A 144,179-nucleotide genomic window follows, 5' to 3' on the forward strand; every position below is an offset into this window, starting at 1 on the left:
CAAAAGGGCATGTTTCCAAAGAGAGAAATAACAATAATGAGAAAAATAAAAATGATGAAAAATATTCAAACCAGAATTTAAGACAGAAAGAGAAGAATTTGCATTACCGAAAGCAGTTATGCTGAAGACAAATTTGAGAAACCTCCTCTAGGATTAAAATGATGAGAAGTCAAGGAATACAAAGAAAATGAAGACACAATATGCAGAAAATTGGCGTACCCTATGTAGTGATCAGAACAAATGGGAAAGAATCAATAACTAAATGAAAAGTAGAAGAAAGGTTTTTGCTAGTGCAAAAATACCTGAGTTCAGAGAGTGAGTCCATTGATTCTGGCAACAGAAATGAGGAGATAAGATTAGAAAACAAAGATAAGAAAAGAAATATTTTAAAAGATAAGCAAAGAATTCTATAAACATCCAAAACAAAGAATAACAACCTAAAAAGGAACAAAACATTGAATGAAATCAGACATCCACTGCAATAGATGATAGATTACAATCAGGCCCTTGGTCATTTAGGAGGAAAAATGTTCTTTTACATTTGTGAAGACATCAAAATCATTCTCACATATCAGAATTTAGAAAGCAGTGCAGGAGGGACAGAACAGTGGATAGTATATCTGCCTTGCATTCAGGAATCTGAGTTCAACCCAGTATCCCCTGAGCCCTGCCAGAAGCGATTCCTGAGTTCAGAGTCAGGCATAAACTCTGAGCATTGCTAGGTGTGACCCCCCAAAATCAAACTTCCTCAAAACCAGAATTTAAAAATCTTACAGATCCATCCTGGGAAATTTATTCAAATTCATGTATTCAGAATAAAATAACTAGGGTGGTGGTGAGAGGGAAACTGGGGACTTAGGTGGGAAATGTACACTAGTAAAGGAATGGGTATTAGAAATTTGTATGATTGAAACCCAACCATGAACAACTTTATAACCATATCTCATGGTGATCCAATTAAATTTTTTAAAGTACAATTCCAAATATCCCCAAAAGATGCACACAAAAAAATATATCAGGGGCCAAAGAGATGGCATAGTGGGTAAGATGGCAAGGCACTTGCCTTGCGTGTGGTTGCCTGGGTTCTATCTCTGGAACCATGTAGATTCTCCAATCCCCACCAGACATGATTTCAAAACACAGGGCCAGAAGTAAGTCCTGAGTACTACAAGAAATGGCCCCCAAACCAAAAAAGGGATAACAGACTTTCGTATGCATAAGAATAAAGTCGGAGATCATACTATGTATAACATTTAACTCAAAATGCATCAATGACCTAAATATTAGCACAAAAACCATAAAACTCTTAGCAGAAAAACTAAAGAAAGCTTCATAACATTGGCAGTGAATTCTTAGAAATGACATCAAATCACAAATTGCAAAAGAAAATAAAAACGTATCAAACAAAGCTTATAACAAAACAAAAATGTAGTCCATCAATGTAGGACAACATACAGAACAGGAGGTTTTTTACAGCAAAAAAACCCAAATTGAAACAAAAACAAAAAAAAACCCAAAAATGCAGAGCAGTATAATAATGGGTAGGGCACTTGTCTGACTAGGGTTCGATCTCTGGCATCTCATATGGTCCCCCCAAACACTACCAGAGTAATACACAGGAGCTACTCTAGCCTGGTGCTAGGGAGAGAATCATTCTAGATGATGCTATAGGGACTATGTCTTAGAGCTCATAAGGGAATTGATATACTGTATATAAGACTCCAATCCAACAGCAATAAAACAGCTCCATTAGAAACTGGGCAGGTGCTTGCCTTGCATACAGTTGACCTAGGTTCAATCTCCAGCACCCCATATAGTTCCCTGAGACTCTCCAGGAGAGATCCTTGAGTGCAGAGCTAGTAAGTTATGAGTACCAACAGATATGGCCCAAAAACACAAAAAGAAAAAAAGATGGGCAAAAGATATGTGAAGATATTTCACCAAAGAAGACCATAAAGGCCCAATAACACATGAAACTATGCTCAGAATCACTCTTTGAGACATGCAAATCGAAGTCATTGACCACACTTCATTCCAGAAGGATAGCTGGTGTTCACCAAAAACATGTCAGTAAGGATGTGGAAAAATTCTCAACTCTTGTGTGTGGCTGGTGGGACTATACAATTAGGGCAGCCACTGTGGAAAATGGTTTGATAATTCTAACACTTTGAAACACACAATTGCTAATTCCACTTCTTTTTAGTTGCCACTCAAAATAAATCAAAGCAGGAACTAAAATAGATGTTGTACACCCAGCTCAGAGCAGAAATATTCACACAAAAGAACAAAAGCTGGAAGCAATCCAAGAAAGAGGTCACCAACAAATGAATGAATTAACTAAATGTGATCAGCACATACAATGGAATATTATGCAACCTTAGAAAGGAAGGAAATTTTGACTATGTCCTACAACAAGAACTTTGGAGACATTAGAGTGAATGAAATAAATCCATCACAAAGAACACTCTATTGTATGATTCCACAATATAATCTCACAACATAGAATAGCGAAGAACCTGAGTGGGCAATTCACAAAAGAAATAGAAATCATTAATAAAGATAAAAGATCATATCTCCACATAACAAAAATGTTCCAATCAAGCCCTAACAATGAGATACTGCCCTTACCCCACTCTCATGATGTGATTATTTGCCAAAAGTCAAAAGAAAGTAACAGTGCCTGGGAGTTGGGGAAATACAGCCTAGAAATGAAGGCAGTAAAGCCTGGCATTTTCCAAATCATGCCTTTTGACCAAAAAGTGTAACTGAAAATTCATCTGAAGCAAACTTGAGCCAACTCTCTTTGTGCCTCATTTATAACAGAAATATTGGAGAGCAACTAAATATCTGAATGTCAGCAAATGAATACATCAAATGAAGGAAGATTTTGCATCTTTAAAAAAGTAACTCACAGGGCTGGCTTATGCTTTGCAGGTGGAGGCCCCGGTTTGATCTTTAGTACCATATGGTCTACTGAGCACCACCAGCAGTGAGCCCCAAGGACCATCCCAGGAGCAGCCCCTGAGCACTTTTGAGTGTGGCCTCAAAGCAATAATAACAGCAATAAACCGATGCCTTTACCTGTGAGGGCCTGGGTTCCATCCCAACACTAAGGTTCTTTCCATACTCCAATACTTTCAAGTGTGACCCTCACAATACAATAACAATGAAGTAAGCGATTTCTTAACAGAAAAATGTGATATGTTGACAAATGAGAAATAATCAGATCAGAAAATACTACTCATATATGAAGAAAAGAGTAGGAATGCTTTTCTCTGGTAGTGAGATTGAACATTATTTTTTTACGTCTATGTTTTTTATGTCATCTGAATTTTCTTTTACTATGAGCATATTATTTTATAATTAGTTAAAAAAACCCAACAATGTAACTTAATATACAGAATAGAAGATATTGAGGTTGCTTAGAGTGAGTATATAAAGTAGAAAAGGAAGAGGGAACAGTCTAAAACTCACAAACAATTTGGATATATGTACATAAGCCTAGTAATATTTTCTGTCTTTAAAACAACGAGACCAGGGTAAGATCAGACTTAAGGGTCAGTAATTACCAACCTTTTTATACCCAATGGACTAGTGAAAATATGAGAAATAGTTTCTCCTATAAGTACAGGACCACCAAGGCAGAAATAAATATTATTATTCATTATGGATATTTATATAACAAAATTTAGAACCATTCTGTTACCTGATCCAGGCATACCACTAAATATCAGCTAATGAATTATAATTGTGACAGGAACTCTTTCAGAACAGCAGAAAATTCCTGCAAACTTGCATTTGATTCCTGTTCATTCACCTAGCGCTCTCTTAGTTCTCCAAGGTTTGAACAACACACCCGACAACACTCAGGGTTGACTTCTGGTTCTGCGTTCAGGAATTCCTCCTGGCATTCCTCAGGGGACCCTATAGAGGGCCACGGATCCAACCCAGATTCGTCGCGTGCGAGGCAAATGCCCTAGCCGCTGTACTATGGCTCCGGCCCTAGGTTACACGCTTTCCCTGAGTGCACCTGAAGGAGAAATGATCTTCTAGGATTACTCTCTCTCCCTTAGAGTCAGGCACGCACAGACAGTGATTCTGGGTTTTTCTGCATTCCCTTGTACATCTCAACATCAAACACATGCACAGAGCTCAATGACCCCCTACCACTTACCTTTCCAAGCTTGGTCCGAGGGAAAATAGCCAGCCACCTGTCCTTCTAGGCTAGTGCAAGTGTTTTTATAATCCTCCTCCTCCTCCTGCCAAGAGGACTTCAATCTGGGGCTTCCTCAAGGAGTGGGGAGAGGGCAGGTGGGTTCAAGCATTCCTGGAGGAAAGGACAGCTCTTTAGGTACAATAAAGAAGCTTTGCATAGAAGTGCTATGTTGTCATCAGTCACATGATCATTGTGGAATGAAGTTGATCATGTGAAAAAGGTGGGAGAAAGGTACACTTAATAGTTCGGGTTTTCCCCCCATATACCTTTTTCTTTTTTTTTTCAGAAAATGTGTGTATCAAATCCTTGTTTAAATTTTTAAAGCTTGTTTAAAAATTTAAGCGCTACAGTTGGTACAACATAGCAGTTTGAATTTTACTTAGTAATCAGTACAAGAGATAACAAAGATGTTATTAACATTTCATAATTTAAAAAAAAGGGAAAATAAGAATGACAAACCTCATTCTAAAAAATATTCACACAATATTGTGAAAGTTTCAGAAGATATTTAAAATGTCTTTGGAGATTTTATTTTTACTCCTCCAAAACTAAAAGTAATTAAGCATAAAAAAATTAACAAAGAGGGGTGGGCAGGAGACGAGAAGAGTTGGAGTCAGAGTTGGAGTACAGCAGGTACTCCATTGCATGCGCCAGACCTTGCCTTGCCTTACCTTGCATGTCTTGCCCAAACCTTTGCCTTGCATGCATCAGACCTGGGTTGAGTCCTGGTATCCTATATGGTCCCTTGAGCACTACCAGGAAAGATTCCGAGTGGAAAACCAGAAATAAACCTTGAGCACTGCCAGGTTGGTGCAAAAAACAAAAAACAAAAAAGGGAAGAAGAAAGGAGGGAGGGAAGGAAGGAAGGAAGGAAGGAAGGAAGGAAGGAAGGAAGGAAGGGAGGGAGGGAGGGAGGGAGGGAGGGAGGGAGAAAGGGAGCGAGGAAAGGAGGGAAGAAAGGAGGTTGGTTGAAGCAGGTTGTTTGCTCAGAGCTTTGAATGGGCACATCTGATTACAGGAGAAGAAAAATGTGAGAGGAAATGTTTGTATCCTTTTGTTGGTAGCGATAGCTTTTCTCCAGATCACAGATTTTTAGCTTACCTACATAATTATAATTGTAGATGTCATTAAATAGGGATATTAAATAGGGAGTTTGAATTTGCCCCCTTTTATTTACCAGGTAAGTGCTTCTTGTTTGTTTACATTTGGGGGGTGCATACTCATTATCCTCTGGTGTTCAGGGCCTACTTCTGGTGTTCAGAAAACCACAAGGACTACCAGGAATCAGGGACTGCATTCAAGCATCCTGAGTGCAAAGTTTAGCACTAGCTTGTTGAGCCATTTCTCCTCTCCTGCCAGATGAATGCTTCAGCTACGGGTAATCTTTTGGATCAACTTGCCCCACAACTTAGTGTTTTCATCCTGAAAACTTGGGAGCAATTGGAGCCAGTACTAATTGCCTTTGCAACAGGGTTTCCCTGGGATGAACTCTTTCATGTGAGGCTTGTTATTAAGTACATGCGTGTTGGTGTGCAAGAAAGCGGGAGCTAAACCTACCACAGCCACAGATTAATTGTGATCTCAGAAAGTTAATGTCTCTGAGAGCCATTGTTCTCTTGTCAACAGAGGTTTAAGCCTACCCTACAGAGCTGTTGTAAGAACTATATGGCGTGAACATGGAATGTACTTAACACTGGAACTTGGTGCCTGGTACTCAGTATCATCATAATCTCATCTTCATCATCATCAAACAGCTTATGGAAAAATAAGACCTAATCAAAATTCAAGAACCCCTCAAGAATCAGAGAAGTTTTGGATAATCACTTTACAAGTTACATGTAGGGGCAGAGTTATAGCTCAGAAGGCTAAGCACAAGCTTTTCTTTCCTTTCCTTTTCTCTTCTTTTCTTTTCTTTTTTGAGGTCACACCCAGTGTTGCTCAAGGGATCATACGGGGACCAAACTTGGGTCAAAAGCAGGCAAGGCTAGTGCTTTATCCACTGTATCTCCCTGAACACAAGCTTTTCATGAGGGAGGCTTGGGTTCAATAGCTGCCACTGCACGGCCTCTCAAACACAGCCCAGAATGACCCCTGAGCAGAGTAGGGAGTAGCTCCTGAACACTGCCTAGTGTGTCCCCTCCACTGAAAAACACCACAAAATATGGAATCCATTGTAAACTTTTCATTTTCTTCTGATATGCCAAATAAGTGTTTAAAACAATGTCTTTAAAATAGTGCAAACTCTTTACAATAGCCAGAATCTGGAAAAAACTTGAGTGCCTGAGAACAGATGACTGGTAAAAGAAACTTTGGTACATTTACACAATAGAGTACTATGTAGCTATTAGAAAAGATGAAGTCATGAAATTTACATACTAGTGGTACTACATGGAAAGCATCATGTTAAGTGAAATGAGTCGGAAAGAGAGGGATAGACATAGAAAGACTGCATTCATCTGGGGAACATAAAGTAACAAAATGGGAGACTAACACCCAAGAGACAAACTGGCAGGCTACCGAATGTAGCCTGCCCACACGGCAGAGTCTGGCAATCTCCCCGTGGCGTACCCAATATGCCAAATACCAGTAACAATGATGGGTCTCATTCTCCTAAAGAGCCTTGAATATAATCTCAGGGCTAGGATGAAGGAGACGTTACTGGGGCCTGCTCGAGGCAATCAACGAATAACAGAATGATTTGTGATTTGTGAACACCCAAGAGTGGCCAAGATTAGTACCAGGAGGTTTACTCCATGGCTTGGAGGCCAGCCACACATGCTAGGGGAAAGGGCAGCTCAGATAGAGAAGGGAGCACCAAATAAAGGGTGTTGGGAGGATCCTCCCAGGATGGGAGAAGCATGCTGAAAGTAGACTATAGATCAAACATGATTGCCACTCACTGCCTCTTATGCAAACCACAACACCGAAAAGGAGAGAACAAAAGGGAATGCCCTGCCACAGAAGCAGGGTTGGATGGGGGGGAATGGGGGGGTGGGAGGGATACTGGGACCCCTGGTGGTGGAAAATGGGCACTGTTGGAGGGATGGGTACTTGATCATTGTATAACTGAGACCCAAGCACAAAAATTTGTAAGTCTGCAACTTTACCTCATGGTGTTTCACTAATTAAAAATAAATAAATAAATAAAATAGGAAAGAAAAAAATAAAATAGTGCAAAATACATGTTCATTTTTTAAACTAAAATATATTTGATGAATAAATGTATTCCCCTTAAAATTTTATTTTAGATACTACCAATTAGTTAAGCTAAACTCTTGACCTTTTGTATACATCTTCTTAGTACAAATTTGAAGCACTGGGGTTGTTTGACATGCTTAAAAGGACACTAAAAGATATACAAGACACATATATAAGACACTCTCATTATTTTTCCTTTGGGTATCATTTGCTGACACCTTTTCCATCTAAACTTTTTGTCCCTCAACTTAACCCAAACACTTTGTTCCATCGAACCAAAATATACTAATTTTGTTCTTTAATACTTTAATAATTTTGGTGCCAGAACCAACCCAGGGGTGGTATTCATGTTGCACTAGTTGAGTTACATCACCAACTCACAGTAAAAATTTTTCCTCTCAAAATTCTCTGTAATTGCCCTAGGTCTTCTCCTTATCAGCAGAGATTTTTATCAAGACTCATCCTTTCAGGTGAACTGGATTGGGAAGAAGACAAATTCTTTGATGGTGAGAAAATCACAGTCACTGGCTGTCACCCTGATGACATGGTGATTCAGAGCAATGGAATTTTCATAAGTTCAGTGGCATCTTATGCATTTTCTTGTTTAAAGGATGTTTTAGAATCTCAATACCAGCAAACAGTTTTCTGGGATGTGGCAGAATGGAAAAAGAAATAATACTGGTCAATGTCTGGCTTAACTCTGAATGTTATTCAGAGGTAGCTGAGAAGTCAGAAATGACCAATATTTTATAACATACAAATGAGAAAATGAAAGAGTATATATATTAATACAAAACATAATTCTTAAGTTTCTTAAAGGACCGTCCCTTCAAGTCCCTGGAATCAAACTGCCAGCATTTCTGAACCATGTTATATGTTGTTTTCCATTAGATGAATCATTTTAAGAAATTTGCCCATGACAGAATTATGTCCAAAATAGGATGCTGGTAGTTTGAAAAATAGAGAACAGGGTAGTTTTCGGGCATAGGGACTGAATTAAGATAAAACTCAAATTCTGTTTTACAATTTAATAGAGTGAATTGTATTTTGGATAACATTTTAATCTAATATTTAATCTTTCAATTACCTTTATTTACTTTCTAATATTGATTTTTTTGTTTAGGGGCCACACCCAAAGGCCTTTGGGCCACACCCAAAGGCAACAGAATCTACATGAAGTAGGAACCTGTCTGATTTTCTACTATCTAAGAGACCATAGACCTGGGCCCATAGTCTTAGTATTTCCAGATCAAAGAATGCATGACTTAAGTTCTACAGGTACATTCCACTCAAAAGCAGACAGGAACTGTATCTTATTTACTTTGCAATTCCATGAGCTAGGACATTACGAGTAATTCTAAGAACCCTAGACCCTGTAGGCATTTGCTTTTAAAGAAGGAATGCCCAGACAGGTCACCCATTTGACTTAAAACTAGTCTGTCAAGTAATGGATTCCAGGGTGGTGCTCTTCACTCCCAAAAATTGAAAAGAAATTTATATAAATAACTAGAAAATACCACTTTAACCTTCTGATTACCTAATTATACCATTTGATGCAAAGTTAGAGCCAGGATTAAAATATATTCAGCAGGGCTGGAGAAATAGTATGGGGTTAAAGGCTTGTCTTGCATGCAGCTAATCCACTTTGATTCCCAGCATCACACTGAGCACCAACAGGAGTAGTCCCTTAGCACAGAACCAGAAGGAAGCCCTAAGCACCACTGGTTGATGCCTTTTAACAAGATCCAGGATATCTACTTTTAAAATGGATTAAGGGGAAAACTCAACAGGCTGTAGAATGTGCTTTGCATGAGGATGACCCAGGTGACTGAGGATGTAGTTCTGATCTTTGATATTTTCTATATTCTTATCCATATCCACTTTGTGATAATTTTTTTCTTTTTTTTCAGCTTTCGGGTCACACCAGTAATGTCGAAGGGTTACTCCTGGCTCTGCATTCAGGTATTACTCCTGGCGGTGCTCAGAGGACCATATGGGATTCTGGAGATCAAACCCAGGTTGGGCATGTGCAAGGCAAGTGTTTAACCCACTCTATTATCTCTCCAGCCCACTCTGTCCAACCCACTCTATTATCTCTCCAGTGATAAGTTTTCTATTTGACAGAGTACAAACTCTGTCAATGGACTGACAACCAATACTGTTTTCTCTTCTGGGTTTTCTGGAAGCTCTGTCCATGTATTGTCCAATCATTCATTTATTAAAGTTTCCTCTGAGTGTACATTTTCTTACCCATCTTACACAACCATTTCATTCAATTTCTTGAAGCTATACTTCGAAGCAAAACAATTCCATCGAAATCAGTTCTAAATCTATTCTAAATCAGTCATTCTGTGGGGTCTAGACTAGTTATTTTAAGCTAATTTGGCTATGTCTGCCTTTTACAGTTTCCAATAAATAAGAAATCTCTTCTAAGTTTTTTTTAAATTTTTTTTTTATTAGTGAAACACCATGAGGTACAGTTGTAGATTTACAATTTTTTGTGCTTGGGTTTGATTATACAATGATCAGATACCCATCCCTCCACCAGTGCCCATTTTCCACCACCATGGATAATATCCTCCCACCCCCATCCCCCCATCCCCATCTGCACTTGTTTGTTCATTGCAGCACTCTTTACAGTAGCCAGAAACTGGAAGAAACCTGAATGCCCAAGAACAGATGACTGGTTAAAGAAACTTTGGTACATCTACACAATGGAGTACTATGTAGCTCTTAGAAAAGATGAAGTCATGAAATTTACATACAAGTGGTACAACATGGAAAATATCATGCTAAGCGAAATGAGTCAGAAAGAGAGGGATAGACATAGAAAGATTACATTCATCTGGGGGATATAAAGTAACAAAATATGAGATTAATACCCAAGAATAGCTAAGTTTTTTATTATAGCACTCTTGGGTCACATCTGAGAAGTTGTCTAAATGTTTCCACAGAAGCTCTTTCAAAGGAAATTTAGACCTATCAGGAAGAGCAATAATTTTCATCCAGGTGGAAATATCAGTGAAACGTTTTTGCAATAGAACATTGACAATATCAATAGTTAACAATAGTCAACAAAATAGTTGACAAATACGGCAGAAAACACATTTGAATCTTTAATTAGCAAGTACTCGTTACTAGCTAAATAAATTAACCATGAAATTATTTTGATCATGTAAAACTTTCTCAACATTCTGTTCAATGTTGTTGCGATACATTCACACCAGTAAACAGGATTTTCATATTCTATTCCATCTGAGGAAAATAAAACTGCAACTACCCATTTTCCTACTGAAGGCATTTATTTTACAGTAACTACAATGGACATCTTTGCACACATCTCCTTGTACTTCTGATCCTGGCCAATATTAGTGAGCTTCACTTTTTTTCATCTGTTTGCTTTGATCAAATTGTGAAATCACCTTGGCATACCTGCATTTGTATTCTTTTCATTTCAGATTGAGGAATAGAAAATACAGAGCAATGTATACAGTGAGGGTGTTAGTTACTAAAACTATGTTGGCAACGTACATGTACATATACATATATATATATATGTACAGTGTACTCTGTGTAAGAGTGAAACATTTTTCTTCAATGAGTTATAGTCAAAATACTGGAAAACTGTTCCATAATATATACACAGAAACAGAATTTCTGTTATAGAATATGTACATAAGCTGAGAGGCTACTGACGATCTAGTTGATAAAAAAGTTATGCTCTGAGGAACATAAGCATTCTTTTTTCATCTTCAAAGTTGATATAACTCTTAGCTCTAATACATTTTAAATGCTTTTGTGACTTTTTTCAGTTAAGTACACATTTCTCTGACCCTTTTTGAAGCTGAACTTTTCATCTGTGAATTGCCTAACAATGTTTTTTTAATTTCCCCATTTAAACAGATACTATATTCCAGGTAGTAATCCTTGTCGTTTATAGAAGGTGCAAATATTTTCTGCTGTAATTGCTTTTTCTTTAACTTTGTGGTATATAATATAAATATAAAATGCTTCAAATTTATATGCATTTAAAAATATTATTTAAAAAATGATTTGTGATGTCTCTGCTTGATAGAAAAATCCATTTATTCCCCCAAAACCATAAAGTGTTCTCGTATGGTACTTTATAATGGTTTTAAATTTTTCTTTTTTCATGTAGGTATTCAATTTATTTGGAATTTATTTTTGCTCTAGTTAGAAGGACTTAATTTTAATTTTTTTGATATGAAGACCCCAAAATTCCCACACTAATAATTGAATTACTCTCTTCCCACTTATTTTTTATTTTTATTTCACTTAAAAATATGCCAGTACTGGAGAAATGCAGCAACAGGATGAGCACATACTTTGTGCAGGAGGCCCTGAGTTCAATCCCCAGGACCATGTGGGTCTCTGAACACTGCCAGGAGTGACTCCGGGGCACAGAGCCCACAGCAGTACCACCGAGTATGGCCCCAAAACAGAAATAAAAATATGACAAAATGTTATACATACTTAGTCCTGTCTGGAATTTCTAGTATGTTCTATTGATGTGCCTGTCTGTTGTTGCACCTACCCTGCAGTTTCCATGTCTGAGAAGTTGAGTTTCTTGCTCATGTCAGTGTCTCTGCTGAAACTGATTGTGTGAAACCAAATGCCTCCCCCACTGGGAGTCCTACAGAAACAACACAACACCACAACCATGGCCCCTCTTCACTCCCACCTCTCAGGTTCCAGCTGTCTCTAAGCAACAGAAACTAAACAGCACCTGGAAGAAAGCTTAGTTATAGGGAAATTGTGAGAATGAGCATTTTCACAGTTAAGCTTAGTACAAAAGGACACAATAGAACAATGAGTTTCAAAGTATGGATTATACACCATTACTGGGCCATGAAATCAATTTAGTGGGTCACAAAGGGTATTTAAGAAATACAGAAAAACAGAATATAAATCATCAGGGTACCTAACAAGAGTAAGTATTGGTCCATGAATTCCCTGTGATTCTTCTGCTGGTAGCTTTTTGAAAAAGTGTTAAATTTTGTCAAATAACCTTAATAAGGCAATCATACATTCTGAACTCTTTCAAGTACTGCATAGATTGAGTTTCCAACAATGCACTGGCTTTGGAGTTTTCTAAAAATGTTTTTTTATAGTCATTTATTGTTCCCATGATTCTATGTTCCACATACCACCATAATGTCTAACAGATACTGTACTTACCCAATTTGTCATGGATGCCTCTATTATCCTGACATTTATTTTTGTTATTGTTGTTTGTTTTGGGCCACATCTGGCTATTCTCAGGCTTACTCCTGGCTCTGTGCTCAGGGATTCCTTCTGAAGGCTCGAAGGACCATTAAAGAGTGTCGAGGATTGAACCTGGGTTGGTTGCATGCAAGGCAAGTACTATCTCTTTGTTCCCTATCATGACATTCTGAAGCAAGAGAAGATTTACAGTTTTTTTGTTTCTGCTTCTGGGCCACACCTGTTTGTACTTGGTCGCTACTCCCAGTTGTTCTGTGTTCAGGGGACCGTACAGGATTGATCTCGAGCCATCTAGATGCAAAGCATGTATTCAGCCCGTTGAGCTTTCTCTCTGGCCAAGAGATATATGTTTTATAATTATCAAATTCATGATGCCAAAATAACTGCATTTTATTAATTTTTATATAGGTCCTGAGAGATAGTACAGAAATAAGGTGTTAGCCTTGCACACTGTTGACCCCAGTTGAATCCCTGGCACTGCATATGGTCCCCGACACAATGCCAGGAGTGGTCACTGACCAGAGTCAGGAGTATGTCCTGAGCACCACCAGGTGACACCCTTATGTCCCTCACCCCCCTGCCCCACCAATGTTTTTACCCAAACACCTATATAGGCCCATATTCCAGCCAAAGTAGAGGGAAATAAATAATAATTATGGTCCCTATATATATAAAAAGCAATATATAAGTTGCTATCTTAAGTTTACATTGTGAGTTCTTAAGAGAACTAAGTCCTACTGAAAAGTCATATTTGAACAATGATTATAACCGTGACAACAGTTTCAATATGTTTTTGTTAAGGATGCAAATCTAGGTGACCCGACTGTAGTTTGACTTATATATGAAGCTCTTGAGGTTCAATCCCTGGCAATAAAATTTGCATAAATACACATATAGATATGTGTATTTATGCAACATATAAATATGTGTATCTACATTTATATCTATATTAAAAGTTTCTCCATTTAGTACTATGTAGCTGTTAGAAAAGATGACGTCATGAAATTTACATACAAGTGGTACAATATGGAAAGTATCATGCTAAGCGAAATGAGTCAGAAAGAGAGGGACAGACATAGAAAGATTGCATTCATCTGGGGGATATAAAGTAACAAAATATGAGATTAATACCCAAGAATAGCTGAGATCAGCACCAGGAGGATTACTCCATAACTTAGAGGCCAGCCGGGTATCCTAGAGGAAAGGGCAGTTCAGATAGAGAAGGGAGCACCAAATAAAGGATGTTTGGAGGATCCTCCCAGGAGGGGAGATGCATGTCGAAAGTAGACTATGGACTGAACATGTTTGCCACTCAATGCCTCTTTTGCAGACCACAACACCCAAAAGGAGAGAGAGAACACAGGGGATTGCCCTGCCACAGAGGCAGGGGGGGATGGGGGGATGGGGGATGGGGGTGGGGGGATATTATCCATGGTGGTGGAAAACGGGCACTGGTGGAGGGATGGGTATCTGATCATTGTATAATCGAAACCCAAGCACAAAAAATTGTAAATCTACAACTGTACCTCATGGTGTTTCACTAATAAAAAAAATAAATAAAAGTTTCTCCATTGATTTGACCTCTATTAGCTATCAGTTCAGATTAAATAAATTTAAGTGTTAAGAAACCCATCAGCTTGTGCATTTGCTGTAATTTATTTACTGACTTCCAATGATAAAATTACTGATTACTAAGGAATATCTACATTGCTTTAAAGCAGTCCAATGACAAATATTGTATTTTCACTATGACAGGTGTGGTTTTAACTTACAAAATCAGGAAGCTACCATTTCTTTCAGAATTTCTAAGTGATGTCAAGGTTCTGGACAGGCTGTTAATGTAGAATTTTGACACACAAAAACTTGAGGCTTTATATGTATCTGACACTTTTTGTGCTTGTATTTATAGAAAAAGAAATTGTGATTTTTGGAAACAACTAAAATAAATTAAAAAGTCACTTTTACAAAACATCTGCACAGATTATTAAGATAAATGAAGTTTTTCCAATAATTTAATCAATATAAAATATATACACCTGTACACTCTCTACAATCACCGTTTAACACTTAATATCCAAAAGGGGGAAATATGTTTTTATTGAAAAGCTGTGAAATGAAATACTATCGTTATTACATTTTACCCAAAAACATTCTAGGAAGAAACAAAATTTGATTCACACACTGAATCTGAATAGCAGGTACCCAACTTAAAAGCATCATGTGTCCTGCTCCAAGCCCACAGCTGAGAGAAGAGGACACACAGAAAAAGCACTGATGGAATCTTCATTTATTTAGATGGAGATAATGGGAATACCAAAACCCACAGGGAAATGGATTCCCTACTGGTCTTCAAACAGGACCAAGTGCTAGCACTGGTTTTCTCTGAGTGTTGAGCCATGGTGCTAGAAGATTTTATGCTTTTTTTCTGTTGGTTGGGCCATACCCAGCAGTGCTCAGGGCTCTGCACTCACGAATCACTGCTGGTGGTACTTGGAGGACCATATGGGAGGTCAAGAATTGAACCCAGGTGAGCCATATGCAAAGAAAATGTCCTACCCAGTAAACTATCACTTCAGCCTCATGTGCTAAAAGTTTTTAATCATCATGTTTCCAAGTCTTCTATAATAGGAATGTGAAGAGTACTCCAAGCAACCAAAAATCACATATATGTTATTGCTATATTTCTAAACTCTGGACAGGAAAGAATTTATTAGTTGTTCCTTTCTTCCTTTTCTGAAGATGGGAATGAATTCCAATTCCCAAACAGAGATAGCAGGACTCCACAGTCTGAGGGTTGGGGCTAGATACGCCTGGTATTACAAAAGGAAGACTTGGAACAATTCCACAATTTTCCTGAGGACCAGAAGCAGTACTATTTACTAGGTCCTTCCTGTGTTCAGGCCCACGCTCTAGGCAGAGCAGAGGGGAATCAACAGTAGCAGTGAGGCTCCTATTTGGAAAAGCCCAAGACATGAGTCAAGGGCATAGAAGATATGGAAATACTTTTGCCTCTACAAAGGTTCACACTGATACAGTACAAACCAAGAGGTGTATGTGAAAGAGCATAGGACAATATTCAAGCTTATCAGAAGTTATAACACCAACACATTCAGAAGCAGTCATCAGCAACTCCAATAATTGCATCCCTTTACCTCTAATGCAATTTATATTTTTCTAATAAATTAGCAGTGCTGAAATTATAACCATAGGTCACAATCAGCTGGAAAGGTGACCTCACACATGGATGCCCTTGTTAACTCACGGTTAATATTTCTATCGAAGGTAATAGTCAAGCTTTACAGGGAAAGATATTTTTAGCATGTGACTTTAGGAAACTAAGTATGGTTTTGATTTATTTGAAAACGTTGGCAGGTAATGAACAGGCAACATTGGCTCTGAAATGACTTCCATTCTCACTAAGTGCAGCCAGGGGCTAACAGCGCGAACAAAGGTCAGGTTCTTAAAGGTTGGCCAAGTCCTTCATTGCACAATGCTAAAAACAAAGAAATAAAAATTGTGAAAGCTGAAGATTCTTTTCTTCTATAATAAAAATGGTATCTCTGCTCCCACTGTTTTATTTTAAGAGCCTAAGCATCACTTTTGAACTGTATTCTACCTTTGAACACCTGACCCGGGACTGTACGTGGCAGTTATTGCTGATACTGGAATCTGAGCTGGAAATCTTTCTGGAGACTCAGAAGTAAGGACTGAAGGAGAAGGGAGCTCACTAAGCCAAAGTTACACCTCAGACTCTGAGAAAATTACTTTGGTTAGCTGGCTTCTCTGAGTGAGTCATCTCTGGGGCTAAAGGCACAAGGAATTCAAGCCAACTACCAGGACAGAAACCTGACTGAGGACCCAGATCTCAGTCGAAGCTGGAAGGCGGAGGCCAAGCAACTGTCTCCTCAGTATGTTTCCTTTCACGTAAAATGCCATGCCTTATACCAACAGACCTCAAGAGATTGTGCTGCTGAGGAGTCACTGATTTGGATACTGGATGTGGCATACAACTCAAATCCAAAGGTACCTACAGATAAAATCTTGAGGGCAGTGTATCTCACCCCACTCTAGTAATGAGAAGTCATTGTACCTATCCGTCTGTAGTCCCTGGCAAAAGAAAAAGCAAAGTGACCAGACGCGCAGAAACCACTCAGGTGTCACTGTGGTACATAGATCTGAACTCCAGTCGGAGGTCAAGATTCCGATCTTAGACAAATGAGAAACCATTTCCTTCATGCTCTGGTCTCTTCTCTCAGAAAGTCTCCTATTCAACTTCTTCTGTGTGGAGAACTATCAGCACAAACAGCGGCCCTCCTAGGGATATTCAAGTCTATTCCACAAGCGCTCAAACTTCCCTGGAGAACCTGCTTGAGTCAGAGACACAAAGACTGATTCTCGACTTCTGAATGGGAACAAGTGCTTCACTTGATCATTTGAGTCTCTTCGTCTGCATCATAGAACTCTTCTTCCTCACTCTCACTCCCCACAGTGCTCTCTTGGTCAGCAGGCTGTAACAGGATGGGGGATGATAAAGTCATAACATTCCTGGAATGAAAATTACTATCTGACCCATGTAATTTTTGCTTGTTTGTTTTTTGTTCTGAGGGCACACCTGGCAATACTTTGGGGTTACTCTTGACTCCGCAATCAGGAGTCACTCCTGGTGGTGCTCAGGAGAGCATATGGGATGTGAGGGATTGAACCCTGGTCTGAGCATGCAAGGCAATGCCTCACCTGCTGTACTATCACTCCAACCAATGTATTTTTATGGCTTCCATTCACCTGAGAATCAGGCCCTGAAGTATTCTCCAAAAGCAAGCTCATGACTCCTTCCTCCTCTTTATCTGAAAACCAGCCTCTCTTCTGTTTTGTAGCAGTTTTACCCAACTCTATTTAATCTAACCAGAATACTATTATTATTATTATTATTATTATTATTATTATTATTATTATTTGCGTTTTGGGTCACACCCAGCAATGCAGAGGCTACTCCTGGCTCTGCACTCAGAAATTATTCCTGGTGGTGTTCGAGGGACCATATGGGATGCTGGGAATTGAACCCCGAGTTGGCCGTGTGCAAGGCAAATGCTCTACCCGCTGTGCTATCGCTCCAGCCCCCAGAATATTCTTTGTTTTATTTTGTTTTGTTTCTTCCTCACCAACTAATAGCCTAGATCTGAGCTAGCAAAGAAAACCACAGACTTACCTGTGGAGGTTCCAAGGTCTGCAGAGATAAAGCTTCCTCACCCAGTCTTCGATAGGAATACACCCCGAGGTCAGAAAATGTCTCCAGCAATGGACTATTTAGGGTTTCTGGCAATAATAAACTCAGGAGGCCAGAGGTCAGACCAGTGACTCCGAAAACAATGAAGGGTAAAGACCACTGCACATATTTCTGTAGGGACAGGGAATACAATAAAAACAAACAAAGGCTCAGGAGGCTTCCCAGCAGATGATGTCAGCTGAAACGCAACCCAACTGCTGTGCTTACTATTCTCCAGTTCAAACCTTCCCACCAGCATCGACCATAAATATTTCTCTCCCCACAGAGAATTATCAGGAAACCAGCTCAGGCACACAGACAGGGGAGGGATTTGCCAGGTCAGACTCCGGGCGCTGCTGTCAGTCTGCTGGGGTGCTGTGGGAAGAGAAGCCGTGGCTGGGATGAGTCAGCCAGGCTCCCGCCACCACAGGGGACAGGAAGCTGTGCTCAGGCGGGCAGCTTAGAGCACCCTGCGCCTCTCATCACAGAGGAGGCACGGGGAATCACTGCAGATGTGAATTCCAAGGTGTTCGATCTGGAACGAGCCCAACAATTCCATGTCCAATTCACTAATTCACTTAAGCATGGGAAGTGAGAGGGCTACTAACACAAATACACTGAGCAATGAGGGAATGCCTGAAGAAGCCCAGAATATATGAAGGGTCCTGATCTACCACATGTGGGCCGGAGATGTACAAAATCCAGCTTCAGAGATCCAAAAGAATGGCTCAGGAAACTTCAAATAGTTCCTCTTAATACAAACAACTCAGAGATAACAACACAGCAGGTGTCCTCTACAGGGCATGGATCTGGGCCATTCTGAGCCCAGGGACATTCTTACATTCCTCTGTGGAGTCACTGCGACTTTATGGCCTTCTGCTTGGGGCAACCAAATTCTGTGTCCAGGACCACTGCTTGTTAGGATGGCCATCAGACACTGTTTTCCTGAATTTTTCCAATGTGAAGAGATGATGAAGAAAGAGGAGGACAAGGGAGAGAGGCACAGAGGGATAGAGAGGAGAGGGTGGAGGATTGTTGACCTCTATCCATATCTATATAAATGCCTCCTCAGTACTGGGACTGGAAGGTAAAATCAAGGGAACCTTCTCACCTCCTTTCCTCTTAGCAGAAATAGACTCTGGGGTATTAGAAAGGTGAACAGTACTAACAATATACTGACTGCTGAACACATTGTGCAGAATAGAATATAACTTTTTCATAAGAAGAATATTTCAACCTAAAATTAAGCATGAATCATAGAGGGAGCTACTTTAAAAACTAAACTAAACAAATAGAAAAAATGAAGCATATTGTAACTCTGAAGAAGAAAAGGTTATACTGGCATTTCAGGGGCATCTGAACCAGTCAGTGGGAGCCAGTAGTACTGGCAGTGGGTGAGTAAAATTGCCTGGAAAACTGACTTCAGACAGTTGCCAACACCCACAGCAACTCTAATCACCTTTCCAGTAGTATTTTTTGGGGGGTAGGTAGTTGGGGTAGCATCACCTGGTGACGACTGAGGATATGTGGGGTTGGGATCAAACAGGGTCTGCCACGTGCTAGACATATATCTGAGGCTGTGACCCCTACACCATCTCTCCAGTCCCAAGTCTTGGCTGGGAAAATCATAGATCAGACCAAGTGTGACATGAAATTTAGAAAATGGCAACTATAGATACTTGTTAGGTGCTCACTCACTCTGTGTGTTCAACCTTTTTTTTTTTTTTCAAGTGGCATGTCTTTGGAAGAAGTTATTGAACTTCTGCTTTCTCACTGTAGACCTGGGCAGCAGCAAGGCTATCTCACATGGTTATTGTGCAGATTACACGAGAAGAGATACGTGTTGTATTTATTAGCACCTCTCCCCTCTGGCAATTTATTAAATATTCTCTAACTTGTGAATGGGGAGATGTGGGGAGGGGAGCGAGGGGGCAGGCTTGCATTATCTAACTGGTCAATGAGTAAAAATGAGATAAGCAATTCTTTGGTTAAATCCATCCTATCTTGTTATATCCATCTTCCCTGATGGGCCCTTAATCTAAAAGGCTCAAGTCCCACTTTTCTGTCAGGCTAAGTGTCAATGGCAGGTGGTTGTTCATAACTTCTTTCTACTCAAAAGCATTTCCAAAGCATGGAATCAAAACTGAACAAAACCAAGACAAACACAACAGAACTAGGAGATACAAACCAACCAGTGAGGGGATGAAGGGAGCAATGACCCCACCAACTCGGGAGACCATGGAGCAAGTTCCAAGCCCAACATTCCTGAAAGGCAGAAGAAAAAGGTTTTAAAAATTGTAAGTTATAGGGGGACAATATAAAGATACTGGGGAGAATAGAACAAAAATAATATGTCCCAAATGAGAGGTACAGGATACTAGAGCACTACTGTCTACTAAAACATTCCATGATCCTAGAATTGTCCTATTTCTTTCGTCTTTTCTTGTATGAGCACCACTAGACACATATAGATACTAGGCACTTGAACAATGACTAGGAAGAATCAGACACTGCACTCTGAATTATTTCATTTTAATTAAATTTAAATAGGCATATGAGTTTAGTAACTGCCATAATGAACAATGAAGTTATAGAGGCTGCTACAAAATGAACATGTAAGTATCTCATAGAATGTTATTATGATCTTTCTTACTTTGAGAAAGTCATACCTGACTGTGCTCGGGACTTACTCCTGGCTCTGTGCTCAGATGTCATTCCTGGGGGTGCTACAGGATCATATATGGTACTAGGGATCGAACCAAGTCAGTTGCAGACAAGGCAAGTTCCTTACCTACTGTACTAGCTCTCTGCCCCCCTTTTGTTAGTGGTATTTGAGGATTCCCAATTCTGTGTTTGGGACTGCTCCTGGGTGCTCAGGGGATCATGCAGTGCTGGGAAATGAACCTGTGTCTCCTATATGCAAAGCATGCACTTCAGTTCATTAGACTACCTTTCTGGTTACACTATAATTATTCATATAATACTCTTAAAACCCTTTGTGTTCTAGGTCTCTAGATAAACACAGAGAATCTAGACTTTATGATCTGAAAGACCTGGTAATTTGTTATTTATTTATTGGTTTAGGATCACTCCAGCTCTGTGCTCAGAAATTACCCCTGGTGGGTTTGAGAGACCATATGAGGTGCTGATGAGCAAACCTGGGTTGGCTTTGTGCAAGGCAAGTATCCTACCTTCTGTACTCTCTCTTCTGTCCCTGCTCATGCATTTAAACTCAACTAACTCCTTAAGGGATCGAGTGTATAAACAGAAATTGAATGAGCATATATTTTCAAGAAACCAAGAAGGTTCTTGGGGAATGTGGCAGGGACAATGACAGTGGCTGTCAGAAGGATACTTGTACATCAGTTTGTTATTCCAGATGCTCACAAAAATGCAGACATTTGCTCTCCAAAGTGGCCCAGTTGGACAAAATGACCACGCTGGGCTTGTAACCAGGAGTCAGAGAAAGTAGGTTATCAGAACCATTAGGAAATTACTAGTCAATTGCTGTCAATTTTGGGGAAAAAATGGAAAGAGGAATTTTACACTTAAAAGGCAGAAAATCTCCTATGGCATGCATGAAGTAGACAGAATGTTTCACTGGAGTTATCCTCAAAATGCCCAGAATGGGTGCTGACTCTCCAAGTCTTCAAAGACTCAACTACACTCCAATCCTGCAAATTTGGGTTTGATTTTTTTTTTCAGATTTACTTTATGAGGGAGAACTTAGGATAGAATGTTTTTTGATATGTTCTACTGTTCAAAATCCAACTCCAACAACTTATAAATTATTCTAATAATTAAAGAATCACCTTAAAATTGAAGATACTTTGTGCTAACATGTAGACTCTGAGAACAGAAACCTTGTCCCTTGCCTGATAAGAGTTACAGGGCAAGTTAACTGAATAAAATGAAATCACTGACAGAAAAACCCTCACTCTCTAGGTGATGTGGTATGAGTTATGGAGGGTTCCATGGTAATTAAGAACATGTAGTAATGGAAAGTACTTTAGTAGTGTAGAGTACTTCAGTGATGAGAATACTGTAGTAGCATACTGTAGTGATGGGAAAGAAACTGTAAGTAGTAGTTTTTCAACCTTGTTTTGATTAGCTCCCTGCTGAACTTGCTGCCTTCCTACTGGTCAGTCCTCTAGTCCATGCTGTGATCCCCCATTTACACAATTTTCACCTGTGGCCCCTTGAACTATCCTGGGTATTCACAGGGACCATATGGCCCCCAGTTGAAAAACTTGGCTATAGAGTACCACTCTCATAATTTACATGAGGGAATCTGGCCCAAGATGTTGTCTCACATTTCCTCAAGCAGGCTTGCCAGCAGCAGTCTACAGCTGGTTTTAGGATTTACAATTGTTTGCTAAACCGTGACTGACCCCACTAGCTCTGCTCTAGGTGACATGAGGAGTGTACCTGCTGGCAAGAGTATGTGGGAAGGACAGGCTGGTGTCAGACATACCTGATGACAGTGGGGTAGAGCTCTGATGTGTAGATATACACGACATTGAAGGCAGCACTGATGGTCAGCTTCCCCAGCAAAGACAAGGAGCGGCTGTTCACTACCGAGAACAGCCCTGCTTCTGAGGAGGAGAGAACAGCACCCATGAGGCTGTGTTCAGCAAAGCTCCTTTCAATGGCACCTTCCATTCAGAGGGCGCAGAGGCATTAGCAGAGGGGGTGTAGCAGAATACACATTGAGAAGAATACACCTAACACACAAACCACACATCATACACACAGACTTATACACACACTCACACATGCATGCTCTCTCTGACACACACACACACACACATTCATGCTTACACATACATGACACACATAAATACTTCCAATGCCTTGGCTATCCCATGAAATCTTACACAGGGCTTGCTATTCTGTGATTAAACTTGTACTTAACTCCTGAATGTTCTTGTCCCCTGAAAGCTTCTCAGCTGTAATAAAATGAACTTCGCAGAAATCAGTCAGTTGTGTCTACGAAAGGTGTGACTTGGTTCTCCTCTGACCAACCTCTCACTTAACTCAGGTGGATAGGCAATGGTACAAAATGGGGGTTGACAAGAGAAGCCCTGGTCATGAAGTGTGTGAGACTGGTGAAAAGAAGAGGCAAAGGTGAGGTCCCAAGAACCCGATCTTCAAAGACCTCAACATCAGACTGGAATCCATAAGGTACACTGAAGACAAAGTTGGCAAAACCCTCCATGACATTGAAGCTAATGGTATCTTCAAAGATGTCATGCCACTGGCCAAGCAAGTGAAAACAGAGATAGACAAACGGGACTATCTTAAACTAAGAAGCTTCTGCATCTCAAAAGAAACAGTGACCAAAATACAAAGACAGTCTACAGAATGGGAAAGGATATTCACTGAATACATATCCGACAAGAGGTTGATATCAAGGATATACAAAGTACTGGTTGAACTCCACAAGAAGAAAACATCCAGTCCCATCAAAAAGTGGGGCAACGAAGTGAACAGAAACTTTTTCAAAGAAGAAATCCGAATGGCTAAAAGGCACATGAGAAAATGCTCTACATCATTAATCATTAGGGAGATGCAGATCAAAACCACAATTGAGATATCATTTCACACCACAGAGACTGGCCCACATCCACAAGAACAAAAGCAACCGGTGCTGGCACGGATGTGGCGAGAAAGGGACCCTCCTTCACTGCTGGTGGGAATGCTGACTGGTTCAACCCTTTTGGAAAACAGTATGGACGATTCTCAAAAAATTAGAAATTGAGCTCCCATTTGACCCAGCAATACCACTCCTGGGAATATACCCCACAGAGGCAAAAAAGTACAGTCGAAGTGATACCTGCACTTGTTTGTTCATTGCAGCACTGTTTACAATAGCTAGAATATGGAAAAAACCTGAGTGCCCGAGAACAGATGACTGGTTAAAGAAACTTTGGTACATCTACACAATGGAGTACTATGTAGCTGTAGAAAAAAATGAAGCAATAAAATTTACATACAAGTGGTACTACATGGAAAATACCATGCTAAGTGAAATGAGCCAGAAAGAGAGGGATAGACATAGAAAGATTGCATTCATCTGGGTAACATAAAGTAACAAAATAAGAGACTAACACCCAAGAACAGCTGTGATAAATACCAGGAGGTTCACTCCATGGTTTTGAGGCCAGCCGCACACTCTAGGGGTAAAGGCAGCTCAGATAGAGAAGGGAGCACCAAATAAAGGGTGTTGGGAAGATCCGCCCAGGATGGGAGATGCATGCTGAAAGTAGACTGTAGACCGAACATGATTGCCACCCAATGCTTCTTCTGCAAACCACAGTACCCAAAAGGAGAGAGAGAACAAAAGGGAGTGCCCTGCCACAGAGGCAGGGTGGAATGGGGGGTGAGGGTGGGTGGGAGGGATACTGGGATTGGTGGTGGAGAATGGGCACTGGTGGTGGGATGGGTACTCAATCATTGTATAACTGAAACCCAAGCACAAAAATTTGTAAGTCTACAACTGTACCTCATAGTGCTTCACTAACAAACAAACAAACAAACAAAAACCCAAAGAACCCGATCTTACTCTGCATTTCTTGGGCTTTCATTGAGAGGATAGAAAATAATCGCATTTAATTACTATCAGAAGATATAAAACATGCTATTTAAAAATGGGACCCTAAAAATGGAAATACTTATAAACTTTCCTCCTCAACTTCTTACTTGAATTACTAACCAAAAAATGCAGTTTCTTTTTCTTTCTTTCTTTCTTTCTTTCTTTCTTTCTTTCTTTCTTTCTTTTCTTTCTTTCTTTCTTTCTTTCTTCCTTTTTTGTTACATATTGGGGATCAAACCCAGGTCTTCTTACCATTACTGAGCTACATTCTCTCCACTGACTTATTTCACATAGCATTTTTGTATCAATCACAAAAACATGTTTTGTGCCACTTGTTTGTCTCTCATAATACTAATGATATTCTGTGACTCTTTCCTTCATGAACATTATCCTTGTGGGGTTTTACAAATTATTCCTATTTAAGCCTCTTAACCTGTCCTTTCCAATAAACCAGTAGCCTCTGCTTTCAAATTTTCAATTTTCTCCTGTTGGGGAAGACATTCTCCTTGATTTTGCTGGCCTTTCCCCTTCCATGATCAAAATTCTCTAATAAGTGGCCACTCTCCACTCCTTACAATACTTCTGCTAACTAGCTGTTCTCTAACTTTCAAAGACATCTACTCCTGAAATTCTACTCATGAAGGTCAAAGTGATGTCCTAATCACCGCTGTAATGGTCTCAGATTCCTTGACATTTCTGACAAATAGAACATGTTCATTCACTGTTCCCAGGGTAGCTTGCAAGGCATTCTTCCTTTAAGTAACTCAGATGCAGCAACCCCTCCTTCCTTTGAGCACTGCCAACCCTATTTTCTTCTTCATCCCACTGGCATGCTGCAGACACTTTCTTAGAAAGGCTTGTATTTCCACCTTGTCTTCCAAGAATATATTTTAAGTTCCTCTGGCCAAGGCTGGCCCCTTGTTTGTGTGTGTCCCTCACAGTACCTTCCAAGCAGGATGTGGAGAGGAGATCACTCAATTTTTTAAAATTTATTTATTTTTATTAGTGAGACATCATGAGGTACAGTTTTAGACTTACAAATTTTTGTGCTTGGGTTTCAATTATACAATGATCAAATACCCATCCCTCCACCAGTGCCCATTTCTCACCACCACGGATCCCAGTATCCCTCCCACACCCCATCCCCCCCATCCCACCTTGCCTCTGTGGCAGGGCATTCCCTTTTGTTCTCTCTCTCTCTTATTGGGTGTTGGATCACTCAATTTTTATGGAATGAGTGAGGGACTACAAGAAAAATTAATGGAAGTGAAAAGAACCTGCTTTCATTCTCTCAGCTTCTAAGGAGGGAAGCATATAATATACCCTATCCCAAAATACCAGTTTCATTTTCCCTGCCTATAGGATAAACCTTAATCAACACCAAAGAGGCTTCCTGAAGATAGTGGCCCTATCAAATCCACCGTCTGAGGCTTTCCCCTCTTCCACCAGACTATTTGGGAAAAGTCTTATAAATATTACAAATATGTTTTTAAGTCAGATGATGTTTCTGGATAAGAAAAATCATGCTGTTCAGCATTTGCCCCATGAGAGGTGTCAGATATTTGAGGTGGAATTCCTCTGCCCCTCTCGGAGAGCCCGGCAAGCTACCGAGAGTATCTCGCCTGCACGGCAAAGCCTGGCAAGCTACCTGTGATGTATTCAATATGCCAACACAGTAACAACAAGTCTCAAAATGGAGACATTACTGGGCCCGCTCAAGCAAATCGATGAACAACGGGAGGACAGTGACAGTGACAGTGAAAATTCTCTGTGTTGCCAGAGAATTAAGTGGCATTGAGCAGACAGGTGCACATCTGCTTGACCACCACTGAGCTCTGGGACTGTCTAATCAAACAGAATGGCCTCTTTCATGACTGTAGGGAGAGCTTCTGCAGCACCACTAACTCTAGGTTAGGGGAGTTCACCTGGAAATGAGAATTCAGATGGCATATCATAAAAGGTTTGTCACATGAACATAAGACCCAGGTCTGTAACCAGTCTCCTAGGGGCAATGCTCAGGACATGTCCAGCAGAAGGCCCTCTGAGTTACTCACACATCCTAACATCTCTCATCTTATGCTCAAACCTTCTCCTATGTCCTTGTTCCTGCAGCTGCCACATGAATTTGAGACTAATGTAGCAGCTTTGGTCTCCCAGAACATTACAGGGCTGTCTGAAATAGACGTTAGAAAAATGCAAAGTCCACAGGTCCAAGTGATAGTTGCTCAGACAACTGGAAGGAGTACAGGGGAAGTTTCAAGCATGAGATGAGGTGGTAGGGTGGGTGACAATGAAAGAAGGTATTGTTGGCTGTCAACAATGAGTGTTCCCACAACAATAAGTGTTCCCAGGGAGTGTTTTGTAGAAAGATTGACTTAAAGGGGAAAAATTAAAGGGGAAATTGAATAATCTTTGAAAATAAAAATTTCAAAACCACATATCTTTCGGGTCGGCCATGTTGGCTGCGTGCAAGGCAAACAATAGCAGAGCGGTAGGACGTTTGCCTTGCACGCAGCCAACATGGCCGACCTGAGTTCGATTCCTCCGCCCCTCTCCGAGAGCCCAGAGTATCTCGCCCGCACGGCAGAGCCTGGCAAGCTCCCCGTGACGTATTCGATATGCCAAACACAGTAACAACAAAGTCTCCAATGGAGACGTTACTGGGCCCGCTTGAGCAAATCGACGAACAACGGGAGGGCCTTTATTACCTTTACTTTACTTTACATATCTTTCAGTTCACTAAACTCAAAAGGTGGTTAAGTTTGTTCCAATCATGTAGGTAGTAAGGGCATAATTCTTGGAATTAGTTATGTGGAAGCATTCTGAGAGGCCGATTGGGATCATTCAAACAAAATGATTCCATGTATTAGAATCACAAGGTATTGAACCAATATAGCAAAATTCAACTAATTATCTATTCACAAGGTGATTATAGCACCTTTCCCCCCTTTGTACCTGTATCAAAAATCTTAAAGAGAGTCACAGGTGCTTTACATATAAGAGGCAAGTTGGGCAAAATTCTACCATTACAGGCTTATTATTTCCCATGGACAAAAGAATTCAGTTTGTTTACATTAATGTCTGGCTTAAGTCTGTACACTACTTTTAAAATTTATTCATGTTGTGTACATCAATACATCGCAGATCATTCATTTTTAATGTGGTTGCTGAGTAAGACTTTAGGTGTTACTGCCACAATTTGTTTAATGTATTCATTGGCTGATAGATGTTTTGGTTCCTTGTAGTTTGAAGCAACTGTTCTGGTGACTGCTATAAAAACTTGTATATGATTTTGCTTTTCTTGGGCATAAGTGAATCATATTTTAAGGTTTTTTTTAACTTTAAAGTAATTTGACAAACAATTTTCAGAGTAGTCCATTTTGTATCTCTCAGCTGTGCTTAAATTAAGAGTAGTTCTGGGACTGGAGAGATAGTACAGTGGGTAGGGTGTTTGCCATGCATGTGACTAATCGGGGTACCATCTCTGGCATCCTACATGATACCCAAGCACTACCAGGAGTGATTCCTGAGTACATAGCCAGGAGTAAACCCTGAATATCACAGGGTATAGCCCCAAACCAAACCAAACCAAAGAAACAAAAAAACCATTCTTGATAAGGAGATTGTGAGATGTTCCTACATTTCTGTGGTGATACTATCTCTAACTTTGCTACTTTTTCCCTCTTATATATATTTGGCTGGGTTTTATAGATCTTACACCAGCTTTTGTGTTCTTTGCCTCTTCCCCATTGTTTTTATTTGTAATTATTTGTTTTGGGGCCACACCCAGCGGAGCTCAGGACTTAGTCACTCTGCTCAGGGATCACTCCTGGTGGGACTTGAAATACCATATAGATTGTTGGGGATTGAATCCAGGATAATACCCTACCAACTGTACTATTACTTCAGCCCCTATTTTTAATTTTTATAATTTCATTTACTTTTGCTCTATATTTGTTTTCATCTTTGTGTGTGCTTTAGGTTTGATTAAAATTTCCTTTCTGTTTTATTTTTTTCTGGAGGAGAAGGCACATATTTTGGGGGACACCAGCAGTGCTCAAATTCTGCTCCTTCCCTGGGGCCTTATGCCCACTTATTGCTCCTGACAGTGTGGGAAGACCATGTAGTACCAGGGATGGAACCCAGGCTTCCTGCATGCAAAGATGCACTTGGCATTTTGAACAACCTTCATGGGGTCAACTTCTAATTTTCTTTGAGTTAATCTTAGAGCATTTGCTTGGAAATACAGTGTTTTTGGTTGTTTTTGTGGTGTTGGGGATTAAGCCAGGCTTTATACATGCTATGCAAGTGCTCTAGCCTGGAGCTAAATTCCTGGTCCTGAAAACATCCTGTTTTCCTTAAGTTTTTCATTATATAACTTTCCTAAACTCAGCTTTACTCAATCCCACAAACTTTGAAATTTGTATCTTAATTAGTGTTTAATTAAAAATACCTTCAAATTTCCTTGATGCTATCTTTTTTGATCCATGTGTTTCAAGAAGTGTATATTTTAAAATCCAAATACTCAAGGATTTCTAGTTAATTCCATTCTGGTCTATAGACTTATTTTTGTAAGATTTCAGTAAATACATTTTAGAATTCAATTTGAAAGATAGCACAGAGGTGGGGCGTTTGCCTTGCAAGCCTCCTGCCTGGTTCGATTCCTCCGCCCCTCTTGGAGAGCCCGGCAAGCTACCGAGAGTATTTTGCCTGCATGGCAAAGCCTGGGTGAGCTCCCCGTGATGTATTTGCTATGCCAAAAACAGTAACAACATGTCTCACAATGGAGACGTTACTAGGCCCACTTGAGCAAATCGATGAACAACGGGAGGAGAGTGCTACAATGCAACTGAAACTAGTTTTATTGCCCAGAGCACAATATTTTGTCAATTGTCTGGGTGTACTTCAAATAGAATACACATTTATTTGTTTAAAGGTATACTGTTCATGGAACTGGACACTAGTACAGAGGGCTCTTGCCTTGCAAATGGCAAGCCTGGGTTTGATCAGTGTCATTCCATATGGTCCCCTGAGCCCCACCAGGAGTGATCCCTGAGTGTAGAGCCAGAAGTAATTTAGAAAAAAAATAAAGGTAGACTATTCCATGAAAGTCAGTTATGTCCTATGTTTCCATACTCCTTAATTATTTTCAGTCAGCTACCAATAGAGGAATATTAAAATATCTGGTAATTGTTTTGTATTTGTCAATATCTCCTTTCAGGTCTATTTTGGGTTTATGTAGTTGGAGCTGATATTAGCTGTGTACACATTTAGGATTATCTTATATTCTTTGTTATGTTTTGAGCCTCACCTGGCAGTGCTCAGGCTTAAACCTGGCTTTATGCTTAGGGTCAGTCCCAGGGACTATCAGGGACTGTATGCCATGCTGGAGACTGAGCCCAGCTCTCCTATGTGTGAGGCGAGCGCTTTACCTGCTGGACTGTCGCTCTGGACTCTGTGACATCTTCTTAATGGGCTTGAGGCCACATCCAGCAGTGCTCAGGAAACTGTACGTGCCAGAGATAGAACATGGGGCTCTAACATTCTCTCCAGCCCACTGAGTTATCCCTAACTCCTCTTACAACATTTAATGACTAACACTCTCAGTATGTGTTTGCAATTTTCACCAAATTTGGAAATTATCTATTTTTGTTTGTTTTAGGCCACACTCAGTCTAGAGGCTACTGGCAGTGCTCACGAGAAAATTTGTGGTCCCACGGATGAACCATGGTCTGCTCGTGTAAGGCAAGTGTCCCAACCCCTGTAACTCTCTCTCTCTCTCACCCCACAACTATTTTTTCTTTAACTCCTTTTACCTAAACCTAATTTAAATGTTATTCCATTTGGCACTGCCCTAGCTCAGCCATTTTTTAAAATTTTTTAACATTTTATAAGTAGTTCACAATATTTGATTACATTTGGTATTCAAACACCAATCCCACTACCATTACACCTTCCCACCACCAAATTTGGGATGTTTCCATCTCAAGCCCCAATCCTCATCCCTAAACAAACTGAAAGAATATATTTTGTATTGTCTGTTATGAAGAACTGAAGAACATGCTTACAAAAAAGTGTTCATATAGGAAACAGTGTGAAGACTGTTATATTTTGGCAGGAGCCATTAAGACATTCTATAGGATAGCTCTAACATGTTGTTACAGTTTGGGTGATGTGAGCTTTGATATATATATATATATATTTGAAAATATGTATATATGCATATATATATATCCCTCTATGATTTGTAGGAGTGTCTTATGATGTGTCCACAAATATGTTCACTCATATGTGAGGCTCAGCCCAAGCGTGTGGGGAGCAGCCTGGAATGTGGCGGCAGCTGGGTTGTGGAGATTGTCAGCTGCTGGGGCTGGCTACCTTGGGGTAAAAGGACTCTCACCTGCCCCCCTCTGGGGTGCCCTGAGTGAAAATGCCTGGCGCGGAGTCTGGTGTCATTCATGTTTTTATACAATCATTTTTGTTTCATTCCGGGTACTTTCCTTTGCTATGTAGTTTTCACTGATTTTTTTCTTCAATATTATTCTACTGCTAATATCATTCATTGCATATTTTTCTATGGATGTATTTTTATTTATTTTTTATGATGTATTTTTAATCAGAAAGTGTTTTGTGCGTGGTTTAAATATTGTCTTTATCTATCTATTGTTTTTGGGTCACACCTGGTGGTGTTCAAGAATCACTCTTGGAAGGACCATATGGGTGTTGGGGATTGAACCTGGGTCAGCTCCATGCAAGGCAAATTCCCTATCTACTGTACTATTGCCCTAGTCTCACTTTTGTTTCATTTAATTTTTTGTGTGTATGTATATGTATATATATGCACACATATAAAATAAGTGTATAATTTATATCTCTGCATTGCTTTAAAAATTTTTATTAGTGAAACACCATGAGATACAGTTGTAGACTTACAAATTTTTGTGCTTGGATTTCAATTATACAATGATCAAGTACCCATCCCTCCACCAGTGCCCATTTTCCACAACCACGGGTCCCAGTATCCCTTCCATCCCCCAATCCCCCCATCCCACCCTGCCTCTGTGGCAGGGCATTTCCCTCTGTTCTCTCTCTCCTTTTGGGTGTTGTGGTTTGCAAAAGAGACATTGAGCGGCAATCATGTTTGGTCTATAGTCTACTTTCAGCATGCTTCTCCCATCCTGGGAGGATTCTCCCAACACCCTTTATTTGGTGCTCCCTTCTCTATCTGAGCTGCCCTTTCCCCTAGCATGTGTAGCTGGCCTCCAAGCCATGGAATAAACCTCCTGGTACTAATCTTGGCCACTCTTGGGTGTTAGTCTCCTATTTTGTTACTTTATGTTCCCCAGATGAATATCTCTGCATTACTCTTAACTTTGTTTCTCTTGTTGTTAAACCTCCTGACTTATATTTTATTTTATTTTATCCATCTTTTTGGTTTTTGGGCCACAGCTGGTGGCACTCAGGGGTTGTTCCTGGCTCTGTGCTTGGGAGTGAGCCCAGGCCGTGATGGGGGTCCATAAGCTGTGGATAGAACCAGGGTCCGCTGCATGCAAGCAAGCAGGCAAGCAAGCACCTCACCTCCTGTAAATATCTTGGGTCCTGTTTTTCTTGTTTCTTGTTTCTTTTAAGTATTTTCCTGCTTATTTTCATACCTGAAACATTTGCATGAATGCCTACAGTGTGAAGGTCACATTGTTAGCTGCTGACTTTTATTATATTTCTTTGTTCTGGAATGAAACCAAGTTACTTAGAATCACTTGATCCTTGTTTTTTTTTTTTTTTTAACTTTTAGAGGCTTGAGAGACAGTACAGGAGGTTAAGACACCTTGCAGATGGCTGTGTTTGAATTCCTGCACCACATATACCTTATATGGTCCTGTGAGTAGAGAACTGGACTAGTCCCTGAATACTGATGAGTGTAGCTTAAAAAAATGCATTCTTTTATGGGGCACAGAAAACAGCCTTCAAGGCTAGGGTGACTTTGAGGTGTCTCCCGAAGCTTTAGGCCCTGCATTCAGGAATCACTCCTGGCAGGCTAGGGATACAATATGGGATGCCAGGAATCAACCCAGATCAGCCACTTGCAAGACAAATGCCCTACCCAATGTACTATTGCTCCAGATCCTCAACCTTTCTTTTTAATCAATTCTTTTCCTCACTAGATTCTAAGTTCTGTGAGGTTAGGAACTATGGCCTGTTTAGACACAGTATACTGTGAACAGAAGACACGAGAGAAGTCAAATGAGTTAAGAATGGAGAGCAATGGAAGATCTGTGTAGCACTAGAGCAATGTCTGAGGCTGCGAGGTCCAGCCCGGGGCTGCCGTTTCCTGCTCCTCAGCTGCTCTGACAGCATCCTGGCCACATTGCCCAGTACCACCCTGACAGCCCAGACGGATCTTATGAGGTTGCTCCACCAGCAAAGAAAAGCCCCTCTGCTATTCAGGTATACGGCCCAGTGGGGCTGCAGCTGAGCCCTCAGGCCCCTCTTCCTCAAAGACTCAACTTCTCCACCTACTGTAGTAGACAGTTGGATCCTTGGATGCCAAAAAGGTCAAACAGCACCCCCTACAGGCTGACATGAGAATCAAGAAGATGTGAAATCTGAACCCCAGGTCCATACCTTACTGCTCTGTCCACCTTGGACAATTTACTTGACCTCTCTGAGAGTTCATTTCCTGTTAATAGGAGAATTAATATGCCATATCATGGCACTGGCACATAAATGGGAGTCAGTATTGTGATTTACTTAGGGTCCTTCAAGCAGGATCAGGTGAAAGGGCTGATGAGGCACCTAGGAGATGGGGGGGTTGGTGGATTAGTGTGCTCCTGGAAACCTTACCGCTAGGGTAAAGTACTTACTTAAGAGCCAGTGCTGTGCCATGGCACATCAGTGAGCACATCAAATAACTAGACATCAAACCTAATGGATGCCAAGTAATCTGTTTCCAGCTTCCCAATAAAATTGTTTAGAAGTACATTTCATGTGCCTTGGACAGAAAACCACAATCAGATACAGACAGAGAAAATAACTGGCAGGACAGGGAGAATATGAGCTGGCAGGAAGATAAGAATGAATACATGCTTGGTGGGAAAGCGAAGGGGAAAAGATCATGAAAAGCAGTGAGAAAACAAGTGGTTTTCATGAGACACAAGGAGCAAATAGAATTATTTGCACTATTAGACCTCCGACTACATACGTACTTCTCAGAACTTGAATAATTTAGCTTAAATCGTATAACTTTGGGGAAAAAAGCTCTGTTTGACCTTTGTGGCATTCAAAGATCCAATTATCTACTGTGGGTGGGGAAGCTGCAGTCTTTGAGGCAGAGGGGACTCTCATCGCTGATCAGCAGCCCAATGAGATCCATCTGGGCTGAAGGCCGGCTGGTCAGTGTGGCCAGGATGCTGTCAGAGAGCAAAGGGGCAGGAAACAGTAGCCCTGGGCTGGATCCAGCAGCCTTTTCTAAGAGAAAACCAACCAAATGTTTGAAATATTTAAAGAGAAAAAATTCAAAGAAAATTTAAACAAGTGTTTTTAGCTCAACGGATTCAGGAATAGTTAGAGGATTCCGTGCAAGTGGAGAAAAGATTAAGCAGAAGGGGAGGGGGGATATTGACCATCTGTTCTTTCTCTCTCTCTCTAGTGATGAATAAAATGAAAGTAAATGGGCTCAGAGGTAGTGGAAGAGGCTCATTTTAACATTCTAATGGTTATTAAAAATAGAAACTATTTGCAAAGGAACCTTATGGAATTTCTTACCCTGAAAATCTGCAGAACTAGACAAGACTTCGACTTTTCTAAATATGAAAGTAGTGTCATGTTCCCAACGTATATTTATGGCTTGTGAATGACAGACCATTCTGAGTTTCTTTTTTGGTGTCCACCAAGGGGCACCATTGGCAAAGGGCGCTAGCTGACTCTTCCAGCAGATTGGAAGTGGACAGAGGGTAAAGATGGCTCATGAAGGGGCCCACACATCTGCTTCAATTTGGGTTTTTGTAGAAAGGGCCTTGTGCATAGTCCTGAGGGGTTACCTCAAGGCTGTACACACACACACACACACACACACATACACACAGTGAAGAAAGACAGTAATTAGCCTAGTTTGAAAAGCTGTGGGATGCAACAAGTGTTTGTACTAACAGTGAAATATTTTTTTCCTTTGGGTGAGACACTGGGACTATTGTGGGCAGAAAACAATGAATTCTCATGGGGCAAAGTGATAGTACAGCGGGTCCAGTGCTTGCCTTGCACGCAGTTGACCCCAGTTTGATCCCTGGCACACCATATGGTCCCCTGAGTACTGGTTGGGGTAATTTCTGAGTGCAGTGCGAGGAGTAACTTATGAGCATCACTGGGTGTGACCCAAAACCCAAAACCAAAACCAAAACCCATGAATTCCCAAATCACCTATGAACAACAAACACTGCTAATCTAGAGTTACAATGATTTGAAACTATATTCTCAGTGATTTAACTATAATTACTGTTTTATCTTATTTCAGTCTATAATGACTGCTTTATTACCAGAGAAAGAGTTGGGTATTTAGTTTTACCAAAACATTAAGACTAAGAAATAGTTCAAGTTAACTGAATTTTCTAGTATTCCTGACTTCATGATAGTCACAGTAAGACCATTCAAAACACTGAATAAAGTCCTAACTAGTGAGCAAACTCCAGCCTGATCTTAAAGTAGAGGATTCTGGGCCTCAAATGGCACCCCAATGGGTGAAAAGCAGAGAAAGAGCATGAGAACAAGTGGACCTAGAGTCTTGAAGAGACAACGGTGAAATCAAATGTCCAGGAGAAACTTTATCTACATAATATCCAATACCTGATATACTCTGATGGAAATAAATTAATTCTTCAACAACATTTCTAAGGGTTACTAAAACTTAGTGAAAGCTTCTCACAATGACTCCCACCCAAAGTGCAAGCTCCACTGGGGAAACTGAGCAAAATCCCAAAGTCTACCCCTGCCCCCAAAAAAGGCCTTTGCTGTCCTGAAGGCCTAAGCTTTCCTGGTGTAAAATTCCTGTGAAAACCCACAGTCCCCAGTGTGCTTACTGGCAAGCCTGAGGTGATTAGTGCTAAAACATCAAAACCAAACCAGCATTAGCGGCAAAATTCCTAGGCAGGGGCACAGAAATGGGGTTAGGTCAGAAAGTCAGGGGAACCGTTTTAGAAACCATGTGTGCAGAGCAAAGCTACAAACACATAAAAACGCAAAATTTCCTAAAGATAAGTTTCACTGGCTCATGAAATGAGACTGACAATGCCAGTTGTGACCAACAGCTGTGACTCTTTCTGTGACTGCTGCTGCTCCTACTGGGGCACCCAAGGAGTACTGAGAGAGGTACTGAGGGTGTCCGAGCCCCTCTGGGAAGCAGCAGGCTTTCTCTGAATTCTAGGAGGAGGCCTGCATGAGTATGATCTGCAGCCTTAGGGAGAGTGTCTTTCTGTACGTAACATCGCCATCAAATAAACAACCCTGTAACATTACCAGTGCCGTATCCCAGCCACCCCAGATGGTAGCTAATCGCCTGAAAGAATTAATAGTGCACCTCCAAGCACATTATTCACCCAGAGAACAGTTCAGGCAATGGAAAGAATCTGGCCCATTATGCCCCACAAAATTGCTAAATAATATGCAATCACAGAAATGAAGCATGGCATATGGTAATCTCTCTACTATATTGAGATTCATTGTAATAAAAGTGCTGTTCAAAGCCCTGACATAGAAATTTGAAAAGCATACCTTTCTTTTCTGGAAGAAACATGACAATAAGACAAGCCAGCCCTCCTAGGCTCAGAAATGTCGCTAATGTCCGCTTCCGACCGAACCTGAACAATGGGATGAAACGATACAGGTCTCTTGAGAACGTTATCATGCATCTCTTCCCGCAACCTTTCTCATACCATGTCCTTAGTTTCATTTCCTATGTGCCTTTGATGGCACTGACCAAGCAGCAAAACAAAACAAAGGAAAATGTATGAGGGGGCAGGATTAAGTGGCAGGGTTGGGGTGCAGGGGAGGAGAGAATAGATGTTTCTTAGCTCTGTGCTGAGCCTGTTTGTGATGTTTTCGAACTGTTAACTGGATTAACAATCCATAAGGCAGACACTGTTGTATCCTCCACCTGAAGGAAATGGGGAACATAGCATAGAGAATGAAGGTGCCCAACATAGTTCATTTTTTGGTTACTGGAATCTTCAGAAAACATTAAATGCTATGAGAGAAACCTCCCTCATTTTCTTAAAAGCACAAGCAGGAAAAAAAAGTCCACAATTCTTGTTAATATGTCACAATTAAGTGAAAAATCAGATGCTATACAAGGAGAATTAATTATCTAGACTTTGAGGAGAGCTATTATCAAATCTGCATTTTGTCTATTCTGCTTTATTTTGGGATCATACCCATTGCTGCTCAGGACCTTCTCCTGGCTCTGAGCTCAGGAATCACTCCTGGTAGGGACTGGGGAAACATACAGGATACTGGGGATTGAACCCGGGTTGGCCATGTGCAAGGTGAGAGCGTTACACTGTACTAAGACTCCAGCCCACAATCTATTTTTATGAAGGGCTGCAACTGCAAGATTACGAACATTGATATCTCTTGTAATTTTCATGACAATTTTGCCAGAGGAAGTTTCTAATTCCGAGCCTAAGAATAGGTTCACAGTTTTAGTGAGGTAAATCAAAGTCATAATGCTTCTAGTGGCTGAAACTAGGTTTCAGATCAGGACTGTCCACTTCCTGCCACAGGCTCTCCCTCAGCATCAAACTGTGATCCAGACACTGGTGGAAGGAGGGGTGAGAGACGGGAGAGAAAAGCATCTCCACTCACTGAGTGGGACCTGATAGTCAGTCCGGAACAACCTTCCAGAGACGGCCCTGGTGCTGGTGTGGTGGTGGGAGTGGGGGCAAGACACAGAGACTACCCCAGGGGCAGTCCTTATGACACTCTAAGTGGCCATCAGGGGTATGCACCAGAATTTCTAAGGTGACAAAGGAACAGGTCCTGGGCACAAAGGGGAAGCCAAGGACAGACTATGCTCTATGATCCAGCAACTGTGAATATTCTCCATAGGAAAGCTATGCACTGTACAGCAACTAAAGCTGTTCTTTCAAACACCCCAGTATCCATGACAATGCATCAAGCACCACGTGGAAGGATGATTTCTGAAGGAGAGAAAAGATATAACCCACTGGTCCCTAGATCACCCAGAAAGAGACTCTGAGTTGCTTGGACAGGGGTTATATAAAGAGGCATTCAGAGAAAATTGACAAATGGGTCATCTATAAGAGAAATTTCCTGAAGTATTTCAAAACTGTGGTCAATGACAATGTGTCACAAAACCAGGATCTAGTCTCCCCTCAACAAAGTCCAGTGGGTCTGAGAGAGGGGAGAAAAATCCTTCCAGTTTGTCTTGTGTGAAAACCTTTAAGTGATAGTGGCTGGGTTGATGCATTCTCTCTACATAAAGTCAGCAATTCTATCTGCCAGGACCAGCAAATTATACACAGACAATTCAAAAACCTTTGGCAATAATGAGTTTTTAATATTAAACTGAAAATCTAAAACTTGAAACCCAAGAAATACTGCACTATAAAATGAATTATCTGTTGGGTAAATTGGGATTTGAATCACCATGGAGTAATTGACAGATGTGGCACGTGGAGAAAGAATATTCAGATACTCGTGCTTCATATAAAGACCGTATGTGTATTCCATATGGGGTCCACCATAGTCATCTGTACTCACCATTTCCGATTAATCAAGAAGATACAGAGAGGGTAAGATGGAATCTCTATGAGGCCAGATAAGGCCAAGTTGGCATAAATATTTCCACCGAGATCCCCTGCGCTCAGAGTTAAGCCATAATAGACCAAGCTGCACACAAACCTGCAATTGGGGTAAAAGACAAGAAGCATAACAAAAAAAGGATATGGTGGATTTGACAGAGAGGAACCAAGATAACGGATCTGTCACAAGCAATAAGTTTGACTCTCCCAAGTCTTTTACTCCCTAATTTTCTATTATAAGAAAGGAACAAAACACAAGGGTCCTTAAATGGGATCTCTCCAGACTAGAGAAAGCAAATGAGTGGCTAGTTCCTGAAAAACCACATTGCAGTGAGTTAGGGGAACTGTGCACCTCACATTCACACTATTGTAACCATGTTACATGAGCTACCATAATCATTTTTTAAACTGTGCTTTGAGCAAATTTCCAGTTTTTAATAGAAGAGGACAACTCTATTACATTATTTAATTCAGTATTTGAGAAGGCTGGGAGGGTTTGAGCCGCATGGACCCAGCAGTGCTCAGGAACTATTCCTAGGTCTCTGCTCAGGAATGACTCCTGAGGGTGTGTGGGGGGACATACATGGTACCAGGGATTCGAACCAGGGTTGTAATTATAGCCACTGTAGCTACATGCTAAACAAGTACCTTTGTATTATCTCCCTGGCCCTTAACTCAACAATTTTATGATATATGCCATGGGCATTTGTTGGGATAGTACCCAAAGATCACTCCAGTAAGAGCTCCAGATGAGAAAGCCAACAGAGGGTGCCCCTGTGCATAAGGACTAAGAAGTACTGAGATGGACAACTGACCCCTTGCCCAGGTTTTCTCACCAGGCATTCAGTAGACCCCCAGGACAGTAAAAGGAAGACAGGTACCATGGCAGAGGCAGTATCTTCTCTGGAGAATGGAACAGAAAAGGGCCCTCTGAACAGCCACTAGTGTGAGCTGCCCACTGCTGCTATGACACCTCCTGAGCACTGCCTGGAGGGCAGGTAGCGTGTGGGCACGGACCCTCCCTCCAAATGTCTAGGAACTCAGAAGCCCAATGCCGCCCTGAAGGTCCTGCTTGGGGTTTTCTCAAAGTAGAAGACATGAAAGGAACCCATATTGTTAAAAGGAAACAAAACCAAAACCAGAAATCAGCTCCACGAATACATAAGTAGGGTTTGGAAACTGTGCATTTCTATACCAACAGTAAACCATTTGGGGTTTGGAAGTTTGTCCATTTGTGTTTGCACATCACTTTAACAAATATTTACCCAGAGGGGGAAATTCCCATTTACTTCCTTTTGGTTTTACAAAGAAAACCTCAAATGAGTTCTGACTACAATAAAATCAGACAGGAGGTTTTTGAAAAGACTTCTTTTATCCATCTCTGTGCAGGAAGCAAGCAGGCCAAGTGCCTTGGGTCATTTAAAATGGGTTCAACTGGTGATACTGGTGGAAGGAAGTTGACACTGGTGATGGGATTGGTGGTAAACACCGCAAATGAGGCCGCTACCTCCCTGCAAGGCTGGCTGTTGGGACTGTCAGTCATTTGACACAAACAAGGAACAAAGAGGCAGACAGGACACTGTGTACAAGGATACAAGGTGACATGGAGCTGATTGTGTTTTTTCTCTGTGTTCCCCCTTCTCCCCCAGGCATCTTGCAGCAGGGTGATACATATAAACTCATGCCATTTTCTAAAATTAATTTTGGGGTGGCATCAGGGATCTAAGCCAATTTCCTTTTCTTTTGTTGTTGTGATGCCAAGGGATGGCACATCAGGTTGTTATGCTGGCCCCAGCAATGCTGTGGATCCACTTCTCAGCTGTATCCATGCAAGACAGGTACTCCAACATCGAGCCATACCCTTGGGGCCCTATAAAAACACGCTAACTACCCTCTTTACCTGCACTAGAGAACAGTCGCTTACATAATGCCATTCCTAATGTGACATGTATGCTAATGTGTGCTATTCTGCATTTCCATTATGATTCCCAGTGAAGGAATTTCTGCACGGAATTAAAACACGCACACCTATTTAGAATAAATCGTGATGGAACGTAGTCAGACACAAACCAATGGCACCAGTTCAGGACATTAGAGAAGTTTAGTGACCAGCTGGTGGTGAGCGCGACGTTAGCAGAGGGGTAAGGTAAACCAAGACAAGCTCCCACAGCCCAGATGTTGAAGTTGGGGCGCTGCTCCCAAGTGTTCCTGATGGCAGAGTCAGTCACTGGGATGCAGATTGTGGCCATTAAAATCATTGCAATCCTGTTTATGGGTCCCTAACAGAATTTTAAAATGCTAGCATAATATTTAATGGTATATTTAAGGCATGAAGGAACTATTCTAAAGGTACTACTGGGGGAAACAGTCGAAGACTGGAGGTTAAACACAGAGTGTCATTTTGCTTCCCAGTTAAGCCTTTCTCCAATGACAGACTCACAGAAAAGGTTCTCAAGTTTGACGGCATCTTCAAACAGAACAGCAATATGTGCAATGGCTTTTCCTCTATTATCATGTATTTTAACAATCTGAGCCTGGGGGGAAAGAAGTTTATTTGAGATGAGATCCTCTAGCTGTATAAGACAGAAAATAAGCAAGGGATTCTCCTGGCTCTAAGTCTCTTTTGTCTGGTTTTTATCTCCTGAAGGCCAGAATCCAGTATTAGCATTCCTGGAAAAAAAAAAAAACCCTTCAAGACAAGAGGAAATAAAAAGCAGGTGTTCCTTGGGGGCAGAGAGTTTGGTGCAAAATTTTATAAATCTCTAAATACCTGAACTTTCTTAGTATTTATTTACTTGACAGCAGGTAGCATCATAAATTGGTAGGTTCTATGCTGTGTTGTCAAATTAGGCCTTTGAAGAGCCCCTTAATCTCCATGTCTCCAGGCTGGAGTGCTTTGCTCAGCATCTACTAATGCATCTGTGATATTGCAGGGCTGCTAATGCAGCGATGAAGAAGCCAACAATACACACGGCACTCAATACAGTGCAGTAGGAGAGTCTAGATACAAAAAACATCTGTTTGTGGGGTCTTACTCTACATCTAGTATTTTTCTTAGTTTTATACATAAAATCGCCTTTTGAAATTTTTCTCCTTTATTCCTAGTGAAAACGTAGGTTTCCTGGATTGGAGAAATAATACCTTGATTAGGGCTATCGCCTTACATGTGGCTAATCTGGAATCAATCTCAACAACCTATATAGTATCTTGGGCCCACTGGGAGTGATACCTGAGAACAGAGCTAGAAGTTAAGTCCAGAGTATCAACAGGTGTAGTCACCCCAAAGCTCCTCCCCCACCACAAAAGAATATGAAGGTTTCCAAACAGCCTTCATGGCATATACATACAAACCATAATATCACAATCCTTTCAGTCAGAAAGTAGAATGTTTATGTCCCCCCACAAGACCTTAATCCCTGGACTGTCTCTGCCCCTACACGGCTTCTTAAACTTGTTCCATGGGTAACCCCTTTTTGCTTGAGAAATTCAACAGGGGAGACACTGCCATGAAGACCCTGCACTAACCACATTAATATGAATTAATTTTGGGTCATTTTGTGATCAGAAACTTTTTATTGCTGCCAAGATTTTTGTGTCCCTGCACCCCTCTGCTCCATTCAGTTACATGGCATCTCAATGGACTTACTTTAAAAAAAAATAGTGAAGCAGGGTAGTTTTTATAAATATTTACTTAGATGCAAGGGGAGAGAAAGAGAGGAAGTAAGTGTTCTAGATGGACTTCTCCAGAGTGAAAAAGCAAACAGATACTGAGATAAGCAAGTGAGATCGGTGTTTAAGGAAGAACACGGGCCAGAAGGGCCTGTTTGGGACCTCACACCCATAGCTTTAGAAGCAAGGCTCTAAACATTTAGAGTACTAGAGCACAGAGTGTGAATTAAAACCCACATGCACTCCACAATGCACATAAGATTTGCTTCTTCATTTCTCCCAGTTACAACCTCATTCTTCAGAGGAAACCATCTTTAATTATTCCACAGCATTTACATTAATGCTGAGTGCACTGAAGGAGGCAGGTTAGAATAAATTACATTTGAAAATCAGGTCAGAGAGTACTAATCTTCTTCACTGATTTGTCCATGTGGCTCAGGGTCTGTCAGTTCCAACTCTCAGAATCCCCTTTGTATCTGGGGTAACATTTGGCCCACCCCAGTGAGTAAGAATAATATGAAATATGGCACAGGTCATTGCAACCCAACCCCCAAATATGCACTATTAGTGCTATCCAACCCAAACCCCAAATACACACTGCTAGAAAATGCTCTTTAGATACGGCTACTTCTGGTAGGCTCTCTTGCGTCCCATCTTGCTGCTGCTGTTCGGGGGGTGGGCAGGTGGGGGGGGACAATTTATAAGAAATACCTCATGGGAAAGATATGTTTCTGATACCCACTTATACAGGGTCATGCACCATCTCTTCTCCCGCTGGAGATGCTGCAAAACCAGAGGAGAGCAAACAGTGCCTGGTTAAGAGACAGGCTCCTTGTTTTTATGAGAACAACCCAAAGGAACAGCAAGAGGCAACATTTTCTATGACCCTGATGAAGGGAGAGATCATCAGGACATTCTGTGCAATCTGGGAAGAAGGTTGTCCCAACAGCCTTGGATATAATTACCAGATGAACATCAGAACGAGTGTGTGCCCCAAGAGAACCCGGTGACGGAACAGGTCGAGGAAGCTTCCTGTCTGCTCACCGCTGCGGTGCACAGGCTGTGTCAGTGCAAACGTGCCCTTGGGCCTGCGGTTCCTCCTGGCAATGAGGCAGAGGGCTGCATCAGCCTCCCGCAGCCGGCCCCGGGAGTACAGCCAACGGGGCGACTCAGGGATGGACCTGCAGGAGACATCATGAGAGGCTGCGTTCAGACAGGCACTGGGCTAGAGAAGACAACCCATCCCGGTGGGATGCAAATTCCTGTTTTGCTTTAAAGTTGGAGCCTCCCAAAGGGTAAGTGGGAGAGGAAAAGAGGGAGACTTAATGCCTGTAAGGCTACATAGGGCTCTCCTTGATGACTGGAGACCAAGAAAGTATTTTCAAAGCTGCAGGATAGTAGGTATGTATTTTTCTAAAAAATAATTTTGGGGGGCCACATCAGCTGTGTCCCTGTGTTTAGGGATTAGTTGTGACAGGCTTGGTGGACCATATGGGGTATCAGGGATTGAACCCAGGTGGGCTGCATGCAACGCATGCAGCCTACCTGCTGTACTATCTCCCAGACCCTGTATTTACTTTTAAGTACAATTTCTTAATTTAGGTTTTTTTTTTTTTTTGCTTTTTTGGGGGTAATACCCAGAGATGCTCAGGGGTTACTGCTGGCTCTGCACTCAGAAATCATTCCTGGCAGTGCTCGGGGACCATATGGGATGCCGGGGACTGAACCTGGGTCTGCCACATGCAAGGCAAACACCCTACCCACTGTACTATTGCTCCAGACTTTAAGTACATTTTAATAAAGGACAAGTTCAGTCTATAACTCTGAATAGTACAAATTCTTCGTTAATAAGCACAGGTAGGGATAGTGCTCTCAATTAGATTCAAGCTTTATTAGAAACTTGTATGCATAGTTTTTTTGAGTTCAGGAAAATCATCTCAAATACAGAAAAAAAATCTTTACTGTCTCCTTAGAAGACAATTTTATTAGACCGCTGTGTTATTAATATGAGAGATTATTTTTAGAATTAAAAAAGGGGGCGGGCAGAGACATCACACAGCAGGTAAGGCAACTGCCCCCCAGACCTGAACTCTTCCTTCCAAGGCGCTGCCAGGAGTGCGGTCCTATAAAAACAAGGGGAAAAAGGAACGAGGACAAAAGCAAATACTTTATTACAACATAATTATTTTTCAGCACTTACTGCTTCAAAGTACTCAAATCAGGTTTTGTTTTAATATATCTAATGGATATATCCAGAACACCTAAGATTTTAAAGAATAAAAGTTAAATTTTCCGTTTAACTTCCAATTACCAAAAAACACCAGCTATTTCCTCCCCTAGTTACAAAGTCTTCAACTTCAATCCCTGGATCCTGTGTATTAGTTCTGAACTAGAGGACTGGGCAGAGATTGGGCAGGAATACAGAAGCTTTGTTTACTAAGCACAGCATCAAGTACCTTTTGAGCTAATTTGACATTATTTGCTTAAAATTCTGGCTGTTTAAGTGCCATGTAGAATTTTCCATGTCATTCAGTAAGGACAGTGAAGTGACAACAAACACTTGGAACTGGAACTTCATGGCCGGACAGTCCATTTATAATTACCAATGGAGCACCTTTATTTTGTCCTGAGCAAGGGAATGAGTGCCCAGAGGAAAGACTTGGGCATGTCTTTCATGGTTCGGCAGGAATTTTCCCAGGAATCCTGCTACTAGGAAGACAGATAGTCATGTGAAACTGTATGGTCAACAAAAGCTGAAACAAAGATTTTATACAACATCCAAGAAAATTTGTTAATTTCTTTGCTGCCATTTGATTATTACTGATACGGGGGTAAATAAGCAAGCACTGGCCATTAGGTTGGATGATCATCAAATGGATCAATTAACCCAATTCACAAGTCCTTAAGTGAGATCTAAGGAAGCCACCAGATTAAGTCTAAATTTAAAGAAGTCTAAATTCAAATGTAAAGCTAAATTCAAATGTAAAGCTACTGGGGCAAATAATTAGGTTGGAATAGCAAATAAAATGCTAGAAAGCATGTGAGAATAAAAAATATAACTGAGGGCTGGGAGAAGTGAGAATCAACAAGAAAAGAGCCAAATTATTAACAGTTGTTAATACTGGGTAAGGTAAAGGAAAAGGTAAAGGCCCTCCCGTTGATCGTCGATTTGCTCGAGCGGGCCCAGTAACGTCTCCATTGGAGACTTTGTTGTTACTGTGTTTGGCATATCGAATACTCTCGGTAGCTTGCCGGGCTCTCCGAGAGGGGCGGAGGAATCGAACTCGGGTCGGCCATGTTGGCCGCTTGTAAGGCAAACGCCCTACTGCTGTGCTTTCTTCCTTCCACCCCTTGACTGTGTTTTCAGTACTGTTTATAATCCGAACACATTACTTTTTAAAGTCTATAAATCATTTCTCTTTTGCCCACACCCTATGGTGCTGAGAGCTTACTCCTGACTTTGCACTCAGGGCTCACTCCTGGCAGGGCTCAGGGGACCACATGGGGCGTCGGGAACCACGTGCAAGGTGCACCCCTGCCTGCTGTACTATCTCTCCAGCCCCTACAAACCATTTTTGAAGATGATATTTTGAAGATGATATTTGGACTTTGGAAATTTGACCCTGAGTTAGATAAACTCTTTCTACTTGGTAAAGGGATTACCTTAATTATGTAAAATTAGGACCAGGTATTTCTCCACATTATGAGAAGACAGTGAATCTTCTAATACAAAGAGTCACCTCACTGCCAATAGATAGATTTTCATTTTTTTTCATTTCATCATCCTGTTAATCGTCGATTGCCTCGAGCAGGCCCCAGTAACGTCTTTCATCCTAGCCCTGACATTATATTCACGGCTCTTTAGGAGAATGAGACCCATCATTGTTACTGGTATTTGGCATATTTGGTACGCCACAGGGAGTTTGCCAGACTCTGCCCTGTGGGCAGGCTACATTCGATAGCCTGCAAGTTTGTCCAAAGTAGGAATGAGATAATAAGATGTCATAAAAAAAAAGTTTTGATAAGATGTCGCGCTGCCGCGAATGCAGCCGCGCGGTTCCGGGATCTGCATTTTATAGTCTCTGAGTCTTGGCCGCTGATGGGATTACACGGCGCCAGGGGGCCAGGTGGTGGGTGTGACCCCCGCCTGCTGGAATTTGGAGGATCTGGATGGAAGATGCTCGACTCCAATCCGAGTAGGCTTGGAGGTCTCGGCCCCGGAACCCACGTGGCTTTGTCCCTCTGCCAGTACCTTCATGTGTGCGGAGAGTGGTCTCAGCATGGTGGTGGCTGGTCCTGAAGGTCTTCGGCTGCCGGAGCCCCGGTCGGGGCGGGGAGGAAAGCTCAACCCGCTCCCCTCCAAGGGGTCCCGGCGAGGGACACCCAGGCGCGGGGGCAAAAAGACTGCAGCGTTCTCGTCCGGGATCTGCATTTTATAGTCTCTGAGTCTTGGCCGCTGATGGGATTACACGGCGCCAGGGGGCCAGGTGGTGGGTGTGACCGCCGCCTGCTGGAATTTGGAGGATCTGGATGGAAGATGCTCGACTCCAATCCGAGTAGGCTTGGAGGTCTCGGCCCCGGAACCCGCGTGGCTTTGTCCCTCTGCCAGTACCTTCATGTGTGCGGAGAGTGGTCTCAGCATGGTGGTGGCTGGTCCTGAAGGTCTTCGGCTGCCGGAGCCCCGGTCGGGGCGGGGAGGAAAGCTCAACCCGCTCCCCTCCAAGGGGTCCCGGCGAGGGACACCCAGGCGTGGGGGCAAAAAGACTGCAGCGTTCTCGTCCGGGAGATAGATTTGGTACATAAATCCCAACACGTGGAGATTATAGACACAAAGCAGGGCAATAGTGAAAGCATACGCTCTCATGGCACATGCTTTATCTTCTCTATAGTGTGGCCGTATTTAGGAAGTTTGCTACTGGGATCGGGGTGGAGGGGAAAATGCCTGCCATAGAGTCGGCTGAGGGGTGGGAGGGAAACAGGTGGTGGGTAGTATACACTGGTGAAGGGATTGGTGCTGGAACACTGAATGCCTGACTCTCAATCATAAATATCTTTGTAACTTTGTAATTCATGGTGATTTAATTTAAAAATATTACAGTGCTAATTTTATAGTTGTGACTACTCAACAAACATGTTGAGACTTTCTTAAAAAGATGTGATACGTTGGTTTGTTTGTTTGGTTTTTTTTTTTGGCTTTTTGTGTCACACCCTGCGATGCTCAGGGGTTACTCCTTGCTCTGCACTCAGGAGACACTCCTGGCGGTGATCGGGGGACCATATGGGATGCTGGGAATTGAACTCAGGTTGGCCGCGGGCAAGGCAAACGCCCTACCTGCTGTGCTATTGCTCCAGCCCCAAAAAGTTGTGATACTTTGTAAATAAATCGATGGGCACTTATTTTTAGATGAAACAATTCAATCAATTAATGTGAGCATGGTGAATTTTCAAGGCAAATAATGATGTTATAGTAAAAGAACTAAAACAATGTATTTCATAGCTGAGGGAGGTTTAATTCTCAAGTTCCTTGTAATAGGAAGGATCTATTAGATCTATTCTACCTTGTGGAAGGCTCTGTGGTCTAGTGCTGGGAAAGGTTAATGTGCAGGTGCAGTTCCTGGTTTATAGAGAGACAGGGCTATGATGAGGTGGAAGAAAGAGAGGTATACCATAGACACAGAGTCAGAGTTGCAAAATGTAGAGAAGAAAGAAAATAGTGTGGGAGGCATGGTCAGGAAAGACTCAGAGGGATAGCAATGAGCAACCGGAAAAGCTGTTGATTAAATATGAGAAGGTGTGGTTAATCACTGGAACAGAGCTATTTACAAGAGAGTAGCCAATAACATTCAATAGAGAAAGGAAATTCTCTTCAACAGTGTATGGGAAACTGGAAAGCCACATGCTAAAGAATAAAATTATACAAAGTCTTAAACCACTCATTAAAATTTGCTTCAAAATGGATTAGAGACAAAATGTAATATCCAAAACTATAAAATATATAGAAGAAAACATAGGTGACAGGGCGATTGACATGGGCCTTCAAGATCTTTTGTGAACACTATTCCAATGGCAAAGGAAAACAAAAGCAAAACTGACTACCTCAAACTAAAATCAAACAAAAAACAAAACCTTCTTCACAGTGAAAGCAGCTACACCCCCTCCCAAACAAAAACGGCATTTTTCTGAATGGGAGAATATATTTGCAAAGATTATACCAGGTAAGGGGGTGCTCCAAATGTATAGCCCAAATCTATGAAGAACCCAGACAGTGCAACAGCAGTAGGACAAAAAGTGGGGATCTGAATAGACATTTATCCAAAGGAGGCACACACAGGGTCAAAAAAGTTGTGCACCATCACTTGTTTCTAAGAAAAGGAGAAGCATGAAACCAGAAACGAGGTATCACTTCATGCCTGGTTACTATCAGAAAGACAAGAAACAGCAAATGTCAGCAAGAATGAAGAGAATAGGAAACACTTGCATACTGTTGGACATGCAAATTGGTGAAGACAGTATGGAAAACAGTATGAAGATTCCTCAAAAGATTAAGAATAGAAATATTATCTAATGTACCTATCTCACTTCTGGGACTTATCTGAAGACTATGGAAACACTAGTTCAAAAAGTCATAGTCACAGCAGTCTTACGGACAATAGCTAAGAAATGAAAACTCGATCCTCAAATGTAGGAGTGAATAAAGAGGATTTGGTATATACACATAACTGGACACTACTCAGCTATTTAAAAAAAAAGATAAACTCTTACCACTTGTGGCAACATGGATTAAATCTGAAGACATTATGCTAAGTGAGTCGAATAAGAAAAGACTCTATGGTTCCAGTTATATAAAGCAAAAGAACAAACAAACATGTTGAAACAAAAACTCTTAGACAACAGGTGGTTTACAAAAGGTTTAAGGGAATGTGTGAAACTGATAAAGAGGAACCACCTGTATTGTGAATGAAAATTAGTCTTTTGGGGGGGACGGAGAGGAGTTGGGATCACAATAGGCTATGGTCAGAGACTGTTTTTTGCTGTGTGTCTGGGGGACTATGTGATGCTGAGAATGGAACTGAGCTCAGTTGCATGCAAGTAAGAACTTTAACCACTGTATTATCTTTCTTTCTCAAAACTAGTCTTCTGATGCTGATATAGTGCATACAGATGCTGAATCCTAATACTGTATTCCTAAAACTCAAATAATGTTATAAATGAATGATGTCTGAACGTTTTTCATCATTTCATTTCATCATCCTGTTAATCGTCGATTGCCTCGAGCAGGCCCCAGTAACGTCTCTTTCATCCTAGCCCTGAGATAATATTCACGGCTCTTTAGGAGAATGAGACCCATCATTGTTACTGGTATTTGGCATATTTGGTACGCCACGGGGAGTTTGCCAGACTCTGCCCTGTGGGCAGGCTACATTCGATAGCCTGCAAGTATGTCCAAAGTAGGAATGAGATAATAAGATGTCATAAAAAAAAAAAGTTCTGATAAGATGTTGCGCGGCCGCAAATGCGGCCGCGCGGTTCCGGGATCTGGATTTTATAGTCTCTGAGTCTTGGCCTGAACGTAATTTTTTTAAAAAAGGAAAAGAGAACAAAGCATTGAAAGAACAGGCGCAGCAGTAAGCAGAGGGATAAAAGTAGAAAAGCACAATGTGTACACTGGGGCCAACACACAGCTCCATGTGCCCGGCACAGAGGCTCTGGGAAAGAAGGTGGGAGAGAATCAGGAAAGAGAAACTGGTGGCTGACTGTGGGGCACATATCCTAGGACTAATGGTCCAAAACATGCATTTTTATTTCTGTGTTTTTTCCTCTTTGTTTTTCATAATCCAAGTTCATTTCTCAGTGAGGGTATGTCCCCACCAGGCACTATGCAATAACAAATTCATATTACAAATTCAGCACAGGAAAAGCAGAATAACTCATTCATTAATTTTCTACTATTGAAAGTGAGATAAGAGATGAGAGTATTAAAAAGATCATTTTCGGGGCTGGAGTGATAGCACAGCGGGTAGGGCATTTGCCTTGCATGCAACCGACCCGGGTTCGATTCCCAGCATCCCATATGGTCCCCCGAGCACCGCCAGGAGCAATTACTGAGTGCATGAAGCAGGAGTAACCCCTGTGCATCACCGGGTGTGACCCAAAAATAAAGCAAAAAAAAAAGATCATTTTCTGCTAATACTTACAGAAATGTTATTAACTCAGGGAAATAGGCTAGGTACCAGTTTATTCCCCAAATTTATAATTCACAAGTTAATAAAATGTTAGTTTGCCATGCTAACAAAACTATTTCACTCTAATTCACAGCTAAATAAATTTTATCTTTTAAAATATAACTGAACTATTTCTACTATTTTTGCACTTAACAATTCTCTTACATTAAAAGTGGGTATAAAAAAGATTTTAGTTTGGGTCAGGAGAGATAGTACAAGGTGTTTGCCTTGCATATGACTGACTGGGGTTTGATTCCCCAGGAAACCTGTATGGTCCCCTGAGCATCACCTGTTAATAATCCCTGAGCCCACAGCCAGGATTAAACTCTGAGCTCTTATAAGTGTGGCCCAAAAAACAAACAAACAAAAACAGATTTCAGTTTAATCCCACTAAATTTCAAGGAACTGCTAGATGAAAGAGCCACCTGAATAAAACATTATGCTATATCTATCCCTCTCGATATGCCATGGAAGAAAACTGGTCCCACGACTGAAAATTTTATTTAACCCAAATATTTTAATGATTAAAACCTTTTAAATCAGTGCCACCTCAGGAGGAATCCTTTCATAAGAAGATCAAAAATCTCAGTAAAGGAGGTTAAGACAGTGTTTCACTTTACAGAATTTAAAGCATAAACATTTTTCAGAACCCTACAAAGGAAGTATCCTTTCACTGCCTTAAGCTCATGAACTCCAAAGATGTTTCCCAAGTCTGAGAATCTTCCAGAGGCCACTATTAGAGGTTCTGAAAAGATACTCATCTGTAGTAAGAATAGTTGCCATTATGTATTCAATATGAACAGACTGACATCTACAAATGATATCTGTTACATATCAGCACATGGTCTGCCCCAGCCTGAAGATCTTCACGCTTGAAGCATTAGAGTGAGAGAGAAATGCATGCCTGACATCAACAATGTGAACGATACAGACAATTTGAAGGCTTAAGCTGCAGTCTAATGAGGTTACTTGCATTCGGAAGTGCTTAAGCATCTATCTCTTCTAAATCACCAAGCATTTGGAGCACTTGTGGAATTTAGTTGTTCACCAAAGTCAGTTCAAATTTCTGACAGGAAACAGTTTCATGCATTGACCTGCATGCATCCTCTGAGGTCATCCTTTCTACTTCACAATGAAAACTCAGAGGAGAAAGAGTACTTACAATGACAATAGAAAGACTATGGTTCCCTGCAGGTTAACCACAAGGGCGAGGGTCCTCCAGGCACGGATCAAGTACCCCAATAGAGCATATTGGGCAATGCCAACTGCAAAGAAGAGACCGCCAATGGATCCTAGACCAAAGAAAAAAAAACAGTTACTAGGAAAAGCCATCATCTACCCATTTCCAGCCAGACACCAAGCCAATTCCTTCCCTGTGGGATGGGAGATTCCTTCCCTCAAGAGCAAAGGGAAACAACACAAATACCAAGTATCAAATGATAAAACTGAAAGAGAAGCCAGAAAATTAGTGGAAAAGGATGGAAAAAAGATGACAATAAAACCCCATGCGGTCAAGATGAACTTTAAGGGTTTATTCAAATACTGCCTATATTGACTAACTTAATCAGGCAAAGCCTGTACATAGTCTTTTGCAATATATGACCAGGCTCTTAGGTCATAAAAGAGAGTTCATCTTTATCAAAGGAGCTAACTCTAAAATGCTGATCTTGGAAGTTTCGAGGGATGGGGAAGGGACCACACCAAGCAGTGTTCAGAGGCTATTTCCAACTCTGTGCTTAAAAGTGACCTCAGGTGATGCTCAGGAATCATGTGTGATACTGGCGAATCTAACCTGGACCCAGCACCTTACCTCCTGCTCTATCATCCTGGCCCTGAAATCCTGACCTTAAGTCACAGCCTATTCCCCGATTCTCTCTATTCCATACTTAATTTATCACCATCAAATATAGGACATTTTATATGTATTTGTTTCTTGTCTTTCTCCCCCAGGTAGAAGAATATAAACTCCTTGAAGTGTGGATTTTTTCCAATACACTGATAAAAAGAAAATTCAATGTCTTGGATTGTTATGGATTCTGTTTTATGAAATAAATGCTGAGATAGGCATTAAATCCACTGGCCTGCACACAATCGAAAATACTGTCACCGTTAGTACTGCTCCTCTTTACTGGATATATAGGCTTTTATACACATTGTCCTGAAGGCACCAAGATCATGAGCCCCCAGCTCTGGGAGTTTGGGGGGGCTCACACACAGTACAGAGGTGGAAGGCTGGCAAGACCAGCCCAGTCTGGGTGAGCACAGATGCCCCTGACTTCCTCTCTGCCATACCCTGCTCTGGAAATGCAGGCTTCTGTATGGCTCCAGAGCAACAGGGCTTTGTTAATCATGTTTCAAATATTTCCTATAGGGGCTGAGAGACAGTGCAGCTTTTCAGGTTCAATTCTCAGCACCACATGCTTTCCCAGGTATGACCAGGTACAGTCCTTGAGTACCCCCTCTCCCCGTTCCAAGCACTGCTGGGTTCAAAGGTTCCCAACACTGCCAGGGTGACCTGGGTTATTCCTAGAACTATGGAGTCTGAGAAGCGCCACAATCTCCATTCCTTGCACTGAACTACTGACCAGGTTCAGTGGGACCCTGGTGACTCTTAAGCAGTGCTTGAAAGCCCCCCAGCTCCCAATTTCCCACCACAATCTTGCTTGTCTGTTGGTTGGTCTGGGAGCCACACCTGGTTGTGCTCAGGACTTACTCCCAGCTCTGCACTCAGAAATCACACGTGGAAAAGTTCAGTAGACCATATGGGGAGTCAGGGATCGAATTGGGGTCAGCCACTTACAAATTGCTGTAATATCTCTCTGGCTCCTACAACAATCTTATAAGACAAAAAATAATGACTGGTATACTACCTTACAGTGAGAAAGAGGGGAAACAACCAGGAAAGCTGATGTGCCATGCATTGTGCTGATAACACAAAACAGAACATGTGGTCTGGGAAGGGGAAGGGGACAGTGTGATTTCCCTGGAAATTTAAGATGTTATTACCGGTTCATTAAAGTGCAGCATATAGTACCTGCCTTCCAAGAATAAGGTTTTTCCTTTTCATTATTCAGAACAATAATGAGCACTCAGTTTTCAAGGACAATGAAAGAAGCCAGAGGCTGTGACTGTTCCAGAGGGTCAGACCATGGTCACACCCTCAGTTAGCTATGAATGGTCCTAGAAAAATCTCTGAGCCTTCTGCATCAGTGAAGAAAACCAGTAATGCCTATAATGAATGCTACACAAATGTAAGCTCTATTGTCCTGCCACGGTGAGGGTCTTGCTCCTTATATTTACTCACTTGTCATGCAAAAAGGCCATCTGGAAGCTTTCTGGGATGAGGAGGTATTACAAAATATTGTGTATTTAGCCCTCTTTTCCTATCCCAAGCACATTCCTTCTTATTTTTTTGAGGTTTGACCTTCCCTTACTTTATCCCAGAGGTCCAGTGGGGTGCTGACAATCATAGTTCCCCTAGTTGTGAGGTGACCCCAAGTGGAACCATCAGTTTTTACCTAGAATCTTAAGTACTGGACTTGGGGACATAACCTGAGAGGTACCAAACCCCATTTCTGACTGAGCAGAGAAGAGGAACATCAGACTTCCTGATACCTGGTACCCACAACACCTGGCTAGTCTGTGATATGATTATGCTAACACAACACAGTCATAGTCCTCCCGTTGTTCATCGATTTGCTCGAGCGGGCCCAGTAATGTCTCCATCATGAGACTTGTTGCTACTGTGTTAAGCATATCGAATACCTCATGGGGAGCTTGCCAGGCTTTGCCGTGCGGGCAAAATACTCTCAGTAGCTTGCCGGGCTCTCCGAGAGGGGTGGAGGAATAGAACTCGGGTCGGCCATGTTGGCTGCATGCAAGGCAAACGCCCTATCCGCTGTGCTATCGCTCCAGCCCAACTAATCCAACAATGTCACTTTATTCATATCACAGAGGCGAGTCTCTGCCACTTAAAATCAGAAAGACTGTATCCTTTGGATATGCTAGGCAAAAGAAATGATTCAAAGCTTGATGACTTTAATCACTGTGGTGACAGTACTATAGACAAAATTTCCAGAAGGTGATAGAGATTTAAGGGAAAGTAAAACAATTTTTATTCAAGGGGCTAACAGATATTCACACCTAGCATTCAGAAACAAGCCTCAAGGAAGGCCAGGAACTGCAGAGATAGAGATGTGATAAGGCACAAAGTTATTTGATTAAAGTTAATAAAAATCAAACTTCTTAAATCATCACTTTTTTTTATTAATTTCAAGCCTGCTCAGCTCACACTAACACAATTTCTTTTTCTTTAAATGAAGTTTTATTTATTTACTTGGTTTTAGGGCCACACTCAGCAATGCTCAGGGCTTATTCCTGGCTCTGCACTCAGAATTACTCCTGGCGGTGCTAGAGAGATCATATGGGATGCCAGGAATTGAACCTGTGTTGACTACATGCAAGTCAAACTTCTTCCCCACTGTACTATGGCTCTGGCCCAGACACTAACAAAATTGCTTCTTGGTGTATAGTTCTGTATAGTGTAGACAAGGTGTGGAAGGATGACTTCATTCCCTGCTATCCAATTGCAATCGAAGCAATGTGATTTATAACATTGTTCATGACAGAGTTTCAGGCATACAACATTCCAGCCCAACATCCAGCACCAAAGGGTCAGTGTCCCTCCATCAGTATTTCAAGGTTTTCTTCCAGCAGCCCTCCAATGTAAGCTCAACTCTATAGGGCCAACTTTCAGGTTCCTTTGGACTCTGTCAACCCCTTACTATGTTTCTTTCTATCCCACACATGAGTTAAATCATTTTATAGTTCTATGACTTCATTTTTATAAATGGCACTAATGAACTTTAAGATTTTCAGGACCAAGCTCTTTCTGTCTTCCTCATGATTCATCCAGAGAGCAAGTCTTGTACTCCAAACTATCTCACGTATATCCTCCTTCCACCTTCCTGACCTTATCTAACCTACAGCAGATCCCCAGGACCAAGCTTCTCGAAGGACCTGCAGAGTGTCTGTTCTTGCACCTCAGGATCTCCCCTAGCTGCCCCCCAAGAGTAATATCTACATAAACAACAGCTATCATTCATCTGTGCCATTAGCTCCTTGGTTTCTAACAACTTGGAACAAAAGCCAAGCTCCTCGTTTGGCACATCAGGGCCCTACATCATCTTGTCCCTCTGACTTTCTTCTCAGTTTCAGCCCTTCAGGTCCTCAGAGCACTTCATTCCTGCTTCAGACCCTTATTTATTGCCATCCCTTCTGGAATGTTTATTCAGAATGTCTCACACTGTCTTAAGACAAATACCTACTCTGAGGTTTTCTCTAACAATCCTATCTAATATAACTATCCCTTGTGGTTACAATTTAGTCTATGACTCTGTTAGATTTTCTTCACTGTACTTAAAATTTTATAAAATGAATTGATATTTGACCTACTTTTCCTGATGAAGAAAAAAGGTCCTGAGAGTAAGGACCTTCCCTCATCCACCCCGATCTCATTTATCCTTTTATCCCAAGTGCCTGAAAATACAATATTGCACATAGAGCATCTGTTTAATAAAAAGAAGGACAAACATTTATTTATTTATTTATTTATTTTGTTTTTTGGGTCACAACTGGCGATGCTCAGGGGTTACTCCTGGCTCATGCACTCAGGAATTACTCCTGGCGGTGCTCGGGGGACCATATGGGATGCTGGGAATCGAACCCGGGTTGGCCATGTTGGCTGCATGCAAGGCAAATGCCCTACCCGCTGTGCTATCGCTCCAGCCCCAGGACAGATATTTAAACTGTGGGGCTGGGGTCAGAACAATAATACAGCAGGAAGGATGCTTGCCTAGCATACAGCCAACCTGGGTTCAATTTCCAGCATTCCATATGATTCCTCAAGAACCAGGAGTAACCCCTGAGTACCACTAAGTGTGGCCCAAAATTCCCCAGCCCCACAAAACAAAAAAAACAAAACTTTGTAAGAATATATTAACCATGCTTGTTTCTAGATAAGTGGGACTATATGTATGCTTAATTTCACTTATATGAAGGTCCTGATTTTTTCAAATAATAAACCCCAATTTTTGTTATATTAATATAAAGAAAAAATAATACATTAATATCGCATTTGTAATTGCTTTTTTATTAAACATTACACTGCAAATTGTTAAAAAATGGATGTTTTCAAACAAGTTATCTATCACTGCAAAACAATTTTTTTTTCTTTTTTGGGTCACACCCAGCGATGCACAGGGGTTACTCCTTGCTCATGCACTCAGGAATTACTCCTGGCAGTGCTCGGGGGATGCTGGGAATCGAACCCGGGTTGGCCATGATGGCTGCGTGCAAGGCAAATGCTCTACCCGCTGTGCTATCGCTCCAGCCCTGCAAAGCAATCTTAAGACATGGTTTCATTACACATTAAGTCAAATAGTCTTTTAAAAAATTATTTTGATTTTTGATTCATAACAGGCAGCACTACTTCTGGGGTCACACCAAGCAGTGATGAGGAGAGGGTCTAGGCATGCTAAGGATCAAACCCAGGCCTCTTCCATGCAAAGTGTGCACTTCAGCCCAATGAGCTTCTCTCCAGCACCTCAAATAACCTCTTGAAAACATTAATTATGTTACTGTGATCTAAGGAAAGAGTGCAACACAAATGTGAAAGTTAAAGATTTAACTTGGTCACAAAAATGGGGAGGGGGTAGCATTAAGGCCTACCTGATTGGAATGACTGCCAACTTCAGCAGTAGGGGACCAGTAGGGGGAGAGAGGGAAGTAAATGAAATAGCAGACCCAGGAAAGGCCTGAGCTGCCCCTGCCGGAAGGCCCCTAACCACCCCAAGGCCCACCAATCAGGGAATATGCTGGTTGGCAGTTGGGGCTGGGGGTATAAAAGGGGCTCGAAGACATGGGGGCAAGCTCGCACTCTAGGGACACGGCGCTGATGGATTGATTGGTCAGTATCTGGACTCTGTGCTCGGCATGAAATAAAGCTCTGCCAAACTTTCGCATTTGTGTTGCACTCTTTCCTTAAATCAAGTACCCTATCATTTGGGGGCTCATCTGGGATCTAATAATGATGAGTGTAAGACAGCACTAGAAAGAGTCACCTGGAAACCCCCTGCAGGTACCCACTAAGCTGCATCCTGATCCACGACCAGGTGAGGCGAAAAAGAAAGTAAACCAATCTTCCCTCCCCAAGAACTGGAGGATGATCTGCTCCACCTGTATCACACCTGTGGCACCTGTGCTAGCATCTCTTTCCTCCCCTCTGAGGCAAGCTCTCCCCATATCAATCAGAACAAACTAAAGGCCACAAGTCAAAGGGGGCAGGACCAGATCCTGGATTACCATTATCCTTCTCCTTGTTTTCGTCCTTCCTCATCAGACTCCTATCACAATCCTCCTCAGCCTATGGCCCCATGTTTCCCTTAAAGGAGGTGGCGCCCCCCCAGAAGGTAGTCTATTTGGTACACCCCTATTTGGTGTACAAGCATTTCACATTTTCCGATTCATACAATTGAAAGGTTCAACACAAACCTGTCTGTGAACATCCTCAGAACCTGGTTTCTCTCCTGGAAACAGATTTTCTGACCCATCAGCCCACCTGAGTTGACATCCTGCAGTTGTTCCTCCAGGAAGAGAGGGATCGCATCCTTCGGGAAGCAAGGAAGGTGGTGGCCAACCAAGCAGGTCATCTAGACAGGGATGCATGCCAACTGAAGGAGTCCCCACAGTGCAACCCCAACGCACCTGAAGGTAGGGGGATTCTATGCCTACACCGCCAGGCTCCACTGGGAGGTCTCCAGGCTGCAGCCAGAAAGCCCATCAATTTGTCCATAATTAGTAATACAAAGTAAGGAGAAGTCCTCTGCAGCTCTCCTGGAGTGCCTTTTGAAGCATATAGGATGTGCAGTTCTATAAATCCAGGGGCAGTGAGAAAGGGCCATAAACATTCACGGCACAGTCCACTATCAGACATCAGGAGGAAGCTGCAGAAGACAGAGGACTTTGAAGGAGAGAACCTATCAGAATTAGCTGGCATAGCAGAGAAGATTTTTAATAAATGAGATGCACAGGAGGAGTGGCAAGTAAGGAAACTGATAAAGGTACTGACATTAAATTAAGAAAAAGGACAAAACCAAGGAGAGCCCCGTGTGGAGAGGAAGGGCTGGGCCCTGTGGATCCAGACCAATGCGCCCTTGGTGAGGTAAAGGAACACTGGGCTTGAGATTGCCTTGAGAAGAAGGCAGGGGCACTGCCCATCATGGACTGCAGGTGCTGTGGCTCAGACCCTCTCCCCAAGCCTCGATCTATAATTGGGGTGGAGGGGAAGCAGACCAATTTCATGGCTGACAACAGGTTCAACACTCTTCCCTCAAGAAATCTATGGGAAAGCTTTCAGGGGAGAGAACTCTCATTCAAAGAGCTAACCACCTGCATGAAGGAATGAGGATGCTCTTGAACTTCAGAAGCAGGTGATCTCCCAACACCCAAGGCCAGGGAACAGACACCAGGCACGGGAATTCCTGGGGACCGTGGGCTACTGTAGCTCTGGGCATCCTGGTTTGTGGAAATTGCAAAGCTCCTATACGAGCTCACTAAAAAAGGCTAAGATTTTGTGAGGACTGAGGAGGCAAATCGTCTTTCCAGGAACCAAGAGGAGCCTTGCTACAGCCCCTGCACTGGCCATCCCAGATGTCAACAAGCCCTTGCACCCGTGTGTGGACGGGCAAGTGGGCATGGCAAAGGGAGTCCTGACTTGAGCTTGGTCCATGGGTAAGGGTTGTCGCTTACCCAGGCAAGAAGCTAGACCCATGGCAGCGGGGTTTCCTCCCTGCTTGCGGATGGTGGTGGCCACAGTCACTTTAGTCAAGGACTCCAGCAAACTGACTCTTGACAAAAACAAGGCATCACAGCCCCCATGCCATGGAGGGACTGCTTAGGACACTCCTGACAGGTGGATGAGCAATGCAGGAGTGACTGGCTACCAAAAACCACTCCTCAACGTGCCAAGGTTACCATCAAGCTTCCCACTATATTGCTCCCACTATGCTGAACTCTGCTGCCCCCCTGCCAGACTAGCTGGTTGAAACACCCCACAACTGCCAGGATGTTCTCACTCAGAGTTCTCACTCAGGATGGCTAGGGCCAGACCTCACTGACACCCCCCTCAACCATCCAGATTTCATCTTGCTCACTGACGGGGACAGTTTGGTGAGGGATGAAAAGCAGTATGCAGGGGCAGTGGTCGTAACTGCAGATCAAACACTGGAGGGCAGCCTTGCCCCACAGAACCAGCCTTGCCCCACGGAACCTTGGCACAAAAGGTGGAACTGGCAGCCCTGATCCAGGCACCAAAGATGTTCAGGGGCAGATGGGTGAACATCTACACTGACAGCAGGTATGTTTTCGGCACAATCCACGTCTAAGGGGTCATATACTGGGAGCACGGACTGCTCACAGCAGAAAGAACAGGCATCAAGAACAAGGAAGAAATTTGGGACTTGTTCCATGCCATCTGGAAGCCGGAGCGAGTGTCTGTGACACATTGTTCTGGACACCAGTGAGAAGGACACCTGTGGCACAAGGATACCACCAAGCAGATGCCACACTGAGAGATGCTGCCCCTGGCCCAGCACCAGCTTGTTGCCCTTGAGGCCCTGCTATACTAGAACCACCATCTACTCAAAAGATCTGGAGTTCCTGGAAAAACTGGGTGACATATGCGGGGCCTTCGGTAAAGGATGAGAAAGGGAGAGTGGTGGTGCTGCGGGTGTTGGGAAGAAAGCTGATGTGGCGAGTACATGACATTACCCATCTGGGACAGCGAAGGTGACAGCTCTCCCAGGAAGGCTCTATGTACTCCCCAACTAGGAAGAATGGCTAGGGGTGTAGCAGACAGATGTGTGCACAGTCAGACTGTTAATCCCGGAAAGATCTCAGTGGGGGAAAGAGAGAAAGAAGCAAGACCCCAGGGATGTTCCAGGAAGTGCACTTCACAGAGACAAAGGAAAGCACAGGCATAAGTGTCTACTGGTATTCAAAGCAGATACTACACCTTCTCGGGTTGGGTGGAGACTTGCCCCTCCTGCCCTGAGACTGCAGGGCCAGAAGCTAAGAAGCTCCTGGAGTAAATAGTCCCTAGATACGGACTCCCCCTGGTGACAGGTTCAGACAATGGCCCAGTTTTTGTAAATTCAATCTCACAAGCCCCAGCAAAAGCTGCTGGCACAGATTGGAAATTGCATTGTGCTATAGGTCTTAGAGCTCGGGACAAGTAGAAAGGATGAATCGGACCCTAAAGGAGCCCTTGATTAAATTAACCTTGGAGCCTGGCAGTGGTTGGGTGGACCTCCTCTTTGCCCAGCTCCAGGCAAGGTACCCCCTTTATCTAAAAGGGATAACTCCTTTTGAGATCTTATATGGTCACCCACCCCCTTTGTCCCCGAATACAGGAAGAAACCCTGGCTGAGATCAGTGATCAGCAGCTCTCCATCCTGTCACTGAGTCAGTCTTATCCAAAGCGCACCCAGTCATGCATGCACTGGAGAAGGGTGAACCAGTGATACCTCTCAGTTTCAACCCCAGCGATTGGGTATGGGTCAAGATGGAAGGGCCCATATACTCTCATCCTCGCCACACCAACGGTGGTGAAGGCAGAGGGAGGGAAGCCTGGATCCATATGCACAATCTGAAAGAGGTATTCAAAGTGAACGTTGACCTGGAGTGGCTCTGGGAGCTGGTGATCACAAATTCTGATGGACTGAAGCTAAAACGAAGAAGGGTGGAGTGAGAATCTGGCCTGGGCTATACCTACTGGTAGGACTATGAGATCTGGGAAACAGGGAGACATGGGGGTTGCACGCCTATGTGTTGGGAGCTGACCCTGGCACTGAGTTTACCATTCAGCGTGCCCCCATACAATCTAGACCGACTGTGGTACAGGAACCCAAGTTAACTGCAAAGCTCACTGCCTCGTGAGAATCCTAATGTGATGCCAGGATCCCGGATCCTGATGCAGTGCTGGAATCTGAGTGACTGCAAGGCTTACTGCTTTGTGTGGCCTTTTGGACATGGACCCCACATTAAAAGGAAAGAGCTGGGTGACACCACCTTGTCTCCTCTCACAGGCTGTGGCCATAGGACCAAACAGAAACCTCTTTGAACATTCCCTTCCCGACTGTGGCCCAACCTATTCGCACAAACTCCAGAAAGGGAGCCTGTTACTTAGTAGCTGAACTCATAGTTGAGACCACACAGCACCCAGAATGTCCTTGGATAGACAGAGCCCTAACTCCATGGGAATGGAAGCTGTGTCAGCCCCCTACTTATCCGCTGGCCAGACCTTCCTACCAAGCCGAAGCGAAGGCCGAAGTTCAGTTGAACCTTATTTCACGCCAAGCAGAGTCCAGACACTGATCGATCAGGGCCGTTTCCCCAGAAAGCGAGTCAGCCCTACATCTCTGAGCCCCTTTTATACCCCAAACCCCAACAATTAACCACTGACTGGTGGGCCTTTGGGTGGCTAGGGACCTTTGGGCAGTGGCAGCTTGGGAAGCTGCTCTTTCCTGGGCCTGCTATTTCAGTTATTTCCTTCTCTCTCCATTCTGGTCTCCCAGCTAAGACTGGCAGTCACTGCAGCTAGGTGGGCCCTAACAATTGCATTCAATATGGTTTTTGAGAGTATAATGGGGTGATTAAAAATAATACAGAACATGATTTCCAATTAAGAACTTAAACATCCAGGGGCTGGAGTGATAATACCGTGGGTAGGGTGTTTGCCTTGCACGTAGCTGACCCGGGTTCAATCCCTGGCATCCCATATGGCTTCCCAAACACTGCCAGGAGTAATTTCTGAGTGCAAGAGCCCTGAGTATCGCTGGCTGTGACCCCCCACCCTCAAAAAAACACTTAAACACTAGTAAAGAAATGTTGTAACAGTATCAGCTACTGAGTTGAAGAGAGCAATAAATGCCAAATGGCCTATGAGGAAAGCGTTCCATAAAAACAAAAGTCTCCAAGAAAGGAATTCCTAGTATTTCCTCTTTTGGCACTATTTTTCAATTTAACATAGTTATGCTGGCAATTTATCTCAGTTAAGCCACATCCAAGTATGAGCTATTGGTGTTCTGCACCAGTGTCAACATACTAAGATAAAACGCAGTGATACCATTATGGAGATGTGACGCTCACACAACAGTTCACAGGCAAGCCTGGAGGTGCAGAAGTTCACCAGCTGTGAGGCTGGCCAGAGGACATGAGGGCTTGTTCAAGGACAGAATAGACTCAGAAAAGCAAGTATAATATCTGGGTAAGGAGCCTCCAGTCCAAATGCATTTGCACACTTGGGTTAACCTGATGCCCTCCCAGGGCTGGGTGGGGCAGTTCCCCACGGCCATGGCCTTTGCTGGGATCGTGCAGTACCTGCAAGTGCCCAGTAGGCAGTGCCCAGACACTCGTTCAGCAGGACAAAGGCCACCAGCGACATCCCACCATTCATCACACCCACCAGGAAGCGAGTTACTGCAAAGAATTCATACGTGGGGGAAAGTCCATTTGCAATAGCAAATAAGATGTCAAGGGCAAAACCTAGGGAAAAAAAGAACAGTAGTTGATGAAAGTCATAATGGTTTTTATCACTTTGTAAAGAAATCTTTGTAAATGTAAATTTTTGGAGCCCCCCCCCCCCACCTTATTTTGGCTTCACTTAAAAATTAAAATGAAAAACATTTCCTTTCTTTATAGAAAACATGTTGGATACTATCAGGAACAATTTTTAATTATTCTCAATAATACTGGAAACAAAGTAAAAGCCTGAAAATCTCATACTCAGCTGCTCAAGAAAACTATTCTGAGTTCTGTGAAGTGCCTCTGAAATGAATCAACAGACAGAGTATAAGGAAATCGATCTAGCAGACTGTCTGAATCTTCATTATACCTAGACACAGGCCTAAATTAGAATTTGGCATTTTCAGGATGCACCATCATCTACAAAAGCTGCTGATGCACTCATCTGGCCATCAGCAGGCAGACTGGATGCTTTGAAATACTTAGCCAGGTGAAAGACATTGAAATAAGGGCCAATAGGACTGGTCCATGGTTGGAAATTTGCCACAAAGGGGGAGAGGGAGTGCAGTTAGGCTAGAGGAGGGACTATTATGACCATGATAATTGGAAATGACCACTCTGCACAGAATTGAGTTCTGAAGGGAGACAAAGTGATATGCATGATACCTTGTCAGTAACAATGTTGCAAACTACAGTGCCTAAAAGGAAAATGAGAGAGAGAAGAAAATGTCTGCCATAGAGGCGGCTTTGGGGCAGGGTTGGGGGTGGCAGGAGGGAAACTGGGACAATGGTGGCAGGAAATGAACTTTAGTGAAGGGATGGGTGTTGGAACATTGTATGAGTGAAACCAAATCATGAACAAGTTTGTAATTGTATCTCATGATGATTTAGTAATAAAAAAAATGAAAAGAAAAAAAAACTTGGCCAGGGTGAACTCTTATTGCAGAGTGGCCAGTTGCCAGAAAACATAAAACGCAGCCCCATGTCTGTACTGCAATTCCCTTACTGCTTCCCCCAGAGCCTTAGGGAAGTAAGTCCTCTGAGGCAGATCACAAACACTCAGACAGGTTACCTGTGAGATAGACTTTCTTCCGTCCGAAGCGGTCTGAGAGTTGACCGAAAGAGATCACACCCACAAACACACCGCCAAAGAAGAAGGAGCTCGCAGCACTGACCTTGTAAGACCTGCTGGCAATTAAGAACCACTATAGGAAGCAAAAACACAAGAGACATTTGATTACCAAAAAGCTGGATGAATTGAGAGCTTTAAAAAATAAAGTGGAGTCTGGAAAGAAAGATGGCGGCCGCACGGGAGCCTTGTGGAAAGCAGGTTTGAGCCGGGCTCGGGGGAGCGGCGGGGACCTCATGGGAAGGGGGGCTTTGTGGGCCGTCCCCCACGCCCCACCGAGGTCGCCAGCTGCCCCCCACGAGCGGCTCTCCGGCACGGCCACGACTCCAGGGCACAGAAACCAATCTCTTAACTAGATAACTTTTAATAGAAATTCTTCCAGGGTCAATAAGTAAAATAGCAGAAATTCAAAACCGCGCGACCGCTATTGCGGCCACGCGACATCATTTTATTCTTAAACCAAGTTGTAGAAAGCAAATCATTTCACAACGCTGTTTCAGCAGGTCTGATTGGGGGGGGGGTCGTAAACTCTAAACAATAATTGTGCATCTTCTATCGAAATAATCTATCTAGTCAAAGTAGATAGAGTATTAACTAGAACTCATCTGCCTCACAAGAATTGGGAGGGGTGAGAGGTGGGGGTCTATTGGGGTTCGGGGTTAAAAATGAGTATTGGTAAAGGGAAATGTGTTCGGCATCTACATGACTGAGACCTAAACCCGAAAGCTCTGTAACTTTTCCCACAGTGATTCAATAAATAAATAAATTATATAAAAAAAAATAAAGTGGAGGAGATTAGCCTCATCATGGTTCTCAGGGGCTATTCCTGCCTCTGGCTCGGGAATTAGTTATGGGTCTGGGGAAAACATGTGATGTTAGGGATGGAACCAGTTGGCTATGGGCAAAGCAAGTGTCTTAACCCCTGTACTATCCCTCTGGTCCCAAGAGTTAGCTTTGAAAAATTCAAATGCTGCTCAGCCTGATACTCTCTATGTGCATCCATTGATAAGCAAATTGTATCATGCTGTGTGAAATGAGTCAGAAGGAGAGGGACAGACATAGGATGCTATCACTAATTTGTGGGACATAAAAAAAAACACAGCATGAGACTAATATCCAAGGACAGAAAAAACAGGGATCAGAAGTACTGGTCAACAGTTGGAAGCTCCCCACAAGTATGTTGTGGGGGGTGGGGTGGGGGTAGAGAAGGAACCACTACGACAATAATAGTTCAAGGATAGTTGGAAATGATATCTCTCTGGACAAGAACTATCTATCTATCTATCTATCTATCTATCTATCTATCTATCTCAGGACAAGAACTGAGCACTGAAAATAGGTAAAAGGATATACATGATAACCTTTTAGTATCTGTATTGCAAACCATAATGACCAAACGAGGGGAGAGGGGAGAGAGAGAGAGAGAGAGAGAGAGAGAGAGAGAGAGAGAGAGAGAGAGAGAGAGAGAGAGAGAGAAAGTGCCTGCCATAGGGGCAAGGGGGTGGGGCCGGAGGGGGATGGGAGGGTAACAGGGGACAATAGTGGTGGAAAATGTACACTGGTAAATGGTGTTTGGAACATTATAAGAATGAAATCCAATTATGAAAAACTTTGTAACTGTGTATCTCACAGTGATTCAATTACAAAATGTTAAACTTTTTTTAAAAATCCAAATGCATAACAAAATCCATACACTGTAACTTCCTTACCAGGAGCGATAGCACAGCGGTAGGGCGTTCGCCTTACAAGCGGCCACCATGGCCGACCCGAGTTCGATTCCTCCGCCCCTCTCGGAGAGCCCGGCAAGCTACCGAGAGTATTCGATATGCCAAACACAGTAACAACAAAGTCTCCAATGGAGACGTTACTGGGCCCGCTCGACCAAATCAACGATCAACGGGAGGGCCTTTACCTTTACATGTTCCACTATTAATAAAAATGTCATTGGGCATCCATCTTGGACAATCTCCATTTCTTCTTTGGTGAAGCTTGGGATCATTGTTTTAATGTGTTTGCACAGTCTTTTATTTTTTTAATTTATTTACTGAATCACCGTGAGAACAGTTACAAAGCTACAGTTTAAGTCTCGGTCATACAATGATTAAGCACCTATCCCTTCACTTGGTGGCAGTGCATATTTTACACCACCAAAAACCCCAATACAGCCCCCTTCCCTCCCCTCCCCATGCCTGTGAGGCAGATGATTTCCACTGAACTCTCTCTCTCTACTTTGATTACATTCATTATTTCGACAAAAGATGCACCATTACTATTTGGAATTTCCCCCTAACAATCAGACCTGCTGAAAAGGCATCAAGAAATAATTTGTTTTCTATTGCTGGTTATGAAGAGCATATGATGTCGCATGACCACGAGAATGGCTGTGTGATTTTGGATTTCTGATATTTTACTAAGTCTGGAGAGATTTCTGCCAAAAGCTGCATAGTTCCAAGATTGGTTTATGTGCTTCTGGGGCCATGGCCGTGCTGGAGAGCCGCTTGTGGGGGCCAACTCATGGTCTCAGTGGGGCTGGAAGGACGTGCCGGTTCCAGCCCTCCATCCCATGAGGCCACAGTTGCCCCATCACCGCTGGCTCATACCTAGTTATCCAATAGGCTCTGAGGTGGCGGCCACCGTGCCACTGGGGGGGTGGGGCACAATGATAGTACGATGGGGATGGTGTTTGCCTTGCACGCGACCAACCCGGGTTTGATTCCCAGCATCCTATATGGTTTCCGGAGCACCACCAGGAGTAATTCCTGAGTGAAGAGTCAGGAGTAACCCCTGTGCATTGCCAGGTGTGACCCCAAAAAGCTGAAAAAGAGAAAAATATATAAAGTACCCCAAAATAGCTCATTGTTTGGAAATCTGGAAAATAAACCAAGCCAATATTCCCACACTAAAATACTTCTAAATTCTTTCTTTACCATTCTTACCATACAAGTCTTTTTTGGGGGGGATGGGTGGAAGAGGCTGGTTTGGGGTCATACCTCGCAGTGCTACCTCGGCTACCCCTTCCTCTGGGCTCTTGGCTGGCTCCTGGCAGTGCTGGGTCACCATAAGCAATACTGGTGACTGGAGCAGAGGCAACACCAGGGCCAGCCACAGACAAGACTTCACTTTTGGGCAAACGATTCATACCACTGTCAACTGACTTCCCTAAACCTCTCTGGCCCAGACTGGTAGGTGATCTGGAGAGTCACTGCCCTTAAAAGTAGTACTCAGAGCAAACAGAAATGTTCTTGAGGCTTCAGAATTTAAATGAGAAAATTATGGACGCAATATGAGAAAAGGCTGAAGCATGTCCCAGACATTTTTTTGTTTCGTTTGAGTGCTCAATAAATAGTTGACTCACTTTTACTATAGGCTAATGGACCATTTGGAACAGTGAGGCTGGAGCTACAGTTCAGTGGGGAAGGCGCTTGCCCTGGATCCAGTTGACCAGGGTTCAATCCCTGGAATCCCATATGGTCCTCTGAGCACTTCCAGGAGTGATTCCTAAATGCAGAGCCAGGAGTAATCCCTGAGTATAGCCAAGTGTGTGCCCCCTGCAAGAAATTAATAATAATAATAAAATAACCCCCCTAAACTATCTGGAACACAGGGAGGGACTGCAGATGTGAAGGATCTGGACAAGGTCTCTGCTCCATGGAGCATGACTTACAAAGGAGTCATGCTCCTTTACAAAGCAGGAAAAACACCAAAAAAAAGTAATGAAGTCATGAAATTCATATACAAGTGGTACTACATGGAAAGTATCCTGCTAAGCGAAATGAGTCAGAAAGAGAGGAACAGACATAGAAAGATTGCATTCATCTGGGGAACATGAAGTAACAAAATAGGAGACTGACACCCAAGAATAGCAGAGATTAAGGACCAGGAGGTTTACTCCATGGCTTGGAGGCGAGCCACACACGCTAGGGGAAAAGGCAGCTCACATAGAGAAGGGAGGACCAAATAAAGTGTGTTGGGAGGATCCTCCCAGGATGGGAGATGCGTGCTGAGAGTAGACTTTAGACGGAACATGACTGCCACTCAATGCCTCTTTTGCAAACCACAGCACCCAAAAGGAGAGGGAGAACTAAGGGAAATGCCCTGCCACAGAGGCAGGGTGGGATGAGATTTGTAAATCTACAACTGTACCTTATGGTGTTTCAATAATAAAAATCTAAAAAAAAAGTAAATGCACAGGAAGAGGCTGAGACAGAGCCTTTTGGGATGAGGGAGGGCATAGTTGGCCTAGGCTACTCCTGGCTCTGTACTCAGAAATTACCCTTTGCCAGGGATTGAACTCAGGTGAGCTGCAGATGAGGCATGTGCCCTGCCTGCTGTGTGATCACTCTGCCCCACAATGTCTTAGAGAAGGCACACAGAGTAGGCCTCACCTGGAAAGGGGGATGTTCATGAGCTGAATGATCCTGAAGAACATGAGAAAAACTACAGTGACCCCCAAATGAAGGCACACCAGTGTGCTTTAGTGGGTACCTTGAAAGGTGGGGCAGGCATCAGCTCACACAGGTCCCTGGAGCATTATTTTAGTGCAAAGGGAAGGCACTGAGTTACTGGCTCTAAATCTCTAGAGCACCTTGGCCATTCTTAAAGAATGCATCACAGTAAGAAAATGGGGATCAGGGGGGAAGGAGATAATGGTAACTTTTTGACAAGAATAGCAGAATGACAATAACCTGGGATGGATATCTTTGTGGGTGTTTTCACTTGCTTTGTTGTCTTTTGCTGTGCTGAGAATTGACCCTAAGGCCTCACACATGCAAGGAAGCACTGGACCACTGAGCCACACATGTGCCAAGTCTATTGGGATGGACTCTAAAGGTGGAACTATCCAGACTTGCTGAGCTGGGGAGGTGGAAGGAGAGAGGGAGGTTTTGAGATTCTTTGAGGATGGTGACGACCTTCAGGGAGACAAGAGAAGGTTGCCATGGGGTCTCAGGTCTGCGGTGAGGAAAGGAACTTTGCTTGACCAGACACAGGTGGAGATGCCTCTAAAATACCCAGTGAAAACCATGAGCAAGCATGTGGCTGTCATCTCCTGTAGGAATTCCAGACCTAGAGATGGAGCGGAGACACAGAGCCAGAGGCACGGACACAGCCACATTCAAAGGCTGGGTACAAAATACACCATAGGAAACTCACAAGGAGGAATCATAAAATGACCATAACACGGGCGGACATGTGCCATCAAAGCCTTAGAGAGAACTGGATTCATGGTGAGAGGGCGGCCATGCTTGCAGAAATTTGCTTTAAAGATCAAGTGAGAGGAGAACAGAGACTTGAATGCATGGACATGTGCAAAGCACATTTAAAAACAAATTTGAGTCACTATGGGGGTAAGGTACATGTCTTGAATGTGGTCAAGCTCTCCACATATCCACAAGCACAGTCAGGGGTACTCCTGAGCCCAGAGCTAGGAATATCCCTGAGCAACACTAGGTATGGCCCAAACTCCCCCAGCCCCACTAAATAACTCAAGAGTGTGTGGGAGCCATAATGGAGAAGATGGAAGGACTGTACACAAAAGAAATATACAAAATTTCCATAAGTTTTCCTGGGAAGAAGAACCCTAAAAGGGGGAGGATGGAAGCAGTACTGGGACAGGTGTGTGGGTTCAAAGGCTACTACCTTGCTTTAAAAATATTTTTTATTTGGAGAGGGGTATATCCAGCAGCACTTGGGGTCACTCCTGGCCTTGTTCATAGGAGTAGCCTCCAGCAGGTGCAAGGGACCACATGGGTGTCAGAGTCAGCAGCAGGCGAAGCAAGTGCCTTAACTTCTGTACTATCTCAGCCCCAGGAGCCAGACACTCAAGGGGTGAGCCGATTGAGTCCTACCAGGGAGAAGAGTAGGGAAAGGTTCATCCTGCTGGGTGGTCAGGGATGATGAACGAGAAGAATGGGAGCAGCCAAGCTTATAGAGCTAAAGATCTCCTAGGACCACCATGTACAGAGACAGAGGCCAGGGAGTTGGGGGGATTTGAAGGTAGGTCACATTGTGGGGACAGTGAAGGCAAAATCTAGAAGGAGTTGAGAGTCCCTGATAATAGCAGTTAGCCCAAGCACTGGCTTTTCATTCTTTTGTGGTTCCAGGTGTCAGATCCAGAATTTCACACATAACTTGTACATATAGCCCAGTAATGCATTCCATTGCTGAGCTGCAACTTCAACCCATAATTTTTTTCCCCAGTTCTGTGTCCTGGATCTTATCCTCATCACTCTAAAATCCTGGACATCCCCAAAACTTATTCACTCTGAGACCATTTCCTAGTCTTCCAACTCATTTCCTCTAGTCTTTCTACTCTAAATACTCTTTAACTTCTTCCAGAACCTCTCACCCAACTCCACAGTAAGTATGGCCTGAGACAACAACACAAGATTGAATCATGTTAAGTAGCCTTGATATAAGGATCTATGAAGATCAGGTGTGAGGCATTTTATTTATTTTTAGTTTCTGGGCCACATCTGGTGGTACTCAAGGGTAACTCCTGGCTCTGCACTCAAGAATCACTCCTGGTGGTACTCGGGCCATATGGCATGCCGAGGATCAAACTCAGGTCTGGTCATGTGTAAGACAAGCACCCAATCCACCCCACTATACTATCGCACCAGCACCAGGTGTGAGGATAAAGATTCACATCAAAGAGCCGAAGTGTACTGGAAGTTGAGAACAAATTCAATTTTATGAAAAAATTTATTCTGAATATACAGATAGATGAGTGGGAGGATTTTCAATTTATTAGCAATATCTATGGTGGTATTTTTATAGGTTGAAAAATAAACGAAACATTAACTATCAGGTCGGTCTAAAAAAAGACAAGACTATATTTGACATACGATAGTCCTTCTCTTATAATGACCAATAAAAAGAACTAGTTAGGTGCCAGAGCAATAGCACAGCTGACAGGACTCTTGCCTTGCATGTGGCTGACCTGCGTTCAATCCCAGGCATCCCATATGGTCTTTTGAGCACTGCCAGGAGTTATTCCTGAGTATAGAGCCAGGAGTAAGCCATGAGCATCACTGTGTGGCCCCAAAACAAACAAAAAGAACTAATTAGTTATAAGAAGATAGTTCAAAGAGCTCGAGCACACGAACCTCTGGGAGTCCTTGCACCTGCCCCAAGCATCACCAAGCAAACCTCTACCTGTGCCCCCAACACTGCAACCAACGTGCCACCTCCCCTTCCCCAAAAGAACAGATGATGCTTGTTTTGAATTTTCTTGAAAATTCAAACACCTGCTGCTCTGGTTTTCACGTTCTTTGGGTTTGTTTTGTTGTTCTCATGCCTTTCAAATCTGGCTTGTAACTTTAGCCTTGATTATCTCACACCCCAGTTTCTGATAGTCTGTTTATATGGCCAAGATATTTAGGCTCAGGCGGTCTGCTCTGTGCATAATTAATAAGGAGTGGTCATGTGACCACTGCATAATTAACAATTGTTGACAACATTCACAGAACTTCTCAAATTTAGCAAAAAGACCATAATACCATCCCTTCCAACAACTGGAGAGCTATCAACTTGGATGGCAATTTTAGGAAGAAGATACCCCAGGGATGCTTAACTAGAAAATTCCAAGTCCTGATTCTCAGGCTGCCAGTTCCAAGTGTCAAAGTAATTTCTGGTAATTTTTCTTCTTGTCAATGCTGGTTGGGCTAATGGTTCTCCCTACCTCTCCTGGAATACACTCAGAAACTGATACAAAACTGGAAAGACAGTGCCAGATTTCTCAACACCAGTTAGTTGGAACCTAAGAGCTCTCCCTAAGAGATAAGGGTAAAATGGGTATTCCTGATTCAGGAAAGTTCACTCCAGGATGTAGGGTAATATGTTTTGGACCAGCTTTCAATTATCCTCTGCTTCCTAGAAGATGGTATTTGGGGCCAAATGTTGTTTTACATACCTTAAAGCTTTTTAAACAGGACTTGATTAAATATATCGGCATAATCTGTGTTTAAAGTTTTGGAAAACCTCAATTGCTAGCTCATTTTCTTTTTTCTTTGTAAGTTTTTAGGCAAAAAAACCCTCAAATCTGGAGATAACCAGAATATTGAAAATTAAACCTAAATATGACAACTGTAAAACTTTTAAAAAGCTGTTCTCTATTTTTTTAAAAAAAAGGCTTTAAATTTAAAATGTCATAAACCAGTAAGTCATGCAAAAAACTGGCTAGAGAAATGTATCTCTATTTTTTTAAATGGATCTCTTTTTAAATGGCAAATTAAATTCTAAAGTTATAGAATGAAATGTCCTTTTTATAGACAACCACTTAAAATGGAAAAATCAATTTGCATGTGACTTTTCAATTTGCAATTGAAAAAAACAGGAAAATATCATTTCTTTTTTCAACAGAAAATGAAGCTGAAAAGAAAATATTTTTTAATCATTACTGAGCTACTGTAGGGCTGAAGTGATAGCACAGCCGGTATGGTGTTTGCCTTGCAAGAAGCTGACCCAGGTTCCCTTCCTCTGTCCCTCTCAGAGAGCTAGGAAAGCTACCAAGAGTAACCCGCCCGCACGGTAGAGGCCGGCAAGCTCCCCGTGGCTTATTCAATATGCCAAAAACAGTAACAACAAGTCTCACAATGGAGACGTTACTAGTGCCCGCTCGAGCAAATTGATGAACAACGGGAGGACAGTGCTACAGCGCTACAGTGCTACCAAGCTACTGTAATTTATAACACTTTAATAGCAGCTGCATGTATACATTATTCCAATTATACCACACCTGCCACTGGGTACTCACTTCCCTCCACCAAGGTTCAAAAGGTTCCTTGAGTTAAACCCTCCTCTGCTGTTGCCATAGGTCATGTGCTGATTCCGTACGCTGTATCTTTAAATCCCTCTTATGGGAAAGCTCAAGCTGTATACATCCATTCTCTCTGGCTCACTCCACTCAGCGTGATACTCTCTGGTTCCACCCATGGAGCCATAATATGCATTATTTTGTGATTCCATTTTTTTTCTTTTGGTGTGTGTGCGTGCACATGCGTGTATGTGTGTGTGCCATGACCTGCACCTGGAGGTGCTGGGGAGACCATATGGGATGTTGCGGATTAAACCCAGGTCAGCTGTATGCAAGACAAATACCTGCTGCATATCTGCTGCTACAGCTCTGGCCTCAATCTTGAAGTTTTTAATCACTTTGAATTTATTTACCTTATGAGTGGTGTGAGATAGTTACATTTTTTAAAAAAATACTGGCTATCCGGTTTTCCTAACACCATTTGTTGAAGAGAGTTTCTTTACTCCATTTCATGTACCTAGCTCCTCTTACAGAAATTAACTCCCATAAATCTGGAAGTTTAATGCAGGATTCTCAATTCTGTTCCATTGGTCTGTCTGCAAGTCTATTTTTATTTTAGTACTACGCAGTTTTGATTCTCATAGCTTTGCAGTACAATTTAAAATTATGTAATGTCCTCATCTTTTTTTCCTCTCCCTCTTAGAATTTCTTTGGCAATTTAGGAAGTTTAATGGTTCCATACACATTTTAGTAGTTATTTTCCCCAAGTCTTTGAAGAATGTCACTGAAATTTTAATGGGAATTGCATTAAATCTGCATAGAGATTTGGATAGAAAGGTCATTTTTATAATGCTGATCTTCCAATTCTTGAACAGGGTCTATCTTTTCCATTTCCTTGTATCTTCTATTTCTTTCAGCAATTATTTATAGTTTTCATTTGTAAAAATCTTTTACCTCTCATCATAACCATGTGTACTTGATTTTTGAGACAATATTCCGAAAGGCATTTTCCTCATAAATTTTTACTTTAGTTTATTATTTGCATACAAAAATACCACAAATTTTTGTGTGTTAAGGTTATAACCTGCTACTCTGCCAAATTGGTTTATTATTTCTAAGAGAGAAAATATTTTCGCTGGAGTTTTTAAGGTTTTTAAAGACAAAATACTTTCCATCTTTCAGGTTGAACTAGTTAAAATTCTTTTAATTTTATATCCCAAGTGATGTTTTTGCTTCCTCTGTTTATTATAATCACTGAATTGCATTCCTAAGTTGCATATTTATTACACTGTACTTTCAATAAAAAGGATTTTAGGGGTTGGCACTGAAAGCACTACTATGTTCACTAGATCATCTGAAGAACACAGAACTCCAAGACAATCAGGGACAACTCAGGGCAGGCACTGATAGCAGGGGACTTAAACATAAAAGATGAAAGAAGCACAAATATGGCAAATACCAGCATGAGTGCAAGTGCTACCCAGAATCTTGTAGCTCTTAAGGAGGAAAAAACAGGCAAGTCAAATATGACATGCCAGAGGGTTAACACAGTACCATTGGCTGGATATTAAGGAATCACCAGAAGCTTTTCTACTTAATATTGGAATTCTTAACGCTTAGAGGTTGAGAATGCATGGCACCTCTTTCAAAGGTAAAAAGTATTGGTGTCTCTCCCAGGAGGGGAGATGCATGTCGAAAGTAGACTATGGACTGAACATGTTTGCCACTCAATGCCTCTTTTGCAGACCACAACACCCAAAAGGAGAGAGAGAACACAGGGGATTGCCCTGCCACAGAGACAGGGGGGATGGGGGGATGGGGGTGGGAGGGATATTATCCATGGTGGTGGAAAATGGGCACTGGTGGAGGGATGGGTATCTGATCATTGTATAATTGAAACCAAAGCACAAAAAATTGTAAATCTACAACTTTAAAAAAAATAAAATAAAATAAAGGGGAAAAAAAAAAGTATTGGTGTCTGTTTAAAAAAAAACAACAACTACTTTAACTGGAGACGAAGAATGGGCAAAAGCAATATACTGGGGTGGGAAGACAGGTCAAAGCTCATTTCAGTAACACCCCTCCCCCCTACTTAGTCACAGAAGAGAATCATTCAAATTAGATATAGACACCCAGCAGGGTCGTTCATGAACAGATATACAGATAATACGTTTTTGTCTTTCATAGATATTATTTGACGCCATTGGCATGACAAAGATCAAAGCCAGGTTAAAATCAGAAGTTTCAAAGGAAGTAACAAAATGTATCTTTGGCTTTAAACCTTGATCTTTATGGAAATGTCAATCAAATCCATCATTTTTCTGATGGGAATAAATATTACAAAATGAAAATATTCTACGGTAGACGGAAGAATATAATCCTGAAAATAAAATTATTGGCTAAATAATACAAATATATCAAAGCTATGTCAGATAGAATTATTATGGGACCTTAAAATCACATGATTAATAACCTTTAAGATTTTACATAATTAATTCTCTTCCAATTCCAACAACCACCTGTCAGAAGATATGGTTACTCCCCTGTCCCCACCTCCTTCTATGGAAAACTCTGGTTTGAAGACCAGTTCACAGACTCTATTGCTTTGGGCTATCTAATATTCCTAGTACACTTTCTTATATTCAACGTATGAGAGAGATCATCCTGTGTCTGTCCCTCTCTCGCCTAATGAAATTCACTCAGCATGATACTTTCTGGTCCGTGTAGCAGCAAACTGCATGATTTTGAACTTGACTTGTTATAATTGGTTCAGAGGTAAACCTTTTCAGCTGCATCTAATTTTTTTGTTACAGGGTTTTTTGGTTTGTTTGTTTTTATATTTTTTGTGTCACACCCGGCAATGCACAGGGGTTACTCCTGACTCTGCACTCAAAAATTATTCCTGGTGGTGCTCGGGGGACCATATGGGATGCTGGGAATCGAACCTGGGTCGGCTGCTTGTAAGGCAAACACCCTACCCACTGTGCTATCTCTCCTGCCCATGTTAAAGGTTTTTAAGAATATAAAAGGATGCATGTGTTTAGGGGGCGAATACACCACCCATGCTCCCTAGCGAAGCGCCACTCTCCCTCCACGGCACCCCAAAAGACATGCTGGCCCTTTCAGCCTCCTTTCCCACCTGTAGCCTCAGTATCATACCATCACCTGAGTCTAAGGGTTGACTGAATTTACTTAGTTCCCTTGATTTGCTTCTTCATTTGCCACATGAGTCAGATGAGCCAGTATCTGACCTTCTCCTGCTTTATTTTCCCTAATTAACCCATCATCAACATTTAGTAAAAGGCAAGATTTCGTATTTTCTCAATGTCTGAGTAATAATCCTCTGTGTATGTGTTGAGGGGAGGGCATGGATGCACACTATTTTCTTTATCTGCTCATCTGTCATTGGGTACTAGGACATTTCAAATTTTTGGTTCAATATCACTGCAACAACAGTAGGCGGTTATATATTTTATCAAATTAGCACTTTTATGTTTCTTGGGTACCCAATGTATCTATTGGGTACATAAAGTATATCTATCTAGAAATGGAATTTCTGGGTAATATGATACATCTCATTTTAATTTTGAGATAAATCTCCATATGGCTTTCAATAGAGGTGGAGTCCATTTGTATTCTCAACAACAGTGTGAGATTTCTTTTGCTCTATACCCTCATTAGCAGGTTTGAATATGGCCCTTTGGTAAAGGCATTTCTCACTGGTCTGAGGCAACTTTGCCATTTTGATTTGTATGTCCCTGATAACTCACGGCTGCTTCTCCTGGAAGGAAGCATAAAATGAGACCCCCATAACCATGCCACCGGACTCTGCACCAGGCTGTTTTCACTTGGGGCACCCCAGAGTGGGGTGGGTGAGAGCCCTCCCCACCCCAAGGGACCCAGCCCCGGCAGCTGAGCTCCATTACCCAACCGCTGCTACCACACTTCAGGCCGAGACTCACGCATGAGTGAACATATTCCTGGACACATCATAAGACACTTCCTACCCATTTTCCATAATTACCACACCATATTTGATGGGGTTCAGATAGTAGACAACAAATCATAAAGAGAAATGTATACATATATGTCTCTCAGAGAGCTCAGCAAGCTACTGAGAGTATCCCGCCTACATGGCAGAGTCTGGCAAACTAGCCCTGATGTATTCAATATGCCAAAAACAGTAACAATAATGGGTCTTATTCCTCTGACCCTGAAATAGCCTCCAATATGTTGGGAAAGACGAGTAAGGAGAGGCTGCTAAAATCTCCAGGCTGGGACGAATGGAGATGTTACTGGCACCCGCTCGAGTAAATCGATGAACAACAGGATGACAGTGATACAGGCATGTCCCTGATAATGTTAAGAGTATTTTTTCATATGTATTGGTCATCTGTAGGTCTTCTATGGAGAAATATCTGTTCAATTTTCTCCCCATTTTTTTTGTCACTGTTATTAAGTTTTGTGAATTTCTTACATATCTTTGATATTGGCCTCTTCTTGGATACATGATTTACAAATATCTGCCTTCATTAAGTATATTACCTTTTTGATTTTGGGGGTTTTATTTGGGGAGGGTAGTTTCTTCCACTGTGCACTAGCTTCTAAGACAGAATCCTATTTGCTTATTTTGCTTTTGCTTTCTCTTACAGATGGAATGAAATCCCCAAAGATACGGCCAAAGCCCTCATCATGGGGTACTCTTCCTGTGCTTTCTTCTATGTATTTTATGGCTTGAGATCTAACATTCAAGTCTTTAATCAGTTTTGAGTTCACTGTTGTACATGGTCTGAGACAGTGATCCAATATCATTTTATTCCTTTGTATGTTATTATCCAATTTTTGTCAACATTATTTGAAGACGAGATTTTCTCCATTTTATGTTCTTGGCTCCTTTGTTAAACAGTTAGTTCCAGGCTTATAATTCAATTACATGGTCTCTCTACTTTTATAACAATAAAAACAATACCACGAAGTTATCTGGTTTTGTTTACTTAATTCATTGACCACACCCAACTGTAGCTAAGAGCTACTCCAGGTTCAGAAGTCATCCCCTGAGATATACTGCAGTGCTGAGGACCAAGTCCAGAGAATCACACATGTCAGGCAAGTGCTCTACCACCGAACAATGTCCCTGCCCCCACAATGTTCTAATTACTGTATTGTAACATAAAGCAGGAAACATGATGTCTGACATTTTTCTTGCCAAAACTGCCTTGGGCAGGTACAGTCTTTAGTGGTTTCAGATACATTTTAGCAATAACTGCCCTTTTCCTTGAGGAATGCACTGTAATTTTTAAAAATTTTTATTAGTGAAACACCATGAGGTACAGTTGTAGAGGAACAAATTTTTGTGCTTAGGTTTCAGTTATACAATGATTGAGTACCCATCCCTCCACCAGTGCCCATTCTCCACCTCCAATGCTCCCAGTATCCCTCCAAACCTCATCCCTCCCATCTCACCCCACCCCTGTGGCAGGGCATTCCCTTTTGTTTTCTCTCTACTTTTGGGTGCTGTGGTTTGCAAAAGAGGCATTGAGTGGGAATCATGTTCTGTCTATAGTCTACTTTCAGCATGCTTCTCCCATCCTGGGAGGATCCTCTCAACACCCTTTATTTGGAGCTCCCTTCTCTATCTGAGCTGCCTTTTCTGCACTGCAATTTTTAAAGCATTGCATAATGCTTTGGGTGGAATGGTCATCTGGATGGACAGTGTTAGTTTTTCCAACCCAGGAGCATAGAATCTCTTTAAATTTCTTTTTCTGTTTCTTTTAAAAGTAATTTAGACGTTTTGATGAATGTCTTTTACTTGCTTTGTTAGATTGATTCCTGGGTACATTGAGAAAGATGGGGGCATGGGGGAGGGAGACAGAGGGAGAGAGGGAGAGAGATGGTAGAGAGAGAGAGAGAGAGAGAGAGAGAGAGAGAGAGAGAGAGAGAGAGAGAGAGGTGCTAGGAATAAAACCCAGTACCTCATATATGTGCATCCTATACTCTACTACTGAGTTACAACCCAGATCTAGTTTTCATTAAGGGTAACACAACAGCCCATTCCCGGCCTCCTTTGCTTTTTACTTCACTGAAAGACTCTGTGCCACTGTCTTCTCTTCACTAGAACACAGGTTATCAACAAGGTTTCTTTGGTCAGTCAAAGACATTACAGAGACTAAAGCGGCAGACAGAGCCCAGAATTCAGACACCGCCCCGTCTCTGCTCTAAACAGCTCCTCATGCCTCTGTCACTGTCACAGGCCTGTCTCTGTCTCACTGCTCTCTGGGGACATGAACTGCCCATTCTTCCTCCTTTCCCCCTTCTCCTGTCAGATGACATTTCACGGAATGAGAGTTGAGAAAACGGCTCTACGCATAGGCCTCTAGCAGATGGAGCTGCTGAGTGACAGGCCCATCCCCACCACGCTTTACCAAGATCAGGTCATTTCCCCCTGCCAAGGAGACTCTGCCCTTGTGGTCTTGTTTTGCACACAGGGAATCACTCCCCATGACACACACAGAAGGGATGCAGGAGCACCACGCCGGGAGGGGGCATGCTCCCCAAAGGAAACAAACACGACTCATTCCACTCAGGCTTTGGAGCCTGACATTCCACAGGAAGGAGTCCTTTCCCTCAAGGCTAAACTGTGTCTTCCAGTGGCGACCCCGGCCCCAAGGCCCTCTCCCCGCAGTGTGCTCCAAATCTCTGGACTGTTTCTCTGCCCCTGCCTCCCACCTGCTTCTCCAGATCATGACTGGCTCCCTCTCCTTTCAACTCACTTCCCCTCTTTTCACTTCTGCTTTTGAGGCCTGAGGGAAAATGTGTTTATTTGTCTCTCCTCTGCAATGCTCTAAAGGGCATCTTTGTCACAAGTGGTTCCCTAACTGTCTACTGGCTCTACCTGTATGTTTGCTGAATTATTAATGAGAGTAAGTGCTGGAGTCTCACAGGGAGCCTCACATACCAAACAGGGCCTAGTGCCAAAGAGGACTGTGGCCTCAGTGGCGAACTGAGAGCCACTGAATGGCATCGTCTTCATTCTTTCTTTTCTCTTTTATTGCTGCTGTTGTTGCAATAGTAGGGGTTCAAACAGGCTTGCTCATGGTGCTCGCACAGCCAGTCTCAGAGCTTGTGGGGGTCACCATAATTTAGTTGTGGTACTCTCACGCACTATGAGGTGGGTTGTTTGCTTCATTTTGGATATTTTTGGGAATTTGGGGCCATATCCAGTGGTACATGGGGACCATTCCTGAAGTAGATATACAGTGGAATACTACTGTGCTAACCATGTGATACTACTGTGAAATCATGCTATCTACTGCTCTGTTGGTGGGTCTAGGGATCTTGGGCTGAGTGAAGTTCGCCAGAGGAAGAGAGAGACAGGCACAGAATGATCTCTCTCACATGTGGGTTATAAATAAGCATCATAGGAGGATAACATGGTCAAAGGCAGCAGAGTCTGAGAACTGGTCTACAGAACTGAGGTCTCCATGGCAGGGAGAGGGGCTGGGGGAGGGCCTGGGCGCAGGGGACACAGAGATAGCAGTGGAGGGAAGTAGTGCAGGAATATTATAAACATCAAACCCTATTATTGACACTCCTGTAAATCACAGTGTCTACAATATTTTTTAAAACATTTTAAAGATAAAACATAGGGGGATTAAGGCAGCTTTCCTTGGGCAGTCTAGGAGTGCCAATCACAATGGGCAAAGAAGACTGGACATGTGCTTGCTGATTATCCTAAGTCCTTCTCTGCTGAAAACCAAGTCCTAGTCTAAATGCCACAGACCTGCCCAGACTGCCACATGTCAGGGTTAGAGGGGAAGGCAAACAGCAGCTCCCAGGGACCCCCTGCAGCAAGCCCTGAGCATTCTGCAGAGCCAACAGGCTGGTCGCACCTGTGAAATGCTATGGGAAGCTCTCTGCTCCCCACCCTCCGTGGGCCTGTATTTCCCATAAACATATTTACAGCTTAGTACAGGAAAATCTCATGTTGGGGGAAATCAGGGAATCAGGGACCTCCTTGTGTGATCAGGGAGTATGCAGATAGGGTCTTTCAGGAACAGTTTCATGGTGATTAACTAACTTGCTTCATTTCAATGTAGTTGTCACTCTGAATTACCACTTAATGGGTGAAATGTGCAGGTTATAATAATCAGTAGTACAGGTACAAAGAAGCAAGACATTAAAAAAAATTAGCCCCTAAAGCAATTATTGCAGGGAATTTTTCAAATAATTTTAATATTCTATCTTTTGACCCCAGGGTATGGCTTGGGGAAAATATATTAATCTCAAGATAATATCAGTCAATTTTAGTCCTTCAATATTCACAATGATATTAACAATTCCAACCTGACTCTTTTTGGTTGCAAACATTAATTAAGCAAGATAATTGTATGTCTCTGTGATATTTGGGGCTTTCTGAATGAGTGAGAGCTCAGGGAATACTTTGAATACAGCAGACAGCAATTTGCTACATGAATTTACTCCAATGGCTATTAGTTCATTTTTAAATAGTCAAGTCTGCTCCATAAAAGGATTTTTTGCATTAATACCAAGCTAATCACATCCATAAAACTTTTTATTTGTACTTCCCTAAAATCTTTATGAATAACTTCTAAAATCTGAGGTGAATGTGGTAAGGTCATTCTTAGAATTTAGAATGTGCATTTTAGGTACAATCTCCTTAAACAACAGGGTTCAAGTTTTTTAGGGAGGGGACATGCTCATGTGCTACTCCCAACTCAGTGCTCGGAGGCTGCTCCTGGCAGTGCTCAGAATGAAGCCATTCTGCATACAAAGCATGTGCTCCAGCTCTTTTGCACTCTTCCTAACCCTCATACTCTATCTTGATAGGAGGTGCTTTATCTGAACTCCCTTCACCAGAACCCCCACCCGACCCCCCAATCACCTGGATTTCAGGAGTTTTACATGAGATGCCAACAAGATGTTATTCTGTTAAAAAACAAAACAAAATAAAACTTATTTTCTGATTTTACACCAAGTAATGGGGCTTGAGTAATAGCATAGTGGGTAGGGCGTTTGCCTTGCATGTGGCCGACCCCGGTTCGATTCCTTCTCTCTCAGAGAGCCCAGCAAGCTACCGAGAGTATCCTGCCTGCATGTTACAGCCTGGCAACCTCCCCGTGGTATATTCAATTTTGCCAAAAACAGTAACAAGTCTCACAATGGAGACATTACTAGTGCCTGCTTGAGCAGATTGATGAACAACAGGAGGACAGTGCTACAGTGCTACACCAAGTAATTGCAACAACTATTTTTTTTAGTGACCGCAAGAAAACAGTAAGGGTAGTCACAACTCTGAAGTCAGTCTCAACCTTCTCCCACTGAGAATTTGGAGTAACTGGAAAAATCTGAACCAAAGTTCAGAAACCCAGTGGGGGAGCTGGGCTTGGGGCTGGCCGCCTGCAAAGCTCTGGCACAGAGGCAGCGGCCTTCAAAAGAACATGGTGCTGGGTGCAGCCTGTGTGCGCCTGGGCTGGCTGCTCCCTGCTCTCCAGGCATGACATTCCCTCTGTCACGGTTTCCCAGCAGACTCCCATCATTTCAGAAGTAGCAACAGAAAATTGGGAAGTATCCCAGACCACCTGTTCCCAGCCACACTGGGGCAATGCAACGCTAATCGGGTCATAGTGCACATGGCAGGAGTCAAGCATGATGCCACGTGGAGTTCTTAGGCCACGTGGTGGGGATGAGGGCACACAGCTGAGCATTTTATTTTCACCTCAAAAGAAAATGACTTTGGGGCTGGAGAGATAGCACAGTGTGTAGGGCATTTGCCTTGTATGTGGCCGACCTGAGTTCGATTCCTAGCACAGCATCCCATATGGTACCCTGAGCACCGCCAGGAGTAACTCCTGAGTGCAGAGCCAGGAGTAACCCCTGTGCATCACCAGGTGTGATCCAAAAAGCAAAAAAAAAAAAAAAAAAAAAAAAAAGAAAAAAAGAAAGAAAATGGCTTTGGGGAAGACCCAAGGTTCTGCCTGGATCCAGAGAGGAGGGAGATGGGGCACAGCTGTCCACTGAGCAGCACGTCATGGGTTCTGCTAAGAAGCTCAAGGCTGCTGTTTGAATTCATTCTCCTCACTGTAGCTGGCTGTACCAGGGAACCTATCAATTTCTCTGGGCCTGGCCATTCTTACCATTACCATAACCATTATCACAGTTGGGCTCACTGCTACCCCCACCACCTGCAAGAGTTTTCTGTGTGGGGTTCCTTCAGGAGCTGGGTGCGGATATTCTGCGAGTTACCAAGGGAAGCAGGTGACTAAGTCCTTCCTAGGCTGACTCCCTGCGCTCTTCCTGCCTCTGTCCCGCGCCACAGGGTGGAGCACATGGGAGGCAGGGCCAGGTATGTGCCCCTGAGTGTGAAGCCAGCACCCCTGGTGTCTGTTCCTCTGACTGGCAGTCTGCAGCCCACAGGGTTTCCGGGCAATGATTCTTTCCTGCTCCCTTAGAATTCGCTCAGCTGAGGTGATGCTGAGCTGGGACTGTGCAATGGGCTGTGTGAGAATTCCCTTATGGAGCTCTCTTCCCAGTGTGCTCCGACCATGCCTGCCAGCTTATGGCCATTCTACTTTCTCCACAATCACCGTGCCAGGGCCCAGATCCCCACTCACCCTCTCCTCCTGGTTCTTGCTGCTGTCACAGCATAGGTGCTAGGGTCCCAGCCTCTAGGGACAGCTAAAAATAGCCTTCTGTGAGGTCGAAAGTCAGGCTTTTGTTTGACTGTTTCTGTTTAAAATCAGAATTGAAAACCAGAGGTTGAGTGGAAAGAACTTGGGCTCACTGAATCTCAGACCAGTGTCTCAAGAGACGCATGACGGAGGGCGGCGGCTTCAGTTCCCTTCCGGTCTCCAGCGGAAAGCACAGAGCTTTGAGAAGGCATAAGAGAGTAGCAGAGACCCTTTCCTGCTGGACTGCATCAAGAGGTGATCACAGTTACTACCTCATCAGCCTTGTAAATCTCTTCTTTTCACCACTAACTCTGCAGAGCATGAAACGATCTCTGCACACCTGATCATTCAGTCAGACCATGCCCTTATGCCCCCTTCTGCATCCAGCAATGCCACCCCCATGCCTCCATCCACAGGGTAGGCAGGCCTCAGCCACCTGCACAAAGCACCATCTATCTCCTCAGGCTAGAAGCAGAAGCCTCAGCATCTTGGATGCTGAAGAAAAATTCATTACAAACCAAGTCGCCAAGTTCCCACAGAAAGGCAGTATACTGACAACACACAGAACCACGCAGTACATTGCAGCTCACTTGTCTGCTCAGCTCCAAACAACCCAGAGCCACCCTGGAGATACAGGCCACAGGTACACAGAAGGCATCTGGGCCTCGAGCCACACCTCTAAGGTGCATGGATGACCTATAGATGATCTTCTAATGAGGAAGGAAAGGGTGGAAGTGAGAACATTCGTGAGCAACATGAAAGGAGAATGGTGACATACAAAGATACATAGAGAGGTGAAGCTGTCATGGTAGACTAGAAGGTAAGAGAGAGTCTGTGAGACAGACATAGAGAAAGAAAATAGGAGGTAAATAGAGAGAGACAGAAATGGAGAATGGTGGGCACAGAACAAAACATACAAAAAAGCAGAATGACAACTCAGAGAAACAGAGAGAATACAGAAAACAGCAAAGGGAGGGAGGGACCGGAGGAAGGGAGGGACGGAGGGAGGGACCAAGGAATGAGGGAAGGAGAAGGGGAAAGGAAGGAAAGAAGGAAGGAAGGAAGGAAGGAAGGAAGGAAGGAGAAAGGAAAGAAGAAAGGAAGGAAGAAAGGAAAGAAAAGGGAAGGAAGAAGAAAGGAAAGAAGAAAGGAAGGAAGAAAGGAAAGGAAGGACAGAGAGAGGGAAGAAAAAGAAGGGAAGACATGAAGGAAAAGAAGGAGGGAAGGAGGGAGGGAGGGAAGAAGGGAGGGAGGAAAGGAAGGAAGGAAGGAAGGAAGGAAGGAAGGAAGGAAGGAAGGAAGGAAAGATACCATAATGATTTCCCTCCCACAAAAAGAAATCTGAAGCAATTTTTACCAAAAACATCCTAGCTTAATTTCTAAAATTCGGAGACAAAAAGGTCTAAAAAAATTTGAAAGTGGCAATGGATAAACAAAAAATAAATAAAAGAAATCAACCTCTCTGGGCTAAAGAGATATTACAGCAGGTAGGATACATGTCTTGCACTCAGTAGACCTGGATTCAGTCCCTAGTCCCCCATGGTCCCCTGGGCCCCACCAGGAGTAATCTCTGAGTACAGAGTAAGAAGTAAGCCCTGAATACAGTCAGGTGTAACCCTCAAATAAACAGAAAAAATAAACCTCTTTACAGGACAGGTAACCCTACATGAAATGAGATCATCTTTGTCACTGGAAACCATAGAAGCCAGAAGGAAGTGGCATAGTGTTTTGTTTTGTTTTGTTTTGTTTTAATGCAGAAAGAAAAGAGCCGCCAATTAAATTTTATAGCAAAGTTAACTGGGATGGGAGGGGGAATACAGTATCAGAACTAAGATAATCTGATGCAAGTTCTCTTAAGAGAAATAATAGATAAAAGAAGCAAAAGCAAATGGGAGAAAGAAAACTGCACACAAAATAGTGAGCAAATACAACAGACTTTCTTTGAATTACTATAGTTGGTGGTTGAAGCAAAAATTGTAACATGTAAATGTAAGTCTAAATATATTAGAAAGTAAGACAATTATAGAATGAACAAGAGAGATAGAAATCTCGAGTGATGCTGAGCTTTTGTTTGTTATTCAAACTGGTGAACTAACATAGGTAAACCATGTGATACATGTATCATACAATTATATATAAATGGCAAGATTAATCACTAAAAAGTCTACACAAAGATACACAATGAAATAAGACAAAATGGATTTCTAAAAAGTATTGAAATACTCACAGGAAGATAAGGAAAGCAAAAAAAAAGAAAAACACAGTTCCAGGAAATCAAACATGCTTTGTGAGATATCACAGTGATTTAATTTTTAAAAAATCTTAAAAAAGAGAAATCAAAAAATAAAATACAATAAAATGGTAGATTTTATCATTTTAGTTCTAATGTAATTATATTAAGTGCAAATTATCTAAGTATGCAAATGAGTATAAAGTTTGGAAGTCTGTATTAAAAATTTGACCTATAAGAAACTAACTTTATATATAGTAATATTGAGAAGTTGAAAGAAAAGGGAGGAAAAATCACATTATTCTAATAAATGCATGATTGGATATGGAGATATCAGATTAACATACACTTTAAATAAAAAATATGATATATAACATAGGCTGGAGTGATAGCACAGCTGGTAGGGCATTTGCCTTGCATGCGGCTGACCCTGGTTCTACTCCTCTGTCCTGCTAAAAGAGTCCAGCAAGCTACTCAGAGTATCCCGTCTGCATGGCAGAGCCTGGCAAGCTCCCCGTGGCATATTCAATAAACCAAAAACAGTAAAAACAAATCTCACGATGGAGATGTTACCGGTGCCCACTTGAGAAAATTGATGAACAATGGGAGGACAGTGCTACAGTGATATATAACATATAATATCTCATTATATACATATGATCTATCAAAAAAGTACACCAATCAGAAATAACAACAAGGCTATAATACATAAAGCAAAAACTGAGTTATGAAAAGAAAAATCAACAAAATTACAACTATAATTAAGGACAAGCACTTCTGCTCAATAATCTATAGAACTAGACAGAAAATCAGCAAGAATACAGCAGAAATCAAGAACACCATTAACCAACAGGACCTGATCAATATTTATAAAATATTCCACCCAACAGCAATAGGCTATACAGCTGGGTCAATGTCAATGTAACATATACTATGAGAGATCACATCCTGGGTCAAAAAAAAGAAAAAAAAACAGAAAAATAAATTAAATCATACAGAATGCATTTTCAAGTGGAAATCAATTTAAAAGAGAAAGCTAATAGAAAAATCCCCAAACAGAAAAATCCCCAAACAGTGTGAAAGTAAATGCCTCAAATAATCAAGAACTCGAAGAGGAAGTCTCAAAGGAAAAAACTAATATTAAGCTAAGTGAAAATAAAAATACAACATAGCAAAATAAGTGAAACACTGCTAAAGTCATCATGAGAGATAAATTTATTGCACAGCAAACTCATATTTGCAAAAAAGAAAGCTCTCCTCAGTAAACTAAATTATTACCTCTGGAGTCTACAAAATAAAAAAATAAAATAAACTGAAAATGAGCAGAAGAAAGGAATAATGAGAACTAAAGGAAGGAAACAATAAGAATAGGAGAAAGACAAATAAGAGCAGCATGAAGGGCCAAAGATATGATAGTATGGTGGATAAGGTGTTAGCTTGCATGGGGCTGACAACACCCAATATGGCCCCTGAACTCTGCCAGGAGTGATCCCTGAGCACAGAGTCAGGAGTAAGCCCTGAGCATCACTGGATGTGCCCCAGATAGCAAAAAATTTAAAAAAATGTGGGGGGAGGGGAGAAAGGCAAACAGGCATAATCAGTATAAGTGAAAGCAGAAAATTAAGAAAATCAAGGAAACAAAAATGCTAGTTTAGTTCTTTTAAAAGATCAGTAACACTGATACAGCTCTGTCATTACTAACAAGTAATTAAATGAGAGAAAACACATATTATCCATATCAGATAATAAAAGAAGTCATTTAATTTCAGACTCTGGAGGCATACGATGATATGAACAAGACTATGCATATAAATTTGACAACTTAGATAAAATAAAACAATTCTTTGATAACTACAAACTGCCACAACTCATATAACACATCATTTAAACTATTAATGACATTAAATTCATAATTTTAAAGCTGCTTCCAAATGAGAAACCTATAAGCCCAGATGATTTCACAATTTAACCAATTATGTGAAGTACTAAAATAAAGAATGAATAATTTTTTAAACAAAGGAGAAAAGTACTAACACCAATTCTACACAATCCCTTCTAGAAAACAGAAAGAGAATATATCTCAATTCAACAAATATTGCTCAGAAGCCAAAGCCAAGGATAGTATATAAAAGAAAACTATAGGCAAATATCCCTTACTAATAGAGGGGCAAAAATTCTTAACAAAATATTAGTAAACAGAATTCAGTAATATTAGAGGACTTGTATGTCATCTAGTGTATAATATCCAGAGATGCAAAGGTAACTCAAGGACTGAAAATCGATCAGTGTAGGGGCTGGAGAAATACTCCAGAGACTAAGGCACAATCTACAGCACTGAATATGGTTCCTCAGCACCACCAGGAGAGAGCACAGGTCCCAGGAATAAGTTCTGATCACTGCTGGATGTGGCCCCCAAACAAACAAACAATAAAAAATCTATCAGTATAATTCACAATTTTAGAAGGTAAAGAGGCGGGAGTGGAGGGTTACACACGATTGCTGTAATTGATGTAAAAGATGGCACATTGAATCATTTAACAAACATAATACGTGATTTAGAAATTCAAAAACTGTAATGGGGGATTGCTTGACTTAATAAAGGTCATCTACAAAACTCTCAAGCTGACATTACACCCTGATGGTGAAGACTGAAGGCGTCCAACCTAAAAATGAAAGCAAGGCATGAAATGTCCATGATGACTGCCTTTTTCATCATAGTGCTGGAGGAATTAGCTGGAGCAATAAAGCAGCCAAGTAAAATAAAAGGCATACTGATTGAAAAGTAATAAATAAAACTGTACTTCTATTTTGACATAGCTATCTAGAAAATCCTGAAGACTAAAAAAACCCAACCAAAACCAAAAGCCCCAAAACAAAACTCCTGGAACTACAAAGAAATTCAGTACAAAAATTCAGCATAGGAAATCAATTGTATTTTGATATATTGGCAATGAACAGGTGGATATCAAGTTTTAAAACATCTTTTTTAATTTTTTTTTTTAGTGAGACATCATGAGGTACAGTTGTAGACTTACAAATTTTTGTGCTTGGGTTTCAATTATAAGGTAAGGTAAAGGCCCTCCCTTTGTTAGTCGATTTGCTCGAGCGGGCCCAGTAAAGTCTCCATTGGAGACTTCGTTGTTACTGTGTTTGGCATATCGAATATGTCACGGAGAGCTTGCCAGGCTCTGCCATGCGGGCGAGATACTCTCAGTAGCTTGCCGGGCTCTCTGAGAGGGGCGGAGGAATCGAACTTGGGTCGGCCATGTTGGCTGCGTGCAAGGCAAACGCCCTTCCGCCGTGATCAAATACCCATCCCTCCACCAGTGCCCATTTCCCACCACCACGGAATCCCAGTATCCCTCCCACCCCCCAGCCCCCTATCCCACCCTGCCTCTGTGGCAGGGCATTCCCTTTTGTTCTCTCTCTCTTATTGGGTGTGAAAACACATCTTTTTTTAATTACAGTTTTTATTTGAAGGTTTTGAAGGAAAGGAGGGAGAGAAAGTGGGAGAGAGTGGAGAATAACACACTCAAGAGAGAACTCGGGCTTCTCCAAGGGCGGAGAGAGCTCCTACACATGTCCCAGTGTTAGACAGGGAAGCATGGAAGTCCCCATCTCAAGAGGAGAGATGCGGGAGACACATGTGCTTGGGCACTGCATGTGCTCAGCCACATGGGCGCAAGCAGCACAGGGGCTCAGGCAGCATATGCGCCAAACACATCATTTTTAATTACTCAAAAATGCAATATTTATGTGCAAACGAATGAAACACAAACACAGAGCTTCTAAGCTGAAGACTATAAAATACTGAAATCAAGAGCCTGTAAATGCCTAGGGTGTTCATGTATTAGAAGATGTCAAACAGTAAGCATGCCAGTTCTCAAACCCATAGAGGCATTTAACACAATTCATATTGGAAAAGAACACTGAAAGGAATGATCTCCCGATTTCAAGATTTGTCAGACAAGTAAAAATAATATAACTAAACCTCGAGCATTATGCTAAGTGAAAAAAATCAATCTTAAAGTCTATGTACAGTATGAGTCCCACTGGATGACACTCTTAAAACAGTGAAATTAAAGTAAAGGAAGAGACCAGCAGCAGCAGGGACTTGGGGCAGGATGAGAGAGGAGGGAGAAGGTGCAGGCTGACAGTGATGCGAAGAGGCAAAAGAGTGGGAGAAGCAGCCCACCTTTCCATAACCAGGCCATTATTCTGGCCGTGATACTTGACTCTGGTCTGCAAGATGCTATCAGTGGGACACAAGGCTAAAGGTCCATGAAATTTCTCCGTATCATTTCCTGCACCTGCATTTTAATCTCTATCTCAAAACAAAAACTTTAATTAAAAAAATAAGACACAAGACAGTTTCCCTCTGGTAAGTTTCCCTCTGGCAAAAGAGTTTCCCTCTGGTAAATCAGGAATGATTCAGGCATTAAATAATTAATGGATTGTAACAAATTATAAGTAATTCAAAAGAACATAAATCTATACTGGTGGAGATGAGCACATGGATAGTCCATAGCTAGATCGACAGACTGATGAAGAGACTGCAGGCAGACAAAAGGCCTCTTGCTTACAGCAAAAACGGAAAGCCAACAGGCAAATACTGAAAAAGTGCTGAGTTAAAATATTATTTCACAATCATCACAGTCTATATAGGTTACAAAAGAACTAGCAAAGAATACCGAATTGGCCAAGGGGTCTGATAAGAACAGTAAGTGTTCTTTTGGACGTGGGCCAGTCTCTGAGGTGTGAGATGGTATCTTATTGTGGTTTTGATCTGCATCTCCCTGATGATTAATGATGTAGAGCATTTTCTCATGTGCCTTTTTACCATTCGGATTTCTTCTTTGAGAAAGTTTCTGTTCATTTCATTGCCCCATTTTTTTATGGGGTTGGATGTTTTCTTCTTCACATCCAAAAGAACAAAAACAACCAATGCTGGCACAGATGTGGCAAGAAAGGGACACTCCTTCACTTTTGGTGGGAATGCCGACTGGTTCAGCCCTTTTGGAAAACAGTATGGATGATTCTCAAAAAATTAGAAATTGAGCTCCCATTTGACCCAGCAATACCACTCCTGGGAATATATCCCAGAGAGGCAAAAAAGGATAGTCGAAGTGACATCTGCAATTGTTTGTTCATTGCAGCACTCTTTACAATAGCCAGAAACTGGAAAAAACCTGAGTGCCCCAGAACAGATGACTGATTAAAGAAACTTTGGTACATCTACACAATGGAGTACTATGTAGCTGTTAGAAAAGATGAAGTCATGAAATTTACATACAAGTGGTACTGCATGGAAAGTATCATGCTAAGCAAAATGAGTCAGAAAGAGAGGGATAGACATAGAAAGATTGCATTCATCTGGGGGACATAAAGTAACAAAATAGGAGATTAATACCCAAGAATAGCCGAGATCAGTACCAGGAGGATTACTCCATGGCTTAGAGGCCAGCCAGGCATTCTAGGGGAAAGGGCAGCTCAGATAGAAAAGGGAACACCAAATACAGGGTGTTGGGAGGATCCTCCCAGGAGGGGAGATGCATGTTGAAAGTAGACTATGGACCGAACATGATTGCCACTCAATGCCTCTTTTGCAGATCACAACACCCAAAAGGAGAGAGAGAACAAAAGGGAATGCCCTGCCACAGAGGCAGGGTGGGATGGGGGGATGGGGGTGGGAGGGATACAGGAATCCATGGTGGTGGAAAATGGGCACTGGTGGAGGGATGGGTATTTAATCATTGTATAATCGAAACCCAAGCACAAAAATTTGTAAGTCTACAACTGTACCTAATGGTGTTTCACTAATAAAAATTAATAAAAAAAAGAAGAACAGTAAGTGTGGTTTCACTTAGATTTCATGAAATAAAGCAGAGGTTCTTTTGTTTTTGTTTTTGTTTTGGGCCATATCCAGTGGTACTCAGTGATTACCCCTGGCTCTGCACTCATGAATCACTTCTGGTGGTGCTCAGGGGACCATATGGGAGGTCTGGGATCAAATCCAGGTCCGAACTGTGCAAAGCAAATGCCCTACCTGTAGTACTAACACTGTGGGCCCAGAGCAGAGCTTCTTAAACCGTGGGTAATAATCCCTGGGGTCACATTACAATGTGGGTGGTTGGAAATAAAAAAGCCAAACTGGCAACCGTAGAAGGTTTCTGAATGCACAGCGACCAAAATTAATTCCAAATGAACACTTCATAATAAAACTGAGATGCTTCTGGAAGGACTGGTTTGTGCTGAATTTCTTAGGCAAACAGGAGTGTGAGGGGGGGAAAGATTTAAGCTGCCCTGAACAAAGCCAGGATAACCATACAGGAAAATCATCCATCCCTGACATAGATGGCCACAGTGGGCATCATCAAAGTGAGAAAGCTAAATACTGGGTCTCCAGATGGGACCCACTGAGGATACAACGCTGTCAATGTATGGCTGGGAATGTAGAACTCACATTCTACATTAGACAGACCCAAAATAAAGAATACTGTCATTTTTAAAAAAAGAACTAGTTTCCATTCATGCCCTTTGAAAAAAAAGGTAGATTAAATCTTTCATGTCCTTAGAAAGATTGCATTCATCTGGGGGATATAAAGTAACAAAATAGGAGATTAATACCCAAGAATAGCCGAGATCAGTACCAGGAGGATTACTCCATAGCTTAGAGGCCAGTGGCCATTCTAGGGGAAAGGGCAGCTCAGATAGAGAAGGGAGCACCAAATAAAGGGTGTTTGGAGGATCCTCCCAGGATGGGAGATGCATGCTGAAAGCAGACTATGGACTGAACATGATTGCCACTCAATGCCTCTTTTGCAGACCACAACACCCAAAAGAGAGAGAGAACAAAAGGGAATGCCCTGCCACAGAGGCACGGTGGGATGGGGGGAGATGGGTGTGAGAGGGATACTGGGATCCATGGTGGTGGAAAATGGGCACTGGTGGAGGGATGGGTATTTGATCATTGTATAATCAAAACCCGAGCACAAAAATTTGTAAATCTACAACGGTACCTCATGGTGTTTCACTAATAAAAATTAAAAAAATAAAAATAAAAAAATAAAAAAAATTAAAATGCCATCAATAGGGGAAAAAAACCTTTTATGTCTTGGTCTGGAGAGATAGTAAAGGGATTAAATGTTTGCCTTGCAGCTGGCCAATTCTGGTTTGACACCCAGAATACCACTAGCAAGGATTCCCTGAGCACAGAGCCAGGAATAAGCTTTGTGCACTGCAGGGTATGGCCTAATATGGCCCAACCCCCTCCTCAAAACGTTCGTATCTTTTTTTTTACATACATACACACACAAGCAATTTCATTAACACACAGGGACAAATGGCCCATTTGCAGTATCCACAGTTCAGACTGCTGGGACAACTTGATGGTTTAGTCTGTTAAGCAAAAGTGACTTCTGGTGCAGGCCGGAAACCTTCCTTTCAGTGAGACTCTGCTGGCCAAGAAGGTTCTAGTGAGAACAATGCTGCTGAGCCAGCCTGTGTTAATAAATGAGACAGGTAGCTTGGCCCACAGGAGCCCTGGGCTGAGCGCAGGGCCTCCACACAGGTGCATGCTCCCGTTCTAGTTGCTGGAGTGCTGAGCTCTCTCTCTTTGGTGTCTCCAGGAGCTCTCTGCTTGTCCACTGCCACTCTGGCTCACCCCTGCTGCTGGGGCTCAGGTAACCTGGACGTGAAGCCACCAGAGAGCAGCCCCGAGTCTGACTGCCACGGCATTAAGTGCCTCCCCACATTCCTGGAGCAACTCCCTGTGAGGACCCAGGCCTGGCAGGTCTCTGGGCCTGCTCTCTGGGGGATGTATGTCTGTGTGTGTTTATGCATCTGTGTCTTATGTGGGTATGTGTCTATGCATATTTGTGTTTTATATGTGCATGTATCTGTATGTGTTTGTGAAACTGTCTTAATAAGTATGTGTGTCTATATGCGTTTTTCAAGATTGCCTCATTCTGCACTCATCTAATTTGTAATGTATGTTTGTGAAGCAGGAAAAAGAGCGACTCCCCCTGGACAGATGAGGATTTTTCAGTGAGCAGAGGGACCTGCAGGGGTCCAGGAGCCCCGCCCAGGACTGCTGCTTACCTCGGAGGCAATAGAGGTGAAGCTGCTGCTGAAGTGCACGTGCTTGTGGACTTCACTGCCGTTGGCCGTCAGGAGCCAGTCCCCCAGCGCCCGCATCTCCCCCACAGACCAGTTGCCATGGCTCTGATTCAGCAGGAGCTCAGCCAGGTCCCAGCGGTAGGCTGGCGTGGCCCCCACCAGAGCGATGAGGATGGCCTCTGTGGCCACATAGAGCTGAAAGAGCAAACACAAAGCCAGCTGAGCTATACAGGTGCTCTGGAAACTCCCACTTGCTTGTTTGATGTTTCCGTGAGCGAACAAACCCCATCATCAATACAGGAAGCTCACTCAGGCTCCACTGCCCACAGCGGCATCAGTGATCCACCTCTGAAGTTCCCTGCATCTTTCTGAGGAGTTTCCCATCCACATCTCAGACACTGATGTTGAGTCCACCCACACCACACACAGATCAACACACTGAATAAGGACCCGGGGCCACATTATAGATTCCGGGCTTTTTTTTTTGTTATTACTATTATTATTATTTTATATGTTGGGTTTTGGCGTTATACCTGGCTGCACTTAGGGATTACCTACCAATACCTGGGTGAACATATTTGGTGCCAAGAATCGATTCGAGTGGAACATGTGCAAGTCAAGTGTCTTAACTTCGTATTATCTGTCCCCACAGACTCTGATTTTTTTATTTTTAAATTTTATTTTCATAAGGTTGTTCACATTGATTAGAGTCAATATTTCAACATCAATCTCATCACCATTACACCTTGCCACTGCCATTATTTTGAATTTTCCCACCACCACTCAAGCCTGCCTGCCACAGGCAGATGATAGATAATATATTTTCTATTGCTTGCTATGAATATCATGAAATGTCATATGGCTGCAAAAGCGGCCACGCACTCCTGGAATTCTAAAATTGTAAATAATTGGGGTCCGGCGACATCTCTGCAGTGAGCGAATCCATTCCGAGATTCATTTGTGAGTCTCTGGATCAAGGCCATTAATGGCATCCAGAGACAATTCGTGGGCATGACAGTCAGGATGATGAGGGGGCAGAGAGACAGGAAGGACTGGCCAGTCCCTGCCACTGCCATGGGGCCTGGATAGACTCTGATTTTAAGAACCAGCATTTCACTATGTGACTGCAAGGGACAATGAAGTCGTATGATTTGCTGCAACTTGGATGGACTGCTTGGTAATCAAACTCTGTAGTCCAAAGTCAAGGGCTCACCACTCTTCCATACTGTCTACTCCCTATTTTCATAAATATAGTATACAACTTAAAAAAAATTAGAGATTAAAAAATCCCAGGTACAAGCATTCATTTTAACTTTTTAAAATTTTATTTATTTATTTAATTTTATTGAATCACCATGAGATAGTTACAAGCTTTCATGTTTGAGTAACATCCATACAAGTATGATCAAACACGCAGCCATCCCTCCACCAGTGCACATTCCCCATCACCAATGTCCCCAGTATACCCCCCTTTCCAACCCTCCCCCTGCATCTATGGCAAACAATTTCCCCCATACTCTCTATCTACTTTTGAGCATTATGGTTTGCAATACAGATAATGAGAGATTATCACATTTGGTCCTTAATCTACGTTCAGCACACATCTTCCATCCTGAGTGATCTCTCCAACCATCAATGACTTAGTGATCCCTTCTCTATCCCAGCTGCCTTCTCCCCCGGCTCATGAGACAGGCTTCCAACTATGGAGCAAACTTCCTAGCCCTTGTGTCTATTGTCCTTGGGTGTCAGTCATGTTTTGTTATTTTACACCCCACAAATGAGTGCAGTCCTTCTATGTCTGTTCCTCTCTTTCTGGCTCATTTAACTTAGCATGATACTCTCCATGTCCATCCACTTATAAGCAAATTTCATAACTTCATCTTTCGTAACAGCTGCATAGTGTTCCATCGTGTAGATGTACCAAAGTTTCTTTAACCAGTCATCTGTTGTCGGGCACTTGGCTTGTTTCCAGATTTTGGCTATTGTGAACAGTGCTGCAATGAACATACAGGTGCCGATGTCATTTCTACTGTGCTTTTTTGCACCCTCGGAATATATTCCCAGACCCATTTTTTAAAATAATTTTTCATTTTATAATTTTAGCTATAGTCATTGCTTAATCTAAACATTGTTTCTCCTAAGAAGAGATATTTCACTTGATTGATTCAAAATCTGCTGATTACTTTTGCTGCTGTCACCAACCAGGCTTCACACTCAGTCACAGTTGAGATCTAGGCATTCATTTCAGGTCAGGTAATAGTAGCATTCATGGCAGGAGGATTATTTCAAGCTTAACACCCAAGAATGGCTGAGATTAGTACCAGGAATTTTACTCCATGGCTTGGAGGCCAGCCACACATGCTAGGGGAAAAGGGAGCTCAGATAGAGAAGGGAGCACCAAATAAAGGGTGTTGGGAGGATCCTCCAGGGGTGGGAGAAGTATGCTGAAAGTAGAGTATAGACCAAACATGATTGTCACCCATTGCCTCTTTTGCAAACCACAACACCCAATAAGAGAGAGAGAGAGAACAAAAGGGAATGCCCTGCCACAGAGGCAGGGTGGGATGGGGGGGATGGGGGGGGTGGGAGGGATACTGGGATCCATGGTGGTGGGAAATTGGCACTGGTGGAGGGATGGGTATTTGATCATTGTATAATTGAAACCCAAGCACAAAAATTTGTAAGTCTACAACTGTACCTCATGATGTCTCACTAATAAAAATAAAAAATAAAAAACTTGTGTGTATATATATATATATATAAAATATATATGAAGAAGGGCTTGGAGTGAAGTACAGTGGATAAGGTACCTGTCTTGCAACAGCCGGCAGACCTGATTTCGATCCCCAGCACCTTATGTGGTTCTCCAAGCCCAACATCAATGATCCCTGGTGAGAGAGCCAGGAGTAAGCCCTGAGCACCACCAGCTATATTCCCTCTACCCCTAAAAAAGTATTAAGAAAATATAGGATTAATCTGTTACACTGTTACATCTTATTTTTAAAAATTCCTATAAATCTGTCACTCTCTTTCTGACTCATTTCACTTAGCATGATAATTTCCATTTCTATCCATTTATAAGCAAATTTCATGACTTCATCTCTCAAAACAGCTGCATAGTGTTCCACTGTGTAGATGTAACAAAGTTTCTTTAACCAGTAATCTATTCTAGGGCACTTTGGTTACTTCCAGATTTTGGCTATTGTGAACAGTGCTGCAATGAACATGTAGATACAGATGCTCATTTGTGGAGTATAGAATAACATAACATGAGGCCGACACCCAAAGACAGTAGGTACAAGGGCCAGGAGGATTACCCCATAGCTAGAAGCCTGCCTCATGAGCAGAGGGGAGAAGGCAGCTAGAACAGAGAAGGGATCACTAAGAAAATGATGGCTGAAGGAATCGCTTGGGATGGGAAATGTGTGCTGAAAGTAGATAATGGACCAAATATGATGACCTCTCAGTGTCTGTATTGCAACCATAATGCCCAAAAGTAGAGAGAGAGTATGGGGAATATTGTCTGTCATGGAGGTAGGGGGAGGATGGGAAGGGGGGGTATACTGGGGAGATTGGTGGTGGGGGAATGTGCACTGATGGAGGAATGGGTGTTTGATCATTGTGTGACTGTAACCCAAACATGAAAGCTTGTAATTTTCTCAAGGTGATTCAATAAAATTAAAAAGAAATTCTATAAATTTAGGACCTGATGTATTAAAATGACTTCATAGAATAATTGTTTAAGAACTTGGTGGTGGAGAGATACAGCAAGTAGGATACCTGCCTAGCATGCAGGTGACCTGGGTTCAGTCCCCAGCATCCCATATAGTCCCCAGAGCACCACCGGGAGTGATCTCTGAGTACCAAATCAGGAGTAAGTCCTGAGTATTAATTAGTCTTAAAAACAAAAACAAAAAGTAACTAAGGGAGCACTCCAATGGTACAGCACATGCTCAGCATGAGTGAGGCCTGCAGTTCAACTGCTGGTAACACATTAACACCAAGCAGAGCCAAGAGTGACCCTCTAGCACTGAGCTCCATTGGGTTTTTTTTCCCTTTATTTTATTTTATTTTTTTTTACAGTTGTAGATTTACAATTTTTTGTGCTTTGGTTTCAATTATACAATGATCAGATACCCATCCCTCCACCAGTGCCCATTTTCCACCACCATGGATAATATCCCTCCCACCCCCATCCCCCCATCCCCCCCTGTCTCTGTGGCAGGGCAATCCCCTGTGTTCTCTCTCTCCTTTTGGGTGTTGTGGTCTGCAAAAGAGGCATTGAGTGGCAAACATGTTCACTCCATAGTCTACTTTCGACATGCATCTCCCCTCCTGGGAGGATCCTCCAAACATCCTTTATTTGGTGCTCCCTTCTCTATCTGAACTGCCCTTTCCTCTAGGATACCCGGCTGGCCTCTAAGTTATGGAGTAATCCTCCTGGTGCTGCTCTCAAAGCTCCATTGTTTTATGAGACCAGCAACACCGGGCAGAATAAGGCCCCAAGGGGTGGCTATTGCAACAAATAAACCAGTCAATAAATAAGTAAAGAGGTAAATATTGTGTAGCACCTGATTTCTCAACAGCATATAAAAATTCCCCTACTAAATGGATGAGCTGACCAGGGCACCAAAAGTAGAAGGATTTGCCAAGAGCTCTGCCATCTTTATTCATCAACACCTCCCAGCCCCTTCCACACCACAGTGTAGGGATATATTCAGCTGCCAAGCAGATAAGCTAAAGAGCCAAAGGCAGAGTAATTTATCACTAGTAGATGATGAAATTATTGTCAAGGAAAGAGAAAAGAAGTCATGACATTGTGTGTGTGTGTGTGTGTGTGTGTGTGTAATAAGTGAAAACTAATGTAAAATTCAAGCTGTGATTTTTCCACTCTGTCTAAGACTGGAAGGGTCCAAGGCAACCCCAATCTATTTCAAGTCAAATGACGATGGCTCTCTTGGATGTACAAAGCTGCCACAGGTCAGTGTGGCTGGACAATTTATTACAAAACGCACAGGAAAACATGTTTTTAGATTATTATCAGCTTCCTGGCCCCTATTTTGCATACTGTAAAGGAAGTTTTAGAAAAGGAGGCAGTTAGTTTGTAGAAATAAAACCTTAATAGCAAATATTCAAACCACAGAGTCAACAACACTGGAAACAAGAGATCTAAACTTCAACAACCTAACTGAAAAATGTGCCTATCAAGGTGGCAGACTGGGATGGAATGGGAGGGCAGAGCCTGAGAATCCTAGAGGAGGGAAGAAGACTCTCGTGGTGGGATTGGTACCGGAACACAGCGTGCTTAACACCTAACTATAAGTTACTTTGTAGGGGCCAGAGAAATAGTACAGTGAGTAGGGTTCTTGCCTTGCACACAGCCAATCTGGGTCCAATCCCTAGTATTCCATCTAGTCTTCTGAACACCATGAGGAGTGATTCTTGAGTGCATAGCCAGGAGTAACTAACTGTTCCTAAGAATCATTGGATGTGGCCCAAAACTCAAAAGAAATTCAGCCGATATAAAACTGATGTTCTGGTGAACACACTGTCTTCAAAGGGGCAGGACCTCCTGGTTTTGTTTTCTCTCCAAATGCTTTTGTTCCTGTCATTCACTTCACCTGCAAGGTAGTTTCTCCTGCTGCGACTATCCTCCAGGATGCAAGACAGATGCCACCTCCTACAGAAAGTCAACAAGCTCCTCCTTCCTCCAAAGCTCCTAAAGAGCTTTAGCAGGAGCGCTGTACCAATGTGGGGGAGAGGGGGTAAGAGTCATGAGAGCAACTGGGGCCACTTTATTAATTCACAAAAAAGGTGATTTTTTTTCTGAAGTCAGTAAGTCAAACACGTTTGAAAACCTATAATCTAGACCTTTCTTTTTCTTTCTTTCTTTCTTTTTTTTTATTAATGAAACACCATGAGGTACAGTTGTAGACCTACAAACTTTCGTGCTTGGGCTATAGTTGTATAATGATCGAGTACCCATCCCTCCAACAGTACCCCCCATTCTCCACCACCAATGATCCCAGTAGCCCTCCCACCCTCCACCCCATCCCCCCACCCTACCTCTGTGGCAGGGCATTCCCTTTTGCTCTCTCTTTCCTTTAGAATGTTGTAGTTTGTAATAGAGGTATTGAGTAGCCATCATGTTCCATCTATAGTCTACTTTTAGCACGCATCTTGCATCCCAAGCAAATCTTCCAAACATCCTTTACTTGGTGTTCCCTTCTCTATCTGAGCTGCCTTTTCCCCCAGCATGTGCTACCAGCTTCCAAGCAATGGAGCAGTCCTCCTGGTACTTATCTCAACTACTCTTGGGTATTAGACTCCCATTCTGTTACTTTATATTCCCCAGACAAGTGCAGTCTTTCTATGACTGTCCCCCTCTTTCTGGCTCATTTCACTTAGCATGGTACTTCCCATGTAGAACCACTTGTATGTAAATTTCATGACTTCATCTTTTCTAACAGATGCATAGTATTCCATTGTGTAGATGTACCAAAGTTTCTTTAACCAGTCATCTGTTCTTGGGCACTCAGGTTTTTTCCAAATTTTGGCTATTCTGAACAGTGCAGCAATGAACACAGAAGTACAGATGTCATTTCTACTGTACTTTTTTGACTCTCTGGGATATATCCCCAGGAGTGGTATTGCTGGGAAATCTAGACCTTTCTTAAAGCACCTTTTCTTCACCGCATTATTTATCTATGTGTTTGCTTATTTTTCCTATAGGTATAAACTCTCCCCAGTGACAAAGTTGATACCTGATTCACCTTTGGGCTGCCAAAGCAAGTAACTCAGGACTCAAAGCACACACTCAGCAAGTGAATCCCGGTTAGAATGAGATATTAATAAAAATTTCTATAACACATACTATGTCCCAGGCACTATTCCAAGTACTCATTAAACATACACTGATACGTAGAACACATCCAGACTGTTCGGATACAATATTCTAGACAGAGAGGAACCGCAATGGCTCCTCTGGTGGCGGGAGACAATCCATGATGTTTATTAGGGAAGCCACCATTCTTGGCGTAGGAAGGGGTTCAAAAATAAAGAGGAGGGGTCAGGGATGGGGTTCAAGAAACAGAACACAGGTGAGCATATTTGAGGTGCTGAGTACTATCCCCTGCACCAGGTGGTTCCACAAACCCACAACACTACAGGGACTCGGCATCAACAAAGGGTCCCAGGGCTCACCTGGCAGCATCAGGTATGGCTTTTGTGGGGAAAAAACATAGCAGTAGTGGTGGTACATCCCCCTTATCCATAAGGCAGCAACAAAGCCTGATAAACCAGTGTTATCAGTATGAATTCTAGCAGTCTGTAGGCTGAATAAACACTTTCCAAATTTCTTTCTCACCTCCTCTCTCTCTCTCTCTCTCTCTCTCTCACACACACACACACACACACACACACACGCACGCACGCGCGCACACACAGACTTAAGCAGAAATTCCTCACTAGAATCTCGGAAGCCTCCCTCTGCTAGGTAGTACCAGCCTGCACCAGCTTGTATCAACCTGCTAGTCTTCTCGGACACACACAGCCGACTTGGCATTGCTAACAGAAGGCTGAGCAGGCAGATGGCTCCAATACTGTGTGATAAATGCCACGAGAGGGGGTCCAAATAGATCCTCAGCACGGCAGTGCTTCACACCGACAGGCAGGCCCTCTATGCCAGAGTCTCCTGAACTGCTGACACATTGCCAAGAAGCCAAAGATGGTCTAATATTAAGCCCTGGTGCAGAGAGAGACCCAAAGGGATTGCCTCCATCTTCCTTCTTCAGCTATGAAAATGTCACCCCACTCACATCCAGCTTCTTTCCCCAGAGGACATGGGTTCTTCCCTCTGTTGCTTCTCCATACCCACCTCATACACACTCACCCACATGTTCTTGTCTAATGAATTGCACTTGTCAGCAGATGGGCCCTCAAGTCACAGTCAGAAGCCACCATCCATCCCCTCAGATAGGGACCGACAACATCCCAAGCACATTATTATCTTCTCTTGTGCTCTACCTCCAGGGAAGGAGAACAGCTCCATAGATGGCTCGAATCCCACCCCCCACTCCCCCCACACACACATTTCAATGTAATTATAATTCAAAAATGACTAAAAGGTACCACAAGGTTGCAATTGCGAAAGTTTTAAAAAGTGGAGGTTTGGAAAGTGACTTTCTACAAAAAGCATTATAGAAGCTTTTATCATACGCAGGAAACCCAAGACCTCCCATAAATGATCTCATCGCACCATTCTGTGTTGTGAAGTCATTGTCAGTGGAGTTCGATGTTGTAAAAGAGGAAAAGAACAAGCTGTAGAGACTCATTCAGTGAGTCTGTGAGACACTAATGGCAAAGCCAGGTGAGACTAGGAACCACCTCACTTTAGAGTCAGAGCTCTTAGCAGAGGCAAAAGCAGGGGGGTGTCAAAGATGATTTTATGGATGTCATTACTGTTAGTCTTTTATGCACTTAGCACTCAATTACCTCACAGACTCAGCCCGAAAGCAGTGTAAAAACCGGACCACAGAATAAAAGCAGGAGCAAATGCCCTGTATGAAGTCAAAAGTGGGTTTTCAAAAAATATTTATTGGGTGAGTCATACCACATACCAACTTCTTGTGCTTAGAACATCTTATTATCACGTTCTAGTCAAATTTCTTCCCAGCCCTATTACAGCTACATTACACCAAGAGTTCAGTAACCCTCCTTTCATGAAAGGCTTCTGGTCCAAATATCTGAATGGCCATGAGATCAATTTCCTAGCTTCCAGATCTGGACCACAGAGCCCAACTGTCAACTTATCCTCAATCAAACTTTCTGGCTGGGACGATTCAATTCCCCAAACATGACATATTCATTGCACAGTATGAAAAGCAGATGGATCTGGAAAAATCCAGCTCTAAGAAACTTTGAACAAAATCTAAACCCCTCTGAAATTCATGTTTGTCTGTCTTTTTTTTTTTTTTTTTGCCAGAGGACTGGACACTAGTTAGTGGATATGAGTCTAAATCCTTCATTGCTAAGTATCTTAACCTGGGGTCCAACTGCTCTGCCAGTAGCTGAGACTCAACTGCACATCACCAGGCAGTCAGTACACAGCAACACCGCCTGTGTCCAGCGACCACCATCCTGGCTGACCCAGAACTGAGCCTGCACTTGTTTTGTTTTGGAGCTATACCCAGTAGGGCTCAGGGCTTACTCCTGGCTCTGCCTAGAGATCCCTCCTGGTGAGACTTAGGGATCATATGGCATGCCAGGGATGAAACCTGGATCACATATGTGCAAGACAAGTACCCTTCCCACTGTACTGTCCTACTCCAGTCCCTGATCTTGCCTTTCTTACAAACATCCAGTGGCTCTGGTCCAGACAGGGTTTTGGTGGCCCTCTCCCACCTTCCAACCTTCTATGGACACCCAAAATGATCTTCCCATTTTTCTCTAAACTCACGCTTCATTGTCCAGCTCAAAGCATGGGGGTGCAGCTAACTGGCAGAGAACAAGGCTTGCAGGTAATCCTCAGCACCCCACAACCACTCAAGCTCCCCTGAGCATAGCCCCTCTGGCCCCAAAGAATCATAGCTAGTTGGTGACCCTGCCTATAGCTGGCAACTGCTGGGAATGACCCTCAGGCCCAACCCACCCCCCACCAGCCAAATAGTGTGGGGGGGAATATTTTAAGATGAAAAGTCTAATCAGCATCAGGAAAAAAAAGAATGCATGTTCAGGGTTCTGTGAAGAATTAGAGAGCCAGGTCAGCTTCTCCCAAACTAGTCATCCAAGAGCCTCTTCTGAGTTTCAGAAATACCCATTGTCAGTCTTATGTTATTTACTTATTTGTATTCTTTAAGATTGGTTCAAAATGTTTAACTTAAATTGATAGAGAAATAAGATGTTCTATCAATATAGCTATGTCCTGCCAGAAGAACCTATTAAAATCAACAGTGGTGGGTCAGATAGTACAGGAGCTAAAAACTGATCCGATTTGATTCGAATCCTAGAACCACATGTGGATGCCTGAGAACTGCCAAGGGGTCAATCCTGAGCACAGAGGTAGGAGCAGCCCCTGAGGACCATGGGGTTTGACCCAAACAAACCTTTCATTCCAAAAAATAAAAATATAACAGTGGGATTGGAGAGAGAGTGAAAAGGGCTGGAGCAGAAGTGGGAAACCTAGGTTCAATCCCTGGTACTACCCCCAAGTCCCACCCGTACTGACCCTGAGCACAGAACAGGGAGACCCCCAAGGCATGTCTGTGAATGGTCAACAAACAGAAATGTAAGTATTTAAAGAAATAAAATAAACAGGAGATAAGAGCAATAATACAGTGGGCAGGGCATCTGCCCTGCACACAGCTGACACTGGCTCAATCCCCAGCACTCTATATGGTCCTCAGAGTCCTACCAGAAGTGATCTCTGAGCAGAAGTAAGCCCTGAGCACAGGAGGAGGGAGGAGGGAGGAGGGAGGAGGGAGGAGGGAGGAGGAGGAGGAGGAAGGAGGAAGAAGGAGGAAGGAGGAGGAAGGAGGAGGAAGGAGGAGGAAGGAGGAGGAGGAGGAGGAGGAGGAGGAGGAGGAGGAGGAGGAGGAGGAGGAGAAGAAGAAGAAGAAGAAGAAGAAGAAGAAGAAGAAGAAGAAGAAGAAGAAGAAGAAGAAGAAGAAGAAGAAGAAGAAGAAATGATGTCGGGTTTTTACTTGGATATGTGAGAAGAGTTGGATATGTGAGAAGAGATATTGGGGGGGCCAGGATGTCTGCAGGGTACAGCAGCCAAGGACAATTTGTACTAGATGTGGTAAAGGCCTGGACAGCTGCTTCTGGGCCGTACACACACAGAAGCCCATCTCTGCGGGATCGTGTATGGAGGTTGCACTGCACCTGGGCTCTGCATTGCCCGCCTTTCCTGGGATGCTCCTTCAGCTTCTCTGACTCCTGGGCCAGACACGCAGTGAATTCCATGAGGAAAGGTCTTTGCTTCCCCCAAGGTTGATTACTGTGAGAATGGCACAGATTCTGGTCAATTCCGACACATTCCCAACCCCACCCCCTTCTTCCAGGTGCCCATCCTGGGCACTGCAGACACTGATACAGGCACAGAGATACCAGCCTCCCTGTGGCTTTGGCACCTCTCCCAGGATGGAGATTGGTTCTACCCCAAAACCAATCACTCCCAGTTACACATGAGACAAGAGGCATATAAGTGATAAACACACATGTGACACATGCACCCCAAGACTTCTGTTTGCTGCTTCTCTTACTGAGCTGACATAACCTTTAAATATACAGTAAACTATGGGCATTTATGAAATCTGAAAGTAGATGCAGGTTAAGTTTGATAGTCTATGTAGTTCATTTCTAAATCTGAGAATTTAGAAAGAAGTTTTAGGGGTCAGAGAGATAGGGTCAGGGGCCTGCCACAAATGGTCAACCGGAGTTCAATCCCCAACATCCCATAGGGTTCCCTGAGCCCACCAGGAGTGATTCTTGAGCTAGGAGCCAGGAGCAAGCCCTGAGCACAGCAAAATGTGGCCCAAAAGACAAATAAATTTAAAAAGAAAGAGTATTTTTAGGGGGCTGGAGAGATAGTACAGTCTGTACAGTGCTTACCTTACATGTGACTGACTCAGATTTGAACCCCTGTATCCCATATGATCCCTCAAATACCACAAGGAGTGATTACTGAGTGGAGAGCTAGGAATCACCCCTGAGCACCACCCCCCAAACCAAAAAACAACAACAATAAAAATACCACAAACAAAAAATAAGGTAAGAATTTTTAAAAGAAATTTAATAATGAGAACATTCACTTCTAACCAGACAATGTTTTCTGCCAACTTCTGAACTTTAGTTCACTCACTTAGTTAAAATGAAAATATTTGCAAATGTTTTGAACATTACTAGCATCAAATGAAACTTCCTTTTCATTCTGTTTATTTTTTTGTTTGGGGGCCACACCCAGAACTGCTAAGGGCTTACTCCTAGTGGTTCGTGAGGGACATACGTGGTGCTGGGAAGCAAACCTTGACCAGTTAAGCATAAGGCAAGTGTCCTACCCACTGAACTATCTCTTCAGCCCTGAAATTTTCATTTCAGACAAAGAGAAGGATTGCAAAGAATTGAAAAGGGAATAATCAACCTCTTTATGAGAAATGAATGTTCTTTAATACTATTTCCACATAGTACTTCAATCTATCTTGCAAGCCATTCTTTAGGGCAGCAAAGAATGCAGAAAGATGGGCAATTAGAAATAACGGGAGTAACAAACCAAGAAGAAAACTAAGGAGTAGTTCTTGCAAACAGTAGAAAGATGTGTCTTCCGCTTTGACACAGCAAAGAAACATGACTGGTGAAAATTATCATTGAAGAAAAAGAAGATGATGGATCTCCAGAGTTTGCATCATACACAGTAAACAGCAATATAAAAAGGGTCAATACGGATGAAATAGAGACCTCCAATTCATCCATAAAGTGGGAACAAAGTGTTTGGGGAGCATGAAAGGAGTGGAGGCTGGGGTAATGTGCACAGGAAGGACAGCAATCACTTGTGATAAGTGAAGGCCAGGTCGCAGAGTAACCCACAGGAGGGGCAGAAATCCAAATCACGCACAGAGAACTAAATCATTAAATCAAGGTACAGTCTATATGGGCTGGAGCGATAGCACAGTGGGTAGGGCATTTACCTCGCATGCGGCCAACCTGGGCTCGATTCCTCCATCTCTCTAGGAGAGCCTGTCAAGCTACCAAGAGTATCCCGCCTGCCCAGCAGAGCCTGGCAAGTTCCCTGTGGCGTATTCAATATGCAAAAACAGTAACAACAAGTCTCACAATGGAGACGTTACTGGTGCCTGCTCGAGCAAATCAATGAACAACGGGAGGACAGTTCTATAGTGCAGTGCTACAGTCTATATGGGAGCAGGTGCTACAGGATAGCACTATATAAAAAGTGTATTTGTTTATGAGCATTTCAAGGCAGCCACAAGATTAAGACAAAATCATATAGAAATAGAAATCTCTGCCCCCAAAGTGTATATACTTGTATAATGAACAGTCTGCAGAGAGATACAACAGAATGTGAGTATGATTTTCACTTTGGGGTGGTAGGATTCCTGGTGATGATACTCCCTGTGCTCTTTTCCTTACAGTCACCTTATACCATTTGGGGTAAGGCCCAGACACATGCAGGAAAGCAGTTTCTGTCGACACCTTGGTCAAGTCAGAGTGAGTTCCTGAGCTGTTTGTCTTCTGTCTTTGGATGTGATGGCTCTTTCTCCCAAGGCAATCTATGACCATGCTGAGGATCCCAACTGGTTTTCTTAAAACTTCAAAGTCAACACTGACACATTGCCATTAAACGTGAGGCCAAATAATCTTCATCTCTTGTGTTTCCTGAATAGAAATGTGAGGGGCTGAGACTTGCAACTTTCTCAGCTTTCCGCCAGGGGGCACTGTCTGTCTATGGACCATAAAAGCTTTCCTGAAGGAGCACTGGGGACAAGAGTAGCTAAAGTGTCTCACCTTGGTATCTTACTCATCTAAACTGCTTGAGGAACACTAGCAAAAGTTTCCTCCAGACTCCCTGGAACCTCTCAGGAGACCCAAGCTCCAGGCTCTCTGACACAGCTGCATGTGAGAACTCAATTTGCTTCAGCTGGCATGTGTCTTAGTAGATGGTCACAGGTTTCAGTGCTGTGATAGAGAAGTTTTTACTTATGCTACAGGGTCTCATCAATGAGACATTCTCCGGAATGGAAAGAATCTCCTTGGGCTGGTCTTAGCTATTGGTGGCACAAACATTAATATGGTTGAAGAATTGAAAGATCGGCATCTCGTATAACTGTGGACGAGTCTAACACTGGAGAGGCAGTACAGGGGTTAATGCACTCACCTTGCATGCAACAGCTCCAGTTCAAATTTCCTGCACTACATAGGGTTCTCCAAGCTCTGCCAGGAGTGATCTCTCAGCACAGAGTCAGGAGCAAGTCCTGCGCATCACTGGGTATGGCCAAAGCTACATTCCCCCCCACCTCAAAATTCAATCTTGATATAAATCTCCTGGGGATTGTGGGGAATGGTGACAAATGCAAAGCACAGGGAAGAGATTTTCTATGGCAGCATCCTAAACAAAGCTGAATAAACCAACTGAACTAGACCGACTGTATGCTGTCCACCTAGATTCAATGGCCACCGGCCACAATCATAATGGTTAAACAGAGTGAATCATATAGTGATCTGTAGCATTCTCTCCCAGACACAGATTCTCCTTCCCATGTTTCTTTTTCCTCTTTTTTATTTTTGTTTTTGGTTTACATGTGGTAGCGCTCAGGACATACTCCTCCCTCTGCACTCAGTGATCACTCCTAGCAGGTCTTCACGGACCATATATGGTGCCAGGGATTGAGCCCAGGACAGCTGAGCTCAAGGCAACCCCCCCTACTCACTGTAACTCTCTCTCTTGCCCCATCATGTTTCTTTTGTTTTTACATTAAAATTTGCAAAGAAGAGCAAAACAAATAAATATTCATGAACCAGAAGGAGCAAGTAACATGTTGTCATATTTGCTTCAGATTTTTAAATACAAAGAAGATCTTTATATTTTAACCCTTTCCCCTACACAAACAGCCCCCCGCCCAATACACATAAGAAGCAAAAATCTTTGGGACAAGGTGTGGGACATAATCCTCCATGTGTTTATATTTTCACATTGCTCTTATGTATTCATAAACCACTGCATTAAAACTGCAGTTTACATGGTTTTCGATTTTGAAATCAAAGTATATATCACACTGCATATCATAGATCACTATTTTTTTTTCATTTAACATTGTATTTTACAGGTGACATAAGTAGCTGTGTCTAGACTGAGTTTGCTTATTGTACCTGTCAGGGTTCGGACATTCATTCCACACTTTAGTGTGGCCCAGCCCCTCAGAAGTCCTTTATCCCTTTTGTCATAAAGAGTGCTGCAATAAACATCCTGTATGCAGCTCCCGGTGCACATGCTTAAGAGACACTTCATGGGACAACAGCTGGGAGACCAAAGCTGGGCTTTCACCTTACTAGATGGTACCAAGTTGTTTTCTAAATGGAGCAGTTCTAGCCTTCTCTTTTCATCACACTGGTAACTGTTAGGTTGCTTAATGTTTGCTCATTTCACTGTCACTGTCCTCCCATTGTTCATCGATTTGCTCAAATGGGCCCAGTAACATTGTGAGACTCGTTACTGTGTTTGGCATATCCAATACGTCACGGGTAGCTTGCCAGGCTTTGCCGTGCGGGCGAGATACTCTTTGTAGCTTGCCGGGCTCTCCGAGAGGGGCGGAGGAATCGAACTTGGGTCAGCCATGTTGGCTGCATGCAAGGCAAACGCCCTACCCATTGTACTATCGCTCCAGCCCATTTGCTCATTTAATAAGTGTGAAATGTTTCATAGTTATTTGAACATGCCTTTTCCAGATGACCACAGAAAGCAGACACCTCTCTTATGTTGACTACTATTGTTGCCTCTTCTGCTAAATACCTGCTCAACCATCTCACTCGAAATGCCAGAAAAAGGCATCTACTATGTAGAGGAGATGACAGCTCTAGCATCTGGGAAAGAGGCTAGGACTAAGAGGGGCTTGCCTAAATGAATGGTTTGCATTCCAGAACAAAAGCATCCGCACCCCAGCCAGGCTTCACCACAACGTAGGTGAAATTAATGTTTGTTACAGATTACATGTTCTTGTAACATGTTTTAATTTGGTTCAAATTCTGCTATAACTGTGATTCATGATGCCAGGGGAAAGGGGGAAGCAGAGCCTGTGACTTTAAATAAAGAAGAGGCCCTTTGCACAGAGTCTAGAGGGATTTATAAACAGAGAATTGTTTGTCCTCTTGGCAGTCTAACAAGCAAGGACACACATACACAGACACAAACCAGCACTGATGGCCTTCACTATCTGATTCCCAATCAGAAAACGAAGGAAGGGAGAGGAGATGGTAAATAGTACAGTGGGTAAAGTGTTTGCCTTGCATTCAGTAGAACCATGTTCAATCCCTGGCACCACAAAGCCAGGAGTGACCCCTGAGCCCAGAACCAGGAGAAAGTCCTGAGCCCAGCTGGGTACAGTCACTGCAAAAAAATAAAAATTAAATGGAAAGAGGAATTAACAGATGTTATCATTCTGAAATACCACAAAGAGAACAGGTAATGGGTTTGCCTTACATGTGGACAACTCAGATTCAATCCCAGATGGTCCCCACATACTGCCAGGACAAGCCATGAGTGATCCCAGAGCACAGAAAGGAAGGAAGCCCTGGACACAGCAGTGTGACCACCGCCCTCCTCCCTGAATAACCCAAAGGTCTCTGGCCTGAGAAAGGCACATATATTTTGGGGAGTAGGAATTTGGGAATTCTTACCCCAGTGGTGCTGAGGGACTATTCATGGCTTTTTGCTCAGGAGTGACCTCTGGAAGTTCTCAGGGGATGGATGCAGTAGAGGGATTCAAACTTGGGGTGTTGGCATGCAAACCACGAGCGTTAACCCCTGTACTATCTGCCTGACCAAAAATGTTATATAATAACCATTTTTATGTAAGGCAATCTTTTTTCTTTTTTATCTTTTTTCTTTATTTGCAAAGGGATTTTAGAACCACATTTTATAGATATTTGCATTTTGTCTTAAAGAGAAGTGAACACAATTTTTATCTGTTCATCATTCATCTGAAAGTTGAACACTGTGGGGAATCCAAAGATCATATTTCCAAGGATTGAAAAGCAATTCTCCTATGTGGACATTGAGGTAACTTGCAAGAATGTACATGCTGGTATAAATAATAATGTAAGAAAATAGTTCCTCTAAAGACCTTTAGTTTTTGCAATGTGATTTGTTCTCTTATTTGAATTTGGATGTATTTGAAGCAAAGGAGTTAAAATTGTTCTAGAAATAAAAATAATGGTCCCAGAATGGCCAGAAAGATAGTGTAGTTTTACAAACTGAGTCCTTCCAGAAATGACCCCCGAGCCAGGAGTAAGCTCTGAGTACGAAAAAGGTGTACCCCACACACAAAAAGGAAATTCATTAACCTCCTTCCAGTTTCTTTTGCCCCAGAAGAACAGAACTCACTTCTTCGTGTGGGAAATGCTCCCCCAAAGAAAGATGACAGCCTCAAGAGACAATTGTGCAGTGCACCCCAATTCATTCCCCTCTGTAGTTCAGTTCTCTGAACCCAAACAACTTGCCCACAACATACTTGGTAAAGATGCCTTGGGGGCTTCCGCTAATCCTAACTGAGAGGTGTTAGGCCATTTGAATCACCTTCTCAAGAGAGTAGTTAAGTTCTCACAACCACGGTTGAGGATTTGCTTCTGCCTGGACTACGCTGTGTCTTCCAGAGGCACAAGGCAAACTGGTCATCCCACACTTCCAACATAAACAGTCCTTCGCTCTGGCACTGAAGACCTGGGCTACCATGGCAGTACCAGTGATCAGCCTGCTCACTGCCTCTTCGCTCTTTTTGCCAAACTCAAACCACATGGGCCAACTATAAACAAAAAAGTAAGGACATTTACAAGTCTTCAACTCAAGGCACTCAAGGAAAATTTGTCCCTGGTGGGTGAACATCAGGCTAGGCAAGTAATGATGCAAGACAAGAAGGTAGACTGGAAGGATGGGAAGTGGGACTGCTTGTGGGAGTTATGTTCCTGGAATTATTGCTAAGAAATGGGAAAAAGAAAAACTTTCTCAAAGAAGTAGTGTTACAACATGTAACAGTGTTTCAATCTTTAACAACATATTAGTGGACACTTAGAGCACTCTTTCCTCTAAGAATACTTTTTTCCTAGCTTTATCAGCAGATTTTTCATAACAATACAAAATATATTTTTTTGGTTCTGTTTGGGGCAGGGATTGGGGTTTGGGATAGAAACATCCGAAATATGGTGGTGTAATTGGTGGTGGGATTGGTGTTTGAAAGTGTAATGGTGGTGGGATTGGTGTTTGAATATTAAATGTAATCAAATATTGTGAACTACTTTATAAAATAAAAAAATTAAATAAAAATAAGAACTAAAAAAAAAGTCTCATTTGGTTAGGACACAGGATTAAAAAAAAAAAAAGAAAGTAGCATTAGTAGGGAACATCAGGCCTCAGAGCTCCAGTTCTGTTCTCTCAACAGTAACTACTTAGGATTTAGCAAGAGCACTTCCCCCCAGTCCCAGGGAAAATGTACTGAAAGTTAAAATCAAAAACTTAAAAGGAGGTACAGGATACTGCATATTTGTGAACTGAGAATTTGTTTGGCTAGAGAAAAACTGACTTCATCTAACAGTCCAACATTTTCAGGGCTGTTTCTGACTGGTGATAAAATCAAGTAAACTTTTGAAGACTTGAAGATAAAAGGGTAACGACTGACCAATCAGTGGTACTCAGGGCTTAGTCCTGGCTCTATGCTCAAGGATCATTCCTGGGGACTCAAGGGACAACATGGGGTGCCACAGACAGAATCCATGCAAGGCAAATACCCTGCCTGCTGTCCTATCTCTCTGGCCCCATCTTTTCTTTTTATAATGAAGGCCATGCCTTTGGCAGTGTAGCAGAAGTGGGGATGGGCGGTGGGGAGACCAAAGGGCCAAAACCAGTAGTACTGGCAAGGGGTCACGTGGTGCTGGAGCATGCACTCAGGGTCTAGTGTATACCAGGCATGTGTTCTGCCACTTGAGTTCCCTCCCTGGCTCCCATGAAAGGTTTAAGTAACTGGTGCATTGGTAATTACATCATGACCATTGGTCTCTGCCTCAGAAACACTCATTACACATTACTTGCAATTACCTGAATGCCTACCTTTCCCACCCAACCAGTAAGCAAGAGTGACAGAAAGGAGACAGACTAGCGCTAGTGATGCTCAGCCCATCAACACTCACTAGAATAACTTGGATGAATGAGTAAAACTACTGACACAGAATGGTACTGATGAAGGATTTGTGAATGAAACGCTTGTCTGATATGGAGAGTTGAATAAATGAAGCATTTCTGCGAGTGAAGGAGTAGTTCTAAGGGCGTTCCATACCCTTTGCATACTTCTAAGGGCGTTCTATACCCTTTGCATACCCTTTGCATACGGAATCTCTTTCGGTTGGCGTGAATGAGCAGGTTCAAAGACTTTGTACAGCCAGACGAAATACCTTCCTATGAGCACACATCCTAGGTGTCACTATTGTGTTTACAGAAGTCTCAACCAGAAGGCGCTCTGAGCTCTGAACTTAAGAGTAGGAAGACCCATAAAAAGTCTTTGGGCGAGGGAGGCCCGTCCAGCCCGGGAACTGATGTTAACAGTGGGTGCTGGAGGAGGCCGCTGTGAAGCCCCCTTAGTCCATGGGTCACTGGGAGTCCCTGTGTTCTAGATTCCGAGGTGCGGGAGCGACAGGTACGTTTCCTTTACTGCCGCAGGCAGCTACGGACAACAAAGGGGCTCTGCAGTCCTTAGTGACCCGTTTCTAGGCTTGGAATCCCCCCCGGTCCCCCCCCCCCCCACACACACACCCCGCTCCCGCGCCCTCAACACACACACGCTCCTTCCCCTGGGGAGCGTGGGGGGCGGACCGGCCCGGGGAGAAAGGGGAGGGGGAGGGGGACACGCACACGGAGCCCGCGGGCCGGCGGCGCCCCCCGCGCGGGCGGGACTCACCTGCAGCAGCACGGCCAGCAGCAGGCACAAGTAGCCCTGGTAGATGCCCAGCCCGCCCGCGGCCCGGAAAGCCTCCTCCAGCTCCATGGCGCGCGCGGCGGGGCGCGGGCGGGCGCTGGGCCGGGGCGCTGGGCCGGGGCGCGGGGCGGGCGGGGCGGGCGGGGCGCGGGCGGGCGGGGCGCGCGGGGCTGGGGACTAGGCCGGGGGGCGGCGGGGCGGGCGGGGCCGGGGGGGGGGCGGCGCGGAGGCGGGTGGGGCCGGCAGGGGCCGGAGGACGTGGCCGGGGCGGGCGCGGGGACGTGGCCGGGGTGGGCGCTGGGGACGTGGACGGGGGCGCGGTGCCGGGCGGCGCCACCGTTCGCGCTCTGGGTGCGTAGCGCGGGGCTCTCCCGCTCTGCCCGCCCGGGCGTTGTGACCCGTCCAGGCTGGCAAACATCCTAGTTCCGTATTTGCAAAGTGCAAGTAGGTGCTTGTGCAGGGCGGGACGGGCGCGAAGGGAGCCAGGCGGAGCCTGACCCTCGGACGGCGGGGGACGCGCCAGGGACTGGGGCTGCCGTGGTCGCCCCACTGGGAAGCAGGAGGGATTTCTTAAACCCTAAGCGAACTGTCGCCCCCCACCACCCATCTGGGAAGCAGGAGGGATTTCTTAAGCCGTCCACGAACCGTGTGCAGGCCCCACTTTTCTTTTCTCAGAATATTTATATCTCATTCTTTCCAGTCTCTCCAGGGCCCTCGTGCACTTTAGTCTTTTTTAAAAACCAGTTTTTATTCTTTTTATTTCTACAATTCGCTTTTCTATTTCCTGGATTCTAGAATTATTCAATATAATTATATAATTTTAATATAATTTTATGTCTTTTCTGTTTGCTTGTTTTTACTTTTGTCGCTCTGTAATTTTTTTGACTAAGTACACATGATTTGAACGTTTAGCTTATTTCAACTTCCTTTCTTAAGAACAATTATGTTTGAAACTATGTTTGAGACTTTCCCTGTAAGTACTTCTTTGCTCTGTCCCAAGTTTGACATGCTGTACTTTCACTGTCTTTTAGTTTTCAAAATTCCATGACATCACAATTTCTTTTTTGACCAATAAGGAAGCGCTACCTACGGGAAGAAAATAGTTTCCTTTCACTATTAAAAGTTACTATGTTTGTTTGTTAGTTTGGGGGCCATACCTGGCTGGTGCTCAGGGCTTACCCCTGACTCTATGCTCAGGGATCACTTCTGGCAGTGGTTGGGGATCCACTTGGGGTGCTGGAGTTCAAACCTGGGTCACCAGCTTCCAAGGCAAGCACCTTACCTGCTGTATTATCTCTATGGCCCCTTATTATTTTTCAAATTTTTATAAGTTTTTAAGAGTATTGATTGAATCAGTCATTTCATCGGCATCAAAATAGCTCTTTTCTCTTTCAATGCTTTTGGTCTTAATTTATATTTTAATATCAGTGTTTCTACATAAGATTTGTTGTCAATAATTTCTTTGTAATTTTAATTTTTTAAAAATTTTTATAAGTGAAAAAATATGGAACTATTCACGAATTTGCGTGGCATCATTGCGCAGCGGCCATGCTAATCTTCTCTGTATGGTTCCAATTTTTGCATATGTGCTGCCGAAGCGAGCACGTAATTTTAAAATTTTCATCTTTCCATTTTCCTCCTGTTCAAGGCCTGTGTGGAGAGGGAGGATATTTTCCCCCCAAATCCAGTTTGACAGTCTCCATCAGTTACAAAGTTGTTCATGATTGGGTTTCAGTCATACAATGTTCCAACACCCATAGCTTCACCAGGGTACATTCCAACCACCAATGTCCTCAGTTTCCCTCCTGTCACCACCTCCTAAGCCTGCCTTTATGGCAGGCACTATTCTTTCTCTCTCCCTCTTTCTCCTTTTGGGCATTCTGGTTTGCAACACAGTAGTAAAGGTTATCTGCATTTTCCTTTACATTCTTTCAGCATTCAGTTCTTGTCCAGAGTGATCATTTCCAACTATCATTGTCATAGAGATTCCTTCTCTGTCCTTACTGCTCTCCTGCTCCCTACCCCACCCTCACTTGTGGAAAGCTTCCAACCATGGACCAGTCCTCCAGCCTGTCTTTTAAGAGATCTGTTAAATTTGTTTGTATTCATTGTGAGTGTCCTGTTTGGAATTATTTCTACCATTTTTTTTGGTGTTTCTTGTTTACCATCTTTCTTCTGTCTTCAAAGTCATCTCTTGGATTCTAAAATGTTCCCACTTTCCTCTCTACTGCAGAAGGAACTACAGAAGGCACTGGCATTCTTACACTTGAACATCCACATTACTCTGAACTTTCCAACAGTGCTTGGACTTACTTGACATTCTATTCTCTTTTCAAACTCATAAGAACCTGCGTGCAGTTCAACATGTGCTTTATCTGAGAAAATGTCAGATATACAAGCTGGTGAGATGATACAGCAGGCAGGTACTTGCCATGTGCCCAGCTGACCAGGGTTCAATCACCAGCGGCCTACATGGTCCCCAGAGCCTTCAAGGAGTGAGTGATCCCTGAGTGCAGAGTCAAGAGTCAGGTCTGAGCACAGCCGGATGTGGCCAAAAACCAAAGGAAAAAGAAAAGAAAATGTAGACATAAAAGATGTCTTCTTCTAGAAAGCTAATTAGGTGACTTTTGTCATGTCAAAAAAAAATTTCATTGTTAAGAAACGTTATCCTAGGTTCAGAGTGATAGAACAGCAGGTAGGGTACTTACTTTGCACGTGGCCAATCTGGGTTTGATTCCTGGAACCCCATATGGTCCTCTGAACCCCTGTTAGAAATAATACTTGAGCACAGAGCCAGGAGTAAGCCCTGAGCACTGCTAAGGAAGGAGGGAGGGAGGGAGGGAAGGAAGGGAGGGAGGAAGGGAGGGAGGGAGGAAGGAAGGGAGGAAGGGGGAAAAAGTTATCCTGCACTTGAAAATAGCCAGAAAGCAAGAAGAGAACTACAAGTTCTTTCAACGTAGTAAAGCAGCATTGATTTTCAAGTCCATGTTGCACAGGATCATTCAGTTCAGTAGGAAAATTTACCTGTATTTGACTTTGCCATTAACTATTCCCTACAGTTCAGACACTGTAATTTCATGTATATTTGTAGATTTTTATGTGCTAGAGATATGATTATATTATCTAGAAAAGATTATCTTAATATTCCATTGCTCTATAAAACTTTTCACTCACATGGTTTCTAATATAGCCATTTTATTTTAGCACTTTTGTCTTTTTTATTCTAGAAATAGCTGATTTATTAGCTGGTTCCTTAACTGGTCTTAGAAGCCATTCTTTAGCATCTTACTGCTTCTTTTATTAATTAAAATGTTTGACATAAGTTCATTTCCATACTGGTAGTGTAAGGATGCCTCGTTTTCAAAGAAGCTTTTGGTATATATATATATTTTTTGTATGATGTGAAAGAGTAAGAAATGTGTTCGTACTTTGTGTAGTATATAACTAAATGTAAATGCTAAGTAGATATGTATTAGATCATCTTATTTCCTAAAAGCTTAGTTATTTTAAATGGACCCAAACCTCTTCTCTGTTCACCCTGTCTGGGGAAGCAATTGGTAAAAGTGAGAGCAGAAAGTTCAACCTTTTAGAAACAAGATCTTGGGATAGAGAGCCGGCAGGTACCGAATACTAAGCAACTTGTACTTTTTCTGTGTAAGTGAGGGGAGTTATTGAAGTGTTTTAAGCTGGTGTGATTTCTAAAAGCTGCTTTGACAGGAAAATGCACAGCACCCGTTGAAACTCTACTCTAAGGTTCAGGTTGCACCCAATGAGGGCTGGAGGGAGGGTTAAACCATGATAATAATGATAATAATAATAATAGTAATAAAGAAGTAAAGTCAAATTTAAAGTCCAATCTGCAAAACCTGATAGTGATTTCACTTTGAAGAGGCAAAAGCAGGAGAAATCAGAAATGACTCTATGTCCTGGTTTCAATGATGGGGAAATAGAGGAAGTATTAACTGCAACAGGAACACAGAAGGTAGTAGGGTGGTGGGTGGGTCCACTATAGGACCCATTATAAAAATGATGGGCCTACCAGCATTTCTGTTTTAAATTGGTAGTTGCCCCTTTAAGATCCTGCCCTTCCCCCTTAACCCACCCAGGCCCCTGCTGGATTTCCCTGCCCTAATTTACTGTCAGCGCCACAGCTTCTGAGCATGCTCTGAAGAAAGAGCTGGTCTAATTTAAGCTCTCCTGAGGTTCAAGGAATTGCATCTGTGGCTCTTAGCAGAGTTCCATTTTGAGAGCATATTTCCCCCATATGACTATTCTCTCATTTTTCTTTTCCTTAAATCTTTTCTACCATCATTTTATATAGTACTTTCATGCTTCTATTATAACTCAGGAATAATGAACATATGGGTGTATTTTTTGATAATAAAAATAAAATATTTAGAATAGGTGTCTATCACACTTTTTGGGCAACAAACAGAAAAGAAAATATCAGCTGTATCTGTTAGGCTATACAAAGCTTGGACGCAAACATAATCATTATGATCTTTCTGTTGTTGTTACAAAACTCCCACACCTAACCACTGTGTCATGTCTTTTGCTTCATTGGTAATTGGTGTCCCAGATGGCTGCTGAAATTTGGTATGCAAGATAATAGACGTCATGTATGCTAAGTATTGTTCCAATTCCTTGGAAATCAGCAGCGTATACCAGTCTAAATATACCCTCAGTTACTGTATTTCATTTTGTATTTTTAAACTATTTTTCTTTTGTCTAAAGCTTCATGCAGCATGGCTTGCCACAACAATGTATCTTAATAAAGATAGCCAAAGTATAAATATCTCTGGAAATATTAAGCTAATAGAATATAGCAGATAAAATAGTAATGATAAGATTTAGTGGACAGATGCCTGGGAGAAAGACAAGAAGACTGAAAGAAGTCAGGGAATGGAAAAGAAAATAGAATTAACAATGAGGTCGACTTATTTCTTATCTGTCTTCTCAGATCAGATAAGACCTCTAAATAGCTATTATTTAGAACAATTGTCTAGGAAGAAAACACTAAAATAGACATGTTTGATATGGAGAAATTAGTCATTTCCATGTCCCAAACCTGAGTAAGAAAACAAAAGCCATATGATTAGAGTTAGATCTAAAATTTTAAGGAAAGAAAATACGAGAAAAACTGGCCATCAGTTACACTCGAATTTAAATAGTAGAATGTTTTGCTTGCTTAGAATTCAAATTTTGCCTGTTGTCTCAAGAAGCAAAAAAACTTAGATATAAGATATTCATTTTCTTTCATTGGTGCCCAAATTCAGTGAAAATGTCACTGCTATTGTTACTATCCTTTCTTAGAGAGTTACATAAGTAGGACTACAGACCAAAATGATGAATTTGCTATGTTCTTAGGATAAAAAATTGAGGTTATTATTCAGTATTGTAAAGGTAAAAGGTAAAGGCCCTCCCGTTGATCATCGATTTGCTCGATCGGGCCCAGTAACGTCTCCATTGTTGTTACTGTGTCTGGCATATCGAATACGTCACGGGGAGCTTGCCAGACTCTGCCATGCGGGCGAGATACTCTCGGTAGCTTGCCCCTCCGAGAGGGGTGGAGGAATCAAACTCGGGTCAGCCATGTTGGCTGCGTGCAAGGCAAACGCCCTACCGCTGTGCTATCGCTCCAGCCCTATTGTACGGAGAAAAATTTGCCCTTGTAAGGACAAATGCTGCACTGTTCCCCAGGAGTTGGAACTGCCTGACCCACTTGAGTTGGTTGGATATTAAAACAAATATGATGTCACTTACGTAGCAAGAGTCTTAACTCCAATTTTAAATGTTTTTGAACCCACCTTGGGGCTGGAGCAATAATACAGCAAGTAAGGCATTTGACTTGCACATGGCCTGGGTAGGTTCGACCCCTGGCATCCCATAAGGTCTCCCAAACACCACCAGGAGTGATTCCTGAGTGCTGAGCCAGGAGTAAACCCTGAGCATCACTAGGTGTGACCACAAAAAGCTAAAGTAATAATAAAATGATAATAATAATATAACAAAAGTTAAAATTACCTTTAAGAATTATGTTATCATGGTGTAAAGGTAAAGGTAAAGGCCCTCCCGTTGATCGTCGATTTGCTCGAGCGGGCCCAGTAACATCTCCATTGGAGACTTTGTTGTTACTGTGTCTGGCATATCGAATACTCTCGGTAGCTTGCCGGGCTCTCCGAGAGGGGCGGAGGAATCGAACTTGGGTCGGCCATGTTGGCCGCTTGGAAGGCGAACGCCCTACCTGCTGTGCTATCGCTCCAGCATGGTGTATCATAACAATAAAAGCAGAATACTTAACATAATAAAATTATGTTATCATAAGACTATGATATAGTCTAACATTTAGACATAGACTCTAAAACCAAGCTCCCAGAAGAGAACAAGGCAGAGTCTCCTGCCACCGTGCCTGGCTGTCCTCACTGGGGCCCCTTGGAGGAGGACAGGTTGAGTTTCCCTCTTCGTCCCGAGCAGAGCCCGGACAGCTGAAGACCTCTGGGACCCAGCCAAAGTCATGCTGAGACCACTCTCCACACACTTGGATGAGGAACTGGCAGAGGAACCCAGGTGTGCAGAACCCGGGGCTGAGATCTCCAAGCCTGCTCGGTTCGGCACTGGGCCTCCTCCACCCAGATTCCCCACCTTCCAGTAGCTAGATAGTTACACCCACCAACTGCCGTGTAACCTCATCAATGGCCAGGATCCAGAGACTCTAAAACCAAGCTCCCGGAAGCACAAATGTGGCCACGCGACCTGTTAGTCTCTAGTTCTCACTCTCAGAAAACCTGGCAGGCTACTGAGTGTGTCATACCCACCTATATGCCTGACCAGGAACGCCTGTAAAGGTGATTAGAGGCTGCCCCAAAAGCTTCCATCCCTCTCAGAGAGCCTGGAAAGCTACCAAGAGTATCCTGCCCGCACGGCAGAGCCTGACAAGCTAACTGTGGAGTACTCGATATGTCAAAAACAGTAACAATGAATGGTCCTCATTCCCCTGATCCTGAAGGAACCCCCAGTATGTCATCAGGCCACACTAGCATGTGACAGGGACGAATAGAGACATTACTGAGCCCACTCGAGTGAATCGATGAACAGTGGGGTGATAGTGTTAGTGATAGAGCTAATGTTCATGCTTTTGGCATCCAAATTTACTGCACTATCGCCACCACCAAGTGTGACAATTCCCCTACCTCTGTTGTATGTCTCTTCTATTCCACCCCATCTGTTCTTCTCTGCAGCCCCCCCCACCCCCGTCAATTCTATTAACAGAGTCCAAAGGTTTGCTTTAACACTATTCATTGCCCTGCTTTGTTTCTTTACATATCACATGGGAGTAAAATCATATGGCACTTGTTCTCCCTCTGAACTCCATTTAACACTTAGAGTTCCATCTGAATTGTAGCAATAGATAAGATTTCATCTTTTCTTACAGTTGAGCAGTATTCCAAGGTGAATATATGCCTCATCTTCTTTCTTTGTTTAAGAAAGGTGTCATTGTTTACAACAGCATTTAAGTTGTTTTATAGTTGCCGACCTAATGCACTAAGTCCTCCACCAGTGGTTCAAGATCCCTCCACCATTTTCCCACTATTCTTTCCACCAACTCTTCCCCCTATAATCCCACCCCCAACCTCTTCATTTTTGAGTTCTATTGATCATGTATCAGAGTTTGTTTTCATTACTGTAACTTTTGATTCCACTCATCTGTTGTTGAATGCTTGGGTTGATTCCAGATCTTGACTATTGTAAGTAGCACTGAAATCAACATAGGCGTGCATATAGATAGATAGATAGATAGATAGATAGATAGACAGACAGATTAAAGTGGTTTTTTTTTTTTGGTTGGTGGTGGTTATTTGGCTTTTAGGGACATATCTGGCAACACTCCAGATAATCCAGCACTACTCAGGGCCTACTCTTGGTTCTGTGTTAGGGGTTGTCCCTAGTGGTGCTTTGGGAACTGTGTAATGTCAGCAGTTAAACCTGGATCTTCAGCATGCATAATATGAGCTCCAGCTTGATGAACTATTGCTCCATCTCTAAAGTAGTGTTTTTGTATTCTAGGGATAGATGATAAGGATTGGAATCAGTCGGCTATATAGTAATTCTGTTTTAACTTTTTGAGAACTAGCCATACTGTCTTTCATAGAGATCAAACCAGTTGACATTCCCACCAACAGTGAATGAGTTTTCCTTTTTCACCACATTCCTACTAGCACTGACTATTTCCAGATTATTTGATGTTTGCAATTCTCACTGGTTTGGGGTAATACCTCAGTATTGTTTCAATTTGTATTTCCCTGCTAATCAGTGCTGATGAACACTTTCTCATATGCCTACTGACCTTTTGTATGTCATCTTTAAGGAAATGACTGTTCAGCTCCCACCCCTATCTTAAAGGAGCTATTTTATCATTGTTGAGCTTTATGGTCAACTTTACATCTCTTAGATATTAGCCCTTTGTTAGATGTACAGTGCACAAATATTTTCTTCCACATAGTAAGCTGCTTTTAATTTTAACTATAATTTCTTTCACAATACAGAAACTTTAATTTGATGTAGTCCCATTTATTTATGCTCTTCTATTTTTTGCTAATGGTGAAAAATCATTGACAATACCTCTGAAATCAATAGCATGGACATCTCTCTGTGTTTCTTCAATATGTTTTATGAATTAAGTTCAGATATCAAGGTCTTAGATCCATTTTTAATAAATGTTTGCATATGATGTGAAATAAAAAAGGTAAAGGTAAAGGCCCTCCCGTTGTTCATCGATTTGCTCCAGCGGGCCCAGTAACATCTCCATTGGAGACTTTGTTGTTACTGTGTTTGGCATATCAAATACATCACGGGGAGCTTGCCAGGCTCTGCCGTGCAGGCGAGATACTCTCGGTAGCTTGCCGGGCTCTCCGAGAGGGGCGGAGGAATCGAACTTGGGTCGGCCATGTTGGCTGCGTGCAAGGCAAACACCCTACCGCTGTGCTATCGCAGGCAATGATGTGAAATAGGGGTCCAATTTCCTTTTTTCGCATATGCTGACCAGTTTTTTTATCACTATTTCTTGAGACTTTCCTTCTTCTACTTATTGTACTTTGATTCTTTGTCATATTAGCTATCCACATAGCTAAGGGTTTACTGCTGGACTCTCAATCCTATTTTTATTGCTCTAAGAGTCTGCCTCCTCACTCCACATACCACATTGTTTTAATTACTGTAGCTTTATAGTATAATTTAAAGTCAGGAAGTGCAATGCTTTTTTTTTTAACTCAATGACTTCTGGGGGGTTTATCACTTTTTTTTGGTTGGTAGTCAATATATTTCTCTCTCTCCCTCAGTGTCACTTGTCACTTGATCTCTCCCCTTACAGCATAGTAATTTCTCTCCAGTTTTATCACTCCATACAAATTTTATAGTATTTGTTCTATGTCCTTAAAGAGTATCATTGAAATTTTGATAGTGATGCATTAAATATGTGCGATGCTTTAGTAGTATGGGTCATTTTGACAATGTTAATTCTCTCAATTCATGACATGGATGATTTTTCCATTTTCTTGTGTCTTCTTTAATGTCTTTAACAGTGATATAGTTTCACTTATCATCTCCTTTGTTAAATTGATTTCTTAATGTCTGATGTTTTGGACACTTGTAGATGTTATTTTTTTCTCTTCTAGTTCATTTCTTTGCATAAAGAGATGCACCCAATTTTTACACATTTATTTTATGGCTAATTTCTTATGTTTGTTCATTGTTTCTAATTTGTGGGGTCTATAGGATTTTCTTGCGAAGAGTTATAGTTTGACTTCTTATTTTCCAATTAGAATGCATTTACTTTATTTTTTCTCATTTTCTATGGCTAGAACTTCTAATACTATGTTAAACAATATTGGAAGAAATGGATATCCTTATACTGTGCATGATCTTAGAGGAATGTCTTTCAATTTTCCATTGTTGAGAATGATATTAGCTGTGGGTTTGTGATACATAGCTCATACTACCTCAGGGAAAATTTCTTCTATCCCTGCTTTGTTATATTTTCATTATTAATTAGTGCTGAATCTTGGAAAATTCTTTTCTCTATCTATTAATGTTATGTAATCTTTTCCTTATAACCAAAAGTTTACATTGCTTCAGAAAACAAGAGACCAAAATAGTCATCAGAGCATCCAATTCAATATATTTTGTGTTGAACTCAGACTCAAAAGGTAGAGGTCACCAATTCTAACCCATTTTAAGTATAGTATATTATCAAATAATGTCATTTCCTTCAAGGAGGGGGGGGAATGGGTTAGGGAAGCAGAGCCAGAAACTCTCTGTGAGGAATTTGCATGTTCTCCCATGTCTGTGGGGGTTTTCTTTGGGTACTTTTGTTGTCACCCACAACTCAAGGATGTGCACATGAGATTCACTGGTGTGTTACAGTGGCCCAGTCTGATGGAAGAATATCCTGTCCAGAGTTGCCTTCTTGCATCCTGGGTTGCGAGGATAGGTTCTGACCATCATAGATCCTACACTGGAATAACCAGTTTGGAAAATGAGAAAGTGAATGAATATGAATTACTATTTAGTGTTAGAAGTGCTCTGATTTATAAGAGTTTGATGATGTTTTTGTGACCAAATATATTCTACAAGAATTTAGCTTTCATTTGTGTTAACATATGGTCAAATTGATTTGAAATACATTATTTTTGCTTCAAGTTGAGGCTTCCAAGAACCTAATCAAGATGCTAAAATGAGGACTTACTGTGTCAGCATTTATTCAACAAATACTTGCCTAACTCTGAATATTGTTTTGGGTGTGAGTGTATGACTTTGAGTTAGCAAAACCTCTTCCTGTACTTGCATCCAAGTGAAGTCTTTTCTTTTTTGGCAGTAGTATCGGATGGGATGGTGGGTTAAAGGAAGAGTTGGTGGTTGTGGAAACTGAACACTATTCAATCAACTCATGAAATCATTTCCTAGTCATGACATCATGACAATGTGAGCCAAGCTAATTTGGAAGAATGCTACCCAGTAAGCCTTCTTCAGATTAAAGTCTTATTCCTATGTTAATTTGCCTTTAAAATAATGTAGTCAAAACGTATTTCCCTGCAGTGAAAGTCACTTAGTAGAAAGTTATATTAATGCACAAATTCACCAAGAGAATTTGCATGATTTTCAGAACAAAATTAATGCCTAATTTACTGCCATACAGCTATTTCAGTCAAAATATCATATTGCATTTTAAACAATATAAACTCATCTTTTTTATCAGTCTTAATTTGCACAAGAAGAGTGTCTTATGCTCAACTAAACAGAGCAAATCAAATCCTCCTGTCAATTATCTGTTTTTAACACAAAGTTTTGAATATTCTCAGACTCATTTTTTACTCCAACCAGAGCTGAGAGTCTTCATTCAACAGTTTAAAGTCACTGGGCCTTCTGAGAAGCTAATAAAAGTTAATTATTCGTCCCAGGAAAAATGAGGGTATTTGCAGAAGGTGTGTTCATACACCTTTGAATACATTTTTTTTCTTTTTAAATCACTGAGTCCAAGGAATAGAGTGACAGTAAAGCGGGTAGGGAGCTTTGCCTTACAGTTTTGTCCCTGGCACTGCATACGATCCTCTAAGCCTCGTCAGGTGTGATCCCTGAGCACAGAATGAGGTGTAAACACTGAGCACAGAAGGTATTGCTCCAATCTCTTGCACTGACCCCGCCCCCACCACCAGTAAATAAAATGAAAAGATCACTGAGTTCAAACCCACATATATCTATATCTATATATATGCATTAAGGTTATGAGAACTCAGCTAAAGTGTGTAAAATATTAAAGAGACAAAATTGCATACCAAAATTTATCAGCAGAGCAAAAGATGCAACCAAGTTCTCAAAAGTTTGTGCTATATATTTATTTGTTCTGTTTTGTTTGGGGGGGCATATCTGGCAATGCTCAGGGACTTACTCCTGGCTCTGTGCTGAGAGATCACTCCTGGTGGGCTCAGGGGACCATATGGGGTGTCAAGGATCAAACCAGGGTCAGCCATGTGCAAGGCAAGCATCTTACCCATTGTACTATTGCTCTGGCCCCTGTATTTATTTTTATTTATTTTATATTGATTTTAAAATATGAGACCATCTAAGTACACACTTCATCTCTGAACCAGCTTTCTTATCTGAAAATAATATAGAACAATATATTTATAACATTCACACTCTGATGTTTTGATAAAGTGTAAATGTGTGCTAAAACCAGAGCTATGAAAAGTTTAAATTTGGAGCTTTAGCTGGATTGGACCGTTCTTCCCTATCTCCCAAGCTAGAAACTTTTGTTGGGCATACATAAAAACTCAGCAACATGACTGCAGTCTCAAACACAGAAAGGAAGAGTTTTCATCTGTCACATTTGGAGCCAGAGAATAGGAGAGTGTTGTAGCATTCCTTTGTGGATTAGTCCTTACTTAACAGCCATTCTGCTTTGACCTGATAAACTAGACCATGGAGATCTGGCACCATCGGGCTTATTTCTTATTGGGCTGTGAAAGTCTAGCATATGGCTAATTATAATTTACACCTCCTTAAGTGCTCTAACAATCCACTAAAGGCTGTTTTGTCCCTTTGGTTTACTGTTTGTAGCACTTTTTACAGACAAAGCAGTAAACAAATCCTTTCCAGGTCCTTTATAATTTCTTTTGTTGTTTGTTTTGGGGCCATACCCAGTGGTGTAAGCTCAGGGGCTTGCTCCTGGCTCTGGTGCTGAGGGGACCATAAGGGGTTCCCAGGACTGAAATCAGGTTGGCTGCATACAAGGAAAGCACTATAATGACTGTATTATCTCTCCAGACCCCTTTTTAATTTCAAATGATGATGGAAGATACCGATATTCTCTCTGGGTTGTTGATGATGTGGCCTCTGCCTGGTATGTTGGAGAGCTGAGTTCTTAAGAGTGTGTTCTTCGATGAAGAATTTCCTCTTACACTCTATCTCACTTACTTATCAAAAGTAGCACAGATTTGTTTGGTTTTTAACATGCTTTCTTGTTAAAACCAAACATATTCTCTTATCTACAGTCTTAAATGGCTCCAGAATGAAATACAACAATCTTCACACAGTTTTCTTTCATTGTGGTAGGAAGGTGCTCGGTGGTGGGATTGCTGTTTGAATATTATCTGTAATGAACTATTGTGAACTATATGAAAATAATATGTATATATATATAAAGAGTGTGTTCTTGTCACCTTCAGTGTCCTGGCAACAGTTCCCCTTTTCCTCCCCATCTTCCTCCCATTGTGGGAACAGTGTTAGGAATAAGATGAAGTTGTGGGACATAAAAAACCATAGTATGAGACTAATACACAAGGACAGCAGAAACAAGGGCCAGGAGAACTCGTCCCCAGTTGGAAGCCTGCCACAAGTTGGGGTGGGGTGTGGGGGAAGGCAGTTAGGACAGAGGAGGTACCACTATGACAGTGACAGTTGGAAATGATCACTCTGGACAAGCACTGAATGCTGAAAGTAGGTAAAGGGATATACACGATAATTTTCAGTACCTGTATTGCAAACCATAATTCCCCAAAGGAGGAAGGGAGGGAGAGAGGGAGGGAGGGAGGGAGGAAGAGAGAGGAAGAGAGAGCAGGCTGGGAGTGGGGTGGGAGGGAAACTGGGAACATTGGTGGTAGGAAATCTACACTGGTGAAGGGATGGGTATTGGAACATCATACGACTGAACCCCAATCATGAACAACTTTATAACTGTGTATTTCAAGACCATTCAATTAAAAAAATAAAATGAAGAACTAAGGTAAGCATAAGAAATGAGATTCAGAAGCAAATTGTCTATGGCATGAAAGAAATTAACACAAATGACAATAAAAAGATTTTAATCAATATACTTGGTGTTTTTCTTTTTTACAGGGGTGTGTGTGTGTGTGTGTGTGTGTGTGTGTGTGTGTGTGTGTGTTTGAGATAAAGGCAAACTGACTCAACAAGATGATGTTCCTTACAGCATAAAATGAAAAGATACTGCCTCCAAGTTAATATGTTTTGAATTTGTTGGCTATGAAAATACAAGCCGAGAACTAGACATGACAATAGAGAAGCTGTCTGCCTCAGTAGTGCTGGGGCTTGCAAGGAGCCTGGCATACTGAGGGAGAGGCACTGCTTGGAGCTGACTCCGAAGCCAGGATGGAGTTTATCTGGAATCTCCACTGACCTTGTCATCAGATGTTCCACGGGTACCAGACAGAAGCACGACAGATTAACATTCTCACTGGGACTCTTGTTTCTGCTTTCCTCCATTCAGGGAACAATTAACAAAAAATCTCTAATTCTCTTACTGACATGAGAATATAGAAATGAGTTTTCACTAAAAATTCAGTCTTCAAGTTTATCCCATCGTTTTGTTTTGCTGTGTTTTCTGGCAGAGGGGGCCATATCCAGCAGTGCTCAGAGATCACTCCTGTCTTAGTCTGTAGAATTCACTCCTGGTAGTGCTTAAAGTACTGTGGTGCCAGGGATGGAACCCAGGCCTCTCACCTGCAAAACATGCACTCTGGCCCGTTGAGCTCCAGGTCTTATATTCAGAATGTTAAGAGTTTGAGCTTGATAGTTTTATTTTAGATTCTCAGGTAAACCTGTTAACTAATATCATGAGGGCCCTCTAAGTTGCCCATTATACAGACATTTAAAAATTTTTTTAACAAATCACCATGAGATACAGTTACAGACTTACAAACTTTGGTGATTATGTTTCAGTCATACAATGATCGAGTACCCATCCCTTCACCAGTGCCCATTCTCCACCACCAATGATGCTAGTATCCCTCCCTCCACCCCCCCCACTCTATCTCTCCCCTTCCCCACCGCCTCTGTGGCAGGCACATTCCCTTTTACTCTCTCTCTCTCTCTCTCTCTCTCTCTCTCTCTCTCTCTCTCTCTCTCTCTCCCCCCCCCCTTTTTGGGTATTATGGTTTGAAATACAGGTAGTAAGTGGCCATCATGTTTGATCCATAGTCTACTTTTAGCCTGCATCTCCCATCCCAAGCGAGCCCTCCAAGCATCATTCACTTTACAGACATTTTAAAACAGCTGATAATATAGATTTCAAACTTGAAAATTCAACTTAGAGATCAGTGTTTCTGAGATGAGTAGCACATGGAAATATACCCTCCTAGGTTGGGGATGAAGGACAAGGAGGAACGCGAAGGAAAAAGACAGTCCTTAACCCTAACTTGCTCAATTTGACTGAGACTCAGCATAGCTATCACAAACGCATTCAATGACTCCCTGCACTTTATTGTCTAGTTTTTTGTGGATCCCAGCAGTGTTCAGGGAGCCCTAGGCTCATGGCTGTAATACCCAGCAGCAGTATCACTGTCACTGTCATCCCGCTAATCATTGATTTACTTGAGCGGGCACCAGTAGCATCTCCATTTGTCCCAGCCCTGAGATTTTAGCATCATAAACTTTATGCTCTCTCTCTGAGGATGCAGCACGCCAGCTGGATGTCCTTGTGCATAATGGTGACACGCTTGGCAGGGAATATGCAGAGGTTGGCGTCCTCAAAGAGCCCCACCAGGTAGGCCTCGCATGCCTCCTGCAGCACCATCACAGATGAGCTCTGGGAGCACAGGTTGGTCTTGAAGTTCTACACGATCTCGCGCACCAGACCCTGGAACACAGACCCTGGAACGGCAGCTTGCAGATGAGTAGCTCAGTGAACTTCTGGTAGCAGGGGATCTCATGCAGCGCCCCGGTGTCAGCCGGTAGCAGTGGGGCTTCTTCATGCCGCCCGTGGCTGGCGCACTCTAGCGGGTGGCCTTGGTGGCTAGCTGCTTCTGGCGCACCTTCCCGCCAGTTGACTTGCACGCCGGCTGCTTAGTACGATCCCTCTCATTCTCCCCAACTCAGCTGGAGACATCTTCAGGGTTAGGAAAATGAGACCCATTTTAGCTACTGTTGTTGCCATATTTGGTATGTCACAGGTGGCTTGCCAGGCTCTGCCATGCCGGCTAGATGCCCTCAGTAGCTTCCCGAGCTCTCTGGGGGGGAGATGGAGGCTTTTGGACCCATCAGCCCCAAAGCCAGCAGAAGTATAAGGCCTGGAATTTAAGTGTTCTGTTTGCTGGAGGTCACCAGAGCCACACCTGGCAGAGCTGAGGCAAATCTGCTTGCAATGTTAGCAATCAAACTCAGGCTTTCTGCATCCCACAAATATGTTCCAGTTCTTTGAGTTTTCTCCTTAGCCTTTTAATGCTGGATTATTATTTTTGTTTTTAATTAGTAGCGGGGGACTTTGAGCTATGCCTGGCACTGCTCAGGCTTACTCTTGCCTCTGTGCTCTAGGATTACTCTTAGAGATGCTCCAGGTGGTGATAAGGATATAATTGGGGTTGGCCACAAGCAAGGCAAGCACCTTATATCTCCAGTCATGGACAGTTTTAACTTTATTTGGTATTTTAAATGATATGATATGTCTCTCAAGGTAATTTTAAAACTATGCAGAGAAACAAAAGTATGAATTTAGATAAAACAAAATGTTTATAAAGAAGAGGCTGCTGGATTGGTTATTGTTTTGTGAAGTGGCTAGAAGGGGCACAGTGAAATAGCAATTTGCTTATGTATACATTTTTATATCTTCTACTCATTATAACATGGTTTCCTTTATCTGCACAGGCATATTTATAATAACTGTCTTTTTTGGCAAGGGGTGAAGGGACTGAGGTTTGACAGTGGTCACGTGCTGGTTTTTGGTTTTGTGCTCAGGGTCACTCCTGGCAGTGTGCAGGGAACCATATGTGATGCTTGAGATTTGAATTGGGTGATGCAGGGTGCAAAGGTGAGTGTTTAATCCCTGTCCTGTCTCTCCAGCCCTGTACTAATTGTCTTGAAGTCCTTATCTTCTAATCTGTTCATTATTAGTTCATTTCTGGTTTTACTTCTATTGTCTAATTTTTCTCCTTAAAAGTTCCAGTTTCCTGATTTTTACATATAATAATTTTTTATGGAATGCTAGAAATTGTGACTTTTTGCTATTGAGGCCTGACTTTTATTGCTTTAACTTGAGTACTGGATTTATTCTACAAGACAGTTTGTTTATTTGTTCATCAGCTTGACCTTTGGAAGCATGTTCTTAAGTTTTGTTGTTACATAAGCTTGAAGTGGCTTTACTGAAGGGCTATTTCAGCTTGACTACAAAGGCAAGATTTTTCTGAAGTGTCTTGTGACTGCCCTGGGTGTTCATTGTGGACTCTTTATATCGTTCTGGCTTTTGCCTTTTCCATCACTGAGCTGCTTTTTCTGAAACCACCTATGACTTTTGTGCCCAAGGATACTTTTCAATTTTCATTCTATTCAACCTGTTGGTTTTGGCATTTAGTATTGTTTAACACTCCCATCCTCATGAAATACCATCCTTTTGACATCTGTTTTGTGACATTCTCTTTGTTTTCCTTTTACCTTCCTGGAAATTTGGTGATTCTTTTGATATTTTCATATTATCTAGAGCATTTTTTCAAGTCTTCTTCTCATTTTCCTCTATACATTTTCCTTAGTCTAGGGGATCACTTACTGTTCCCTAGCTTCCACGGCCATATAATGAAGAAACTAACATGTGTTTGTGTATTCTTTTTGTTTTTGTTTTTTTGTTTTGCGACCATACCTGGCCATGTTCAGGGTTATGAACCGACTCTGAACTCAAGAATCACTCCTGATGGGCTCAGGGAACCATATGAGATCCCAGTGGTTGAAGCTGGCTGACCAGATGTAGGGCAAATGCTCTACTGCTTTTTTAAAAAAAATTTTATTGAATCGCCTTGAGAAAGTTACAAGCTTTCATGTTTGGGTTACAATCACACAATGATCAAACAACCATCCCTTCACCAATGCACATTCCCTACCACCAATGTCCCCAGTATGCTGCTTTCTACTCTCCCACTGCCTCCATGGCAGACAATATTCCCCATACTCTCTTTCTCTACTTTTGGGCATTATGGTTTGTAATACAGACATTGAGAGGTCATCATGTTTGGTCCATTACCTACTTTCAGCACATATCTCCCATCCCGACTGATTCCTCCAGCCATCATTTTCTTAGTGATCCCTTCTCTATTCCAGTTGCTTTCTCCCCTCCACTCATAAGGCAGGCTTACAGCTATGGAGGAATTCTCCTGGCACTTGTATCTACTGTCCTTGGGTGTCAGCCTCATGTTATGTTATTCTATACTCCACAAATGAGTGCAGTCCTTCTATATCTGTCCCTCTCTTTCTGACTCATTTCTCTTAGCATGATACTCTCCATGTTTATCAACTTATAAGCAAATTTCATGACTTCATCTCTCCTGACAGCTGCATAGTATTCCATTGTGTAGATGTACCAAAGTTTCTTTAACCAGTCATCTGTTCTAAGGCACTTGGTTTGTTTCCAGATTTTGGCTATTGTGAACAGTGCTGAATGAATATATAGGTACAGATGTCATTACTACTGTGCTTTATTGCATCCTCGGTGCAATCAGAAGTGGTATTGTGGGGTAATATGGAAGCTCAATTTCTAGTTTTTGGAGGACTGTCCATATTGTTTTCCTGAAAGGCTAGACCAGTTGGCATTCCCACCAACAGTGAAAGAGCACCCCTTTCCCCCCACATCCACGCCAGCACTGGTTGCTTTTGTTCTTTTGAATATGTGCCAGTCTCTGCGGTGTGAGATGATATCTCACTGTTGTTTTGATTTGCATCTCCCTGATGGCTAGTGATGTGGAAATTCTACTACAAAGCAGTAGTAATTAAAACAGCCTGGTATTGGGCTAGAAACAGACCTGCAGACCAATGGAACAGAGTTGTTTATTCTGTCACATACCCCCAAATATATGGCCACTTAATCTTTGACAAAGGAGCAAGAAATGTGAAGTGGAACAAGGAAAGCCTCTTCAACAAGAGGCGCTGGGAAAACTGGATAGCTACCTGCAAAAAAATGAACTCTGACCTCTGTCTAGTGCCAGGCACAAAAGTCAGATCAAAGTGGATTAAAGACATCAATATCAGAATTGAATCCATAAGGTATGTAGAGGAAAATGAAGGCAGAACCCTCCATGACGTTAAAGCTAAAAACATCTTTAAGGATAAAACAACACTGACCATGCAAGTGGAAGCAAACATAAACAAATGGGACTACATCAAACCAAGAAGCTTCTGCACTTCAAAAGAAACTTGACTTGATCACTTGACTTCCCATTAATCGTCGATTTGCTTGAGCGGGCGCCAGCAACGTCTCCATTTGTCCCTGTCGCGTGCTAGTGTAGCCCAATGGCATCTGTTCACTCTAGGAACATGAAGAGCCTCAAGCCAATTGTTCATGATCTTGATGAAGAAGTCTGACCATCTGGTAGGTGGGCGGCCATGCGGTCTTTTGACATCCCGTGGAATCCAGTCGGTAACAGCTCTAGTCCAGCGGTCATCTTTAAATCTCATTACGTGATCAGCCCATCTGATTTTTGACACCTTGGCAAACGAGACAGCGTCCCTGATTCTTGATCATCGACGGATGTCGGAACTCCGGATTCTTTCTCTCATTTGAGTGAAACGTGATATTCCAAGCATAGCTCTTTCAGTTCCTCTTTGGGAGACCCAAATAGCATTCTCATCCTGTTTACATAGGGCCCAGGTCTCTGAGGCATATGTTAATGCAGGAAGAACAGTGGAATCAAAGAGATGTGCCTGGAGCCGGAGGTTCTTCGTCCTCTTAGCTATTTATTTGACGCTCTTGAAGGCGTTCCAAGCTGCTCTCTTCCTCCTGCAAAGCTCGGGTGCCAGGTCATTCGTCATGTTGACTTCTCGACCTAGGTACACATAGCTGTTGCATTCGGAGATGGTCGTTCTGTTGAGAGCGAATGGGGCGTCAGGAACGAGGCTGTTTCTCATAAACATTGTCTTCGTAAGATTCAGCTGTAGCCCTACCTTTCCACACTCACGGTCAAAGTCGGCCAGCATTTGTGCCGCTTGGCTGATGTTTTGTGTTATTAAAACAATGTCATCAGCAAAGCGGAGGTGGTGTAGTTGCCAACCATCTATCTTCACTCCCATTCCTTCCCATTCCAGTAGTCGCATGATGTTCTCGAGGGTGGCACTGAAGAGTTTCGGTGAAATGGTATCACCCTGCCGAACCCCTTTCTTGACATTGATGATTGCTTCTTTGTAGAATGGTGAGATCTGGTAGTGAATCCGTAATACAGCTCATGGAGGATCTTGATGTATTTAGCTTGAATGCCCTGATTGGCTAGGGCTTCAGTGACCACTTCCGTCTCAACAGAATCAAAGGCCTTCTTTAAATCAATGAACGTTAGGCAGAGCGGCATCTTGAACTCCAGAGAAACCTCAATGAGCTTGGTTATCGTGTGGATATGGTCGATGGTGCTGAATCCTTTGCGGAACCCGGCTTGCTCGCATGGTTGTCCTTCATCTAGTGTTCTGCCAATCCTATTTAGGATGACTCGAGTGAACAACTTGTAGATGACAGACAATAGGCAAATCGGGTGATAGTTGCAAATGTCATGGATGTCCCCCTTCTTGAACAGTAGTACAGTAGTACAGTCCTGCTGGTTTTCCATTTGGACGGAAACTTGCATTCAGACAGGTAGCGTGTGAAGAGCCAAGCCAGTGTATTGATGAGTACTGATGGCAGGTTCTTCAGGTGTTCAGGTTTGACCTTGTCTGGGCCGGGTGCCGGTACTTATATAATTATATAATTTCAAAAGAAACAGTGACCAAAATACAGAAAGAGCACACAGAGTGGGAAAGAATATTTACCCGTCTGATAAGGGATTCATATCCAGGGATTAATACTCATCTGATAAGGGATTAATATCCAGGATATACAAGACACTAGTAGAATTGTACAAGAAAAAAACCTGCAACCCCATCAACAAATGGGGAGAAGAAATGAACAGAAGTTTCCTCAAAAAAGAAATAAAAACGGCCAAAAGGCACATGAAAAAATGCCCTACTGCTTTTAATATCTCTCCAGCCTCAGTTTTGACATCACTCAAGCATCACAACGTATCCATTGCTGAATAGTTTTAAAATATCTCGTCATGGGTATTTTAAGAACATCATGTTCAGAGGGGACCTCATAATTTGCCTACTGCCCTATACTTTATCAACTTCCAAGGTTCCTTTCTCACTGAAAGGTTGCCAGCTGAGTTTTCAGGCAAAAACGAAAAAGTCTAAGCTTTCTTCCTGAAGTCTTATTCCTGAAACCTAGAAGTCATGAAATAGTCATTCATCTCCTTCTGTCTCTTGAATCTCTCCTCAAGCTCCAACAAGAAACTATTACTCCTATATCTCAAGCAGGATTCTGGCATGGAAACAAGGTCCCTGTCATGTGGTAGTGGGGTGCTACCTTCAAAATGTCACAAACTATTCTAATAGTAGTGTAATATTAGAGTACTACCTTCTGTCTCAAAGGTGGTTTTGTAGGTGTGAGTAAATGAAGGATCCTTATAGACGGAGCTTATCCTTTATATAAAAAGGTTGTCCTAGATCAATCAGAAAGGCTCTAAATATGATCTTTTGAAGATCCCTATCTCCTTAGCTAAGTCATGGTGTAATGGTGGAATTTTTGTTTTGTTTTTGTAAAGCAGGATAGTTTTTACTAACTAAAATTTACTTAGAAAGACAGAAAGGGAGAGAGTAATACATATTCAAGAGAGAACTAGGGCTTTCTCCAGAGTGGTAAAAAGCAGAGAGATATGTGTTCATGGGACAGCACAAGCTTGAAAAAGTAAGCCTGGAATAGTTACTTTTTGTATGAGTTGCCTACAGAATAAGCTTTATATTTATAAAATTTTAGATCTTGGAGCTGGAGAGATAGTATAGGAGTGAACTTTGCTGACCATAGTTCTACCTTGGGTATTGCATATGATCCCCTGGGCACTGCCAGGGGTGACCTCTGTGTACAGTTAGGAATAAACCCTGGGATTGGGGTTTGCGATGGAAACATCCCAAATTTGGTGGTGGGAAGGTGTAATGGTGGTGGAATTGGTGTTTGAATATTGAATGCAATCAAACATTGTGAACTAACTTATAAAATTATTTTTTTAAAAAAAAGTAATGTGTAGTTCTTGCCCAATTCAATCTGCTTAATCAATGGCTGAATAAATAGCAGTGCTCCTACATTTTTTTTAAAAAAAGGAATATACCCTGAAAATTGCTAAGTGTGGCCCTAAAATCAATTAGAACTAAATTAATATTAGGTATTTCGTTATTTTTTAAAAAAAGTATAATCTCACTAGTGAATTCTTCCAAATCTTTAAAGAGGACTTACTCCCAATCCTCTTTAAGCTTTTCCACGAAATTTAAATATCAAAAACACTTCCGAACAGTTTCTATGAAGCAAATACTATCCTGATACCAAAAGCAGACAGAGATACAACAAAAAAAAGAGAATTACAGACCGATATCCCTGATAAACACAGATGCAAAGATCCTCAAAAAACTACTAGCAAATAGAATCCAACTACTCATCAAAAAGATCATACACCATGACCAAGTAGGATTCATCCCAGGGATGCAAGGATGATTTAACATTCGGAAATCAATCAACATAATACATCATATCAACAAAAGAAAAGATAAAAAGCATATGATCATATCAATAGATGCAGAGAAAGCATTTGACAAGATCCAGCACCGCTTTATGATGAAAACCCTAGCCAAAATGGGTATAGAGGGGACTTTCCTCAACATAGTTAAAGCCATCTACCACAAGCCTACAGCAAGCATCATCCTCAATGGGGAAAAACTGAGAGCCTTCCCTCTAAGATCAGGGATGAGACAAGGATGTTCACTCTCTCCACTGCTGTTCAATATAGTACTGGAAGTACTTGCAATAGCGATTAGGCAAGAAAAAGATATTAAGGGCATTCAGGTAGGAAAGGAAGAAATCAAGCTCTCTATGATACTATACTTAGAGAACCCTATAACCTCCACTAAGAAACTTCTAGAAACAATAGACTTGTGTAGTAAAGTTGCAGGCTATAAAATCAATACCCAAAAGTCCATGGCTTTCCTATATGCAAACAGTGAGAGAGAATAAAGCAACATGAAAAAAACAATTCCATTCACAATTGTGCCCCAGAAAATCAAGTACCTAGGAATCAGCTTAACTAAGGAAGTAAAGGACCTGTACAAGAAAACTACAAAACGCTATTTCAGGAAATAAAAGAGGACATGAGAAAATGGAAAGATATCCCCTGCTCATGGGTTGGGAGAGTTAACATTGTCAAAATGGCAATACTTCCCAAAGCATTGTACAAATTCAATGCAATCCCTATAAGGATACCCATGACATTCTTCAAAGAAATGGAGCAAACACTCCTGAAATTCATATGGAACAATAAGCCCCCACGAATAGCTAAAGCAATTCTTGAGAAAAAGAAAATGGGAGGAATCAACCTCCCTAACATCAAACTCTACTACAAAGCAGTAATAGTTAAAACAGCATGCTACTGCAACAAAGGCAGAGCTGCAGACCAATGGAACAGGGTTGAATACACTGACATCTCCCCTCAATCATATGATCATCTAATCTTTGATAAAGGTGCAAGAAATGTGAAGTGGAGTAACGAAAGCCTCTTTAACAAATTGTGCTGGCATCACTGGACGGCTACATGCAAAAAAATGGGTCCAGAACTCTGTCTAACACCATTTACAAAAGTAAGATAAAAATGGATTAAAGACTTCAACATCAGATCAGAAACCATAAGGTACATTGAAGAAAAAGATGGCAAAACCGTCCATGACATTGAAACTAATGGTATCTTCAAAGATGTCACGCCACTGGCCGAGCAAGTGAAAACAAAGATAGATAAATGGTACTATCTGAAACTAAGAAGCTTCTGCACCTCAAAAGAAACAGTGACCAAAATACAAAGACAGTCTACAGAATGGGAAAGGATATTCTTCAAATACACATCTGACAAGGGGTTGATATCAAGGATATATAAAATACTGGTTGAACTCCACAAGAAGAAAACATCCAACCCCATCAAAAAATGGGTCAATGAAATGAACAGAAACTTTCTCAAATAAGAAATCCTAATGGCAAAAACGCACATGAGAAAATGCTCTAAATCGTTAATCATCAGGGAGATGCAGATCAAAACCACAATGAGATACCATCTCACACCTCAGAGACTGGCCCACATCCAAAAGAACAAAAGCAACCAATGCTGGCACGGATGTGGAGAGAAAGGGACACTCCTTCACTTTTGGTGGGAATGCCGACTGGTTCAGCCCTTTTGGAAAACAGTATGGACGATTATCAAAAAATTAGATATTGAGCTCCCATTTGACCCAGCAATACCACTCCTGGGAATATATCTCAGAGAGGCAAAAAAGGATAGTCGAAGTGACAGCTGCACTTGTTTGTTCATTGCAGCACTCTTTACAATAGCCAGAATCTGGAAAAAACCTGAGTGCCCAAGAACAGATGACTGGTTAAAGAAACTTTGGTACATCTACACAATGGAGTACTATGTAGCTGTTAGAAAAGATGAAGCCATGAAATTTACATACAAGTGGTACTACATGGAAAGTATCATGCTAAGCGAAATGAGTCAGAAAGAGAGGGATAGACATAGAAAGATTGCATTCATCTGGGGGACATAAAGTAACAAAATAGGAGATTAATACCCAAGAATAGCCTAGATCACTACCAGGAGAATTACTACATGGCTTAGAGGCCAGCCAGGCATTCTAGGGGAAAGGGCAGTTCAGATAGAGAAGGGAGCACCAAATAAAGGGTGTTTGGAGGATCCTCCCAGGAGGGGAGATGCATGTTGAAAGTAGACTGTGGACTGAACATGATTGCCACTCAATGCCTCTTTTGCAGACCGCAGCACCCAAAAGGAGAGAGAGAACAAGGGGGAATGCCCTGCCACAGAGGCAGGGTGGGATGTGGGGGATGGGTGTGGGAGGGATACTGGGATCCATGGTGGTGGAAAATGGGCACTGGTTGAGGGATGCGTATTTGATCATTGTATAATCGAAACCCAAGCACAAAAATTTGTAAATCTACAACTGTACCTCATGGCGTTTCACTAATAAAATTTTTTTAAAAAAATTTAGAATCTTGGGGACTAGCTCAGGGGTAAAAGACACCAAGTTTGCAAAAGGGAGCCAAATGTTTGATCTCTGGTGCATATTTAGTTCTTTTACAGCTCTCATAGAACCTCCAGTGCTCAATAGCATGTAATCTCCAGTTCACTGCGTCCAGAGGTGTGCAACCCAACACAAGTACCAAAACTAAAAGATGTGTGAACACCTTGGCCAGTAGTGACATGTGTGAGCATCAATGACCCTCCAGGGAGCACCATCACCAGAATGTGCTTGAGAATCACAATTAAAAGAATGTGACCTCCAGCAGGTACATTTTCAAGTCCCTCAGCAAACTATGTGAGTCCCAGGGAGCACTGTGTCCCAGTGTGGGAAAACCACAGGCAATATATGAGCATCATAACTAAGCATGCAGCATCACAACAATATCAAAGGGAAAGAAGAGAAAAAATAAATATAAATTTTACTGTTTCTACTATCCACAGTTTTTTTTTTCTTTTTGGGTCACACCCGGCGATGCACAGGGGTTACTCCTGGCTCTGCACTCAGGAGTTACCCTGGCGGTGCTTGAAGGACCATATGGGATGCTGGGAATCGAACCCGGGTCAGCCACGTGCAAGACAAACGCCCTACCCACTGTGCTATCACTCCAGCCCCTACACAGTTTTTTTAAAAAGCAAAAATAACAAGTATAGGGGTTGGAGCGATAGCATAGCAGGTAGGGCATTTGCCTTGCACACGACTGACCCGGGTTAAATTCCCAGCATCCCATATGGTCCCTCCAGCACCGCCAGGAGTAATCCTGAATGCATGAGCCAGGAATAAACCCTGTATTTCGCTGGGTGTGACCACCCCCCGCCCCCCAAAAAAGCAAAAAAGAAAAATAATAACAAGTACAGTTAAATTCCAATAGACTGTTATTCAATCCAAGAGAGCAAAACACTATACTTTCCATATAACTCAACAAAGTGATAATTGGGATTTTACATCCTCTTTAGTTTTTTATTGTTTTGATTCTAGGGTACTTTATACATCCATGCAGTTGGCTCATATTTTAAGTGCTCAGAAGTCCCATGAAGCTAGCAGCTATTGTGTTTGTGATAACCCTCTGGGAGACTAACCAAACTAAATGGTTCTTCGCTATCATTAATACACTTTCATTCCTTCATATATTGTCTGGTTTTGACATATTTTTACTCTGCATATTTCTAGTTGCAAATTATTTCTATATCCCTCAGTGGGAAATGGAAACTCTTAAGGGATGGTAGTTGAGAACAACCCATACATTAAAACTGATGTCAAATTATCTTTATTCATCTGATTAAATTCACAGATGATCTCTGAACCCCTCAAAAACATCTCCCTCAATGCTGTTTGATTTCAAACAGCATTCATTAGCCCTTTCTCATTGCTGACCAGCACCTAAATTGCACAATGATCCATAGATTGGCAATAATAATTAGAGTGGTAGACCAATTATTTCCAATCTTTCTACATGTGTAGAGTTGCACTGGGCTATGGAACTGATGGTTTAAAATCATTGGTTTAAAAAACAGAATATAAGAAACAGTTCAGTAAACTTGGCCATATGTTTTGCATACAAGAAGCCAAGTCCCCTAAGCACTGTTACAACCCCTGAGCACCAAGCTAGGACTAGCCCATCAGCACAGGTGTAGCCCCCAAACAAAAATAGATATTTTTAAAAGACATCAAATGAGAAGAACCACAGTCCTACTGGCATAGTAAAGCCCACTTGCCTTCCGTGTTGGAAAAAAATAGCTCTCAAGTTTGAAACAGACTTTAAAGTAAACTTTCTTTCTATTATTTAAGATTCCTCAATTTCTGCTTGGAAAAAAATAGTCCTGTTTTGGATACTAACCCTAAGTGTTTTAGGTTCCATTGATGAATTGCCCCTTTTCCTTTCCCCAGAGAAGCTTACAGTGCTCATATGAGCACTTCTAATGCCTTGAGTTTATCTTTAACCTTTCCTTTGTATTTTACCTCTCATTCTGTGTTAGCTACTAAATTACCCACGTCAGGCTTGGTTACTTGTAAAGTCAAATCTTCTGGTGATTGAATTTTGTATTTGTAGTGAATTATTTGCTTTTCTCTTTAGAACACTTTACTGTTACTATATTTTACTATAGAACAGTTTTTATTTACTTAAACACAGAAAGACCATAATGCTGTGCTCCTAATATTTGTAAGTTAATTGACTCCATACTACATGTACTCCTAGGTATCCTTCATAATTACTTGACTCAAGCTTCTGTCACCATATTTCCTAACACCTAAAAAGCTGGGTCCCACCAAGGGACTGCTGGATGGACCAGGGCAAGCAACAAACCTACCCAGGCATCCGTGGGACAGTCTGTAAAGCATGAAGCACAGTCTTTATGTAAGCCATGACGGCCTAAGAGATAAGACCCTATGAAGTAGGAAAAGTTAAACAGGTCTGAGGACTTAGTCTGGGATATATGGTAAAAGCCTTACTTGTGCTCAGAGCCCAGAGAACTAAGTTTTGGAACCTATATCACTTACTGTGTTTATCCAAGTAACTGCAAATATTAATAAAAAGTAAACTTAATTTTTTAATATGTACTAGTAGCAAGGGAAAGGAAAAAAGCAATGTAGATTCTTGTTGCCTCTGAGTGAATTTCTCAGTATAGCTCCTGGAAGCTAGAACATCTCTTTGAGTTAATCCCCCCAAGAGAACTGCCTCCACCAAAATGCTTTGCCTCTGTAAATGATCAATCTCACCTATTTGCAGTCCTGGACCTCGAACCCCCTCAGATTGTCTATTTAAGTTATTTAGCTCTGGAACTAAATGGACCATTTTGACCATCTATCCATGAGTCCCGTCTCTTTGTTTCTCTGCTGGGGAGGCCTGAGGAAGCAGAACACATAGCACACTCAAAATCAGTCCTGAACTGAGATTTGGGTTATTATCTAGTTGGGAGGACTTGCAACTTATTTCTGTTCTCTAAGCCTTGAAGCATTTACTAGCAAAATGAGGAAGCTAGATTAGATCATGGTATTTGCACAGAATTTCATAAGGATTCTGATACACCTAAAGCAGAAGAACATCTGCTGAGCAGGCAGAGAGCAGGCAAGAGAACAACAAGGGGTAGGCAGACAGGAGCAAGATGGACAGTACCAGACTCCCCACTTTTTAGCTGAGACAGTTTGAAAACCCAGATAGAAGGTTTTGATTCTAGTTTTAAACATTATGCTCTCAGATTCTCTGTTATTCCACATCACACTCAAACAAACTCAAGCTGTAGACTCAGAACACATGGTGTGGGATCTTTCAAAATGAGGCTTAGGCTGGTTTAGGACTTGTTTAAGTTCTGCACTTTTAGTTTGGAGCCCCACTACCATACCCTACAGCATCTCAAACAAATTTATATGCATGTGTGCATGCATTGTATTTTTTTAAATTTTTTAGGTTTCTTTCATTTATTTTATACTTTCAGGACTTATATCCAAGTGTATTTTCCCCCATTTTTAAAATTTTTTAATTTAATTTTTATTAGTGAAACACCATGAGGTACAGTTGTAGACTTACAAATTTTTGTGCTTGGGTTTCAGTTATACAATGATCAAATACCCATCCCTCCACCAATGCCCATTTTCCACCACCATGGGTCCCAGTATCCCTCCCACCCCCCATTCCCCCACCCCACCCTGCCTCTGTGGCAGGGCATTCCCTTTTGTTCTCTCTCTCCTTTTGGGTGTTGTGGTTTGCAAAAGAGGCATTACGTGGCAATCATGTTTGGTCTATAGTCTACTTTCAGCATGTGCATGCATTTTAGAGGTAATTCTTGCTTATGTCTCAAGTATTTCTGCAAGTCCTTAAGATACTTTGAACTTGCATATAATGAGCCTCCAGTGGATAAATAGTCCACTAGAAGCTGTCCCTACAAATGGTCTCCACCTATCAGTGGTCTTGATTTCTGATGATGGAGCATCATTGTGAAAAAAAACTAAATTTCTTTTGCTATCCATTCTTGAACATCCAATCATTACAAACTTGCTACCAGAATACAGAAAGATTTAGGTTAGGAGATCAGAACCTGGGTGAATGAATGAAGGGGAAATAGAATCTATGTAAAAACTGTTGTAGAATGGAAGCTCATTAAATATTAAAGCACCTGATCTGAAGTTGTGTGTTTCAGAGTATAAGACTGCCAACACAAAAATATCTGACTTAGACATTACTGAAAAAGAGGAAAAATCTAAATGTAGAATACATAATCATTGGATGAGGAACTGCTTTTATTTTGTTTTTTATTTTTATAGTCTGAATTCCTAGTAGTAATATTGTTATAAATGTAGGTAATATTTCATTTTGTGTAGCTGTTGGAGAATAAGATCATATGGATTCTCTATTCAACTAAGCTGTGTATGAATTTTTGCTATTTTTGCTGAAGGCCATCACAGCTAAGACATGGGAGGAAGTTCTCCATTTCTGACACGATGGCTAACTTTGTTTTATATCTCAATCTCAATCATAGGGATGCCAAGGAAGTGTAAGAAAGGTTAATAAACTGTCCAGATTATCAAAACAAGCAAAAAATCAAAAGGAAAACAAAACAAAGTCTAGAGAGAAGGGAAATAAAAATAAGAAAATGTGCTAATAATTTAGGAAAATAACGAGAAGAATAAAAATTAGAGCATATCAGGATGAATCTCATATCCAGGGTACCCCAGAGGAGGGTGAGTTATTCCTCCCACCTGCCCCAACAGAGCCCTGGTAGCCTAAATCCTCCAGAACCCCACTGCCACCATGCTCATGGCTGGAGTCCACAGGCTCAACAAGCCTCATCCATGAGTGAATCTGTTGAAAAACTCAGGTATATGGGTCTTGTGACTGAAATCTCCAGATGCCAATGGAGTCGGGATGAGTGATCTTCCTTCATCTCCCTGTTCATGACCTGGTAGTCACACCCATGAACTCCCTCTGGTACCGAATAAGTTCATTAGCCAGCCATTCCATGAGTCAGAAACTTATAAATAAATCTCAAAAGAGATCAGTGAGCTGCAGAGATGCTTCCAAACTTCCAAAGTCACCATCCAGTTTAAAATTTAACCAAGCTGTATCACCCCAGAAAATTTTAGAATTCCTGGAGCATGTGGTCGCAAAATGACATCTCATGCTCTGCATCACTGATATATCAGGAGTAGCACACCATATGGGATGAGATGTAAAGTAGAAGTCAGCCAGTCTGGACTAAAAAAGTATTAACACATAGGCTTAATTTGTAACGCAATCTCTTATACAAGAGTTTAAAATGGCTCTAGGGTGACATACAACAATCTTCAGAGACTGTTTTTTAAAGGAAATATTTTTGAATATTTTTAGCGAATTACATACAAGCAATACAAAAGAAATAATTTAGGGCCTGATATTGGGGCAGGTTTGGATGGTGGTTGGGAAAATGAGAAATAATGGTGGTAGGAAAGTATAATGGTAGTGGGATTGGTGTTGGAATATTGAATGTAATAAATCACTGTGAACAATTAATGCCTTCTCATCCTTAATTGAATGCTGGTCATCGTGCATAGAAAACCAGTTGAGACTGAGATATGAATAAATCATATCTAAAAATAGCTATCGTTTTCTTTCGAAAGGTCGCAGATATGGAGGATTAAGTCATCTAGACAAGATTTGATCTGAGTTTGGTACTG

At 42.3% G+C, this 144,179-nt stretch overlaps 1 protein-coding gene and 1 non-coding gene across 2 annotated transcripts; both read right to left on the bottom strand.

Annotated features, from left to right (window-relative positions):
• Positions 1-16,908: 16,908 nt before the first annotated feature.
• SLC22A15 (solute carrier family 22 member 15) lies at positions 16,909-113,474 on the bottom strand. The gene is made up of 12 exons (XM_056106533.1): positions 113,388-113,474; positions 93,700-93,912; positions 63,870-64,002; positions 62,654-62,818; positions 51,378-51,507; positions 42,959-43,174; positions 38,284-38,424; positions 36,277-36,362; positions 22,396-22,516; positions 20,114-20,186; positions 17,865-18,053; positions 16,909-17,166 (listed from the first exon to the last, which is right to left on the bottom strand). The coding sequence occupies exons 1-12, from the start codon at positions 113,472-113,474 to the stop codon at positions 17,080-17,082; spliced, it is 1,641 nt and encodes a 546-aa protein (XP_055962508.1). The 3' UTR covers positions 16,909-17,079.
• A 1,429-nt stretch (positions 113,475-114,903) lies between these two features.
• Positions 114,904-115,010, bottom strand: LOC130015846 (U6 spliceosomal RNA). The gene has a single exon (XR_008791167.1). It is a non-coding gene; the product is annotated as a U6 spliceosomal RNA (small nuclear RNA).
• Positions 115,011-144,179: the final 29,169 nt, after the last annotated feature.

The sequence above is a fragment of the Sorex fumeus genome, unplaced genomic scaffold, assembly GCF_029834395.1.
Source record: "Sorex fumeus unplaced genomic scaffold, SorFum_2.1 ptg000131l, whole genome shotgun sequence".
In the NCBI taxonomy this organism is placed as follows: Eukaryota; Metazoa; Chordata; class Mammalia; order Eulipotyphla; family Soricidae; genus Sorex; species Sorex fumeus.

Coding starts and splice junctions, on each gene's coding strand:
- SLC22A15 (XM_056106533.1), bottom strand. CDS start 113,474: ATGGAGCTGGAGGAGGCTTTCCGGGCCGCGGGCGGGCTGGGCATCTAC. Junction 36,363..38,283: donor TTCTTGATTAATCGGAAATG/GTGAGTACAGAT, acceptor CCCATTGTTCAG/GTTCGGTCGGAAGCGGACAT. Junction 18,054..20,113: donor CTCCCTTCATCCCCTCACTG/GTTGGTTTGTAT, acceptor CTGTCCCTACAG/AAATATGTGCAGTGGTCTTT.